We start from the raw sequence: 144,179 nt of genomic DNA, 5'->3' as shown, positions 1-144,179 counted from the left end.
TCTGCTTAAAACATGATTAGAAATTTGCACATCCCACCATGAGCGTAGCAAGAAATAAGTAATATTCCCTAACCACCATGCTGTTTACACTATTAAATCCATTATTCTGCAAGCTGATATAGTGGCTGGAATTCCCTTCAAAAGGTCCAAGTTTGAATGTCACATTCAGAATCATTGTCTTTCAACGTACTTGTTTCCTCAGTGCCTCAGTGTGTAGACGTTTGCCCTCATGTAACTGAGCTGTTCAGACCAGAAAAATTGCAGTTCAACCCATGGTCCATGCTAAATTTAGGGTGAGCTTAGCTAAAGCAGTATTTAAGGTGTCCTAGTTGGTCTAGGTCTCCCCTGGGTGAAGGAGGATGGGGAGCAGAATTGGCAGTCCATGCAGGATAGAGGGTATGTGTGCACCCGGTTGTGTGTGCGCTTTCAGGATGAAGTAAGAAAAGAGAAGCAAGGCCTTCCTTTATATTCCACACTCAGTAAAATATTGAAAGAAGGAGATTATTAAGTAAGAGAGACTTTGATTTATGTGGCACCTTTCACAATGTCCCAAAGCACCTCACAGCCAATGAAATACTTTTAAAGTGTATTCACTGTTGTAATGTAGGGGAAACATGGCAGCCAGTTTGTGCATGGTAAGACCCTTGAACCTGCAATGGGATAAATGACCAATTAAACTGTTTAGTGATGTGTTTTGAGGGATATATATTGGCCTGGGTACTGGGGGAGGGGCTCCCCAACTCTTCGGATCTCTGGAGACAGCAAACAGGGCCTCAGTTTATCACTTTGTCTAAAAGGCAGCACCTGGGACAACAGAGCACTCCCTGTATCGCAGTGGAACTTGAACCCACAAATGTCTGACTCCAAGGCTACACTACGTATACTGACTCCAACCCCCTTCCTTCCCCCATCAATGCTATTGCTACAGGATTATTTTTCTGCATCTTTCAATATAATTTAACAATACCCAGCAATAAGCACTGTTGAAAAGAGGCAACAATTTGTGTTTATGTTAAATACCTGTACTAATCTCAGAGCAGCTTACCATGTACTGAATCTCAAATTTAGAATGTGTGGAAAATATCTTGGCAAGCAAGTCATTCCATTGTATGTTGAAGTGCTAGCAGTGCCTGTGTATCGTGTCTTATTTAGCTCATGTTATCTCTTTCAGTCCATTCGACAAAGATGATCAAACGACTGCTGCAAGCACTGTCAACAAAGTGCCCACTGTGAACAAGCGATTCTCCACCTACAACCAAAGTCCGCCAGATACCCCATCCCTGCGGGAACAGGCCTTTTATGTAAGTCTTTCTGGGGGTTTACTTGTATGTGGTGCTACTGTGTATTCTGTCATGGGTGCCCTGATTGTATGGACACTTTGTGGAACTGCCCAGACTGGTATATTTCTTGAAATGTGAGAAGTGCTTTCCCTGACTATATCTTTTGCAATCCAAGCTGCAGGTAAAGCAAGTCACATTTGGTACAACCCAGTTGCTCTGTTATTTTAATTTTGCAATCTGAAGATTGGTGCCTTGGTTCAGATTTGACTTTGTTTGATTTACCAATGGGCAGCCTGGCATTAATATGGACCTGCTGTTTGCCTGCACTGTTTGAAAATGAGTGAGTGTGCACACTTATGGAAGGGAAGAGAGAGTGCTATCCCCATGTATGCTGCACACAGTAAAATCATCGGTTATCCTTTATAAACATGTTTACGATTTCACTGCACCTCGGGCACAGAGACCCTTTCACTCTGGCTGTATGGCTTGCACATTCTTAGCACCAAGTTGTCATAGTGACAGAGGAACCAAGGAGGGAGTGAAAAAAGGCTGGCTGGCTAACAAAGGGAAACTGGTATGGGAGAGGGGAGACACGAGAGAATGCTACATTCTGACTGAAGCTGTTAATAAGTTAGAACACTCGGGTCTACTTCTGCAGCCAAAGGCACAAAGATGTGTAATTCAGTAGGTAGTTAACCTTGTGTTTCCCAACTGCAATCACAAATTATAATTCTCTGTATTTAATGAGTAATTTAAATTGTACAGTTGTCATTTTTTTCCTGGCCTCAGTACCAAAGCTGTACTCTCACCAGTTAATGCTAGAAAATTAACCTCTGTTGAAATTCTTCAGTATCGGAGGACTGAAATTGAACATCCTGGTTCCATTTTATAAATTCCTGAGTGATAGAAAGTAGGCAACTAAGGAGCTATGTTTACTATGAATGTGTTGATACTATTGATGGACAGGAATGTTCCTTCATGTACTGCTTTCTGGAAGATGCAAGGTGATTAAATAACTGCAAGCTGATGGCTGTGACACAGTGGCCTCTGTGTGCATGCTTATTTTTATTGGAAAGTAGGGCCTAATCCATTTCCCCATCCGCCTCCTCCTTCCATTTGCTTTGTTTCTAGACATCATTTGAGAATGTTTAGTTTATTAATTTGCTTTAGTTTGAGTTTGTGAAGTAATTGTTTTGTTTAGGTCCCTCCAAGGAACAGTCTGCTTCCTTTGTTCTGATATGTTCAGCTTTCTGAATATTGCATTTAGTCTGGTAGTTTGCATGTGGTGATTAGGTCATGGTCAATCTGTGGGTCTGTAGGGTGGAGCATGTCCTCAAATAAACCAGTCAAATGACTACACGTTGTTGCTTATTATCTTGCTGCCCTTATCCTGCTTTCCTAAAGGAATCGCTGGATGATGATTGGGAACCCTTATTCCAGCCTGGTGGCACTGACACCGATGGTAACACCCTCCTCCGCTGCCCCACTTTTGATCAGCTGCTCCAACAGACCAGATTGCACCCAGGTCTTTTCTGAGCTGTCTGACTCAGTCAGTCATTGGTTAAACTTGCTGAACCACCACAGAAGCCCATTTAGCAACTTGCAGTTGGCTTCGTTCTGTTTCTGCTGCTCTCTGCTCAGTTTATAAGGGTGTGAACTTTGTCTTTGTAGCACTCTGCAGCTGAGGTGGATGACAAAACTGGAACATTGGCAGAGGCCACAGGCTGAGGGAGGGCATGGTCAACAGATTATAGGGCAGCAAACCACTCGGAGTCAAAGCAAGGTCCATATTGTAAGGAGGCACCTCAGATATTTTGTATGGATGTGAAATGTTTGCAGCCTCAAATTGCCCTGAGGTTTCATTCGGACTTTGTATAGTCTTGACATAGTTTTTCCACATCTGTGGCAATGAATTTCTTGATTTAATCTCTTGGAAATGTACTTGTCACGTTTAAACAGGAAAAGGCCTCTCTTCAGTTCTTGTAACTATGGTGTGATAGATATTAGGATTTGCAGTATTTTAAATCAATTTTTAAAATTCATTCATGGGATATGGACATCGCTGGCAAAGACAGCATATATTGCCTGATCCTGGCTGCTCTTGAGAAAGTACTGCTGAGCTGCCTTCTTGACAACTGAGTGACTTGCTAGGCCACATAAGAGGGCAGTTAGAGTCAACCATATAGCTGTGGGCCTGGAGTCGTGTGCAGGCCAGATCAGGTAAGAATGGCAGATTTCCTTCTCTGAAGGATGTTAGGGAGAAGGCTGCATCCGTTGACACTGCAACAGTGGGGAGAGCACATCCCATACATGCTGACCCTGGAAACTGCTATGGAGGTAGACAACATAGGATTAGACAAAACTGTACCTCATTATATTTTCATTCAGGATTTTGTCTGAGTGGAAAATCTAGACTTTTAACTTCTCCTCATATTCCCTTTGAGCGTGACATCCCGCACAAGGTCCTAAAATCAACCCTTATGGCATTCAACTGGCCTATCATATTTTGCATGTGCTTATCTACCAAGTAAATAATGAACATCTGCAAGCTTCAGAACATAACTTTGGTTCACTGCATATACTTTCAGTCTCCAAATTTACCTTAACACTTGTTATAAAACAAATATTGAGGCAAATTTTTAGATGAAGGATTAACTTCTAACTCTTGACACCATTTTGATTGTGTCACTGCCTTTGTTGCACATGTGCACAATTTGCACATGCTCAAGTAAGGCTTTCAAGCAGTGTCAGGAATCAGTGTTCCCAAATAGTGACCTTAAATGTACAGGGCAACAATTAAAGTCCCCTTTTAGCTGATTATCAGCATACGTTTTTCTCAGCCCTTGATAGCTTCTGTTCCATTGCTTTTATTCACCGCACCACAGATTCGTTCACCTAAGTTAATGTCTCACTAATACTGTTGCAAAACTATACTGCAGCACGAACTCACTCATGGCAGCAATATCAATTTAAAATCTTCACTCTAGGGATCCTGATCATGCACCAATACACTGGATGCAGAGTTTCTCTTCTAATTCCCTATCAGAACCAGTCTTTTGCATACTTTCTTTCATCCAGTTATAGGGCAGAGTGCCACTTTATCCTTTTGCCCAGACACACTGTGGTAGGTGGGAAAGAGGGTCCTAACAAAGAATGTGGACTTGCAACCTGAAACGCTTCATTCATGATTTAATTGTAGGATAAATCATCTTCATTTACTGTTTCCACTTAAAGAATCCTTTGCATCCATTGGCAGGAAAGCGCAGTTGGTCCTTAACAGATTCATTTCAAGAGGTTTTTGCTGAGAGAGAATCAGAATTATTAATGCAATGATGTGTCCTTCCTAGGGCCTGCCATCATAAGGTAGAGTCTTTGTAAGTCCTGACAGTTACTGGCCAAGGCTAGTGCTGCAATAGGATTGTTGTCACGATGTGTCATTAGGTTGGGCATAATCTTGTTTCCTATCATCCCTGTGCCTACAGTGTAGTATCTAGAATGGAGCTGCTTTGTAGCCACTAATTATCATCTCAAATTTTTTAATTCCTCCTTCTTTTGCAGCATTTCAGATATTAGTAATCATTCAGCGGGAGACTGTTACCAATTAAGCTCTGTTAAGGATGCACAATGGAGAGAATTGGGGAGGGGGGTCCAATTCTTTTAATGATTCAGAATGGTCTAACCTGTTCACAATTACGAATGTCCAGCAGAAGTAAGAACAAAGTCGACCGTGCAAGCCAGTTGCAATCCTGACGAAGGCATAGTTGAGTCTAGTTGGTAAGTTCTTGGACTGGTACGATTTGGTTGACCCCTGGATGTCTGATGTAATATGAAAAGATCACAGCAGACTCAGTTGCCTTCCTCCCTTTTGGATGGAGCGTGGGTCTGTGTCTGTTTCCACAATAGAAAAGGAATCCTTTCAAAGAGAAACCCAAAAAGCTGTTCCTGGTTCATCTTTCCTTGGCTGGTGGAGTCACTACTAAAAATGAACAATGCTGCCCACTGTTGATAATTTGTGACAAATTTATCTTGTTCAAGCCCTGCACTGTCTGTGGAATGTGGAACTGTTTCAAGGCTTTAGACAATTGGTGGTCAGCTACTGGGCATTGCAAGCAAATGGGCATTTTTTTTCTGATTATGGTCCTGTGAAAGGCCTTGCAACTTTTTACAATGTTAAAGGCGCTGTAGAAAAATGCATGTTATTATTACGATGGCGTGACTGACTATGGTGCCCCTTGAGAGTCTCTGGAGACAAACCTGGTCTCCAGTGGGGACCCCTTTGTGCTGTGTGTGGAAGCTTGGTGTATCTTTTTTTTATGATATTGCAGCAATTATTTACTGAAGATTAGCTAGCTTGTTAATTTTGTATCTAGAAAAATGAGCAGATTACCAGACAAATGAGATATGTTTGATCGGTAATTTTTAAAAAAAAAACCTGGAATCCCAGAGCGCTGTTCATTTTAGTCCAAGTTATCAAATCTGTGTTAATGTTTGAAACCCTGATTTTAACTTGAATGTTGTAAACTGGCACTTTTCCACCATTGATTGGTGACGGCTCTTTGCACTTTGTTAACTCTGTGCCTGAACTCTGCAACATTGGTGAATTCTTATTGATTAATTGAAAAAAAAATGTATATAACAACTTGCATTTATCTGGCATCTGTAATGTAGTAAAATGCCCCAAAACACTTCACAGAAGCATAGTCAGACAAAAATTGACATCGAGCTGAAGGAGGAGACATTAGGACAGGTGACCAAAAGCTTGGACAAAGAAATAGGTTTTGGAAAGGATCTTAAAGGAATGGGCAGTGACAGAGAAGCATAGGAGGAAGGGATAGACAGAGTTGGAGGAAGGTGAAGTGTTGTAGGGCTGGAGGAGGTTTAGAAATAATGAGAGGGCGAGGCCGTGGAAGGGTTGGATGATGTGGGGAAGGTGGTACCATTTTGAAAACCTGTTTCCTAGATATTGAATGTTGCAGGCTATTTTACTGGGCACCATCCTGTTTGAGCCTTGTGCAAAGGGTTCACTAGGTTTCAATTAGGAGCAGACAGTTGCTCTGAATACCTCACTCCTGGGAGCATCTCTTTAATATAAAGGTTCGAGAAATACAGTAAATGAAATATGGATGCGCACTTGGCATGTAATCTATAATTGGGATGCTGTCATGTGAATATTTCCTTTTTGGTTACGGCCTTCACAGAATAAAAAGCCAACAAAACCAGTGTTACAGTGAAACAAAAACACAAAATGCAGGAAACACTTAGCAGGTCAGGCAGTATCTGTGGAGAAAGAAACAATTAATGTTTCAGGTCAAGGACCTTTCATCTGCTTTGCTTTGTTCTGTGTTGCATTAAGGTCTGTTTGACTCCAAGCCCCCCATCCTTACCCTTTCCTTTTAATATTCAGGAGGTGGAAGTTGTTTTTAAAGTAAGTTTAAAGCAAGCCCAAGGAATTGTTCTTCGATTTGCCTGGCTTGGAGTCCTGGCTGAGTTCACACAAATGAGTTGAATGTTTCATCGTAAGGTGCAGTACTAGTGGCATAGGTTGACTGTGCTGACAATATATTGATCCTCTTTCTAGAGTTTTGAGCTCTGTTTCGGGGCAGCTTCAGTCAGTTTACAAATTATCTCCAGGTAGTCTTGATGCGCTCTCTGTGGTGTGGGACATGCTTGACTGAACATGTGCTTTGGCTACTGAGCAGATTGTAATTTGTACTTTTTTCTTTTGTCTAGAATATGCTGCGCAGACAGGAAGAGCTGGAGAATGGTGCTGCTTGGTCTATCTCTTCTGATTCTTCAGATGGTTCGTCCAGTCCACAGTTGTCAACCAGTGTTAGACATTCTCAAAAAACGCTGGTGCAGCCGGAAATACAGGGAATGGTCCCTAGAATCACTATAACGTTTGCACAAACTGAGGACCCTCAGGCAGCTAGTCCTGAGGCTACCAGACAGCAAGTAGAGGAGGCGGAGGAAGAGAAGGAGACACTAAAGCATGCAATATTTAATGGAAATGTGCCAGTTTCCAGAACTCTCAGCCATATTAGTGAAGCAAGTGTAGACGCTGCAATGGACTTGAATGCGTCAACAAGCACCGAGTCAGAACCACAGGTCATTGCCATATCAAATTTAGTGGAGTCGTCTCATATCTCAGAGACAGGAGCTGATCAACCTGTGACAGAAGAGACTGTCAATGGGGCCCTACCATTTGAAGCGCCGCTAGAAAAGTCAGAAATCCCAGAAAACGCGTGTAGCCTGTTGGTGACACCAGAAGATGAAACTTTTGCTGCTGTCCCAGTGGCTCAGAGTGTTGCCTCTACAGAGGAGAAAACCCAATCGAATGATGCTAAAACCGGGCCTACAGAGAGCAAAAAGGTGAAGCCTGTAGACCCAGGGATAGAGGAAGCTCTGATGACATTAAATTCAACACTTGACGATTATCGTGGCCAGTTCCCAGAACTCCAGAAGTTAGAATTGGAGGTCAAACATTTAGAAGAAGTGCTGATGGTTAGTCTTTTTGGCTTGGGTTTGTGCTATTTTGATGTGAATGGTTTGGTATGAAAACCTAATTTGCGAGCTATATATGTGTATAAAAGAATGTAACTTTATGCTGTGGGTACATTTTAATTATATTGAACACTGCCAGTTGGTCATTGGAATTTTGCAATTTTTTTTTTTACTGAACTCTTCAAACCTGTTTCACTCATGGCTGGGTACAGTGACATTTTGAGGATAGAGTGGATCTGCAGGTTGAAGTGTGGTTTCCCCTTTATTCCCTGTTCCAGTATTGTGTAACCATGTTATCATTCTTCAAATGGCTTTCAACTATTTGAGCCATTTCTTTAGATGAAGAAAGCCTTAGGATAATGAGAAAGGACAGTCATGGTTATCTCACCTTGCTGAGGTTGTCAGTCTGAAAAGTATCCTTTCCTTGTGCCGAATTCTTTTACACTGCAAAGCTCTCCCTGGTAATATGTCAAAACCAGGCTTCCCTTGAGTGTAGAAGATTAAAGGGAGAACTAATTGAGGTGTTTAAGATGATTATAGAATTTGATGGGATAAACAGAAAGAAGCTCTTTATTTCATCAAGATTCCAGGACAAAGGGATATGACCTTAAAATTAGAGCTAGGCAGTTTAGGGGTGATATCAAGAGAGACTTCCTCACACACTTGGTAATGGAAATCTGGAACACTCAAAGCTGTTGAGGCTGGGTCAATTGAAAATGTCAGTAATGAGATTGATCCGGTAGTTTTTTTTAAGGCAAGTTATTAAGGGTTATGTTGTGGTCTCTCTCAGTCTGCTGCCCCCCAAAAAATGTTGAGGGTCTCTATGTAGACGTCAAGGGATCTGTTTCAATGTTATCTATGCTAAGCAAGATATTGAGACTGACAAAGATTCTAGTCAAACACAATTGCATGCAATTTGTTACCAGCAACAAGTGTATACAGTTCTGTGCAGGCCTTGATCTAGCCTTGGTCCTAACAGTTACATTGGCTGGTTACTTGACTATGTGCCTGACTCATAAGGTACAGATAAAGTCTTACTGATACAGAACCACAGACAGTAGTGAACATCTGCAGTAGAGATCACAGGCAATAATGAACATCTAACATGGAGGCTGTACCTCTTATCCTCATGACATCACCATGTGTATGGCCTAGCGATGTCACTGCAGCTCCTTAAAGGTGCATGTCATGTCTGCATTGGCATGCATACAATATCACAATAGGTTACAGAACCAAAGTGGTAGATTGAGTTAAGATACAGATCAGCCATGATCTAATTGAATTGTGGAAAAGGTTCAAGGGGTTGAATGATCTACTCCTGTTCCTATGATTGCACCAGATCTTTTATTAATAAGAACATCTATTCAGCAGAGAAAAGGTGCAAGACAAGAAGATTAAGCAGGTACAGATATTTCTGCCAACATTGTTGCAACTTTTCTTTTCCTGGTTGGGGGGGAGGAGTTGGGGGTTTCTGACATATATTGGAGTCCATTCAGCCCATCCGTACCAGCTCTCTGCAGGAGCAACTTAGCTAGTCCCACACCCCCACTCTTTCCCTGTAGCCCTGCAAATGTTTTCTCTTAAGACAATTATCCCATTTCTCTTTGAAAGCCACAATTGAATCTGCCTCCACCACGGTGCAGTATAGATCTTAACCACTTGCTGCGTAAAAAAAACTTTTTCCTCATGTTGTCTTTTGTCCTTCTGCCATTTACCTCAAATTGGTGTCCTCTGGTTCTTGACTTCTTGACCCTTCCAATAATGGGAACAGTTTCTCCCTATCTTGCTCTGCATAGACCCATCATGATTTTGAACACCTCTATCAAATCTCCTCTCAACCTTTCCTTCTCTAAGGGTTCTCCTGTTCATCCCTGGAACCATTCTTATAAATGTGTTCTGCACCCTCTCCAAAGTCTTCACTTCCTTAACGTGTGGGTGCTCAGAATTGGCTTCCCTAGTTCATTGGCCCTTGTGCACTTCTGCTGTGATGAAATGGTAAAATAGTTTTTCCTCCACACTACGCATTCATCTGTAGTACGATTGTTTGTATTCAGAGTATGGCAGCACCCAACAGTGACATGAACAGCGCTCATTCCTGCTTGGGCCCAATGTCGGATGACTGTATAATTGCAGCCCCATTACTTTGAGTTTGAGATTCATAATTGTTTGTGTCAGGTCATCATCTCTTGTATTGAGTGCCTTGTGGTGAAGTGCTGTACAGTGCAATTTTAGGAAACATTCCTCAGTGCTTGTTGCTGTTTAAATATAAGGAAATGTGCAGACCTAAATCTGACAGATGTTTGTATGTTCTAGTCCTGTGGAAATTTTCTAGGGTGTGGGACAGAAGTGCTGGGATCCAGATCTGGTCAGAGTTGTGTGCTGTTTAAAAATTAATTGTTCTTAGGATATGAGTGATGATGGCAAGGCTACGTTTATTGATAGTCCCCAGTTGCCCTGTAAATTGATGGTGGGCCTTTTTGAACTGCAGCAGTCCTTATGGTGATGGTGCGAGGTAGAGCACTCCAGGATACTAACCCAGAAACTTGATGGGTACCCAAATCAGGATGGGATGAGTCATAAAGGGAATCTTGGATTGGATTTTGTTTCCACAGATTTGCTGCTCTTTTCTCAATTACAGGTTACAAGGAAGGGAGGTTGTGTTGAAGTTGTTGTAGTGCACCTGCAGGTCATACATGCTGCAACCATAATGCACTGATGGTGAAGGGGATAGTGCTGAGCCCAGTACCAATCAAGTAAATTGCTGTGTCCTAAATGGCATCAAGCTTCTGAAGTGTTAGTGCTGCACTGATGTAGGCAATTGGTGAGCGAGTATTCAATCACCCACCTGACTTGAGCTGTGTGGATGATAGAGAAACTTTGTGTTCAAGTAATGAGCCACTCACTGCAGAGTATATAGCCTCTGCCCAGCTCTTGTAGCCGTGGTGATGATATGGCAGGTCCAGTTAAACTTCTAGCCAGTAGTGACCCCTAATAGGGAACTTGGTGATTGTATTTCAATGAAGTTGAAGGGGAAATGGCTGCACGGCTCTCTTGTTTGTGAAGATCATTATTGGGCACTTGTGTGGTCTGAATGTCACGTGCCAGTTGTCACCTGAAGTTTGCATGTTATTCAGGTCCTGTTATAGGCTGGGATGTACTGCTTCATTGTCAGAAGAGTAAGAATGACACCGGCTTACCAGTATTCTGAGATCAATAGAAAACATAATCAGAACAAAACTACATTTTTGATAAAAATTAAAACATGGATTTGGCACAACAGTTGTGCTCTTGTGGATGCTAAGTATATTCTAGTTGTTTACTGGGGTTTGTGCAGTCTCTTTTTGAGATTCCTTAGTTGGTTTACCACTTGCTGTGTCCATGATCTCAACCTGTGAATTTGCTGGGTGACTGGGAGGCAGAGGCAATAACTTCCTCACAGAGTTGGATCCGCAAGTCAGTTTTCTGGTCACCTGCCTGACTGTCTTTATGCCCTTTGGTTTTACCATAATATTGATGTTATCAGCTGAAGTATGGCAAAATAAACGAAGGTGAACCACCCCAGGTGGCAAAGATGCTCCTTAGATGGTGGCTGCTCCAGAGGTCTGAGTCTCCCCATTTGTCACCAGGCTGAGGAATTAGGCCTGATCGTTCAGCCTTTCTGCAGGCTCACTACCCTGAAGGAAGTCAAATATGACGTTAAGGGAGCTACACCTGCAGATCTTTTTACAGGGATGAAGTTCTGCACCTGTGTGGTACTTGTACTCCAGGGTTTAATAACTACTGTTCAATATAAACAGGGCACTGTTCCACTGGGAACTTTGGGCAGTTATTGTACAATTACTTGTTAACAAACTTACTTTAGTCAAGAGCAGTGTGAGGAAGAAACTAAAAGAAATTTGGAGTGGGGGGTGTGATGTGCTGGGTAGTGAAATGGAACAGTTCCACCATTCCTACTTCGTGTGCCTGGCTGCAACTGAAAGGTCTTGGGCTGTTTTCCTGACCTTTGGCACATCTGATTGGCCCCTAAAATTGGACTTTTCCTGTGCCTCTTCTGTAAAGTGAATGAATTGTTTGTACATTTCTTTCAACTTGCAAACTATTAGGCTGGCTAGGGTAGGGCATCCCCTACAGCTTATTTTCTACCCTCCTTGTCCCCAACTCTCACTCTGGCACAGTTCCTCGACATTGTTTCATTCGCAAAGGAATAGTCATGCGATTCCTGTTTGAGGTGCATAGCTGAAGGTTTGTGACCACACAGAAAGTTTAAATGGCCAGTTGTATTTCTATGAAGAATTTAATTTGTCACCTTATCGGAAAATTTCTAGAATAACAACAATTTGTATTTATATTGCTACTCTAACACAATAAAACATTTGATGACACTTCACAGGAATGTTTTCAAATGAAATTTGGCACCATGCCACACAAAATATTGGCACAGATGACTAAAAGCTTGGAGGGGAGAGAGGTTTAGAGAGGGAATTCCAGAGCTTAGGGCCGATGTTGAAGGCACAGCTGCCAATGGTGTAGAAATTAAAACTGGGAATGTGCAAGAGGCCAGAATTGGAGGAGCACAGATATCTTGGAGAGTTGGAGGAGGTTACAGAGATAGAGAATGGGTGTGGCCACAGAGGGTTTTGAAACCAAGGATGAGAATTTTAAAGTTGAGGCATTGCTTCACCAGGAAATTAATGTAGGTAAATGAGCAATGGGGTGCTGGGTGAATAAAACGTTGTGCAAGCAATGATACAGGCAGCCAAGTTTTAGATGAGCTCAAGTTTATGAAAGGTGGATGATGGGAGGCTGACTGGAATACAGCAGCTGGCAGTTATAAGCATGTAAAAATGTCCCAAAGCTGGTGTAACAGGGAGGTGGGTGGGAAATGTCACTGAAGAGGAACCTCCCTGCTGTTCTTTTTCTGCTGATGTGCCAGAGCAGGTTAGGGTGGGGGAGGGGGTGCTATGTTTTGAGATAGTGGCCTGGCTTGACCTGAGGAGGTTAATTAAACCCTGCTTTTCATTCAGTGTCTGTCATGCAGCTGGCAACTGTCTATTTATTAAATCCCAGTCAGGACAGATTTTCCTCTTTAGACAGAAGCCAATCTAGTTCACTCTGAGCCAGCAACTACTGCTGTAATGAAGAGGGAGTTGGCGGTGTGCCCGAGAGTACCAGGCAAAATGGCTCCAGAGGCTTTTGCTTATCGTGGTCAGCAGTATTTTTGCTGCATACAGCATCTCCTATTGAAGTTATTCTGGAATTTGTTTTTGCTTTTAAAAGTAACATTTGAAAGCTGTGAATTTAGGAAGTGAGGTTGTTAGCGTCCGTATGGAATAATATTTTGGGAAAATATTTTCAGAGATGGATGATTGGTTAAACTCAGCAGCATTGGATAATTGAATAACACTCTGTGAAATCCAAGTTGGAACATTTTCACATTTCACCATTCCAATGGAAAGGCACAAGTCCATAAACACACTGGGCACTGACAGAATAAAAGTTTGTGCCTAGCTTTTCTCTGCATGCAGAGGGACAGGAGTGAAGTGGGGAACAGTTATGTTTCTTCTATTTTCCTCCTTTTCCTTCTTTCCCCCTCCTCCTCCCTTTATTCTCTGTGAGAGAGGTTTCACAATTTCCCTCTTCAGAAAACGTGTAACTGCGATAAGGAAGCAGCACTCATCATCCCTAACCTGCTGCAGGTGCTCAAAAGATGAGGACATATTTGATCTTTGTTGCATGAGTGGCAAAGGCCCATTTATTGACCTGGCAGTTGACATGTTCAGTTACTGTCCAGCATCTGGCTGTGGAAGTTATCCCCTGTAACACTACACAGCACAATGTGGTTGAATCTCCACTGACCCTTGCATTCTGTGTGAGCTCCTGATTTATATCATACCACTGGAGGGCATCTCCCGTTTGGAGACCAGGCACAAGGAGGACAGTAAAAATCTTCGCTTTGGCAGCTCATCTCAAGTTGTATATCAAAAGGGGCATCTTCCTCCTGATGGCATTCCCCTGACTACTTTCAATGGTGATCAAAGGAAAAAGCACAACATCCCAGCTCATTTGAGCAATCATTTTGAGAACATGTGGAGCAGCCCCTGGGGAGAAGAGGGAAATGTGTCAGAGGTGAAGTGGGGCCAGAAATGGGTCATATTATGGTTACCACCAATTGCAGGATTTAGCATGGCCACCACATGGTTTTGCTATGGGGCACAAATACCCAACCCAGTGGAGGTTTTAATTGTTCAACCAAATGTTTGCTACTGCTTGGGCCTTACCTATCAGAATGCATGATGTGTGTCTCCTCTTAGGCAGTCCCTCGGGATCAAGAATCAATTGCTCTGATTCGATGGGTTTTGAGATGGCTGATTAGCCCAATGAGCAATCTTCAGACGCTGCTACAAGCGGGGTAGATGGTACTTGAAGGGTTGGACATTTGAGGTTGAGCTCTCTCTGATGCCTCAACTTCACCTCTGCATGCTTCCAAAGAAGTCTCCCGACATGCTCGATGCCTTCCTTAAATGAACCTTTCCCATTTTGGTCGGTCACAAGCCGGAGTCTCCCATGAGTCAGTGGGGATGTTTGACCTCTTCAGATATGCTATGAGGATATCCCTGAAGTGTTTCCACTGTCCTCCTGGGAGTCTCCTGTCATGAATGAGACCCGAGTAGAGCAGTTGCTTTGGGAATCTGGTGTCAGGCATACAAGCTACATGTCCTGCCCAGCAGATCTGGTTTTGACTGATTAGCATCTCAATACTGGGCATGCTGGCTTGAGAGAGCTGGACCATCTTTCTTGCCATTGGATTTGGAGGATCTTGTGAAGGCATAGCTGGTGGTCCTTCATTTGAGGTGCCTGCTGTCGTTTGTCTAATTCTCTGAAGCCTACAGGAGCACAGGAAGTCCTGCTGCCTGGTAAACCATGACCTTGGTCTCGGGTTTGAGATCTTGGTCCTTAAATACTCTTTCCCAATACTCTATTCAAACACCCTATTCCTCACCAACCCTCTTCTCCTTCTTCCTCACTGCAATACTGTACCTCACCTCCAGTAAGTTAACCACAGGTGTTAAGATAATCTACAGAACAGACAGGAAACATTCAACCTACACTGTCTTCAATCCAAAACCACTTCGACCTCAGTCACTGAGTTTTAGTATGCAGGTGAGACTTGTGTACGCGCTCACTCAGAAACTGAGCTCCGGTACATTGTCAATTCCTCCTCTGAAACATGAAAAAACGGACCCTTCACTAAACACCCAGAAAACTAAGGTCCTCTTCTACCAGCTCTCCCACAGCAAAAGGCTGACCCCCACCCAGTAATTCAAATCAGTGGTGAGATCCTGGAGAATGTGGACCATTTTCTGGAGCCTCCTCTTGACAAAGGCAGTCATAGATGATGAAATTTATCATCGCCTCCAATGTGGCAGCTCAATCTTCAGCCAACTGAGGAGAATAGCATGATTTGTGTAGGTTATTGGCTGTGCCACAGATGTACTCCATGGTAGTTAGGGTGTCTTAATGCTGTCATAGTTTCATTGCTGACTCTATTTTTCTCCCACAAGCCTTGCTTTCCCCACAACACCCTGCCAACATTACCCCCTCCTCTTTCCCCAGCCCCATTATCTTCTCCCCTCCATTATTCACAAGCTCAGAAGATGATCGGGCAACTGTTGTTATGTGCAAGGTTACAGGATTCCCAATTTCATCTCACCTTGAGGCAAGTGTTTCCAGTTGTGTGCATACATCACAAACGGGATAAGGATGCTAGGGAAAATACGCTCCTCCAAACTCTCCACACTGCTCTGTGCAATTCGCTCCCCACCGCCCCACCCCTGCTGATGTATGGCCAAAACATCACAGAATGCTTTTGGAAAAACATTAAGGGGATTTCCATTTGGCGTTGGCAACTCATCTGTTCTTGAGTGAGAGGGTTAAGCAGGGTCAGCTGGCGATGACTGCAGACCGGATATTATACTAGTTGTGGAGTCTAGGAGTCGGAGCAAGAGATCCCATTGATCTGTTGTGGGCTGTTCAGTAAGTTTTAACTGAAGCAGTGGGAGGAATTGGGACAGTGGTTAATTAATATGTTGAATAGGTTACAGAGGCAATAAAAAAATCTACTTGAGATGTAGTGGCCTCTTGAGAAATTGCAGCCCTTGTGCTGTGGATCAAGTGAGTGGGTGTGAACTTTTCAGACGAAATGATGTCCTGAAATTATAAGCAGCAGAGTCACAACTGAAACTCCAGCTGATGGACTGTAACCAATAAACAGCTTTTTACAAAGGAATTCCAGCAATTATTCAATTATTCTTTACATTTCCTCCCATCCCTTTGCAATATGATGGCAGTTGAAAAGGGATGGAGGAGGGAGAGCGATAATGAAGCTGGCATTTTCCAATGCCAAGGTATCCTGTGGGGTTCTGAAATGTCTCACTTTCTCGGTCTGCAGTCCCTGGGAGTCAAAAATAACTTGCTTCCGCTTTTGTTTGATGGGTTCCGAGATGACGGATAAGTCATGATCTACAGAGCCTGCTACGTGTGGGGCAGGTAGTGCTTGAAGGGGTGGGGTAGATGGATTGTTTGGAGATTTGTGCACTCACTCCAATGCCTTGACCTCGTCCCTGCATGTTCTCAACGAAGTCTCTCGATGTTTCCAGTACCTTCCAGGTGAGCCTTCTCCATTTTGGTTGATCACAAGCCAGGGACTCCCATGAGTCAGTGGGAATGTTTGACCTCTTCCAGGGTGCTTTGAGGACATCCCTAAAGCGTTTCCACTGTCATCCTGGGAGTCTCCAAGTAGAGCAGTTGCTTCAGGAATCTGGAATTACTGCAGCTATGGCTGTTGGGATTGGGTGTGACAGACACATGAAACGTTGGGATTGGAACTTTCTCATCCTTGCTCAGCTGCTTTCTGTGCAGATTAACCTGTTAGGAAGTGGTTGTCTGCCTTGTGTACCCAGACAAAGCAGGAGAATTTGAGAAGGAGCCTTTCTCTTCATTTCCCTTCTCACCACAGGGAACCATGTTCCACCTACAGAAACTGCTCAGTCAAAAAATAGGCAGAAGGTACCACCTTTGGTGTTGGCGAGAGGAGGATTGAAGAGTGTTTCAAACCCAGGCTGCCCACATAGGCAGTCCTAAATGCAGCTAAAAATCACTTTGGTGCTAGATTGCTGGCAACAGTGTGAGCGTGTGTGTCGCTTGTGGGATGTGATTTTTAGTGACTGAGGTAGAAATGTTACTTCTGGCATGCTGAAAAAATAATGGGGCTGACCAGATGTGGTGTGAATGGGCCTTTGAGAGGCTGGTGGTGGGTAATGGGAGTAAACTCAAGTAGCTGATTTTGGAAGAGGATGATTTAAAAGCATTTTTATTTGGGATCACACCACGATTTGTGCCTAGAAGTGCAATAAAACCAATGCCCGGTCTTATCACCTTGAGCTTTTTTGTGCATCGGAGAAAAGTCATTTTTGACTTGGTCAATCCCTTATTCTAAGCTAGACTTTGGTTATCCTCCATTTCTTTGCAGTTCAGGTTGTCAGGACCCCAAAATGTTGGAATTTGTGATAAAATTCCAACTGATCCTCAATGTGCAATGCTGTAGAGGAATATTAGTTTTAATTTGATTTTGGGATTATGGGTGACATGGGCAAGGCTGGATTTATTGCTTGTCTCTAGTTGGGACTGAAGGCGATAAGAGCCAAGTATGTAGTGAGAGACTAGATCGCTTGTAGACCAAACCTGTTGCCTGATTCCCTTTCCTGAAGGACACTAATGAACCAGTTGGGATTATCAGATCACTGGGCTGTTAGCTTTCTGGTGCCTACAAACGGTTAGATTTATTGAACAGCTTTCCTTAACTGGTGCCATGGTGGGATTTGAACTCTTGAGCTATAGGTCCAGTACCAAAACCACATGGCAACCAAATATCCATGCAAGCTGCATGTTAAGCGAGAGAAGTGGGTTAAGAGGTGGGTGGTGCCCATATGTGAGGTAACTTTTATTTGGTGATGGCTTTTAGATGTAACATTTCCTGATCATTGGCCATCTAATTCCTTAATGAAGCTGCTGCAGTTTTGCAGCAGTTGCTGCTCAGTTTGTGTTGGTGCTGCCAGTAATTAATCAACACTGACTGCTGCCCACAATCTGGCTGCAACATAATAAACACATCAACCTGAAACGCCTTACTTCCTGTAACATGAGTCTAATGTGATTGTAGAGTACCGGCTCTCCCTCAACCCTGCCATTCTGAGTTTCCTCTGCAATAATCAAATACTTTTCAGAGTCCTGCCACAGGGCCAGATATCCAATTGATGTCCTACGTTGTTCTGAAGTACATTAATTAATATTGAGAGAAATTGTCCCATCATTAGTGGAATGTGGATGCTCTTAACTGATGAGTATTTGGTAGGAATGGACATTAAACCAGCATTGGGTTTCAGGAGATAGCTGTGGCCAAGCTCACTTGCTGTTTTTAATTTGTTTGAATTTGCAATCCACTATAACCCTCCCACTACCCTGTACTATCCAATCCCTGTTCTCTTTTATTTTGACTAGTTTTCCATCCATTATTATTATGCCTTTCATTTTCCTTGTGTCTGTTAGAGTATTTTTCACATTTAACAAGCCTTTTTTTGACCATCTAAATTTTACCCAGGAAGCTGGAGAGGTTTCCATAATCATTAATGAAAGAAAACCAAAGTTCAGTTTTGAAAGCAGTTTTGTAGTGATTAACATGGAATTGGCTGAGCCCAATCCTACATTGCCACCTACTGCCAGCATCTTGTGTGACGACTGTGAGGAAGCGAGAGAGATGTCTGCAATTTGCAGAGCTGTTATGTGGGTGTGTGTACTGGGAGGATTGAAGCGTCTTTATCAGCTGTGTTACTCACTATGCCACAGTGCGTGAATACAGAGCATGGTAATTCAGTCATAAGCTGGCCTTTTCTCAGCTGTTCAGATCAAAGGTATTCATTTCACCCCTTTTTAAAAAGGCCATTCTGTCGAAGCCCAATTTGTGTAATAGCCAGTGAAGGGCAGACACCAAATTGATCCTTAGTTGTCCTGGATTTCAATCCCACTTTGTCACAATAAATAGAAGTCTTAACCAGATTTCCTCGTCCTTGGACTTGCAATGCAGTTCTGAGATAGAGAGAGTAAGGAAAGTCAAGGGGAAGGTTAGATGTAGGCAGCTACTTTCCCAGAGCCAGGTTGTTTAATGATTAAATGGCTTCCGTTACAATGTTAGTGGAACACTTGGACTGTGGGACATTTGATGGAAGTTTTAACTCCCATTTAAAATACCTTACATGATGGCTCACAAGCAATGCAGCATTAATTGGAAAAAGTTATTTTTATTTGCTGAATACAGAGTATTGTCTTTTTGCAGCAGAGGCAGGGTGTGAACAGGAGCAGAGCATCGAGTATCAGCCTGACTGTAGAACATGCATTAGAGAGCTTCGACTTCCTGAACACATCCGACATGGAGGATTCGGAATTCTCGGAAGACGAGGCAGAGAAGATAGGAAGGTATGATACATTTCTTGTGGCAAGTCCTGCAAACTGAAATCATTAAAAATTTACAGCATAGAAAGAGACCGCTGAGCCCATCACGCTTCTGCTGGCCCTTTGAAAAAGTAGCCCTGCTTCATGCACATCCACACTTTTTTGTCCGTAACCCTGCATATTCCTCAACAATTAGCTGTCCAACTCCCTTTTAAAATTATCTATGGAATCATCTCCCACCACCTTTTCAGGTAGAATGTTGCAGACCCCAAAAACTTTTCTCTTCACCTCCCCTGCAGATCTTTGCCAATGTTGAAAATCTGGCCTCTGGTTATTGATTGATCCACTCGCTAGAAGAAACAGCGTTCCTCAATCAAAACCTCCCATCATCTTGTAAATCTCTATTAGGTCAACTTAACTTTATCTACTCCAAGGAGAACAATCCTAATTTTTCCAACCAATCCTCATAACTGAAGTTTCCCATCCCTGGTAAACTCCCCTGTAGTTTTTCTATCGCATTGCATTTTTTTGCTGAAGTGTAGTGTCCAGAATTATCTACAATACTTCAGCAGTGGCCTAACCAGTGATTTACAAGTATGTTACTGTTTGTATTCTTTTGCTCTATAAACCATATGCTATTCTAACCATCTTGCAAACTTGCCATACCATGTTTGAATAATGATGAATATGTCTAAGGTGTCTTTGCTCATCTACACTTTTCAAAATCCTGCCATTTATACTTTCCACATTAGTCCTCCCAAAGTGCATCACTTCACTTGTCTGCACTGAACTCCGTCTGCTATGCTCTTGCCTATTTCACCATCCTGTCTGTCATGCTGAAGCGTTTCACTATCCCCTAACCAGCTATCATTGATGAGCCATTTAACATTTACACATTTATATTGTGTGGCGGGGGGTGTGAAAGGGATGCTGTGGTTGGGGTGCATTTATATAGTGCTTTACAGTCAATGAAATATTTTTTGAAGGATAGTCATTATTATAATGTAGGAAATATGGCAGCTAATTTGGACACAGCAAACTTCCCACAAGTAGCAATGTGATAATGAACAGAAAACCTATTCTTCTGTGAGGCTGACAGAGGGACAAAAATTTGCCAGGACATGTAAGGTAGCTCCCCTGCTCTTCTTCAAAACCATGCCATGGGATCTTTTTACAGCCACATGAGCAGGCAGATGGCATCTTGGTTTAACATCTCATCCAAAAGACAGCACCTCTGACAATGCAGCACTCCCTCAGTACTGCTGAGGTAATGTCAGACAGACTATAGCTTTGAAGTGTCAGCATAAATGTTTGTGCTCAAGCTCTGAAGTGGGACTTGAACCTGGAACATTGTGATTCAGAGGCAAGAGTGCCACCAACTGAGGCCATGGCTGACATGATAGCACCTTTAATGTAGACAAATGTCCCACAAATACTTTACAGGAGCACAGAATTTGACACTGGGCCACATAAGATGTTGTTGAAGCAGACTGGCCAAAGGCTTGCTCAAAGATTAGGTTTTAAGGATTGTCCTAGAGGAAGAGAGAGGGGGTGGACAGGTTCAAGGCAGTGGAGTGGAGGTGGGGGGTGGTGGTGGTGGTAGGGGGGGGGGAGGGGAGGGGGGGAACACACAGGACTACAGAACTTAGGACCTAACAGTTGAAGAACAGCCATCAATGGTGTATCAATTAAAATTGAGGATGCTAAAGATGCTGGAGTGCAAGAAATCAGAACTCTCAAGAGTGTTGTAGGACTCTGGGTACATTACAGAGATTGGGTAGGGATGGGGGGGAGCAAGGGGGGGGCGCTGCAGCAGGTGTGGGGGACGGTGTGAGGGCCTTTCTATATAGAAAAGGACAAAATGGCACCATGCATTGTGTTATGTTCCAGCCCAAGGTTTGGGCTAAATGAGCTATTCCACCATGAGTCTACTTCCTGATCTTTGAAATGGCAGAGCAGGCTCATTGGGCCAAATGGCCTATTCCTGCTCCTAATTAGTATGTTCATATGTAAACCTTCACAACCTACAACAAACATATGCTCATGTGGATGTAAAAAGATCCCATGGCATGGTTTTGAAGAAGAGCAGGGGAGCTACCTTACATGTCCTGGCAAATTTTTGTCCCTCTGTCAGCCTCACAGAAGAATAGGTTTTCTGTTCACTATCACATTGCTACTTGTGGGAAGTTTGCTGTGTCCAAATTAGCTGCCATATTTCCTACATTATAATAATGACTATCCTTCAAAAAATATTTCATTGACTGTAAAGCACTATATAAATGTAAGCCTTTTTACGCATATGTTTGTTGTAGGTTGTGAATGTTTATATATGAACATACTAATTAGGAGCAGGAATAGGCCATTTGGCCCAATGAGCCTGCTCTGCCATTCAATAAAATCATGGCTGACCTGATTGTGGTCTCAATTCCACCTTCAGCCTATCCTGAATAATCTTTGACTCCCTTGTTAGTCAAGAATCTATCCACCTCTGCCTTAAAAATATTTATTGACCCTGCCTCTACTGCTCCCTGGGGAAGAGAGTTCCAAAGATTCACAACCCACCGAGAAAAAAATTTCTTCTCATCTGTCTTAAATTGGAGACCCCTTATGTTTAAACTGTATCTCCTGGTTCTAGCCATTTTTTTTGGCAACAGGGTGGCAGGTGAGTACCTCGCTGCTTTCTCTTCTCCACCAAGATTAAGTCCAAGGCGTGAAGGCTCATGGTCAGTCTTCCTGATCCACCACTAATTGCAGCCCATAAATGGACAATGACCACTTACATGCCTCATCCCGCTGCCGCTTGCATTAACCCAGCGGTGGGCAGGCCTGTTGCCACACAGGGAGCACGACATGAAAATCTTTGCCGGCTGCTTGTGGTCCCCCAAGGAGGGGATCCCCTGCTCTCAGGCACTCGGTGCCTGATCAGGGACCTGGCATCAGGAAGTTGCAGGTGTGGGTGGGGGGGAGGTGGCAACTGGGTGCCCAAAGTCACCCCCTGCCCGGCTGCTGAGCCCCCTAAGACCCTATGCCCATTCCATGAAACACCTCCCACCATTACTGGCCCCTGGCCTTGTTTGAAGATTTCACCGACTTGGAAAGATCAGTTTGCCTGTGTCTCCTAAATGTGCAAGTGAAGCAATCTCGAGCTATTGTTGTGACTTTATTTCTGCTTCTTCCAGCAGACACAACAGTAGAGTGCATGGACTTGCTGCGGGACCCAGCGAAGCACTAACGGAGGATACTGGAGTCGGCAGTGGCTCCGAAGGGAGTCCGGTTCCAATGACAACAGGGAATGAACACTTAGACCAGGTTCTGATTGTGCACTTGAATAACTGCAGCAGACTTCTACTGGTAAACATCAGTCAGATTCTCACATTATCTGTGGTGCTGGTAGTTACTGAAACTGTGGGCATACCACAAACCTGCGTTAAAATAGCTTTTTGCTCGTTTATATTGACAAGCAGCCCAGGCTGTGTTTGAGAGGTAGGATGTGGTGTTAAAGCACAGTTATAAGAGTTTAATCCTGCTTTTTAGTGTACCGGGGGAGGGTTGGTGAAAAGAGACAGATGCCTGTTGGAAATCTTGCTGAAAATTGTGGGTTGATCTACATGATCTTCCCCTTACTGTTTCTAAATAAAGTGAGTGGCTGTTTAATTCTAATATGACAGCAAATAAGTAGAGCAAATTAAAACTTCCCATTGAAAGACTGGAACTAAACTACACTTCATTCAATGATTATTTACGGTCAAAGGAGCCCAGGGCATATTTTTATCGTTGTGTGGAAGTTCACATAAGATAATGCAGCAATGGACCATTAAATTAACACCCACTAGGAATTGACATCTCGAGCACTACTGCTTAGTCAAGTAGAAGTTTATCCATTGCCTTCCAGAAGTGAGGAGTGCAGTGCCTGCTGTATGGAGTCTGTGTTCTCGCTGGCTGGGGAGGAGAGTGAAGTGCCTGCTGTATGGAGTCTGTATTCTCTCTGGCTGGGGAGGAGAGTGCAGTGTCTGGTGTGTGAAGTCTGTATTCACTCTGGCTGGGGGAGGAGAGTGCAGTGTCTGGTGTGTGAAGTCTGTGTTCACTCTGGCTGGGGAGGAGAGTGCAGTTTCTGCTGTATGGAGTCTGTATTCACTCTGGCTGGGGAGGAGAATGCAGTGTCTGGTGTGTGAAGTCTGTGTTCACTCTGGCTGGGGAGGAGAGTGCAGTGTCTGCTGTATGGAGTCTGTATTCTCTCTGGCTGGGGAGGAGAATGCAGTGCCTGCTGTATGGAGTCTGTGTTCACTCTGGCTGGGGGAGGAGAGTGCAGTGCCTGCTGTATGGAGTCTGTGTTCACTCTGGCTGGGGAGGAGAGTGCAGTGTCTGGTGTATGGAGTCTGTGTTCACTCTGGCTGGGGAGGAGAGTGCAGTGCCTGCTGTATGGAGTCTGTGTTCACTCTGGCTGGGGGAGGAGAGTGCAGTGTCTGCTTTATGGAGTCTGTATTCTCCCTGGCTGGGGAGGAGAGTGCAGTGTCTGGTGTATGGAGTCTGTGTTCACTCTGGTTGGGGAGGAGAGTGCAGTGTCTGTTGTATGGAGTCTGTATTCTCTCTGGCTGGGGAGGAGAGTGCAGTGTCTGCTGTATGGAGTCTGTATTCTCTCTGGCTGGGGAGGAGAGTGCAGTGTCTGCTGTATGGAGTCTGTGTTCACACTGGCTGGAGAGGAGAGTGCAGTGTCTGTTGTATGGAGTCTGTATTCACTCTGGCTGGGGGAGGAGAGTGCAGGTGCCTGTTGTATGGGGTCTATATTCACTCTGGCTCATTTGTGAACAAATGATCCAGCCTCCTTTGCACTATTTATTACATGACCATGTTTGTTCATTGATATCCCCAGCTAATTAGTAAAAGGAGGCTGGGGCTGAATAACTGAACCTGAATGCTTGTTCCAATTTGGAGTTTGTCCTATCTGAAGCTGCCCTGTAGTATTGCTTTCTGTCAGTTGATGGCACTGTCTCACTGTAAATCAATTTCACAAATCATTTCACCCTTTGCAACACCACCGTCTGTGGAGAGTAACATGGTGCTGCAGTAACATGGTGCTGCAGAAACTGAATTTACAATTCAGAATGTAGCTTTTTATGGCTGATCTATAATCAAAATTATTTCCTTTTGAAATGGAATGACCAAAATGGGGTGATCTGAATTAAGGAAATCCAAGTGAAATACAAGGCTGATTCTTGCTGGAAAAGTACTGGAATATTAATCATGTGGACGGTTTTATGACAATACGACCAGAAAGCTCTTGACAATTCAGAGATCTGTCGTGCGTTGCGAATCTCCAGGACTTGCTGGTAGATTTATCCACTCGCCATTTGTTTTGCATAAACAACCTCTTGCATTTGCCACCCTGTTATTTTTAATAACTTGTTGGATTTACACATTAATTGTCTGTTAAACACATCACAGAAGGTTAAGTTTGTTAATTACGAGTCTAAGTGCCTTTTCATGATGTGATAATTGTTAATGCAATGGCAATTGACCTCTCCAGCCCAGAATGGAAATAATTTTCAACTGTTCAATCTCATTCCTGTATGTAGTCAATTTATAATTTTTTTTTTTTAGTTTTTTTGTCTTACTTTTCCTTTTGATCTCTTTTTCTGGCTCTCTCAATACAATCTTTCTTGCTCTCTATATTTCCCTTTCTTACCTGATTTGACTCTAATTCGCTTTCCTTCTCTGTCCTTCCTCTGTTCTTTCTCAATCCTTAAATCTCATCAAATTTGCCCATGATTCACTAAGGTCCCAGTTGTTCTCAACATACCATTATCAGCTTGCACTTCCTCCAAGTTGCACCACTAAATTTCTTTGAGCTGAAAGTTGCAAAAATAAGTCAATAATGAGCTGCCCTGCTCCTGCCAGGTCTGATCCATGGTTCAAAGTTCACACAATAATCCTATGTAAATGGGGATTAAATTAGAATGAAATGTTGTCACCTTGACATTTTCCAGGTTTTGTCCCAACTCCTCACTCCACTTGGAATGTCAGCCTTTGCTCATTGGTAACGCTTTTGCTGCTGAACCAGAAGATCGTGGGTTCAGGATCTGCTCCAGTGGCTTCAACACATAACCCAGGCTGAAACTGCGGTTCAGTACTGAGAGTGCTCCACCACCAGAGGTGCCATCTTTTAGATGATCCTTTAGCAGATCCTGCCTGCACTCGTGGGTGGATGTAAAAGATCTCCTGTTACTATATTGAAGAGCAAGAGAGTTCTCCCAATGTCCTGGCCAATATTTATCCCTCTGTATGCATTGACCACCTTGTTGCTATTTGTGGGAGCTTGCTGTGTGTAAATTAGCTGCTGGGTTTGCTAGTAACAACAGTAACTAAACTTCAAAAATACTTCATTGGCAGTGAAGTGGCTTGGGGTTTTCTGATGTTGTGAAAGATGCTCCATAAATGCACATCTCTCGTCATTGTTCTATACAATTTTAAGTGAAGCCCATTCATTCTGATCTTTTATTTAAACATGATGGCACTGTGAAAGAGTGCAACACAAAGTTGATCATGAAGTGTACCTGGCTGGTCAAAGACTCAACTGAGGAGGGATAAGTATTGTGATGTCTCCTTCACCCTCATCTCCAATAGAATGTCATGGACTTTTTTGTCACAAAGATGGAAACTATCCATTCAGCTGCCTCTGCTGTTTCCCTCCCTTCACCTAGCCCTTTGGCACAAACTTCTCTGAATGTTCCTCAGTGCCCCAGCTTTGCATTCGCACCTTTCTCTGGATTCTATCCCATCTCCTGCAACGTTCTTCCCAACCCTATTTTGTCCATGAGACCCCCCTCTCCTCATTCAATTCCAATTCCAATCAAATTGTTGGCCACCCAACTTCCCTTCTAAAGTTCTGTGTTAGCTGATATTGTTAACAATTTTCTATCCTCAGCTGCTGTTTTTTAATCCTCACTCCCCACTCTCGCTTCAACTCGGCTGTTATCATCCCTTTCCTCAAAAAATAACCTATTCTCGATCCCTCTGGACCTGCCATCCCCTGTCCCATTTCTAAACTCCCTTTCCTGTCCAAAGCCCTTGAACAAGTTGCTTTCCAAATCCATGTCCATCTTCCCCACAATGTTATGTTCGAATCTCCAGTCAGGTTTTCGGCCCAGGCATAGTATTGAAATGGCCTTTGTTAACATAAAAATGACATCCTATGTTATTGTGACCATGATAAATTATCCTTTCTCATCCTTCTCTAGAATGAGAGGCCATAGTTTTAGGCTACAGGGTGGTAGATTTAAATCAGAGATAAGGAGGAATTACTTTTCTCAAAGGGTCGTGAATCTATGGAATTCACTACCTCAGAGTGCAGTGGATTCTGGAACGCTGAATAAATTTAAGGAGGAGATAGACAGATTTTTAATTAGTAATGGGTCGAAAGGTTATGGGGAGAGAGCGGGAAATTGGAGTTGAGGCCAAAATTAGATCAGCCATCATCGTATTGAATGGCTGGGCAGGCTTGAGGGGTTGAATTGCCTACTCCTCCTAATTCTTATGTTCAACCTGTCAACATCTTTCTCCAATTCCTGGTGTGGTTAACCACACCATCCTCCAATGCCTGTCCTCCGTCGTCCAGCTGGATGGGAATGCAGTACCTTGGTTCCATTCTAGTTTGATTGTAATCAGAGAATCACTTGCAATGGTATCTCTCTTAACCCTTGCACTGTTACCTCTGTTGTCCTTCTATTTCTAATCTAAGAGTTGACTGTACTTGTTTCTATCAAACCATCGCTCAGGACCCCTCAGTTGTCTCTGGTCTCACTGCTTGTCTGGCTCTGCTGATGAACAGACATTTCCTCCAACTAAATATTATGAAGACTGAAGCCATTGTCTTTGGTTGCTGCCAGTTCTTTGCCCACCATTTCCATTCCTGACATGCTTGGAGTTGTTATCCCTGAGATGACTTTCTAGCCACACATCCCACACGATTACCAAGACTGCTACTTCTACCTCTGCTACGTCAATGGACTCTGATCTTGTCTCAGTCCATCTGCTGCTGAGAACTCTCAACCTTGCCTTTGTTACCCTAGACTTGTTTATTCCAGTGCTCTCCTGGCTGGCCTCCCATCTTCCAAAAACTTGTGCTCATCCAAAACTCTGCTGGCTGTATCTTAACTTTCTCCCAGTGTCATTCACACATCACTCCTTTGTTGGCTCACCATCTCGGGTTCCCTGCCTAATAGCACCTTAATTTTAAAATCCTCATCCTTGTTTTCAAATCCTCCGTGGCCTCACCCCTCCCTACTTCTGTAACCTCATCCAGCTCTAAGAGCCTCAAAGATATCTGTGTTCTGCCAAATCTGGCCTGCTACACACCCCTGATTTTCATTGCTGCACTACAGGTAATGCTTTCAGCTGCCTTACAATTCCCTCCCTAAATCTCTCCACTTCTCTTTAGATGCTTCTTAACACGTATCTCTTTGATCAAGCTTTTGATCATCTCCCCTGATATTACCACCTGTGGCTCTGTCAAAATATTTTTATTTGTAATGTTCTTGCTAAGCACCTTGGAACATTTTACTGATTTAATTGCATTATATTCATGTAAGTTGTCCATTCTTTTCTATGTATATCAACACCTATATTTCATGTTGCAGCAACTGGGTATCTATGGACCACTGCGATGTCGGGAGATCTATGCACTGGACAAACTTCTGAGAGAGGCCCACATTCTAGAGGTAGTCGCCAGGTTGAGTGAGGAGAAGTCTGGGAACATAAACACTGTCGAAGAGGGTGAGTGGGCCGTCTCAAATGAAACATCACCCAACATTAATGCACTGGCTCTTTGAAGCCTATTCCTGTTCCACACCATCTGATTCCCTTTCACAATTACAAGAGAGAAATGAAAACACATAATAACAGGTAACATTCTTGCCTTTTTGAGTCAGGAAGTTGTGGTCTCACTTCAGAGACTTGAGCACAAAAATCCAGGCTGTCGATCTGCAATACAGAGGGAGTGCAATACTGTCAGAGGTGACAAATTTTGGATGAGATAGCCCAAAATGTCCCCGGGTAAATGTAAACCATCCCACGGAACTGTTTTGAAGAAGAGCCGGGGAATTGTCCCCGGTTCCCTGGCCAATATTTATCCCTTAACATGCATCAAAAACAGATGATCTGATTATTGTCACTGGCTGAGAGAGCTTGCTGTGCTCAGATTGGCTACCACCTTTCCTACAACAGTGCCTGTACTTCAAAAAGTATTTGGTTGGCTTTGGGATGTCCTGATGTCATGAAAGGCATTATATCAATTGATTTTTGTCTGTCTTATCAAAATCAATTAATTGTGTAACTATACTGATCCCTAGATTAGCCATCACTGGCTGGACAGATTCCAGGAGATGTCACACGACCACCTGCCTTCTTCATCTGCCCCTCCCCTAGACTGCTACCATTGGATCCCAGCCAGGTTGAGAGCAGTGGAGCCGGACCTGCCCCACTCTTCCAGGTCCAGGCACTCAGTATATTTCAGGCTGAGCCTCGCTTCTGCCTCACACCCACCGATAACAGGTGGCCTTTTGGTGAGAACTAACCGTATGACATGATGTACCCCACCAGCACTTCTTCCATCTCAGAAGCTTTGCGGCTGGCAAGGAGACCCAAAATAATCCCCAGGCTCTACAGAGAGCATGACGGCCTAAACCCAGCATTGGGGGCTGCCATCTTTACGAGAAGTAGAACTGGCAACTTGAAAACATACACCAGCCATCAGCCCCATCCCCTGCAAGACAAAAATTCGGGCTGGCTGCTAACCCTGTCCACTCATTCACCCTACCTATATCCATTAACATTTCGCATATCCTAAATCTCCCAGATTGCTTTCAATGGTCAGCGGGAGATAGATGTCGATTCTGGTAGACTCCCAGCCAATCTAGGAGGACTGGCAACCCTAGTTTGGGCAGATAATCTGTCGTCCTTTGCCAGCCAAGCTTTGTTTGACTAATGGCTGCATGGGGTTATGGAGATGGACCTATTAGCTGGAAACAAAAGTAATCATTACGACTGAACTCGATCTCCAGGAGCTGAATGTTTCACTGCAGATCTACCCCATACCTTCATGTGAGGGACAAGTTTTTCATTTTGTATTTTTGAAACCTTATAACTTAAAGGTAGTTGGTGTTTATGTTGTCTCTTTTTTTTTTGAAACATGCTTTCCTTCAGTCATGCCACTGCTGAAAGATAAAACAGTCTTTTCATTCTGGACACACTGCACCGAGAGCCCCAACCTGTTTAGTGCTACAGTCGAGCGTGTTCTGCAGAAGCTGAACTTGAGTTTTGGGAGCAGAGTGAATGAGCACTACTCTGGCCCAGCAGAAGCAGGTTAGTGACCATGTTCAACTGAACAGCTTCTACATGAGGATATCTTTGCTGGAGAAACAAATAACAATAAGATCAAGCTTTTGATGCATTTTAAGCAGAAACTATAATAAACTTTTGATAAGGCCTTCAATAAAGTACTGCATAATACTTGTTACTAAGCATTTGGAATTAGCAGAATGGATAGCAAGCTGACTACAAAACAGTAAACAGCGATGGGAGTTAAGAGCAGCTAGATAGATTGATAAAAGTTGGGTAATGTTGTTCGACCGAGATCAGTGCTGACACCACTGTTTACTATTTACATAAATGATTTGGACTCTTGAAGTCGAGGGCAGTTTCTAAATTTGTAATGTCACCAAATTGGGTGGTGTGGTTAACACAAAGGAAGAATGTAACAAAATACAAGAGGACAGTAATATTAATACATTTGTGAAATGATTGTGTAATTGCTGAATTACCAGTAATTTTAATATAAAATGAGTGTGAGATGGTACATTTGGGTCAGAAGAAGTAGCGATGCAGGTTGGAGATGGGAGAAGTACTGGTGGGGTATGCCATGCCGTGGGGTTAGTTCTCCAAAAGGGCCTTTTTTTTCAAAAAACCAACCAAGCACAGGTTCATTTTTGGGATAGATTTGAAAAGCAGAAGTTATGTGAAACTTGGCAGATCTTATTTAGATCACACTTGGTCTAAAATGCACAGTTCTGGTCTCCATTATTATAAAAGGCTGTGGATGCAGTGGAAAATTCTGACCTTGGGTGTCTATCTATGTGGAGTTTGCACATTCTCCCTGTGTCCACGTGGGTTTCTGCCAGGTTCTCCGGTTTCCTCCCGATGTCCAAAGATGTGCTGGTTAGGTCAATTGGCTGCGTTAAATTGCCTCTTAGTGTGTGTGCGTGTGAGAGTGTGCCCTGTGACGGGCTGGCATCCCGGGATAGGTTCAGACTCACCGCGACCATGAATTGGATGAAGTAGTCCTGGAAAAGTGAGTGAGTGATTTTAATGAACTAGTATTAACTACTTCCACCATCTCCCTCGGGTCCTGTTTCATAGATTAACCTCTGGACCAAAACAACATTGTTTCCACAGATTAGTTTTAAGCTTATCCCCTTCAGGTACAGGCCATGTGTTTTGGTTCTACTGCTCTGTGACACTTTTTGTCACAGTCATACAATATCTAGTCCCTTTAGAATTATGAATCAGCAATAATATCACCTCTTAATCACTCTTTTTCTCCAGTAAGAACAATTTACATAAGCATACCTCATAATCCAGTCTCTGTTCTCTCAATCTCTTTGCTCCCTCAATCATTCTGGTTTCCCGCTTCTGCATCCTCAATAGCTGCAATGTCCTTTATATGCTGTGGCAGCCAGAACTATACACAGTTTTCTACTCTGTTGGACACCAGTGTTTTATAAATTACAGGATGATCTTGTTACTTTGGCTCAATGTTGACCTTTTAATAAACCCCAACATCTGATTTGTTTTACTTGTTGCCACTGAATATTGTTGCAATTATTTAAAATTATTGCCAATTATGACACCCAAATCGCTCTCATTTTCATTAACATTATTTTTCTTAATTAAATAATAGTCCCTTCTTGGATTTTTTGAAACAATTTCCATTTCTCTACAATGACTTCCATCTGTTACCTGTCTCCTCAAGCGTGAAATATATCTCTCTCCTCCATATTGCAGAGGGTCCAGCACTGAACAGTTTATCAAGATGTCCTGAACTTTGCCCATCTAAACAACAAACTTGAATTCTAATTAAAAAACTCTGTTTCTTTATGTACTGAAGAGAGAAAGAGGATTAGCTATCTGGCCACTCCGTGCATCTCATGGGCTCACCTTTCCTCCCGCCCACTGGTCGTTACACCCCCAGAGCTAATTTCATTCTCCAAATGCTGAGATCCAGCCCCCTCTAAGTAAACATTGGCATGAACACGCAGATATAATGCATCACTGATTCAGATGGATTATGTCCTGCATGTTCTGTTGCGTCATGCTGCTGAACTCAGAAATTAAAAGGACGTGCTATTTGGACAATTTATAACGCTCTAAAAATTGAGTTATGTCCCCTGTCATGAATTTAACTGTAAAGTGATTTTTAAAAACACAAATACATTTCTTTAACTTTTTAGCTTAGACTCTGGAAAATGTTGGTGATGTTTCAGCAGTATTTAAACTGCATGCAGACTTTAATCATTCCTTCAGTAAACAATTCAGTTATTTAATCTGCTCTTTTCTCCAGTTTTTATTAAACTAGTGGAAAGGTTTTTGGACAGACCCTTGCCAAAACGTGCTCGAAGTGGAAATGTGGAAGCGCTGACGATCTTCCAATACTTGAGTCACATTGAGGAGCAGAACGTGCCCTCCTTGCCTGCCTATATCATGGAGTTGGCAGACGAAGGTACTTTGGTATTGTTCTTTAATGCATCTTAAACTGTAGTCTCACACCTAACTCTAGACTTCCGTTTCCAATCCTCCTTTCCTGCTCCTCCATTTCTCTGTGTATCTCACACAATTCAGTGTTGGGCAGCAGCCAAGACTCTGACAGCTTGGCTCACTAGGTGGCAGCCTTGAGGTCAATGGAGGGATAATGCGTGCTGTGAATTGGCATCATGCCCATAGGAAGCCTTTCTGTGGCAGCACTTTGGATTGACTCTTTCCAGTAGTGCAGACTGAAGTTGACATGTGACAATCATCCAGCTGCTATCCCTAGCCCTTCAGACTGTTGTACGCAGGGTCCTTTTAACCAAGGCAAGCACTATTCTATCCAGCAAGAAGCCATCAGCTCGGAATCATGCCTCAATACAAAGACTTTTTCCTGGAGTGATTTCCATGTTTTATGCAAATGCTGAATATTCCAGTATGGGTTGTTTTTTTTCGTGGTTGCTGAATGTTTAAAATAACATAAAAAACATAAAACAAGCCCTGATGTTTTTACGAAAGCTTTTGATGAATCTCTAAATGTAGGATATACAGCTGTATTTGTATGTAGCATGTGTGCATGCCTGTCCTTGTGATGCACTTGTAGGTTGATGCATGCATTTGACTGCAGCACCCCTGGGTTAGATAAGGGATTTTCTTCCCCTCCCTTCCCTGATTGCAAACCAAGCCTTTACTTGGAATGCATGTAGTGATGCTGGGGTGGCAGGCGGGGTGGGGAAATTTAGATTCACATGTCACTCGGTCCTGTCACAAAAACGTTGAATAGCCACTCAAGTCCGATAAGCAATTTACTGTCTGTTTAGTCTGGATAGAGTAGAAATGTCCATGGATATTTTGAGGTTATTTTTTTTTCTCCCTCCCCACCTCCATTTTCCATTCTTTGCAGTATTCCTGGTTCAGAATCTGCAGTCCTCTGATAGGGACGTGGTGCTGAAGACTCTGAAACATCTCTCGGGGACCCAGCTCCAGAAGGATGGACTGAACGCTGTGGGCCTGCTTCTGTTGGAGGACAACACTAAGATCTGCAACACTGCTGCCTCCATGCTGAAAAACCTGGCAGAAGACTCCAAATTCAGAGAAAAGGTTGGTAGCAAAGGGTCTGTAAATGTAATTGTTTCTCTCTCAGCTACCTTGGCTGATCCCTCCAGCAACATCAGTATCTGTATAGGGAACAGAGATAAAGACCCAAAGCTTAGACAGTCTTTGTAAATTAGAACCCTTTAAATTTACATAAAATCTTTTATTATTGACTATATGGAGCTGTGTTTGAAATCATCGTGAAGACATGTATTGTACCTGAGCAAGTTGGCCTGTTGGCAATGCTAGTGTATTATACCTGAGCAGACAAGGCAGCCAGTAGTGAAAGTGTATTGTACTTGAGCAATTGTGGCTGTTGGCAAAGCTGGTGAGAAAGCTACAAAGCTTAACAGTGTTGCACCAATCCAGTTGCATTGGTGCAGTGCGGTTTCACTTGACACTTAGTATAGAAAATTTAGGGGTGATCTGATTGAGGTATTTAAAATGTTAACAGGACTTGGTTGATAAGATAACGAAAAACTATTTCCTCTATTCGTGATTCTTCCACCAATGGGATATAATCTTGAAGTTCAAGCTCAGCCATTCAGGATTGGAATCAGGAAGCACTTTTTCTCACAAAGAATAGAAGAAATCTGGAACTCTCTCCCCAAAAGACTGGATGCTGGGTCAATTGGATCTTTCATGACTTGAAATCAATTGTTATTTGTTTGGTAAGGGTGTCAAAGGATATGGAGCAAAGGCTGGTCATTTGAATTTCTGCACAGATCAATCATAATCTAGTGGAATGATGGAACAGACTTGAGGGATTGAAAAGCATTCTCCTGTTTCTAATGTTCCACTGCTGTTGTAATGTTAATGCAGCCAAATCCAGCTTTTGAATCCAACCGGACATCAGAATGAAGCAGACAATCGGCTGGCTTGATACCATTGCCTCAAAGTTTATATACAAATATCATAGATCCGTGACCAAAGTGCAGTGATATGTGAGTTTATAGTGCTGAGTCCTTGTTAGCACTTAATCATTGACTGCCCAGCTGTGTCACAAAAAGCAGTATTTACGTTATATCAGCAATGTAATGTAGAAGCAGCTAGTATCTGAAGATTGGAAGATGATTTGTTCTGTGTGACAGGCTAATTGTTTGCATATGTTTTCAGGCCCTGGTTTGTTACTTGGAGCTGCTTGAGGATGAGGATGGACAGCTGAGAAAAGCAGGTTGTACAGCACTGGCACATCTAAAGGTGAGCTCTTCATGTCAGTGATTGGGGGGAAAAAACACTCATAATACTTGAACCCATGATGATCACTGTCTTCGCTTGCTCTGAAATGTCTACAAATGAAGGCCCCTCAAAAGCCATTTTGTTGTTGTCACTAAATCATGAATTATTGTATGGAAATGTCAGTTTCCTGGACGGCTTTAAATGCAACAGCAACAACTTTCCACATGCTTGACCGAGTTCTCAATGTTATCTATACTTATGACATTTTAAAACAAGAATGTGATTTTTTTTTTACATATAGTCTACCTACTTCTGCAGTCTGCTGTGTAATTCAGTCTACTTTCTGAAATATTTGCATGTACTTAACCATGCTATATCTATTGAATACTGCATTATCTTGTAAAAGTAATCTTTTAAAATACCTGAATTAGATTAAAGAACATGATGTAACGTTTCAGAATATGATGAGTAATTTGAGACATGACATATGTTAAATGTCACATGAAACAAAGTGGCTTTAAACCTTTGATTCCCAAAGCTATTCAGCACTGGGGTTTTCCTTATGTTATGCATGAGTCTATTGTAGACTAATTGATATTGATTGATTGCTATGATTTAGTCAGCAACTTCATTATCATTGTATCATGCAACTACCAGGATGGTAGAAGGCAAACTGGATGAAGCTTGGGCTTTGTTTGTCTAAGAATTCCCATGGAATCTTATCCTCAGAATGTTCAGCTGGTTATTTTCAGCTCCTCTTCAGTTTCTTGTTTTTTGGGAAATGGGGTCCTGTAATGTTTTTGAATCCTAATAGGCTATACGTGAAATACACTGGCCAGATGGGATCTGTAATAAGACAGGTTATGAGTTTTGAGTGAGCACCTTTCATCAGATCTGAAAGCAGAGGTAAACCAAAAGTTTGGAAAGTTTGAAAAATTGATGAGGACAAAAGTGGGGAGGGAATGAAGAAAGAATCAACAGATGCACCAGTCAGAGGGGGTCTGGGGTAAATACCTGCAAACTGCTCAATAGGGTCAAGTGATATAAAAGATTGTAGATGAGACTCTTTTGATAGGCTAATAAGATATCAGCAGTGCTTCACCAAAGGAATATATTCTATAAGTACCTACCCACAGAGGAAGGCACCACTCATGTACTGTAAATGAGGCAACCTATATCCAGCAGGGTCCACTAGCTGCGTGCATGCTAGTGGACACCCTGTTATCCCCATCCCAGGCCATCTATGTAGAGTAAAGGGTTAATGGTTATGTCAATTAAACAATGATACTAATGATGAAGTAAGCAAGACATCAGGATCAGATGATCAAGATGCTCCAAGGGAGCAAGACACAGAACAGTCTGTGTGCAGAGAACGATGTACTTTCCATGAGGTCTTGGATGTAAATAGTGTAAATAAATAATATTTAGTTTTTCTTAAAGCTATCTCTGAGTCACTCATAAGAGTAAGTGAAACTTCATCAAAACCACCTGGGCCCCCACAAGTGGTGGAAGTGAGGCGTGTGGTCGGAATAACCAGATTATCTGTGTTGGTGCAGAGATTTTTTAAAGTATAATGGTAAAAGACAAAATCATCACTTTTCTATATGTGAATTCATTACTAATTGCATTTTGCAAGCCATTTGGTGGTTCTTGCTTGCCTTTTAGGCTCTTCAGTTTTCAAACCTTCTTAAAATGCTTGTCTATCTTTCCCTTCGGTTCTGCTGCAAAAGACACGTCCAAAACTTTCTATTTTCTTTCTTTGCTCACCCTATCAATGACTGAGCTGCTGTATATTTCCAATATTTGGAATTTTTCACTCTTGTATTCAAATAATGTTGGGAGAGTGAGTGGCTGGCTGCCATATTTCATTATGGAGTTGGACACTAGTTTACTCCCATGGTCTTGCACAAAGGATAAACCAGGCCCCCACTGAACATAGCCTAAGAAATAGAAGCAGGAATAGCCCATTCAGCCTCTTAAGGCTCCTCCATCATTCAGTAAGATCATGGCCGATCTGATTGTGGTCTTAATTGCACTTTCCTGCCTGTCCACCCCAACCCTTAACTCCCTTGTAAGTCAAAAAACTGCCCATTAATATATTCAGTGAACCAGCTCCGCTTCTCTCTGGGATATACTGCCGACCTCTAAGAGAAAAAAATTCCTCGTAATTTTTGCCATGAATGGGAGATCCTGTATTTTGAAAATGTAGTTCCTAGTTCTAGACTCTCTCAGGAGGGGAAACATCCTCTCAGCATCTGCCCTGTCAAACTCCCTCTGAATCTTTTATTTTTCAATAAGATCACCTCTCGTTCTTCTAAACTCCAATGTGTATAGGCCCACCTTGCTCAATCTATCCTCATAAGACAAGCCCTTCATCCCAAGAATCAACCTAGTGAACCTTTTCTGACTTGCCTCCAACACAAGATTATTCCTCCTTAAGCAAGGAGACCAAAAGTGTATGCAGTACTCAAGGTGCAGCCCCTGTATAGTTGTAGAAAAACTTCCCTAAATTTATACTCCAACCCCCTTGCAATAAAGTCCAATATTTGCATTGCCTTCCTATTACTTGCTATACCTGCATGCTAATGTTTTGTGATTAATTTACGAGGACACCCAAGATCCCTTTGTACAGCAACATTCTGTGAACTCTCTCCATTTAAAGAATATTTTGCTTTTCTATTCTTCCTACCAAAGATATAACCTCACAATTTCCCACATTGTATTCTGCCAAATTTTTGCCCACTCACTTGACCTATCAATATCTCTTTGCAGACTCTTCGTGTCGTCCTCACAACTTGCTTTCCCACAAATCTTTATGTTGCCAACAAATTTGGCTACAGTACACCCTGTCCCTACATCCAAGTCATTAATATAGATTATTATGGGTATATATAGCACACTGGCTGTTCCTTGTGCCCCTTTGTGGCTGACAGAGTGTCGTTGAAACCTGGGACTCTCTTATTTGAGTCTACACGATATGGTCAGATCTCTAGATTGTAACCTGGGAGAAGCATTTTCCCTTTTTCCCCCCCACCAAAACTGGGCCAGGAAATGTATTACAGAAAAGCACTTGAGGGCGGAAAATTCTTTTAGCAAAAATTATGGTCATTAGTTTAATTCCAGGAGTAGCAAAAATCAGGAATTTTGAGACTATTTTTCCTTAATTTCATTTGTTTTCTTCAGGCCAAAGAGAGCATTGATCAACTAGTCTACCTTTGCCAGACTGATAAAGAAGTCCGTGATGTTGCTAAACAGACCCTCCTGTCTTTTGGTGAGTCCTTTAATTCAAGTTACTTGCAAGTGTTGAATTTGATTGTCTTCAGTGCCGGATGAGAAAGCTTATTGGGTACTTCACCTTTGTTAGCGTCTCCTGAATAACTAGAGGAGAATTGTGAACTGATGTCTTATATGATTTTGTTTTAATATTGTATTAAGCTAATTTAAAAATACAAACAAAACTGAAGAATCTACCCTTAATTAGCACATTCCCACCCCTTTACTTCCCCTCTCCTCACCGTCCAAGGGCCCAAACACTCCATTCAAGTGAAGCAGCATTTCACTTGCACTTCCCTCAGTGTAGTCTACTGCATTTGTTGTTCCCAATGCGGTTTCCTCTACATTGGAGAGACTAAACGCAGACTGGGTGACCACTTTGCAGAACACCTTCGGTCTGTCCGCAAGCATGACCCAGATCTCCCTGTCGCTTGCCATTTCAACACTCCACCCTGCTCTCATGCCCACATGTCTGTCCTTGGCCTGCTGCATTGTTCCAGTGAAGCTCAACGCAAACTGGAGGAACAGCACCTCATTTTCCGACTAGGCACTTTACAGCCTTCCGGACTGAATATTGAGTTCAACAATTTTAGATCTGGAACTCTCTGCTCCGTCCCCACCCCCATTTTTTCCCCAATAATTTATATAGATTTTTCTTTTCCTACCTATTTCCATTATTTTTAAATGTATTTCCATCCATTGTTTTATCTCTGCCTTTTAGCCTGTTTTGATTCCTTCACCCCACCCACCCCCATTAGGGCTATCTGTACCTTCCTTATCCTGCTTTCTACCCTTAATTAGCACATTCCTTAGATAATATCACCTTCAACACCTCTTTGTCCTTTTGTCTGTGACATCTTTTGGTTATCTCCACCTATCACTGGCCCTCTATCCAGCTCTACCTGTCCCACCACCCACCTCCACACCTCTGCCCCCCCCCTTAAACTAGCTTATATTTCACCTCTCTTCTATTTTTACTTAGTTCTCAAAACGTTAACTGTGTTCCGCAGATGCTGCAAGACCTGCTGAGTTTTTCCAGGTATTTTTGTTTTTGTTGTGAAGAATTTACCTTGTTTATACAGGATTTTTGATAATTTTGTATAACCTTTGTCAAATGGGAAAGGAAGCCTCCTTGAGAGATTGTCACTTATATGAAATTTGCATCCTGCAGGGAAATTTCTTGATTCCATTCTTTTTCCTCCTTCCTTTGCTATTTATCCCTGGGAATTTTTCCAAGGCTTGAGAAAACGGCAGCATTTTTGGTGACTTCAAAGTAACAGAAAAGGGCCCTGGTTTTCAGACCAAACTCTGATCATCAATTGATCTAAGTGGATCTCTTTAAACGGGTTCTAGTAACACAAACTTAGATCCAAATGTACCCACAGTGAATAACGGAACATACTAGTGATATTTTTAAGAGGATTAATTTAAACAAATCAAATTTCATTCCCTCACCATTTAAAACACGCCCGACTCCTCGAAAACCCTCAACCTTTAGATAAGTGGAAGATGTTGGGACCACACTCCAGAGTGCATCAAGCCTAAAATGCATTCAAATCTCGCTCGTGCACTCCTGACCCTCACTTGAGGTTAGTGGACTGTACCTTCTGGCTATAGAAGCATTGTCTTTGTTGAAACTGAAGTTTAGTAAATCCAATGTCCATGTTTTATTCTATTTCCTGCACTATATTAACTTGCTTAGTGTCAATTTTAAACTTAGAACCAAAATAATTCGATCAAGGCTCTTTTTTTGATCAGTCCAATAAAATGGCCGTCATCCTGACAATAGCACCAAAAAGAGGGGGATGGAAAGGCAGAGGGTATTAGGGAATTCCAGAACATCATCCAAGGTGTCAACTTTGGTTTGGTGATAGCACTTAATACCTCTTGAGTCAGAAGATCAAATATTTAAATCCCAATCTAGAGACCAAACCATATAATGTGTACACAACATTGTGGGGCAATACTGTCCATAATGCTATCTGCCAAATGAAACATTAAACTGAAGCCGTGTCTGCCCCCTCAGATGGTCATATTTGACGACTAGGGGAGTTGTCTTGATGTCCTAGCCAATACATTATCTCTCAACACAAACCATAGAACCGTAGAAAAGTTGCAGTGCAGAAAGAGGTAATTCAGCCCAATGTGTCTGCGCCAGCCGTAAAAAAAGCAAAAAGAAGCTAGCCACTCATTTTTAATCCCACTTTCCTGCCTTGCAGGTTAAAGCACTTCAGGTGCATATCCAGGTACCTTTTAAATAAATAAGTAATTTGAGTGTTTCAGCCTCAGCTACCAATATAAGCAGTGAATTCCAGATACCCACCACCCTCTGGGTGGAAAAAGTTTTTCCTCCTTACCCCTCTAATCCTTTTACCAATCACCTTAAATTCTGGTAATTGACTCTCAGCTAGGGGAAACAAGTCTTTCCTGTCTACCTTAACTGGGCCCCTCATAATTCTGTATACCTCAATTAAGTCACCGCTCAGCTTCCTTTGTACTAAGGAAAACAACACTAACCTATCCAATCTTTCTTCATAGCTGCAATTTTCAAGCTCTGACAACATTCTTGTAAATCTCCTCTGCACTCTCTCCAGAGCAATTATGTCCTTCCTGTAATGTGGTTACCAGAACAGTGCACAAAATTCCAGCTGTGGCCAAACTAGCGTTTTATACAGTTCCAGCATTGCACCCCTGCTTTTGTATTCAATACCTCATCCAATAAAGGAAAGCATTCCATATGCTTTCTTTATCACCCTATCCACCAGTCCTGCCACCTTCAGGGACCTGTGAACATGCACACCAAGGCCTCCCACTTCCTCAACCCCTCTCAATATCCTCCCATATATTGAGTATTTCCTTGCTTTGTTTGCCCTCCCCAAATTCATTACCTCACACTTTTCTGGATTGAATTCCATTTGCCACTTTTCCGCCCACTCAACCAAGCCATTGATATCATTCTGAAGACAGCAGCTATCCTCTTCACTATCAAGTACACAGCCAATTTTTGTGTCATCTGCAAATTTCTCAATCATACTTCCCACATTTATGTCCAAATCATTAATATATACAACAAACTGCAAGGGCCCCAACACTAAGCCTGAGGAACACCACTGGAAGCTGCGTTCCACTCGCAAAAACATCTATTGACCATTACCCTTTCTTTTTTGTCACTGAGCTAATTTTGGATCCAACTTGCCACCTTCCCCTGTATCCCATGGGATCTCACTTTTTTGACCAGTCTGCTATGTGGGACCTTGTCAAATGCCTTACTAAAATCCATGTAGATAACATCCACTGCACCATCTTCATCAATCCTCATTGTTACTTCCTTAAAATATTCCATTAACTTATTAAGGCATGACCTTCCCTTAACAAAAACATGCTGACTATCTCTGATCAGTCCATGCCTCTCAGAATTGATTCCAATAATTTGCCCACCACTGAAGTCAGATTGACCGGCCTATAATTTTCAGGCCTATCTCTTGCACCCTTTTTAAATATTGGTACAATGTTTGCAGACCTCCAATCCTCTGGTACCTCGCCTGTATCTAGTGAGGGTTGGAAAATGATCCTCAGAGCATCCCCTATTTCTTCACTGGCTTCCTGGATAGTTTATCTGGCTCTGGTAGTTTATCCACATTCGATGATGTCAGTCCCTCCAGTACATCCTCTCTCTATGCTTATTGTATCTAATATTTCACACTCTTCCTCTTTAACTACAGTGTATCATCCCTCTCCCTAATGAAGACAAAGTACTAATTGAGAACCCTGCCCACATCTTCAGCATCAACGGATAAGTTACCATGTACATCTCTGATAAGCCCTACCCTTTCCTTAGCTATCCTCTTGCTCTTAATGTACTGGTAAAATATCTTTGGGTTGTCTTTGATTTTACCTGCCAATATGTTTTGTATCCATTCTTTGTTTTCCTAATTTCCTTTTTTACTTCACCCCTGTATTTTCTATACTCTTCTAGGCTTTCTACAGTACTAAGCTTTTTGTGACCATAAGCTCTCTTTTTCTGCTTTATCTTACCCTGTATGCTTCTGGATAATCAGGGGGGTCTATTTTGGCAGTACCACCCTTTTTCTTTGTGGGGACATGTCTACACTATGTCCGTAGAATCTCACTTTTGAATACCTTCCACTGATTTGACACTGCTTTCCCTTCTAGTAGCTGTATCCAGTCCACTTTCGCCAGTTCAAGTTTCAGCTTTGTAAATTTATCTTACCCCAATTTAGAACTTTTACTCCAGTTCTATCTTTGTCCTTTTCCATAATTATGCTAAATCTAACTGTATTCTGCCCACTATCTCCAAAATGGTCCCCATGCTGCTACTTTCACTTGCCCAGCTTCGTTTCTTAAGACTAAATCTAGAATTGCACCCCTCTCATTGGGTTTGTTACGTGCTGGCTGAAAAAGTTCTTTTGAATGCAGTTCAAGGATTTTGTGCCCTCTGTGACCCTCACACTATTCGTATCCCAATTGATATTAGGGTAGTTGAAGTCTCCAACTATTACTGCCCTATGGTTTTTGCGCTCAGAAGTTTGCCTACATATTTGCTATTCTAACTCTTTTCCACTATTTGGGGATCTATAGTATACCCCTAGCAGTGTAGCTGCCCCTTTTTTACTTCTGAACTCAACCCATATGGCCTCATTTGAGGCTTCATTTAGTATATCATCCCTTCTCACAGCTGTAATTGTTTCTTTAAGCAATAATGCTACACCCCCCCTTTTTTATTTCCCCTCTATCCGGCCTGTATAACTCTATATCCAGGGATGTTGAGCAATCATTTTTGCCCCTCCTTAAGCCAAATTTCCATTATAGTGAAGACATAATGCTGCCATGTATCAGATTATCTGGTCATATGCCCCATTGTTTGTGGGACCTTGCTGTGTGCAAATTGGCTACATTTCCCTATGCAACAACAGTTAAAAGGAGAGAACTATCTTACTGAATTGATAATGCATTTATATATTTGAAGGGACAGAGTCCCAAGGCGATATATTTTTTAAATCTCACCTTCCGTCCCCCTAGGTAGTGGTAATGACAGAAGTTATGATCATTTTCTTGGGTAAACTAATGTCCAGAATTGGTGGTATTGAAGTTTGGAAAGTCTTGTCGCCTCTACCCTAGTTGAAACGGAAAACATTAAGCTTAAGACCAGTCTGACCTGTATTTAGTGATTTGTGTAGCACTCTTCTTGTTGTCATCAATACAAGCACTTACTGTAATCATTTCTGATGCCCTGACAGGCGAAGAAGGTAAAATTGCCTACAAACAGATGGAAGAATCATTGGATGGTATGCAGAGGCTCCTGGGGTCAGTCAGGATGGCCAGCACAGCTTTTTAACCCGGGTGCTTCAATTTGGCAGAAAAATGGCCAGTTTCTTCCTGAAGAAAGCTTCTGAAACAATGTGGCTTTTGTTGTCAAAACATCAAGTAATTGAAAAGCTTCTGAATTTATAGCTTTTAACATTTCAGATGTAGCAGCATTCATAACTTTTCCTAGATTTGGGAGTAGGGCTTGGGGGAAGAGGAGAATGCCACCATGTGGGAGAGTCACTTTCAGTTTCCCAGTGTATCTGGGGAATGTTGGCACAATAATGCCAATACTTCACATATGAATGCACATTTTGGTTAAAAGCACCCAAAAGCCAACTTAAGGAGAAGGCCTCTTGTAAAAGAAACTATGACCAAATTGGGACTATTGGTGGAAATGCACTTTGAATAATTGAATGTGTGAATGATCCACATAGGAGTGGTTAACCTTGACATAGGGATGATACTGATAAACAGGCATCTCCAAAAGCCACAGCTGAAATATTTACCTACAATTCTGCATGTCTTGCTGCTCGGAGGCAGGAAGCAAAAGTGCTGCTTCACGTCCAAGTGCCTAGTGTTATGGTGGAGAGCATACAAGTATTACATGTACAATAAAAAGGTCCAATCTTTTTTATTTAATGTTAACTTCAGCTGCAGTAAGAAAAAAAACTGCAGCAGCTTTGAGTTTGTAAACCTGTTTTACTATTTTTCACATGGTGCAGTAAAAAGATATACTTTGATTTTCTATATTAATGTATTATGTAAGTAAAAGTGAATTGTGATCATAAATAAAATTTCATTAAATGCAATGCTGTATTATACCAAAAATACTGATCATTTAGTTTGTGATTTTTGGTTTTACAAATCAAAAATACAGCCCTACGTTTATATTATGCAATATCTTGTCTCTTGAGCATTTTAGACAAATTTGCTTGCAATTATTTTGAAATGCAATACTTATACTGAACCAACAATGAAATGAATGGTGAGTTCATATGCTTTATTAGCCAAGCACTGGTGATACCCCTCATGTTCAAATAGTGCCATGAAATCTTAACATACTCCCAAACTTCTTTAATGTGTTACCCTAACGATGGTACCTCTGACAATGTAGAGCTCTTTTAGCAGTGCACTGGAGTGTAAGCCCAGATTGCACTCAAATCCTAGGAAGGGGCTTGAGTCTCTTGAACTAATGAAGCTGATGAATGTACAGCATGTCTTGACATGCCATATTACAGTGCCAATGGATTATACATGGCCAAGGTTATTAAGTGACTTGTGGCTGTGGGTGGCCAAAATTGTTGTATTTGAGTTTAACAATTTCTTCTGAATAAATAGTGAGCTGAATTTTTTGAGGAATGGCAATCACTGTCAGATTGCCACTCTGCTCCTATTTTTTTACACTTAAGATGGAACTCTGCATTCCTGGCCCTGACTTCCAAATCGGGCCTCTTCAGAAATGCGAAGTGTACCTGTTCTTGGGAGTTCTTTTTAGTGCAGGACCATCGAGGGAAGCCAAGCAATGCCCCCTTTTTACAGCACTAGCTGCCGTATTTTGATAAGTCTTCATTCACTAATGCACTGAAAAGCTTTGGGACATTTAAATAACTTTTCAGTGTGTCAGTGAATGTGTGAGTGAGATAAGTGGGTAGGTGACAGGGTAAGTGGGATGGCAGGTGGGTAGGATGGTGAGGTTGGGTCAGCAGGGGGGAAATCAGGGGGTGGATCAGTAGGAAGTCTGGGTCAGTCACATAGTTTCTCAGGTGTTAGACATAGTTTTTTTCTGTCTAATATTTCCTGGGTAGCCATCCAGGTAAATGAATCAGAACCCTCTGAAGCCTCCAACTCTAACTCAGAGTTGGAGATGTTTTCAGAGGGCCCCAGGCAGCTGGGGAATTGCCGTCGGAGGTTGAAACTTTGGCCTCACTCCTTTGTTTTACTTTAATATTCTAGGTTTTCTTTGTCCATCCATTTTAACGACATAAACCAGAATGACATTTTCTCTTTGCTCTGTTAACTACCATCTTTCCATGCTGTAGAGCTTAACTTTAGCTTCCTCATAGTTTATCTTTACATTAGGGACCTGTTTTGTTACTGTTCTTTGCACCTGCTTCAATGCACATTTAGTATTCTGATGTGATGTGATGAATAAGATTTAATCCAGCACCTGCAGAATCGCGTATCATTATCCTCATCAACAACTACTTCTCAGGTTTATATAGTGTCATTAAGGGAGAGACATATCCTAGGCTGTTTTACAGAGACTTAAATTAAACAGGGAGGCTGAGCTGAAGGAGATATTTGAAGGGATAGTGAAATTCTTGGTCAAAGAGGTGGGTTTTAAAGAAGGGCCTTTATTGTGAAAGTGGAGGGGTTTAAAGTTGGTATTGCAGAGAATGAAACCTCGGTAGGAAGGAATGTGATTGCATAAGTGGATGAAGTCAGAGAACAAAGGCAGCAAAGGTAGAGTTGAGATGGTTGTTGAACAAATTGCCAATAGTCAACCAGCCTGACTGAAGTTAATATAATTTATCAATTTTAATGTACTATTTGCAACAGTGATTTGAATTTATATAGCACCATTTACATACTAAAATATCTCAAGGTGCTACTCAGGAATACAGTTTTGCATCACTGTAAAAGAGCAAGAATCCTGCTTAACTGCTGAGCAGCTGCCTGAGCCCTTAGCAAGTTCACTTGGAGAGTAGCTGAGCCACACAGACCAACGAGGTCTCTCGTTTGACGTAATTAGTTAGTTTGGTTTCTGCCGGACTGCCAACAATGGTGTGACAGTTGGTCTTTGTACCTTGGGAAAGGAAAATGGCATAAATTCCTGCTCCTGACTATTATCCAGTGATTCCTGCTGGGATATGGGATACCTAGAAATGGAAATTGGCAAAGATATGTTTGTAATTTTTTTCAAGGCAGGATTCTGCTCAGATGTGGTATCTCCTGTAGTCAAGTAACCTGCCATCACTGACCAGGATCATCCATGAATAATAGACTTTTAAGCAAGGTACCAGAGTGTGCCCAACACCCTCAGAGCCATATCCTAGCAAGGAGGGGCAGGGGCCAAGAAGAAAATTGCAGAGGAAATAATTTGCACAGGCAAGATATCTGTTACCATAAGGTGTCCAGATGCATAAGCACAGTACTCAACAAACATAAGTCTTCCTGCAACATTAACCAGTGACAAAATAGGCACTGAAGCACTGGAAATACCAAACCAACCCACATTCACAACCCTCCCAAAACAGCCATGTAGAATTTTATTTTATTTTGTTTGTCATTCTAAAATGGCCTTTAAGCAGTTGAAAGCTGATGAAAATTGTTTACTTTTGCAGCATATGTATGTGGTCTCTCTGATTTTCCCCTGTCAGCCCATTTGCCTGCCCCAGGTGCATTCACAACAATACTGTCCATCCCCTGCCTGAGCCTTGTGCTGGAAATTAGGTCAGGAAACGAAAGCAGCTGCATGCCAGAGATGCTTGTAGCTGTGGATGCTTCACTGGGAGCTTTTGGTGGTTGCTGGAGTGGGATTGATGTATCTGCAAACTTTGATCCTGGACTCCTTGTCAGTCTCCAGGCTGCTCCCAGGATTTCACTGACCCTCTGCTCTGTGAAGATCCTAGCCCAACTCCACCACTGGGTTTCTTAGGGCACCTGCGCTGAGGAGCCGAGTGGCCAACTGATCAGGAAAGTGAGGGAGCAGGTCAGGCAGACTCCTTCCAGCCTTATTAGCATTCCTATTCTGGGTCTGCGCCTAGTCCAGGCACAGGCCCAAGCATATAATGGGAAAGCCCAAGGTAACCTCGGGCAACAGAGTCAAGACATATACCTTATATAATGGGTATCTGCTGCTTTTTCTCGCTACACCTGACAGATTTATGCCTCCAGGTGCAGAAAAGGAAAATCCGCCCCATTTAAAACCAAGACACTTTTTGTGCCAAAAAGACTGAACTGATGGATTTTCCCTGCGTCTGGGATTTGAGTTTACATTCAGCAACGCTAATTAATGAAACCCAATTCCTTTCAAACAAAAGCTACAACTGCATTTATATAGTGTCTTTAATGTAGTAAAACATAAGGTGCTTCAACAGGAGCATAATCACACAAAAATTGACTGAGCCACATAGATGTGAGGACAGGTGACCACATTTGTTCAAAGAGGTAGGTTTTCAGGAACATCTCAAAGGAGGAGATCGAGGTGGAGGGGTTTAACCAAGAAATCTGGAACTTGGGGCCTTAACAACTGAAGGCATGGCCATCGGTGGGGCAACAGTAGTTGAGGATACAAAAAAGGTCAGAGTCCTGGAGTGTTGCAGGGCTGGAAAAGATTACAAAGAACAGGGAGGGAGGAAGGCCATGGAGAGATTTGAAGACAAGAATGATAAGTTTAAAATCAATACATTGCTGATCTACATTGGCTCCTAGTTAAGCAAACACGGAAGTAATGGGTGAATGGGACTTGTCTGGGTTGGAACACAGGCAACAGAGTTTTGGATGAGCTCAACTTCATGAAGGAATATGAATTGTCTGAATGCCAGTAAATCATTTTTGCAGTGCTAAGTGAGGCTATCTTATTCTAGCTTGGAGATCAGGTAACGAAAACTTATCACTGTTACATACGGTTAGAATAATACGTGTCTGATAAGTGGCATGTAACATTTGCGCTATACAAGTATCAGGCAATGACCATCTCTAAGAGAGATTCTAACCCTTTGACATCTCCCTTTGACATTCAATGGCATTAGCATCTGTTGGGTTCCTATGACATGAAAAGAAACCCAACACTATATTCAAAACTTTATCCTTATGGCTAGTTGTTTAAAGTGGAGTTTTCTGCTGAGCGAAGAAAATATGATGGCTGCTACAAGTCACCTGATTACAGGGTTGGCCCTCTGGGATCTATCGCCAGCATTTTCAAGAATAAAATTATTTTTTCAACTTCTGGAATTTCACACTTCATTGTACAAAGCCCTTCTAATAAATGAAAGTAGAGGAAGTGCAGACAAACCGCACCCCCCCATCCTGAACTATCACAGAAGAGAGAGATCGAAACCTATTATACTGGAATTGATATTAATAACCAATTTATCTCCATCCTAAGGAGGAATAATGGAATGCTTGTCAGGAGCACAGAAACTAATTGTTAAGCTCAATTAACCATTAACAGACTTTGTCACATGACCGAAGCCTCTGGCCTTTTGGGCAGTTTTAACATTGCAGTTTTGGGCCTCACTGTCAACTGCTTTAACATTGAACTGGTGAACCAAGAAGCAGGCTCCTCCAAGCTTAACAACTTGCCCATCTGGCCTGGATCTGCTGGAAGATTCCATACTATCGCCTGTGGAATTGACTCAATCTCTGCGTATCTATTCCATCTTGCAGGGTCAGCACCAACTGAAAAGTGAACCCTACAACTCCAGTCTTCAGCCAGATGGCCTATGGGAATGAATTCCTCATTGGACTCTGATGTGGGACTCATGAATAATATTCATTATCAGTGGTCCTTGTACTGTAAAAATCCTTTTCTCTTCCTCCACCCCCTCCCATTTTACTATGTGAATGTGTGGAGTGGGACATGGTGAACACTCCTTTTGCAGGTTTTGAATGTGGAAAACCTTCTGACTTAATCCTAATTCGAGTTTGTTGTGGAATATTGGTGAAATTGGATCACACAAAAACCGAGGGGTTGGGCAAATATGCCACCGCTTATTTTTATAAAACTAATTCAAAACACCTTCTGCTTATGGACAGGTGGTGAGAGAAAATCAGTGCAGTTTGACTGTCTCCTGTCCATAACACATCGCTGAAACCTCTATTGTTAACATTCTGGAGATTACCACTGACCAGAAACTGAACTGGACCAGCCACATAAATACTGTGGCTACAACAGCAGGTCAGAGGCTAGGAATTCTGCGGCAAGTAACTCATCTCCTGACTCCCAAAGCCTGTCCACCATCTACAAGGCACAAGTCAGGAGTGTGATAGAATACTCTCCACTTGCCTGGATGAGTGCAGCTCCCACAACTCAAGAAGCTCAACACTATCCAAAACAAAGCAGCCTGCTTGATTAGCACTCCATCATTACCTTAAACATTCAGTCCCTTCACCACTGATACACTAACAGTGTGTGTACCATCTACAAGATGCACTGCAGCAATTCATCAAGGTTCCTTCGACAGCACCTTCCAAACCTGCGAACCCTACAACCAAGAAGGAAAAGGGCAGCAGGTGCATGGGAACATCACCTGCAAGTTCCCCTCCAATCCACACACCATCCAACTTGGAAGTATATTGCTGTTCCTTCACTGTCGCTGAACTAAAATGTTGGAACCTTCCTAACAGCGCTTTGGGTGTACTCATAACACATGGACAGCAATGGTTCAACAAGGCAGCTCACCACCACCTTTTCAAGGGCAATAAGGATGGACAACAATGCTGGACTAGCCGCAATGCCGACATCCTGTGAAATAATTTTTTTAAAAAGGCTCATTTCTGAACAGAGAGCAATTAGACTGGAAGGTTTGGAAATTAATGGATTCTAAAGACATACATTCAGGATGGATTTAATGTCAAATTAGTCAGAAATTGATAATGGTCATGTCACTGTGTACTAACAGGTATGTGACATGCACTATGAAAATTCCAGACAAAGTTATCATTGCCAGTAAGTATTTACAAACAGAAGCATTTATTGAACTATAAAAGAAGCATGAAATTTTTTGTGCACAACTTTATGATCCAAGAAATAATTAGCTATTTTCTACTCGGAATCTGGGAGACTACGTTTAATGGAGCCTTGTCGGCCTCTGGTGTTTCACTAGAGCAACAAACCCTTGCCCATGACCTGACTACAAAGTAGTGCTGTAGGCCCCCATTGTTATAAAAAACCAACCAGTTCACTAATGTCCTTTTAGGGTACAAATCCTGCCTTATCTGTCTATATATGACTCAAGTTCCATACCAAAGTGGTTGACTCTTAATTGCCCCTTGAAGTGGACTAGTAAGCCATTCAGTTGCATCACTGCCATTTCTAGGGCAGTTAATTAAGGGATAGTCAATAAATGCCCAGCTTGCCAAACACACTTAATTCCAAAAACAAATACAAAAAATAGGTAAAAATAAAAAACTGTGGATGCTGGAAATCCAAAACAAAAACAGAATTACCTGGAAAAACTCAGCAGGTCTGGCAGCATCGGCGGAGAAGAAAAGAATTGATGTTTTGAGTCCTCTTGACCCTTCAACAGAACTGAGTGAATCTAAGGAGAGGGGTGAAATATAACCAGCTTAGATTTACTCAGTTCTGTTGAAGGGTCATGAGGACTCAAAACGTCAACTCTTTGCTTCTCCGCCGATGCTGCTGAGTTTTCCCAGGTAATTCTGTTTTTGTTTTACAAAAAATAGGAATTGATTTCACTTATCTCCCACCCACACTTTTCAAGTTCGTTTCTAATTTTTATGTTTTTTTTGTTTAATAGCTAATGCTAAGCTAAGTGAAATCTTCACATAACATGAAGGAATTTAATTATCATTAATAGTCATTAATGAAGGGTGCTACAAGGGTGCTTTTCAGCAATGTTTGTTAATTCAGTTCCCTCAAACTGAACATCTCTTCTAAGATTCTGTTTACATTGTCAGCAGTTACTGGTTGAACAAATATTGCTTTTAAAAATCAATAAAGTGAAACAAAAACGCACAAAGGAAAGCAAAGTTATTTGAGTCAGTGAACCAACTCCATCATAATCAAACTATTTGGTTTTCTGAGAGTATCTCTAACCAGTCTTTGAGATCCTAGATCCACAGAGCTGAGAAAAAAGGGTGAAAAATGAAGTTCAACAGCCCCCGTTGTTTGGGTGCTCAGGGTGTTGTTCAGGAACCAAAATGGCATCCACTGTAAATGTGCACATTTTTGCCGTGAATCGCATCAGTTGAAGGCATTACGACATACAGCTAACTTCCAGCTATGCAGAGTAGGCAGATCATGACATCAATCAGCATGTAATGCTGATTTAATGACAGTGGTGCCATTTTGAGCTCCATGTACCAGCTTTGCCCTCTCTTAAGCTGGTACAGGACAAGCTGGACAGCAGGTTTGTGCTCCAAGGACTCTCTGCCATTTCCTCAGGGTGGTGTCTCCGCAATCCTAGTAATCTGTCAGAGGTCAGATTGCTGGACTGCTATGACACGTGGCAAGCCCTTTTGAACACTAGTACCTGCATCCTTGATGGCAGCAATTTGAACTTGCATGAGCTTCCACTGCAGGACTCAGACTTTTGGAATCTGCTTGTACTGCAATGGAAGCTGAGACATTGACCCTCTGATGCTGTATCATGATTGATTAAGGAGGATTAGATATGAAGAGACCAATAGTCTTAAATGGTTTCAGCCCCACTGCTGGCTACAGTGTCAGCAATGGCCATCCTAATAATGGCCAACACTGTCATCTCCATAGGGGTTAGAGCATGCAGGCACATCTGTCCCCCTAGGGTAAATGTTTCACCTAGAGGCTTTCTCCTGCCTTCTCCTTGTAACACTGCAGATTGTTTCTTTTCAAATAATCATCTAATTCCCTCTTGAATACTTTTGATTGAGCCTGCCTCCTGCACACTCTCAGGGACTTCATTCCAGACCCTAACAACTTGCTGTGTGAAAGTTTTTCTCATACCACTTTTGCTTCTTTTGCCAATTACTTTAAATCTGTGCCCTCTCATTCTCAATCCTTTCGCGAGTGGGAACGGTTTCCTCCTGTCTACTCCATCCAGGCCCCTCATGATTTTGAATACTCTATCAAATCTCCTTTTGTCTTTCATTTCTCCAAGAAAAATTTTAGAACTTTGAAAATATACCTATTACTCTCCTTGCATCTAAAAAACCATTAAGAGCCCCCTCAAAGACACGCAAATGGGTTCAATGATTAGAAACACTCAATTATTAATTCAATTTGGGGGCATAGCCAGTTATGTGGTTGGAGTCAGCTTCCAATGCAATGCTTTCTAAACTAGTGCAAGAGATTGCAGAAATTCAATTTCCACAGGACATAATTTTCACCTGGAATTGTTTGCCCTATTTTGGGCAAAATATGCTGGGGTAAACCAGCGCAGCTTAGCGGAAATTCCAGACCACTGTTTACACAGGCAAAGTATTTGCTGTCATTAGGTATACTGTACCATGAATTAAAGAAACAAGAAGAGCTTTCCCCGTAGCATTAACTAGTCACAAAATAAGCTAGCTATGTAATGCAAGGAGTGCTGAATATAATTATTCATGTTTCAGAGTGATGCATAAAAGATAAATCTCTAATTTTGTAAATTGTAATGTATACATTTGAATTTAAAGCCTCTGTCCTTGCTAACCGCTATCCCGTCTTCGACATCCACTTCCTCTCCAAATTCCTTGAACGTGTTGTTGCCTTCCAAATCACTATTAATTAATTCTATCTCCCCAACTTGGCCACCGTATCAGGATGTTTCCAACCTGAGTGAGTTAATGACCTTGAGCTGCACTTTGTACCCCATAACTTCCTCGTCATAAGACCACTTAAATTCAACTCTGTAACATCATCTAGGCCTCAGCTTATCTGCTGCTGAAACCCTTATCCATGCTTTTGCTACCTCCAAACTTAGCTAGTCCCATGCTTGCCAAAATGTGGACAACAACCACACTATCTCATGACAGGTTCACATTCTCAACCAGTTGTTGGGAGGCTGTATGCTAATTGTTGTTTGCTTTGCCCCAGGATGGTTGGATCTGGCCTTAACATTTGGAAATGAAAAGGGAACATCTAATGGAATGCAAACTTTGGATGTTCTGGGTTTCATCAGGTTTGTCCTTGCAGTAGATGCTATTTTGGGCAAAATTGTAGTGTTGGATCCCATGTTGGATATAATTCTCTGCTGACAGTGCTTTATGCACCCTATTGAATTCCTGGTGTCATTCAGCGGTACATGAGTATGACATTGAGAATTCCAAAGAACAAGGATGTGGGTGATGCCAGCCTTGAGAACATATGGCACACGCCAGGTACCAAAACTGCAGACTGGCAGGGAAGGGAAGGATGAAAACAAAAAACTGCGGATGCTGGAAATCCAAAACAAAAACAGAATTACCTGGAAAAACTCAGCAGGTCTGGCAGCATCGGTGGAGAAGAAAAGAGTTGACGTTTCGAGTCCTCATGACTCTTCAGCAGAACAGTTCTGCTGAAGGATCATGAGGACTCGAAACATCAACTCTTTTCTTCTCCGCCGATGCTGCCAGACCTGCTGAGTTTTTTCAGGTAATTCTGTTTTTGTTAGGGAAGGGAAGGAACAAGTTTGGAACATGGAAGCTGAGCTGCGGCTGAGACTGTCATTGGATCTTTGTCCTTTGTTATTTTTCATCAAAACTGTGGAGGATTCGATCATTGTCTGATATCATGAATTACCTCAGTCATTCTGGCACATCTTTTAGGAGACAATAGCTGAACATATGGGAAAAGATTAACAAAAACAGAATTACCTGGAAAAACTCAGCAGGTCTGGCAGCATCGGTGGAGAAGAAAAGAGTTGACGTTTCGAGTCCTCATGACCCTTGCTGCCAGACCTGCTGAGTTTTTCCAGGTAATTCTGTTTTTGTTTTGGATTTCCAGCATCCGTAGTTTTTTTGTTTTTTTTTTCTGGGAAAAGATTAAAATTAGTTGGAATTAGAAACTATGGGGCCTCCAGGGAATTCTACACAAACTGGAAAAATTACGGATATAAACAGAGGAAGGGACATTTTACCTGGAATAGAAATCTGAAGCAGAGCAACTATCCCAAAATTAGATTTTATAGACAACGATTCCTGCTGAAAGAAGCAGAAAAAGTCAACAGTCTTGTTCCAGTACCATGAGTGCTGTGAGGCTAAGGTTTATTTTAAATAAATACATTCCAAAGCTCCCTCACCTCGTTCCACCCTCCCCTGATGCCACAGATTTTAATTAAGTTTTTGTTAAATAGAAAGCCCCTACCAGGACCCCTGACATCCTCTTAATTAATCATTCTTTGCCTGAATTTTAGAAAGAATTGGCCTTGTAATCTTAATAACATTGGCTACAAAATCTTCTTCAAGATATTTGATCATCCAAGGAGGATCCTCGATTGAATATTAAACTGGATAAACTGGACTCGGCAAGAAGCACGTTGATAGACTACACAAAATGGTAGCGAACTCTTCCCCTTCCCAATTTGCTGTCTCTAGTATCAAAATAAATCAAGCACCTCAAAACACCTCAAGCATGCAGATGAGGGATGACTGAAATGGGACAGGTTCCCTCATGACCTCCATAGGCATCCCTTGTTCTTGTCAAAAGTCAATAGCGTCTGCTGTCTGCTGCTTGTAAAATTAGGAGATCTTTTTTAAATGTTGCTAACTTCCATCCTCATCAGGGAAAGCAGGCCTGAATCATTTATCAATAAGTCAGTTTTAACACTATCCTTCTCTAAATGCGAGTTCACTTCCCCAAATTAATAAGCTTTATAGAAACATCTTTTAATGGGAAAGAGGAGATTCCTAAGACTCTGACTGATGAGGATAAAATAAGCAAATGAATGGTCATGCCATTTGCAGACCAGGAAAATGTTTCAAAGGTATCTAGCTTAAAGTACTGACTGTGAAGCTACACATTGCTTTCTAGATAAGCACTGTCCTTACCGAGGGGGGAATAAATAACCTTCATTGCTACGAAAGCTGCTCTCTAATTGGCCTGTCCATTTAAACAACTTTTTCTTTGCCTGGTTACAGCAAAGTAATGCTTTAAAGGATAACCACATTAAATGGGATTGGCCATCCATACCTTAGCTGGGGTACTTTGGCTCTTCGCTAGATTGACAAAATGTTGTATTCATTACTTGGGCCTCATTCTTGCAAAGAAAAAGCCAGAAATAGTAAGGGACACAGATAGTAGTTTTAAAATAGCTTAATTATCTGGTTGCCCTGAATTAAATCAGGATAAGACCCCCCCCAAAGGGTTGTATTTATTCCAAAGAACTATATAAAATGGGATTCAGAATACTACTGTGTAGCAGTGGTAGATCTGAAGCTGACTATTAATCCTCAATGTTCTAATGCAAGGATATATTTATTTCATTAAGCCCTGGCCCTCACTTGGCATCTCCTGCCCATAGCTCAAATCAAGTCTTTGAGAATATTTGGGGCTTAATCCACCTGTCTTCAATCCAATGCGCAACACCACTTTCCTGCCCAGTCAGATATGCAGCCCATAACTCTGGCAGACACTAAGGTGTCTCATTACGTACTTACCAACAATAAACACAGATTCCAGATAGAGGAGAGTTACAGTGCCTAAGTGTGTAAATATTCAGGAAAAAGCAATTCCTGCAATTAATCTCACCATGAGTTTCAAACCTCAGGCCGGCCAGAGGGAAACAGTGGGCACAGACAAGGTGCTTTCCAGAGGAAGTGAGGCAGAGGGCAGAGTGGATGCCATTTTCCAGAGGGAGGAAAGCAAACCAGAAACCAGATTAACCCACGCTACTTTCGCATTCTTCTAGTTGATGGCTCAGGACTATCGGCCGCAAACCCACAGGCATAAGTGACTTCCCAGTCAGTGGACAGTGGGTGCACTGGGAGGAAGGGAAATTTCAATAAAATTAGTGGTTCTTTTTAGGAATATTCAGCCTGATGGGTGGTTATATTCATTGAATGTGATGTTTATTTCTCTGTACTGTTGTATTGTTCACATTAGTCCTTCGTTATATCCATGGGAGTAAAGAGACAGACAATGAATCATTGCAATCCAAGCTACTTTTTATTCAATTTAAAATGGTGATTGGGAATGAGATCTCCTAACCTGATTAAGGGTTACTGTGGTAGTCTGATCACATCACAGTAGTTGTTAAGAGGGTAAGATGGGATTCTTGTGAGTTAAAGTCAGACATTAGTGTGTTTGCACGAAACTCCAGCCTAGAACTTCCAATCTCTGGTGGGCTGTGCCTGAGAGGTAGCCCAGAAAATGCACTGGTGGACTCCCAGAAGTCCCCATGCAAGGTCAGCACGGGAATTGCCAGGGAAGTTTAAACTTCCGAGAGACAATTAACCTGCACAGGGAACCATCCAATACTCCGATTTAAATCAGAGATTTCAGATAGTTCCGACTCTCTTAGTAGAACAGTTACCCAGGAAAAGTTAGAAGGGTTAAAATCACGGATGTACTGACCCACCCCAACTACCCCATCATCCCTCATGACTACCCTCCCAAGCTCCTAACTAACTCCCAACCAACCTCCCAACCCATCCTATCCTCCCCGACCCATCCTACCCCCTCCCCTTCCCAACCATCCTACCATCCCCGACCCACCCACACTTAACTTTCCCTGGTTTCTCAAAATAACTGTGATCTTTAAACTTACATTTTACAGCAGCTAGTGTTGTAAAAAAGTGGTCGTGACTTCACTTATACCGACACTGTTACCCTAGTCTAAGAGGATTCCTGAGCAGCTGCAACACACTTTTCTCACCAGGACTGAGTCAGAAGATCAGGCAAAAAATGGGCAGCTGCATTCCAGTGTAAGAAAGAAGGAGCGGAGTGACAATCCAACTGTGATTGCTACTCCACTGAAGTTATGGTCCTATGGCCTGAACTTTCATTCTCTGAGGGATCGTACCCCGGGAGGTACACCAGAAGATGTGCTGGGGGATGCCCTAGAAGTCCCCACACGCTAACTGCATGGGAATTGCCCGGGAAGTTCAAATTTCTGATGGGTAATTACCATGCACCGGGAACCATCCGATACTCTGATTTAAATCGGAGACTTTGAATGGTTCAGACTCTCTTCGCAGAACAGTTACCTGGGAAAAGTTAGAAGGATTAAAACCACTTCTACCTTCTGGATAACTATACTACTGACCCCACCCCACCCCCCACCCCCCCCAACTACTCTCCAGGCTATCCTCCCACCCCCCTGTCTATCCTCCCAAAGTCCAACTATCCTGCCACCAACCCCACTACCCTGCTGAACACCCCTCCCCCACACCCCTCACCCCTAACCCCTCACCCACTTACCTTACACACTTACCTCCTCCCTGATTTTTCAAAGTGGCTGGGATCTTTAAACTTACCCAATTTATGGCAGCTAGTGCTGTAAAAAGTGGGTATGGTTTCACTTTCCCCGGAGCTGCTGCCCTGCACTGGAAGGACTCCGGAGCTGCTGTGCTGCACATTTCTCCCCTGGCCCAGGTCAGATCAGGTGACAAATGTGCACCTCCTGACCTGGGTCAATAAAAAGTAGTGACTGTCAATCCAATGTTGATTGTCACTCCACAGGAGTTCTGCTCTCTGCAGGTGTGGCAGCATCTGCGAAGAGGAACACAGTTAACGTTTCGAGTCCAAATGACCCTTCAACAGAACTAAGTAAAAATAGAAGAGAGGTGAAATATAAGCTGGCTTAAGGCCGGGGGGTGGGGGGGGGTGGGTGGGACAAGAAGAGCTGGATAGAGGGCCAGTGATAGGTGGAGATAACCAAAACATGTCACAGCCAAAAGGACAAAGAGGTATTGAAGGTGATATTATCTAAGGAATGTGCTAATTAAGGGTAGAAAGCAGGATGAGCAAGGTACAGATAGCCCTAGTGGGGTGAAGGAATCGATAAAGGCTAAAAGGTAGAGATAAAACAATGGATGGAAATACATTTAAAAATAATGGAAATAGGTGGTAAAAGAAAAATCTATATGTTATTGGAAAGAAGTGGGGGGAATTGGAAAGGGGGTGGGGATGGAGGAGAGAGTTCATGATCTAAAATTATTGAACTCAATGTTCAGACCGGAAGGCTGTAAAGTGCCTAGTCGGAAGATGAGGTGCTGTTCCTCCAGTTTGCATTGTGCTTCACTGGAACAATGCAGCAAGTCAAGGACTGACATGTGGGCATGAGAGCAGGGTGGACTGTTGAAATGGCAAGCGAAAGTGAGGTCTGGGTAATGCTTGCGGACAGACCCAAGGTGTTCTGCAAAGCGGTCACCCAGTCTGCGTTTGGTCTCTCCAATGTAGAGGAAATCACATTGGGAGCAACGAATGCAGTAGACTAAGTTGAAGGAAGTGCAAGTGAAATGCTGCTTCACTTGAAAGGAGTGTTTGGGCCCTTGGACGGTGAGGAGAGGGGAAGTAAAGGGGCAGGTGTTACACCTTCTGCGGTTGCATGGGAAGGTACTGTGGGAGGGGGTTGAGGTGTAGGGGGTGATGGAGGAGTGGACCCGGGTGTCCCAGAGGGAACGATCCCTGTGAAATGCCGCCGGGGGGTGAAGGGAACATGTATTTGATGATGGCATCATGCTGGAGTTGGCGGAAATGGTGGAGGATGATCCTTTGAATGTGGAGGCTGAAGGGATGATAAGTGAAGACAAGGGGGACACTATCATGTTTCTGGGAGGGAGAGGAAGGTGTGAGGGCGGATGCGAGGGTTGAGGGCCCTGTCAACCACTGTGGGTGGAAAACCTCGGTTAAGGAAGAAGGAAGACACGTCAGAGGAACTATTTTTGAAAGTGGCATCATCAGAACAGATGCGACAGAGGTGAAGGAACTGAGAGAATTGGATGGAGTCCTTACAGGAAGTGGGGTGTGAGGAGCTGTAGTCGAGGTAGCTGTGGGAGTCGGTAGGCTTGTAATGGATATTGGTGGACAGTCTATCACTAAAAATTGAGACAGAGAGGTCAAGGAAGGGAAGGGAAGTGTCAGAGATGGACCATGTGAAAATGATGGAGGGGTGGAAATTGGAAACAAAATTAATAAATTTTTCCAGGTCTAGACGAGAGCATGAAGCAGCACCGAAGTAATCATCGATGTACCGGAGAAAGAGTTGTGGGAGGGGGCCGGAGTAGGACTGGAACAAGGAATGTTCCACATACCCCTTAAAGAGACAGTCATAGCTGGGGCCCATGCGGGTACCCATAGCCACACCTTTTATTTGGAGGAAGTGAGAGGAGTTTAAGGAGAAATTGTTCAGTGTGAGAACAAGTTCAGACAGATAGAGGAGAGTAGTGGTGGATGGGGATTGTTCGGGCCTCTGTTCGAGGAAGAAGCTAAGAGCCATCAGACCATCCCGGTGGGGGATAGAAGTGTAGAGGGATTGGACGTCCATGGTGAAGAGGAGGCGGTTGAAATTGTTGATATGATGTAGGGTGTCAGAGGAATCACGGATGTAGGTGGGAAGGGACTAGACAAGGGGAGAGAGAATGGAGTCAAGATAGCAAGAAATGAGTTCCGTGGGGCAGGAACAGGCTGACATGATTGGTCTGCCCAGACAGTCCTGTTTGTGGATTTTGGGTAGGAGGTAGAAGCGGGCCTTCCGAGATTGGGAGACTATCAGGTTGGAAGCTGTGGAAGGAAGATCTCCAGAGGAGATGAGGTCAGTAACAGTCTTGGAAACAACGGCTTGATGTTCAGTGGTGGGGTCATGGTCCAGAGGGAGGTAGGAGGAAATGTCTGTGTGTTGACGCTCAGCTTCTGCGAGGTAGAAGTCAGTGCGCTAGACAACAACAGCACCACCCTTGTCAGCGGGTTTGATGACAATGTCAGAGTTTGACCTGAGAGAATGGAGTGCAGCAAGTTCAGAGAGAGACAACTCAGAGTGGGTGACAGGAGCAGAGAAATTGTGACGACTAATGTCACGCCAACAGTTCTCAATGAAAAGATCAAGAGAAGGTAAGAATCCAGAGGGAGGGGTCCAGGTGCAGGGAGAATATTGGAGGTGGGTAAAAGTATTGTTCAATTGTCAGTCTTTTAGAGGCTATGTCAGCTTTTTTGAAGCTGTTGATCAGTTTAGCTCATTTCTAGTTTGCTACGCTTGGGGAACAAGGTACTTTTAAGAGCACAGCCCAGTGACAGAGAGAGAGAAAGAGAAACTCACCTATACCACATAGAATCGCCTGGTAATGTTATTATAATCTTAAGGGTTGATTTAAAAAGTTTAACTCAATTTTGGGCCTAGTTTGGTGCAACAACTTATATTGAATAATAGATACCATGACTTTCCACAAATATAGTGCAGTATAGGATACTTTGATGAGAATTCTTATGATCGGAATCTAGCTGATCAGGCAGGTGAATAGTTCACAAAAATCAACCAGAAGAATTCTGGAAGATACTTTACACGTGCATCATATTTATACATTTCATAAATGAAATGTTACTAAATAATAAATAATTATGTATCAGTTGAATATATACCATTTTTATTACTTCATGTATTATATTGCAATATTTCTTCATCAACAACCAATACATCATAATACTCCAGAGCATAGCAAATATATCACACTATCAACCAACATGCCATACTCCACTTCTCTCTTGAAGGTGCATATTTATGTTGGGAATGGTTCCAGGGGTGCTGTGCACCTTTCAACACCTCAGTTTACTGACCATATTCCATGTATATCTGTAGGCAGTAACTGTCAGTCAACTGTTCAACCATGAAGGGTCAACATAACCAAGGCCAACTCTGTCCTCACCACCCTTCCAACATACTTTGCAGCTGGGGACAGTAGTTAGTGGTCAAGAATAGAAACCTGGGCTGGGTTTTCTCCCCCCTTCCTCATCCAGGGAAATAGAGGCCAATTATCAGCGGGTTCTTCAGATAAAATGTTAATTAGAGGCCCAACTGCCCATTCCAATGATTCAGACAGACACAAAAACCCCATGATATTCATACCAAAAGTGGCTGCACTTCAAAAGAAAAAATTAACAAGAGAACTGGCATTTATATGGTGTATTGTTAAATACTGGGTATGATTCAAAATACTTGAATTTGATGAATTACTTTTGAAATATTTTAATTGTGTTTGAGTCAGGTGAAATGTAAACATTTTTAAAATTTCAAATCTGAACTCAACCTGCTTCAAACCTGTCCATTTCCAGTTTTAAAGGCACTTGGGGGGATGGGGAGAGGGGGTTAAGGGAGGGAGGTACGACTGATCAACTCTCATGTCTCAATTAAATGTTTTAATAAGGTTGTGTGCCTCAGGTTTTATCTCTTTTCCAGCTTTATAATTGGCTGGCTGGTTCCCAGGCCATGGGAAACCCAACGGGGAGAAGACAGTGAGGATTGCTGCATGGAAGGAAGAGCTAAATGCTTTCCTACTACTGCTTGTGGGCTGGCAGGGCAGTGTGCATCCCAATCCCTTAAACTGGTTTCCAGATGATGGACCTGCTAAAGCAACAAGCATGTGTTCCTAACTGGAACTTTTCTCTGTTCCCTACTTGGAAATTCTGCCCAAGTAAATACTGGAGCCATTGCTACTATTAATTAAATAGGCAAACATGGCAGTTTGTTTATCCATGGCAAGATCCCACACAGAGCAAATAAGTTGAATGACAGAAGAGCTTGTTGCTCTTCTTTAAATAATGTTACAGGGTCTCTTACAGCCACCTGAACAGACAAGCAACACCTCAGCTTAACATTTTATCTGAAAGGTGAGACTTCTTGTCAGTTCAGCAATCCCAGTGCCAATATTCTAGCAATGATTGTATGTCCATATTGGTTCTTTAGGATCAGGACACATCAATGTTGTTTCTTTTGCCCAGAGTGAGTACCACTCTATCTTTTCAGATGATTTTCTGTCTCTTTTTGATTAATCCCAGATTATAAACCAAACGTAGCCAAGACAGAACACAGACAAGCTATCCTCAAAGCTATTTTAAACCAGTTGCTAAAAGGGGAATGAGAGCAGCTTGATGTTGTGCAAATGCTTGGCCTGTCCTCAGCACTTGTCAGGGTAGCACCGCTGAAATTAGTACACTAATAGGGTGTTGACTTTGGGCCCAGTCCCACATCCTATAGTACCACATGCTGAAACTCCACTGTACCACATAAATGCACTGATGTTGATGAAATATTCTAATAAATTTGATTGACTTATTTAATTTATGTCATAGGACAGAGTATAGAGCTAAAATGTGCAGAGAAGGGGCTTGCACATCGAGCACTGTGCAGTAAAACGGTGATTTCCTGACCAGATATTTTTCTATTGTTATTGCTAGAAAAATAACTGGTGAAATCCAGAACTTGTCAACATTGGAGAACAAAGCGACTATAAAGAACCTTCTAAATATTTATAGGAACATACTTTCTTTCACACAATGTTTAAAGAAACTTTCTGCCAAAAGCTTGAGTATGCTGGATACTCATTGCCAAGACCTTCAAGAGTGAAAATCAGTTACATATTTTAAGTAACAGTTTATAATAAAGGACTAGAGAAATGTAAATATTTTTATTACATTAAATGTATGGAACGAAACACAATGATTGATTCAGTATCTTTGAACAGCACTTAAATGTACCAACATCCTGAATAGAAGAAAGCAAATATGTATTCATTCTTCACATTCTCCAACTGATGAGGCCCCAAACTTGGCCAAGAAAAATTCCGATGAGGTAGTCATTTAGCCCAGCTAAATCCATCTATGGAGAAAGAGCCTACAGTTTTCCACTCACAACATTCAAACTGTCTCTTAAGTAATTCCAAAACTTTTTTGCCTTAATTACTCTACCCATAGACCCATTCCATATGTTGATCACACTTTATACAAACTTCAGATATCAAGGGTAATAGTAACTAGGGATAGGATCAGTGTGTGCAGGTGACAGAATGCACAGGCGAGAGATTTTTGCTCGGATTTTAGCAAGATTAGACTCCTGCTCAAACCCAATGGTCTGACTGACAGGTGGGAGTGGGAATCCAGGTGGCAACAGTTGCCTGTCAAAGATTCACAGGACTGGTCCTGGGTAAAAGGTAATTTCATCAGATAGTTCCAGAAGGGAAATCCTGATACCAATGGCCATGCCCACAACACCCCCACCAAGTCCAACCTTTGTCCTCCCAACTACTGCCTCCTCCCAACCTAGTGAGGAATTTAAGGGTGGAAGTCCTGAGAGGAAGAGCATGGCAGCTGAAAAAGCAGCCAATAATGGTGGGACATGGAGGGTGGGGAAATAGGATTAGAATGTCAATGAGATGAGGCAGGATGCCAATTTAAGTGAGGTTGCTGAAGTAGAGCAGGTGAAGAGCCTAGGGTTTTTGAAGGAGAGCACAATGATTTGAAATGGGTACAGAGCAGCAGTCAGAGCCCATAGAACAAGGTCAGAACTGTTTTGTTGGGTTGTTGCTACCCTTAGTGTGTAAAGCTCAGACACCATTAAGCAGTCTTGTAGAAGTTACCAAGTTACCTGCATTAACATTACTGAACTATGTACATATTTACAGTCAAGGGGACAAGTATGGAGAGGACTCCATGGCATGTCCTTACATGTTGCTACCTAGATCTACACTGCTGACCTAAGCTCTATATCAGGTGCCTTCTTACTTCTCCGGTGTACAGTACTGTAATCAGTCCCAGGTTAACCTTTAATGCAACAGATCCTTCTACTTCTCCCCACCCCCATAATTCTTTGTCCCCTGGATATAGACTGACAATAATTATTTACAGTTTGATTCAAGTCTTGTGTCGTCATAAGGCTTGTGTACTTAACTTCGGTGCTGCAAATATAAGTACTCTAACTGTAAACTGCTTCATGATTAACATTACAACTTTAACAACGTGAATTAACAGAGTTCATACTACCCCATTTCCCTCTTCAAGTCTTTGAAATCAGGGTTTGAGGTGGTCTGGAGGTCTTGTACCCCTGCCACATCTCATTTGCCATCCAGTCAAGAGAGTGGTAGGATCTAAGGGCTATTGATCTAGGTGGTGGATTGTTGGTTGGAGCTGGATGTAGGCATGGTTTCATGCACTTTTTCCATGGGCGAGTGTTGCACTACACCTGGCCAGTTGAGTTACTGTGGTGGTAGTTTGGTACTGTAAGCGGTGGTCATTTCTTTCTGGGAGGGCAGGAGTGATATCTATCCGGCTGTTGGTTGCATCTTCTTCTGCCTTTTCAGTCATCTGGAAGCCTTCTGGGGTTGAGGGGGAGTCGTCCTGTGTATGGAAGAAAAGTGGCTTACCTTTGTTGAGTGGCGTTTACTTCAGACTGCTATCTGGTTCAAGCGCATCTGTGGTTTCATCACACTACACAAGCTGGGGCCTGTGTAGGCCATCACCTCAACTGCCAACTGGTCGTTGAATGAGGAAGAGGGTCTTCTGGAAGTTGTTCTGGCTCTGGCAACACCTCCACTGGGAGTGCTATGGTAACCTCCTGTGCTGTGGGTTGGTCTGGCCCTTGGTTTAGTTCAGGGACCTGAAAAAGAGAAGAACAGATCTGCTCTGTGAATAGGGAAGAGAGGTTATAAACAGAGTCAACGTTTGAATGTGGTTTTGTAGTTGAGACTTCGGGAGAGTGCGGTACCATCTGGATTATGACTGAGGGCTGGTTTCTGCCTCTTGAAGTGTTCTCTCCAGTGATCGGTTCTTACTTGGCGGAGCATAATTCCTCTGTGCAATCTTTCAAGGACACATTCTGTGATTGTTCTTCTGCCAATTGGTTTTGCAAGAACTCATGCTCTTTAGTGAAGACTTTCACCTTCACTTACCATTCTATGTTCTCAATCTTTAGCTGTTCATACATCTCTTTGGGAATGTAATGTTTTTCCAGGGTTCCTTGCAACAAAAGAAAAGAAAATCAAAGGTGCAGAAACCCCCATTTAAACGAAAGCCCAAGTGCCACGCAAAATTTGTGACCTCCCGGCCAGCGAGACTTCTGCTCTCCCAAGCCGGACCCAGTCCACAGCAAGCCAATGCCATTCCACTGACCCACAGTTGCAACCTGACCTGCAGCCATTTTGTAGCTTCTTCCTCCTCCCAGCCCATTGTCGCCATTTTAAAAGTCACACCAAAAGTCCAAAGTTGTACCTCTTGGTTTCTTCCTGGAATAATGAATATTACTGAGTCTTCCATGAAAACTAGGTTGTCAGTTCATTCAGAGTGGCAGTAAATTCATTTTGTCTCGCTTTGTAATGTTCCCGAGGGACAAACCTGTACCATGTGAAGGTCCTTCAACAGGTTTTCCTTTTCGTTGCAGAACTCAAGTACGCCGTCCTGAGTCTTTTTGTGATTTAGCAGAGTCTCATCGAACCTGATCTTCTGTTCAGCCATTCTGCTGCTCAAGGTGTTCTGTTGTGTTGTTGAAGGGTTACTGTGTTTGAATCTGCTCTTGAAGGACAAGTAGGTGCCCTTTCAAATGTTTATTTTCTTGTTCCGCTCTGGCCTTCTCAAGCTGACAGCTTCAATGCAGCTTTCTCTGAAGCAGCCTTCAAAGTCTTTGCCAACTCCTCGTGTTTTTCAAGGGATATGTATCAGTTTGTCAAAGAATCTTTCAAGGCAATGAGTTCAGTGGGTGCCTTTCTAGCCTGCTCTGGTGCCTGGCTGTACTTCACGTTGAGATCTTCCAGCTCTTTCTTGATCCGCAAGGCTTTTTCCTTCTCATCCGATACCAGCACAGGTCAGGAAACATGTCTAGGTCATCAAGAAAGAAATCATCTGGGTCTTCTGGCCCAAGGTCCCCATAAAGATATCTCAGCTGGGGTTCTGGCCAGTGGTGTGTCTCTTTGGCGCCCTCACGTGGTTTGTTTGGGTTTTGTCTTTTGCCTTTACTTCGTTTTGCTGGGGTATTTTATTGCTCTTTTCAAGCTCTGCATTCTCCTCAACTTGAAGATTAAAATATCCATCAAAGGCTGTTAATAGTTCCCTGAGACTGGTGTCGGATTCATGATCACCATGCATCAGGACTACATGATTCATAAGACCACCAAATCGGTAAAAAAAAGCATTGCTCTGATTTTTTGCTGATATCTGATGCAGTTAAGTAATGTGAAAAGTCACTTCTCAAGGATGCCAAATGTCCTGCTGGATTTGGTGTAGTGGAATTGTGATGCATGGTTGAAAAAATTTTATAGTGTGTGTGTCCCTTTAAGAGATCGGATGATTTCAAAATTGTGCCGCTGGTATTGCTGAGGAGAAGGTTTTTGCGTGCTTTGGACTTTTGGTGTTACTTTTAAAATGGCGGTGACGGGCCAGGAGGAGGAAGAAGCTGAGGAATGGCTGTGGGTCGGGTTGCGACTGTGGGACAGTAGAATGGTGTTGGCTTGTCGTGGATTGGGTCCGGGTTGAGAGGGCAGAAGTGTCACTGCTGGTAGATCAAAAATTTTGCTAGGCACTTGGGCTTTCATATAAATGGGGGTTTCTATGTCTTCAATTTTTTTTTTGCCTGACTGATTTTTAAAAGAAATAGTTCAAAGGACTGGCTCCCCTGGAACTTTAAAAAGGTTGTATCTCACCTTGCAGTCTAATGGCTGTTAGCTCTGCTTTGTAGAAATTGGTTCCACAGGGATACAGTGGAGACTTTAGCTTGAGTTTAACTTTTGCCTTTTATTCTGCTGCCAGGATGTTGAGTTTCTGGGGCTTCTCAGGCGAGTTTTCTCAGCTCCTTTCTTCTTGAATGAGGTCTTTTTCAGAACAGAAATTCGTTGCTGGTGCCCTTTTCTTGATTTCTTCAGCCTTTTTTATAAGGATGACGATTTTGATCTCCAGCCACCACCATGTTTTGTTGGGTTGTCACTACCCATGGTGTGTGTTGCTTAGACACAATTAAACAGTCTTGTAGAAGTTCCAAGAAGTCTTTATTACTGTACTATGTACATATTTGCAGTAAAGGGTACAGGTATGGAGAGGACTCCATGGCATGTACTTAGATGTTGCTACCTAGCTCTACACTGCTGACCTGAGCTCTAGGTCAGGTGCCTTATTACATCACCAATGGGCGGTACTGTCCTCAGTTCCAGGTGAACCGTTAATGTATCGGATCTTGCTACTACAAGAACTATAGTAATGGAAGTTCAAGTTCCAATATACGATGGATGGAGCAGGAAAGCTGGCTAGGAGAGCCTTAGAGAAGTTGAACCTCAGGGTTATAAAATCTTGGATTTGAAGTTAAGCAGTAATCGCAGCGAGAACAAGGCATAAAGGTGAATGCTGTTTCAAAGGTTGCCTTGGTGCTAGAAGGAATGTGAAGAAGCACAAGTGCAACATCAATCAACAAACAAAGCTTGTGTAACAGCTCTAAATGATATATTAAGGGCTTCATGGAGTTATGGAGTGAGGCATTTATTTAAAATTTGTTTCTGGGATCTGAGCGGCATCAGCAAGGCCAGGATTTGTTGTCCATCCTTAATTGAGAAGGTGGTGGTGAGCCACTTTCATGAATGGCTAGTATAGATACACCCACAGTGCTGTTAGGGAGTTCCAAGTTTTTGACTCAGCAACGGCGAAAGAATGGCGACATATTTTCAGTCAAGATGGTGTGTGTCTTAGAGGGGAACTTGCAGGTGGTGGTGTTCCCATGCATCTCTTGTCCTTGTCCTTCGAGTTGATGGAGTTCTTGGGTTTGGAAGGTGCTCCCAGGATGTTGATTGGTGGTGGGGATGGTTTCAATGATGGTAATGCTGTTGAATGTCAAGGGGAAATGGTTAGATTCTCTCTTTTTGCCTGGCAAGTGCATGGCACAAATGTTACTTGCCACTTATCAGTCCAAGCCTGAATGTTGTCCAGCTCTTGCTGTATGCAGGCACGGACTGCTCCAGTATCTGAGGAATCGCAAATTATATGCAACCCTGTGCAATCATCAGTGAACTTCTCCAGTTCTGTCATGATAGAAGTAAGGTCTACGATGAAGCATCAGAAAATGGTTGGGCCTTTGGGGAATACCAGATCAGAATGGAAACAAAATTGGAGACTATGAGGTTTTCTGTCATTTTTTTTACTCATTCATGGGATTTGGCCATCTAGACCAGCATTAATTGCCCATCCCTAATTTCCCTTGACAAGGCGGTGGTGATCTGCCTTCTTGAGCCGCTGCAGTCCACGTGTTCTAGGAACACCCACAGTGCTGTTAGGGAGTTCCAGGATTTTGACTATCACAAGTGAATGAATGTTGATATAGTTCCAAGTCAGGATGGTGAGTGGCTTGGAAGGGAAGTTGCAGGTGGTGGTGTTCCCATGCATCTGCTACAATTGTCCTTCTAGGTTGTAGGGTTCGCAGGTTTGGAAGGTGCTTTCATAGGAGCCTTGTGAGTTTCTGCCGTGTATCTTGTAGATGGTACACACTGCTGCAACGGTGTGTTGGTTGTGGAGGGAGTGAATGTTGAAGATAGTGGATGGGATGCCACTCAAGCAGGCTGCTTTGTCCTGCATGGTGTCAAGCTTAATGAGTGTTGTTGGAGCTGCACTTATCCAGGCAAGTGGAGAGTATTCCATCACAATCCTGACTTGTGCTTTGTAGATGGTGGACAGGCTTTGGGGAGTCACAAGGTGAGTTACTCTCCCAGCCTCCGACCTGCTCTTGTAGCCACAGTATTTTTATGGCTGGTCCAGTTCAGTTTCTGGCCAGTGGTAACCCCTTGGATGTTGATAGTGGGGGATTCAGCGATGGTAATCCCATTGAATATCAAGAGGTGATGGTTAAATTCTCTCTTGTTGGAGATGGTCATTGCCTAGAACTTGTGTGGCGTGAGTGCTACTTGCCACTTATCAGCCTAAGACTGAAGATTGTCCAGGTCTTGTTGCATTTGGGCATGGGCTGCTTCAGTATCTGAGGAGTTGCAAATGGTCCTGAACATTGTGCAATCGTCAGTGAACATTCCCACTTCTGACCTTATGATGGAGGGTCAGTCATTGATGGTTGAAGGTAATTCGGCCTAAGACACTATCCTGAGGAACTCCTGCAGTGATGTCTTGAGACTGAGATGATTGACCTTCAGTAACCACAACCATCTTCTGTTGTGCTAGGTATGACTTCAACCAATGGAGAGTTTTCCCCTGATTCCCATTCACTCCAGTTTTACTAGGGCTTCTTGATGCCACACTCGGTCAAATGAGGCCTTGATGTCAAAGGCAGTCACTCTCACCTCACCTCTTGAGTTCAGCTCTTTTGCCCATGTTTGGACCAAGGCTGTAATGAGATCAGGAGCCAAGTAGCCATGGAAGAACCCAAACTAAGTGTCAGTGAAAAGATTATTGCTGAGTAAGTGCCGCTTGATAGCACTATCACTTTCCATTACTTTGCTGATGAACGAGAGTAGAATGAAGGGGAGGAAATTGGCCGAGTTTGATTTATCCTGTTTTTGTGAACAGGACATACCCAGGCAAATGTCAATTCAGGGATCACTGAACAATTATATGGTACGCTGTCATTATTTCACAGAATCTCAGAATTTTAACGGCACAATTTGGCCCACTGTACCTGCACTGGTTCTCCGAGTGAGCATTATGACTTAGTGCCTTTCTTCTACCTTTTCCCATACTCTTACACATTGTTTCTATTCAGATAATCATCTAATGTCCTCTTGAATGCCTCGATTGAACCTGCCTCCACCACACATAGGCAGTGCATTCCAGACATGAACCACTTGCTGTGTGAAAAAGTTTTTTCTCACATCACATTTGCTTCCTTTGCAAATCACTCTAGATCTGTGCCCTCTCGTTCTCGACCCTTTTATGGGCAGGAACAGTTTCTCCCTATCTACTCTAACCAGCCCCATCATGATTTTGAACACCTTTATCAAATCTCCTCTTAGTCTTCTCCTCTCCAAGGAAAACAATCCCAACTTCTCCAATCTATCTTCATAACTGAAGCTTCTCATCCCAGGAACCAATCTTGTAAACCTCTTTTGCACTCTCTCCAATGCATTCAAATCCTTCCTATAGTGTGGCACCCAGAACTGTACACAATACTCCAGCTAATGTCTAACCAGCATCTTATATAAGTTCATCATAACCTCCCTACTCGTGTACTTTATGCCCCTATTAATAAAGCCTAAGATACTTTATACTTTATTAACTGCTCTTTCCACCTGTCCTGCCACCTTCAACGATCTATGCACATATACACCCAGGTCCTTCTGTTCCTGCACATCCTTTAGAGTTATTTTATATTGACTCTCCATGTTCTTCCTACCAAAATGCAACATCTCACACTTCTCTGCATTGAACTTCATCTGCCACCTATCTCCCCACTCCACTAACTTGTCTATGTCCTTTTGAAGTTCTATACTGCCCTCCTCACAGTTTACAATGCTTCCAAATTTTGTATCATCTATAAATTTTGAAATTGTCCCCTGCACACCAAGATCTAGAACATTAATATATATCACGAAAAGCAAGGATCCCAATGCCCTGGGGAACTCCACAACAAACCTTCCTCAAGCCCAAATAATCCATTGACCATTACCCTTTTTACTATTCCTCAGCCAAATTTGTATCCACGTTGCTACTGTTCCTTTTATTCCATGAGCCATAACTTTTCTCACAAGTCTGTTGTGCGCCACTGTATCAAATGCCTTTTGAAAGCCCGTGTACACCACACCAACAGCATTGCCCTCATCAACCCTCTCTGTTACCTCTTCAAAAAACTCCAGCAAGGCAGTTAAACACAATTCCTCCTTTAGAAATCCATGCTGGTTATTCCTAGTCAACCCACGTTTTTCCATGTGACAACTAATTCTATTCTGAATAATTGTTTCAAGAAGTTTTCTCACCACTGAAGTTAAACTGACTGGTCTGTAATTGCTGGGCTTATCCTTACAACCTTTTTTGAACAAGGGTGTAATGTTTGCAATTCTCCAGTCCCCTGAGTCTAGGGAAGACTGAAAGATTATGGTCAGTGCCCCTGAAATTTCCTCTCTTACTTCCTTCAATACCCTTGGATGCATTTTATCCTGTCCCAGTGCCTTGTCAACTTTTAGTACCAATGGTTTATCCAACACTCTCTCCTTATCAATTTTGAACCCTTCTAGTGACAGAGTTTTCTCGTCTGTCACCATGGTCTTGGTAGCATCTGCTTCCTTGGTAAAGACAGATGTATAGTATTCATTTAACGCCTCAGCCATGCCCCTGCTCCATGTGTAAATCCCCTTTTTGGTCCCTAATCGGCCCTACATCTCCTTTTACCACAATCTTGCTATTAGTGTGCTGATAGAAAACTTTGGCATTCCCCTTTATGTTGGCTGCCAGTTTTTTCTCATAACCCCTCTTTGCTTCTTTTATTTATTTTTTCACCTCTCCTGTGAACCTTCTATATTCCACTTGGTTCTCAATTGTATTTTCTTTTTGACACCTGTCATAAGCACACTTTTTCTTCTTTATCTTAATTCCTATCTCCTTTTTCATCCAGGGAACTCTGAATTTGTTTGCCCTACCTTTCCCTTTTGAGGGAATAGACCTTGACTGTGCCCAAATCATTTCTTCTTTGAAGGTAGCCCATTGTTCAGCTACAGTTTTTCCTGCCAGCCTTTGATTCCAGTCTATTCGGCTCAGCTCCATTCTTGCCCCATTGAAGTTGGCTCTCCCCTAGTTAATTATTCTTACTCTGGATTGCACATTTTCTTTTTCTACCATCATCCTAAACCTTACGATACAATGATCACTGTCTCCTAAATGTTCCCCCACTGATATTTGCTCTACAAGGCCCACTTCATTTCCAAGAACCAGGTCCAACAGTGCATTCTTTCTTGTTGGACCGGACACATAGTGCTGTAGAAAATTCTCCTGAACACAATCAAGCAACTCTTGCCCCTTTCCACCCTTTACACTACCACTGTGCCAGTCTACATTCGGGTAATTAAAGTCCCCCATTATAGCTACTCTAGAATGTCTGCATCTCTCTGCAGATTTGTTCCTCTACATCTTTCCTACTGTAGAATACACAGAGCAATGTAATTGCACCCTTTTTATTCCTTAGCTCTAGCCAAATTGATTCTGTCCTCTGGGGCATCCTCTTTCTCCAGCGCTGCAATGCTCTCCATAACCAATAATGCCATCCTTTCTCCTTTCCTTCCTTTCCTATTTGTTCTCAACACCTTGTACCCAGGAAAATATTACGCCCAGTCCTGCCCTTCCTTGAGCCATTTTGATATTATAGAAGGCCCAATTTATTAATCAAGTGGCTTCTCAATGGCCACTTCATCAGGTGGTAACTATTTTACAGATCAATGGAGATTCTGTTGAGCTACCTAGATGCAATTGGTGAAGTGCCGATCAGTACATTAAAAGAAACTTGAAGATATGTGAAATTTAATTGCCTTGAATTTAGGCTGTGGTTCATAGGGCTCCACCTCCTGTTGGAAACAATGTGGGTTAGACAGAAAATTGGTCCACCCGCTTCATTTCCATGATTATGACATGGAAAGGTGCAGCCTCCACGCAGCCCCGCTGTCCATTCCTGTGCAGATATCAACTGTACACTCCATGCCCAAGTAGTGTACTTTAACAACCATCTGCTCCAGGCAGCTTTTCTTTTTTAAAGGTAAGATCTCTTTAAATGTACTGCAGGCTATGAGATCATTGCTTTCAGTCACTCCCAGAGCAGTCACATTGCAGCAAGGGAAGGAGAGGGCTCCTATATTTTGCAACGCCGTCCTGGATTCATTTTGTTGAGCAGCTAAAATCAGGAAGGAGCCCATGTTTCCAGATGGGGGCAAGAAACCCTCCAGAGTAACCGTGCGAAGTGAGTGAGAGCATGTGGCAGGGGTAGTGAATGCCTAGAGTGTAGCACCACGAACATGGTAGCAGAGACACAAAAAATTTAATGACCTTACTCTGGTGGTCAAGGTTAATAAGTGCATCTGTCCATCATATCTCACAGCCACCACAACACACACCTGTCACACTGCTTGATGCGCCAACACTCACCCTGCAACATATCCTGACGCTCAACTCTAGCTCCTAACAACCTTACACTATACCTCACCCTCAGGCACCTTCAAAACATACCAGATGTGCACACACCTCGTCACTGACTCCACATACTTCCACCTATTCAGCTATGGCAGGCATCCCAAACACACTGACACTCATTTATTGACATTCTTCCCTTCTTCTTGCAGGACTAGGTGGCACACAACAGGTGGAAGAGGCAGAGTACCAGTGAAGGAACAGGATGATAACATTCCCTCAGTGCCTTGGAAGAGATGGTCCTACAGATCATAGGTAGCAATATTACAAAACCAGTGGCATCTGGTGCAGCAGAGGCCATCCTGGATGATGGTAAATTACTGCATTCTGCACCTTCTCCAGTGACTCCTCACCCTCAGCCTCAAAGGTGCCACGATAATGGGAGCTGCTTACCCTTACCCCGCCCTTATGCTTTTGTGCTTTCTGGCATCCAGGAACTGCTGGTAGCTGAGCCCCTGCAGAAGCAAATTGAGGGGCAAGAGGAGGAAGCTAGCCTGAAAAAAGAAGCACCGTCACTTGATGTAACACTTGCAGCCAGCAGCTCAGATACAGCGCAAACCTTGGAGGCTAGTGTAGAGTCAAGATCTGCATGTGGTGAGTCACTTGGCCCAAGTGGCCTGCAGCAAGGTCAGGGATTCGTCAACTCGTGTGAACTTCCTGTTCAGCCACTTGGGATCAAATGAGGTTCTTGTTGGGTCAGACTATAGGAAAATTCTGATGAACATGCATGAGATGCCTGGGCGTTGACAGGCCTGTCAAAGAGTCACCAGCTATAGGAACTTGAAGGAGTACGACTTCACTGTGCCAGAGAGCATCACACAGATCTTGATACACCATCAAGGACCATCCCTTCCATGTGGAATTTCCAGCACTGTCAGACCAATACATGATGGAGCATCTGCTGACTGCTGTTTCAGCTTCCAATGTAGCACAGGCAGAATCCTGCCGATGTATCAGTGCTGCAGTGGAAGCTCAGGCAGAGTTATGAGATCCATGTCTGCTAGCTTGCAAGCTTAGGTTGCTGCTACCCAGGCACAGAGAGCTGCCATTGTGCTTGCGATCTCAATGCTCGACAGGGCATGCAGGCTCCAACAACAATCCAGCAATCTGCTCCAGCAGATGACAAATTGTGTTGAAGTGCTGCTGCCATGGCAGTGGCAGTAGTATTGTGGAGCAGGAACCTGCTTTCCTCTCTCAGGATGACTGCATTTATGCTCTCACCACAACCATTCTACAAGAGCCCTTGTTGTGCTTCTTAGCCAGCCCAGACTGCTGCCAAGCATGCTGAAGTGGTGCAATCTTAAGCCAGGCCATCAAGGCTGAGAACTACTCAAGCACATCCTCCAAGACCATCTTTCACCTCCACCAGTGAAAGCCAACAACTTTCCACCAGCTACGCTGCAACCACTTGGGTAACACTGCATAGGAGCACTAGGCCAGACAAGGGAGCCCACAAGACAGGGAATGCACAAGCTGTTTTTTTCATATTATTGATGTATTGCTGGATAAATCTGAATGAAGGTCAATGTTGTAAGGCTTTATTGATAATGTAGCCCAAGGAGGCTTTGTCATGAGGAATCTGAGATGGATGTATTGTAAGGCGACAGTGGGTCCATGTCAGAGTCAAGAAGTTCCTTTCAAGTGAAGCAAGGCCGCACTATACAGTCCCTCTTGTGCTGTCTTGTTACACTCGGTGCATGTGGCCTCCTCTCTTTCTCCTCTTCCTCCTATGGTGGCCTCCAGTTCCTAGGAGGTAGTGGCTGGGCCCACATAATTTGAGGTTATGGAGTACACAGCACAAAGAGGGAGACTCTCTCAGGCGATTGCTAAGCAGAGTTTCCCCTGAGTGATCTAGGCAGAGCATTCTCTGCTTTGTCGGACCAATGTTATTCCAGTGTTGCAGGTGGTTCCAGGCTTTCATTGAAGGCCCTCCAAATTTGTAGGACAATGGAAGAGGATCATGAATTTTGTGTGTGGAGAGGGAATCTCTTGTTTCTGAGCAGCTATTCTGTTGTCTGTATCAGAGGGCTGAAAATAGTTAGGATTGCAGACTTTTGAAGGATGTAAGCATTGCAGGTGCCTCCAAAAAGCATGCACTCACCATCGAGTAATTCTTCACGGCGATCTTCACTGGCACTGGGAGGGCTGTCCTATCATGGTCTGAGCCTCCAGGCCTTCGTGAAGGAGGTGACACAACTCTATTACTACCTCCTTAATAAAATGAAGCCTCCTGAGGCATTGCTCCTGACTCATTCCAACGTCAGGCTGATGCTCCCAGATGACCCTCTCAAGGTAGGGCTTTTTAAGGAGAACTCTCCTTCTCCCTCCTTGCAGAGTTTCCTCCCTCCACCTCCTCCTCCAATATGTTTGTCTCATATTGCAGAGCAAGTGGCACTGCAACAACTGCCCCCAAAGTAATGCATGACATTTAATTCTCTCAGTCTTTCCGTGGTCAGCAGAAATCTTCAAACTTTCCAGCAACTCACCACAATGCTTCCACCAACTTTGCCTGAGCGCCCCTGCTGCACTTAACTTGTTGAGTGGCTCTTCAAGTAGCTCCAGACCCAGGCCTATCATGCTTGCTGATGCTTGTTGCTTCAGGAATGAATAAGGAAGATGTCCCCTGCATATTCCAATTTTACTATTTTTGTGCTGTACCAGCTTGTTGGTGTCTGTGATGTCAGGATCTTGTCCTTTTGACTACTTTGAAACACTGGTTGCGCCTGCGTGAGCCACTCCAGTCACATCATGCCATGTTGGAAGCATTGTTGTAGGCCTGCATAGTAAGTGAATGAATTTCGCACCCATTGTATCTTCATTATTAAGGAGGGAAGAAACTTTAGCTTTGTTGTTACTGTAATGCTTTTATAAAGTTGTCTTGTGCTGCTGGTTCCTGACATGTAAGTTCTCCACATCAGTCAGCAACATCAAACTAAACATATAAATTTTGAAGTTAAGTTTTTAGTGGGCCTCCCTGACTGCTGATGTCCTCCCCTTGGCCAGCAACAGGCTGTCCTGATGGTAAAGTTGCAAATCCTGGTACTTACAGCATGATTTATAAATGCGTGGTGTACCAACATCATGACATTAGTTGTTCCTGGTTTAATTAGAGTGAAACTGTGTACTTGCAAACTGGTCTATCAGCCACAGCCAGTCTGCACATAACCAAAATACCAGGAACTACTTTGCAGCCAGCTAATAGGGAGACTGGCTGTGTTTTTGATGTAAATGTAAGGGAGTGACACACTTAAGACACTCTCCAAGGATAAGAGCTATAATTTAAATACAGAGGGTTTCACTTACTTCTAGGTTAGCAGGAGAGACCGATGATGTAATTTATCATAATGATCCCAATGTGCAACCTGTGAAATAGGTTTTAAGTGGCAAGTTTTAGCATTTTTTTCACTTTGTTGCCTCTGAATAAATACATATTCATACGCAAATTATTTAGGAAAATAAAGCAATTGCAAGGTTCCACTTATTGTCGGTACACAAGAGCGAACGTGGGAATTATTGAACTTTCGTTTATTGGACAAAAACACTATGGAGGGAGGTATTTAAAAAGGGACAATCTTTCTTCAAACATTTCCTCAGCAATACTACATATCAATGGGATTTGCATTAGTGCGTTGCTTCATCATCAAAGCATTCAGGGAAATAAGACAGCATTCCCCACTATCACACCCCAAGTCATGATCCAACCGCCTAAGAGTATGTGTGTGGATATTGGGAAATGAGTGAATTGGCTTACTTCTGATGGACTGCCACTATTCACTGATAAGGCTTTTTAAAAATTAATTCATGGGATGTGGGCGTCACTGGCTGGGCCAGCATTTGTTGCCCAACCCGAATTGCCCTTGAGAGGGAGGTGGTAAGCTGCCTTCTTGAACTACTGCAGTCCCTATGGTGTAGGTACACCCACAGTGCTGTTAGGGAGGGAGTTCCAGTATTTTGACCCAGCGACAGCAAAGGGTGATGGCTTGGAGAATAGCTACCAGGTGGTGGTGAATCCATGTCTCTGTTGCCCTTGTTCTTCTAGATGGTAGCGGTCATGGGTTTGGAAGGTGCTGACTAAGCAACCTTGGTGAGTTCCTGTAGTACATTTAGAGATGGTACACACTGCTGCCACTGTGAGTCGGTGGTGGAGCAGGTGAATGTTTATAGATGGGGTGTCAATCAAGCAGACTGCTTTGTCCTGGATGGTGTCAAGCTTCTTGAGTGTTGTTGGAGCTGCACTCATCCAGGCAAGTGGAGAGTATTCCATCACACTCCTTGACTTGTGCCTTATAGATGGTGCACAGGCTTTGAGGTGTCAGGAGATGAGTTACTTGCCGCAACATTCCTACCCTCTGACCTGCTGTCTTTTAGCCACAGTATTTATATGGCTAATCCAGTTCAGTTTCTAGTCAATGGTAACCTCTAAGATGTTAATAGTGGGGGATTCAGCATTGGTAATGCCATTGAATGTCAAAGGGTGATGGTTAGAGACTCTTTTGTTGGTCATTGCCTGGCACTTGTGTGGTGAGAATGTTACTTGCCACTTGTAAGCTTAAGTGGGATATTGTCCAGGTCAAGCTGCAGTTGGACATGGACTACTTCAGTACCTGACGAATCACGAATGGTGCCAAACATTGTGCAATCATCTGCGAATATCCCACTTTTGACCTTATGATCGAAGATCATTGATTAAACAGCTGAGATGGTTGGACCTAGAGCACCACCCTGAGGAATTCCTGCAGTTATGTCCTGGAACTGAGATGATTGACCTCCAACAACCACAACCATTTTCCTTTGTGCTAGGTATGACTCCAACCAGTGGTGTATTCCTCCTGATTCCCACTGACTCCAATTTTGCTAGGGCTCCTTGATGCCACACTTTGTCAAGCGCTCCCTTAATGTCAACGGCAGTCACTCTAACCTCACCTCTGGAGATCAGCTCTTTTGTCCATGTTTGAAATAAGACTGTAATGAGGTCAGGAGCTGAGTGACCCTGGCGGAACCCAAACTGGGCGTCAGTGAGCAGGCTATTGCTAAGCAAGTGCCAATTGATAGCACTGTTAATGACCCCTTCCATCACTTTACTGATGATCAAGAGTAGACTGATGGGGTGGTAATTGGCTGGGTTGGATTTGTCCTGCTTTTTGAGTACAGGACATACCTGGGAAATTTTCTACATTGCCAGGTAGATGCCCTTGTTGTAGCTGTACTGGAACAGATTGGCTGGGGGCCCAGCAAATTCTGGAGCACAAGTCTTCAGTACAATTACTGGAATATTGTCAGGGCCCATAGCCTTTGCAGTATCCAGTGCTTTCAACCATTTCTTAATATCACGTGGAGTGAATCGAATTGGCTGAAGACTGGCATCTGTGATGCTGGGGACCTCCGGAGGAGGCCAAGGTGGATCATCCACTCAGCACTTTTGGCTGAAGATTGTTGCAAATGCTTCAGTCTTATTTTTTGCACTGATGTGCTGGCCTCCCCCATCATTGAGGATGAGAATATTTGTGGAGCCTTCTCCTTCAGTGAGTTGTTTAATTGTCCACCACCATTTACATTGCCTAATATTGAATTGCTAGATCTGTTCAAAATCTATCCCATTTAGCATGGTGGTAGTGCCACACAGCATGATGGAAGGTATCTTCAATGTGAAGATGGGATATTGTCTCCACAAGGACTGTGCGGTAGTCAATCCCTGGAAGGACAGACCCACCAGAGGTGGCGGCACAGTGGCATACTGTCGGGAGGGAGTTGCTCTGGGAGTCCTCAACATTGACACTGTGCCCCATGAAGTATCATGGCACCAGGTAAAACATGGGGCAAGGAAACCTACCTTTCTTAGTCAATGGTGTTGAAAACAATTGTAATGTATGGCATCCTGGTTGAGATCAACTAATAGCACAAACCAAGACTTATTTAGGGTCTTCCTGATTTGTATGTTCTACCACCAGACTGGATATTACACAATAACTGGTGCTTCCTTTAATTTATCTCTTATATAAATGATGTTTATAACCAGATATAATTTCCATGCCTTAACTTACAAAAATAATTGGAAAGTGGCATTTCACACCTTTTTAATCTTGGCAAATAACAAGGAGGCAGATTCTAAACCTACCAAGTAAGATGAACCGTAAAAACAACATTATATAATGAAAGCATTGCTTGTATTGACATTGTTGGGTGTCCAGTAGCTGAAGAGCCATCATCTTTAAAGAATGAGATTTATTGTATAAAAAGGACAAAGGCAAATTATAAGTGTATTTAAAGATTTAAGAATATGAAAATAGTCAGAGGGGAAAATCTATCCAATAGGTGATCACTCTATCATTTGAGTATATCAGTCAGTAATATGTATCAAAATAGAGAAAATATTCACTTTCAAAAACAGTTCCTCTGACATGTCCTCCTTCTTCCTTAACCGAGGTTTTCCATCCACGGTGGTTGACAGGGCCCTCAACCGTGTCCGGCCCATCTCCCACGCTTCTGCCCTCACATCTTCCTCTCCCTCCCAGAAACATGATAGTGTATCCCTTGTCCTCACTTATCACCCCACCAGCCTCCACATTCAAAGGATCATCCTCCGCCATTTCCGCCAACTCCAGCAAGATGCTACCACCAAACACTTCTTCCCTTCACCCACCCCCTGGTGGCATTCCGTAGGGATCGTTCCCTCCGTGACACCCTGGTCCACTTCTCCATCACCCCCTACACCTCAACCCCCTCCCAAGGCACCTTCCTATGCAACTGCAGAAGATGCAACACCTGCCCCTTTACTTCCCCTCTCCTCACCGTCCAAGGGCCCAAACACTCCTTTCAAGTGAAGCAGCATTTCACTTGCACTTGCCTCAATTTAGTCAACTGCATTCATTGCTCCCAATGTGGTTTCCTCTACATTGGAGAGACCAAATGCAGACTGGGTGACCGCTTTACGGAACACCTTCGGTCTGTCCGCAAGCATTACCCAGACCTCCCTGTTGCCTGCCATTTCAACACTCCACCCTGCTCTCATGCCCACATGTCCGTCCTTGGCTTGCTGCATTGTTCCAGTGAAGCTCAACACAAACTGGAGGAACAGTACCTCATCTTCCGACTAGGCACTTTACAGCCTTCCAGACTGAATATTGAGTTCAACAATTTTAGATCATGAACTCTCTTCTCCATCCCTACCCCCTTTCCCCCTCCTTTTTGTTTTTTCCAATAATTTATATAGATTTTTCTTTTCCCACCTATTCCCATTATTTTTAAATGTATTTCCATCCATTGTTTTAACTCTACCTTTTAGCCTATTTCGATTCCTTCACCCACCCCACCCCCACTAGGGCTATCTGTACCTTGCTCGTCCTGCTTTCTACCCTTAATTAGCACGTTTCTTTAGATAATATCACCACCTTCAGCACCTCTTTGTCCTTTTGTCTGTGACATCTTTTGGTTATCTCCACCTATCACTGGCCCTCTATCCAGCTCTTCTTGTTCCCCCCCCCACCCTTAAACCAGCTTATATTTCACCCCTTTTCTTTTTTTCCTCAGTTCTGTTGAAGAGTCATGCAGACTTGAAACGATAACTATGCTCCTCTCCACAGATGCTGCCAGACCTGCTGAGTTTTTCCAGGTATTTTTGTTTTAGAGAAAATATACATTTGTTCAGGATTGTCCTGGAGTTTCCAGGAATTAATGATTAATTTCTTGGATGCTTCTACAAGTAACATAGGAGAAACTCATAGGGGCATTGTGAGAAACTGTGCTTTTTTTAACATTTTCTTTGAGCACTTTATCATAGAATGATAATTACTCAATGTACCTGTGCAGGGTCTTTGATAGATCTATCCACTCAGTCCCACTCTGCTGCTCATTCCCCATAGCCCTACCAATTTTCCCCTTCAAATATTCATCCAACTCCCTTTTAAAAGTCAAAAAGCAGAATTTTTTTTTTTCAATGCATTGACTGTATGTGGGCGTCACTGGCTAGGACATCATTTATTGGCCATCCCTAATTGCCTTTGAGGTGATGGTGGTAAGCTGCCTTCTTGAACCGCTGCAGTCTAAGTGGTGTAGGTACACCCACGGTGCTGTTAGGGAGTTCCAGGGTTTTGAGTCAGCGACAGTGAAGGAATGATGATATTTTTATATTTCCAAGTCAGGATGGTGAGTGGCTGGAGAGGGGGTGGGGGGGCGAACTGTCACAACAGGTGTTGATGTTCCCATGTGTCTGCTGGCCTTGTCCTACTAGTTGGTAGTGGTTGTGGGTTTGGAAGGTGCTGTCTAAGGAAATTTGGTGATTTCCTGCAGTGCATCTTATAGATAGTACACACTGCTGCCACTGTGCGTTGGTGATGGAGAGAGTGAATGTTTGTGGATGTGATGCCAATCGAGCAGGCTGCTTTGTCCTGGATGGTGTCAAGCTTCTTGACTGTTGTTGGAGCTGCACTTAGTGGAGAGTATTCCATCATGCTCCTGACTTGTGCCTTGTGGACAGGCTTCGGGGAGTCAGGTGAGTTTTTCGCCACAAGCTTCCTAGCCTCTGACCTGCTCTTTTTTACCCACAGTATTATATGGTTAGGCCAGTTCAGTTTCTGGTCAATAGTAACCTCCAAGATGTTGATAATGGGGGATTCAGCGATGGTAATGCTATTGAATGTCAAGGTGCAATGTTTAGATTCTCTCTTGTTGGAGATGGTCATTGTGTGGCGCAAATGTTACTTGCCGCTTGTCAGCCCAAGCCTGGATATTGTCCAGGTCTTACTGCATTTGGACATCAACTTGCTGTTGAATTTTCTTCCATCACCCTTTCAGGCAGTGCATTTCAGATCATAACAAACTTACTGCACATAAAGTTGTCTCCTTATTTCACCTTTGCTTCTTTCACCAATATTCTTAAATCTGTGTCCTTCGATTACTGACCCTTCTGCCATTGTCAAAAGTTTTTAAAATTTGCTTTGTTAAAGCCCTTCATGATTTTAAATATTCTCTTTGTTTTTAACCTCAGCCTCTGTCATCTTTCCAGGCGACTGAAGTCTCCCATCCATGGTACAATTCAAGTAAACCTCCTCTGCATCTCCCTAAGTCCTTAACATCCTTCCAAAACTTTGGTGCCCATTGTTGGGCACAATATTCTAGCTAGGGCCTTACCAGCAATTTGTCAAGGTATAACATAACGTCTTTGCTTTTGTACTCTGACTCCGTTTATAAAAACGAAGATGCTTATGCTTTTTGAACAAGTTTCTCAATTTATCATGCCACCTTCTGTTTGTGTACACACGCTCTCACCATCTATGTTCCTGCACCTCAGAATTATAGCATGTAGTATATATTGCCATTCCTCGATCTTCCTACCAAAATGCTTCATTTCATAAACCTCTGCATTAAATTCACCTACCGTGTGTTTGGCCATTTCTCCAGTTTTTTATCTTTATTAGTTAGAATATTGGAGATGGGAATAAAAGATTTCTTTGACTGGGATGTGGGGGCAGCGATGAAATCGCCAGGAATATGTCCCTCCAAATTAATGTTTTAAGGTAGAGACCCCTCAGCGCCTCTGTCCAAGGATGATCCTCATTTCTTTTCAGATGCTGATAGACTTTTTATTTGTATTTCCAGCAGTTGTTATGTTGGCTTTAATTTCAGAATTGAAATTTGTTTCAAATGCATTAAAATAAATTACAGGACAGCAGTACGAGATAACCTGATAGGTCTGCCACTGCAGGTATAACAGGTATGATTGGGAATCCACGGCCTTGTAATTGCTGAATCATGCCGAAGGAGGCGCCATGTTGTCCCTGTGGACGTCATGTCCGGGTCGGGGGAGGGGGGGCTCTTGGCCCGGCCACGGCGCCCTCGTTTCCGTTGGCGACCGTTTAAACCGTTTCATTTTGAAAATAGAAGTTCGCGCGTTTTCTGCCCTCTACCCACAGTGCCCCGCGCATGTCCCCACAGTTGTGGCGCTGCCGAGCATGCGCAGTCAGAGCGGGTGCCGCCATTTTCTTTTCCCTGCTCTAATGGGAACGTTTTAACCGATTGGCGCCGCGCTTTCAGGGTGTTTCGGGTAGCCGGGCACCTCACGCAGGCACCGGGAGACACCGAGAGGGACTTTTCCTGCAAGAAAAGACGGTAAAAATGTAAGTGAGAGCGGTTAGAGGGGCCAAATGCAGGTCCTTTGTGCCGCCTCTAGGTGTCACGATGGGGCTTGTCGGCGCTGGGTGTGTTTGTCTCCCTCTATCGTTATATTCAGACAGAAAAAAAAATACTCGGGGAAAAAAAAAGCTTGCAATCCTGCAGCTAAAGAAAGACCCCCAAACCGCCGGCCAAAAAAAATAAAATTCACCTCGCTGTCCGAGGGCCCGCTGGGGGAGGGGCGGCCCGGCGGCTCTTTACTCCCCGGGGCTGGTTCCTGGTGTGCGGGAGGCGAGGCCGGGCCTTTCCTCTTTGTTCGCGGCTCGGCTCCCCCGACTGCAGCCACTCCAGCAGCGCCTTCCCCCAGTGTCTCCCTCTCTCTGTCTAATGGCAAGGGCCCGCTCGGTGGCAGTAAATTGCAAAGAGCTCCCTCTATAACCGGGCTGATCGCAGGCGGCAGGGCAAAGTGGCGGGTTATTTCTAACGGGAGATGGGGGTGGGGGTGGGGGCGGGATGGAAAGATATCTTTCTCGCCCTCCCCATCCCGTCGCCATTTTAAGCAAACCGGACACATTTTTAATGAAGCTTTGCAATCTTAATCCAGTAGGCAGTGGGAACCGATCGGCGGCAGGATTTTAAAAAAAAAAATCTTTTTTCACTTCCCCCCCACCCATCTGAACTAACTACTTTCCACAAAACTTTGAGTTTTAAAATGAATCATACCAGATAAACGACTGCATCATTTGCAAATGTAATATGTCAAGTGTCTTTGAAAAGGAAGTAGCATATAGAATGTGGCCTGACTGTCGTCTCGGTATTAAGCCTAACCTAAGCAAATTTGCTAGAATCCAAACCCAGCGCTTCAATAAAAATAAGATATGGTCATAATGGCTCGTAAATATTTTACGTTAATAACAACTACGGTAAACTGTCATCATGCAGAAATCATTCCATGTTTTAAATGGGTTTGCGGCCGAGTCTGGTGGACGTAACTTATTTTAAAATTAGCTCAAACTTGCATTTACCTTAAATGTTTGTGTCTTCAACTATTACAAATATAAAAGGCCTATTCAAATCCAAATTTTGAGATTGCATTGCAGTAATCATGGTTTTAAAACAACCAGACTTGTCTGCACTTCTTAGAACGATGGCACTTTACTGAATTTGAGTTTAAAAAAAAACAGCCACTGTTGCCGTCAACGAACTTTTGTAACTCCTTAAGGTTGCTTTTTGATGTCTCGAGTGGACGTTCCACCCACTTTGAGAAAAATTATCGTGGTGAGTATGGGTAGGACGTGGTCTTTTTTTTGTTTTGCAGCTTGTACTTTAATGCATAGCCCTGCATTGAGACACAAACACTAGTAAAGAAGATCTGGATCGTTATTTTGGAGTTTTTGAATTCGAATCTTGATGTATTTGTAGAACTAAAAGTGTAGTTTGACTATCAACTGAAAATGAGCAAAATGTAATTTTGGCAGCTGTTTCATTGTCAAATTTGCTATGTTGTTTACCCCTTTTTACAATTTGTGGACGATATTAGTGGGACATTGGGTCCATCTATTAATTGTGACCTGATGACAGACATCACTGCCTGCAGGTTTAGTACAGTATCTTACTTTATTTATCTCGGAGTGGGTTTAGTGAAATTCTGCAATTATTTGCAAATTTTGAAGAATTTATATTGTTTTATTATTTGAAAAGAAAACTGGATTATTCAAAAATTCTATGGTTAAATCTCCTCCACGTCAGCTGAAGGGACTGGTTTAATGTTAATCCTGTTGTCGTACATCTGATGTAACTACCTGTATGCAAGTCAGGCTTTTGGTGGTCAGGAAGACACAGTTAACATATGTTACCCAATTTCACGAAGCTTGTATTTTTAAGAAAATATTTGATAAATAATGGATACCTGGGCAGAATTGTAAAGCTATAATCACATGCATGAGAACAGGATATGCTGAGATGACAATCTTGTATTCATGGGAGGGTGCCAATGTTAAGTGATTTATATCCTCATTAAAGTGAGGAATATTGATGCTTAGGAATGGAATACCTTTTCCCTATTGGTCACAGAAGGCAGGCCTGATACGATGCAAGTTTTATTTTGCAATACCAAGGAATTTGCCTTAACCCCGATGTCAGGTGAGCTTTTTGTACCATACCATTGTGCATTTTTCCTGCTGTTCATTCTTGACTGAATATTGCCAATCTTTTCAAATAATGAGCAGTTTTGTGCTGTTGATTCACTTACATAAGACTCACATGGACCTATTTCACAAAGTTAGCAAGAGTGTGATCTATGGTTAGGTTTTAACCCTGGTTGCAGAAGTGCAAGGACAGTATGCTAATCAGATCTGCCACTCTGTCGTCTTATAATTCTGTTATTTTTTTGGTAAATGCATGAGGAAAGGGATCTTTAATGTCATAATAGAATAATGGCTTTGTGCAAGTGATGAACAGTTGATGGGAAATGGTACGGTAGGTTACTGTAGAATTGCTGACTAGTCATTAAGGCATAGTATACTTGGTTACAACATAGTAGCTGAGTGCATGTTTTTTTGGTTTTAATTCCTAAAACATGAAATAGTGACCTAGAATTGGACAAGTAAGGGTGAATTCGCCTCAGTGAATTCTTGATTTTACTGAACTCTAGTATTACAAGAGAACAGAATTATTTAAAGCTACTTTGGGATATGGTTGACTGAATTCAAGTTTCCAGCTGAGAACTGCATGTGGGTGAAAGACCTGAATGATCAGCTGTACTCTCAGGGCAAGAGCTGAACACCCAGCTGCTGTTTATCTTTATGTGCAGAGTGATTACATTTGTATATGACACTAAGCTTGAGAGAGGGAATAAGTGAGTGGGAGAATGACCATGGTCTCATGTAGTAACCAAGATTTTACAAATAGACTGAGATTTATGCTTGACTTATGGTGGCAAATAAATTCCGATATTTGCACATTCAAAGTAAGTACTTTTTATACTGAGAGGAAAAATAGGCACCCCTAGTTCTTGGCTGGGATAGAACTTTCCAAAAGGGAAATTGAGATATCTAGGGGTTGGCTGACTTGTCACCAAGCATGCAAAAAGCATAATGGTGCTGAAATAAACAAAGCGAGCAGGGAGTCAGGTCAAATCCCAGGAGATCTGTTGAAACCACAGTTTTGTAGCTGCACCTGCAGTCTTGCACATCTTTTTGGTTGAAACTTAAAAAGCAGGCAACCATTTCTTAATGCAGAGGAGAGTAATGAGACTGATCACCAGTTAGAAAAATGAGCTATGAGGAGGAAATGGATAAGCTGTTCACCTTTGACCAGAATTATTACTTTGAAGACCTTTATATAAGAATGATAATGGTGGGGGGTGGGGGGGGAAGTAAACCCAAAAAATACTTTCAAAGATAATAGTACAGCAAATCAATGCCCAAGTTCAAGGTTCTGAAGAGTTAAGTTCAGAGCAGATAGGAAGTATATTCTTTAGAGTGAGTGGTTATCAGCTGGAATATGCTGTAATAAATGATAGTTGAAGACAGGGCACCAAACTCCATTTAAGATACAACTATAGTCTAGTAGCGGAAAGGGTAGGATTGGTATGCTGGAAGGATGAAATCAAGTGGACAGATTGGTCTTCATCAGAACTGACTTGTGAATATGAGGAGGAAATAGAACTGTTTCTTTCTCATTGACCTTCAGAAAGTATATAGTATATTGAGGGTGGGGGGGTGGTTAAGGATGTGTTTATAAATCAGGTTTTCAATTTCAATCTTTGCAATCTGCAGGTATAGATGCAGAATTCATTTTGATTGGAAGGCCAAATAGTGGTAACTGCTATATGATTTCTAAAAATTGATAATGTGGAGTTACATTTTTCTAAGATCATTCTTGTATTATTTCATTTGGTTAATAAAATGAATGGATCCATGGGAAATGTTTTACAGGAAAAATTATCTTGCATAAAGGTAAACTACTAACCTTGATATTCAAAATGGCTATGAAGTTTTTATTTAATTCACTGCACTGTTAGAAAACCTGCTATAAGTTTTGTTTTTATAACTCAATTTTTTGCAATTGCCTTTGTTCTGTGGAATTTGAAAATCATGTTCAATGTATGACACTTTCTATTTGGTGGGGAGCTTCGCAGTTACAAGTATTTTTATTGATTTCTTTTGCCCTAATATCTGGGGAAGAAATTTTGCTACATCAGCAGGTCATATCTTTTTGAATTTGACCACCCTGTGCTATTTCATAAATTAAAGTGTGTTTTTTTACTTTGGTGGGGGCATGGAGGGGAGCAGGGCAGCTAACTTCAGCGAGGTTTAAAAGTGATCTGCTCAGGTGGATTGGAATCAAAATTGGTAGGTAGAACAATAATTAAACAATGGGAGGCCTTCAAAGAGGAGGTGGTTCAAGCACAAAACAGATAAGTTCCCATGAGGGGGAAAGGAAGGGCATCCAAAACCAGAGCTCCCTGGATGACTTAAAAGATATGGAGGTTAAAATCAGACTGAGAAAGGAGACTTGCGTCAAAAATAACGTTTAAAAGAACTAAGCTGAGTGTAGAAAGTACAGAAATTTAAAGGCAGTGAGTGGGGCAGAGAGCAAGAGAATGGATTAGTTACTTACATTAAAGGGAACTCAAATCTTATAAGCACATAAATAGTGAAAAGGTAGTCAAAGGCAGAGTGGGGCTGATGAGAAATAAAAAGGAGATCATCTTGTGGCAGCAGGGCATGGCTGAGGTATTAAATGAGCACTTTGCATTTGGCTTCACTAGAGAAGAGGATGCTGCAGAGGAGGCAGTAGTGATATTGGATAGGATAAAATTAGATAAAGCAGATATACTTAAAAGATCGGTAGCCTTTAAAGTAGAAAAGTTATCTGGTCCAGATGGAATGCAGTGCTAGGGTATAGAAAAAAGGGTGGAAAAGGGACTCTGGCCAAAATTTTCCAGTCCTCCTTAGGTATGAAGGTGGTGCCAGAGGATTGGTGGATTGCAGATGTTAACAACCCTGTTTTTTTTTTAAAGAGAGGAGTAAACCATGCAACTACAGGTTAATCAGCCTAATGTCAATGAGAAACTTAAGCAATAATTTGGGACAAAATGAATTGGCAGTTGGAAAAGCGTATGTTGATAAATGAAAGCACAAATTTGTTCAAGGCAAAACATGTTTGACATGCTTCAAAGATTTTGGTAGGAAGATTGTGGAGAGCCAATATGAAATTAATCGGTGTGCTGGAACAGAGACCTAGGACTTTATGTACACAAATATTTAAAGGTGGTAGGGGAAATTGAGAAGGATGCTTTTGGGAAAAAAAGCACATGGGATTCTTGGATTCATCAATAGTTGCATAGAGTGCAAAAGCAAGGAAATTAAGTTAAACCTTTATAAAACAGTGGTGAAGCCTCCGCTGGAATGGTGTTCAATTCTTGGCACCACATTTTAGGAAAGGTGTCAAGGTACTTATAGAGAGCGCAAAAGAAATCTACTGTAATGATAATAGTGACAAAGGACTTCACGTAGGTAGATAGACTGACAAAGTTGGAATAGTTATCCTTAGAGCAGAGAAGGTTAAGAGGAGATTTCATAGAGTTGTTCAAAGTCATGAAAGATTTTTTTAAGAGTAAATAAGGATAAATTGTTTCCAAGGTCCAAAATTACCTGCTGAGGAATGCACAGAAGTTTGGCGCAGCTGCCGCAAAGGCGCAACAGGTAAAGGCCATGATCTAAGGCTTTTCAACTATATATGTCAGGGGGCATTATGTAATGAACAATGTAATTATTGACTATAATTGTAAATGTAGTGAGTGACAGTATTGGAAGAAACTGATTTATTTTTCACTTTTATGTAATGTCAACTTTGAATGGCCATTTAATGTACTTCTATAAATTTTACGAATGAAGCATATTTTGGGGGAAGAAAAGGAGAAATTGTTTCTAGCGGCACAATGGTCAGTAATCTGCAAACACAAGTTTAAGGTAATTGGCAAAAGAACTGGAAGTGACATGATGAATCAGTTTTTGCATGAGCCATTCTGATTTGGAATGTCTCAGAGGGTGGTGGAAGCAGATTCAATAATGACATGGGTAGGGTGGTAAGAGCAGGGGAGTGACACTAACAGGATAGCTCTGTCAAAGAGTCATTGCAAATGGGCTGAATGGCTATCTTCTATATTGTCTCATTCTGTAGTTGAACATTAATTACTGAGAACAACTTACAAACATTGCAATGGATAGTTTTTAAATGTCAGATTTTATGTCTCTAATGCAGCTAGATGGGCCATTGTGTGACTGGTTATTGTATAAGATTTTTGTTAACCCGGAATTTAGTTTAAAAATGGTTTTTCATGAAGCCAGTTATTGATTTTAAAATAAAATAAAAAGTCCCATTTCTAACTTTTCTGCCACCTTTTCTATTTCCTTGTCAGTTATGCTTCCTATTAAGATGACAATTTGCCAAATATCTGATTTCTTCCTGTTGCAGTTCTCTTGCCTGCCTTCCTTTCAAAGAAGGGAAAAGGGGGAGTACAGCAATGACAAATACTGTTATGATGCCAGTATTGTTTTTCTATTGTTTTTGCTAATGATTAGAAGTATTATCCCTAATATCAGATTATATCAACATCCATGAAAGTTTACTGGTTGCAAGCTTTTTAATGCAGTTTTATTGAATGATTTGAAAAACAGATGTCTGGTTTTAAATGATATGATCCTGATTTGTAAGCTGCAAAACATTAAACAAAATTCTGCACTACAGCTAACTGTTTTCTGTTTAAATTTCAGTTGCCATGGCGACTGAGTCGGATAATGTAGCTGTGGAGGAGTCTGAAATGTTTACGAAGGTCAAAGAGCACAAAACTTATCAAAGACGACGTGAAGGTGGGCAACCAGAAGATGCCGATGGGCAGCAGAAAGAATCAGATGGTACTGAGGTAGCAGCACAAGATATGAACAGCAACATGCAAGTGGTGATGATGCAGCCATTGGACCCTACACTACTACAAATGAAGCAACCAATAGAGGGTGCGGCTCACGAGTCAGACACTGTAGATGACACACAGATTATCACACTGCAGGTGGTGAATATGGAAGAGCAGCCAATAAACCTTGGTGAGCTGCAGCTAGTGCAGGTAGCCCAAAGCAGCATTGATGAACTGCAAGGAAACTATGAGAATGAAGCTCCCAAAGATGAACTTCAGGAAGGTGATCCTGTAATCTGTCACACCCTTCCCCTACCAGAAGGTTTTCAGGTTGTGAAAGTAGGCGCCAATGGTGAAGTGGAGACGGTAGAAGACGGGGCAATAGAAGTGCGTGAGGACGAGGATGCTTCTGCCGCTTGGCAGAAAGATCCTGATTATCAGCCACCAGTCAAAAAAGTCAAAAAGAAAAAGAACAAACTGCGCTACAAGGTGGATGATTCCAAAGATGTTGACTTGTCCGTATATGATTTTGAAGAGGAACAACAGGAAGGTTTACTTTCAGAGGTTAATGTAGAGAAAGCAGTTGGCACCATGAAGCCTCCAAAACCAATGAAGATTAAAAAGAAAGGTATGGTAACACTGCTGTATTTCACCCCAAACTTAATATGTAGAATTACAATTCGTAGATAGCAAAGTCCAGATGATGCTTAAAATGAATGAAGCTTTAATGGTCACTTTTTTAGTTATTTTCTTCTTGTAACTAGGTCACTGGATGGTGAATGGAATACTCTTTTCTCTCTCTCTTTCTCACTCTCTCTGTAATTCTCCCTATCTCAGTAACATCCCATTTTCCCCTGAAAGCAGTATTCATGTTTTGATACAGTTCCATATACAATGACCTCTGTGTTGCCAAGTGACTGATGTTATGTTAACCTGAATAGTAAGTGGGGGCTATTTGACCATCTTATCTGAGACCAGTCTTGACTTGGTCATCACTGATGCATGTCAATTGCTAAAGTGAGCTTTAAATTATATGGTTCTCATTCCTCAGCTGTAAAGCTTTAGAATAAAATTCTGCATTATAGTTAACTGGTTTCTGCTGTTTTCAGTTGCCAAGCTGAGTAATGTGGCAATGGAAGAGTCGGAAATGTTTGGTGGGAGGGGTGTTGTTGTAATAGATAGTGATTAGACTATGCATAGCAGCTTATTTTTTTCCTTCCTTTCTTCCATACCCATGCTTGTTTGCATATGTAACCATCAACCATCACTTTACTTCAAAGTAACTTATTACCACAAAATATCGGGGCTGTTTCTGAGAGACATGATGAAGCAACATATAAACGTTCATCTTTCTTTCAGTTAGGTGAATTGTTACAGCATCATTGCTTTGATGAGATTGGTGGATATGACCCTGGTCTCCATCGTGGCATACGATCTTTTAAAACTACAGTGCTTAAGTTGAGCTGTGAATCTTATATTTAAATAGTATCTTCTACGTAAATCTTCTTCCCTCCACATAGACATTGCAGGATATTTTCGACCTCATAAGTCTCTTTTTCTCCAAACCCCCCCACCCCTGGCCTTTTTATCGACCTGAAATTTATAAGTAGTATACCATTATTGTAGTTGAATATGTTGCTAGATGATTCAAAAGCATATAACTTGTCTTGCCTCTCCTATAATTCAACTTGGGTAGCCTGGGTGACCAGTTCAGAATTGTGAGTCGGAATATGACAATCCTGTTGTTAGGACACCAACTTATTGTTTTGAAGAACACAACCTTACATAGATAAATGACCTTGCTTGTTGACAGTGCATAGTGCAATTGATAAAACTGTGGGAAAACCCAACCCTGAAATAGTAATTTTCATGTGTGTTGATGAGTGGAGAAAAGGGTATGTGAGGAGACTTATCAATTTCCCTATATCTGTTGGAATTGTGATGGGCTGACTTAACTGCCCTTGTGTGCCCTGGTTTAGTTTTTCAAAAACCCTACCAAAAAAAGTGTTGCACAAAAAAATGTTTTAAGCTATATCACCTCCATGATCCAAATATTTTGTTATTTTATAACTGAACAGTTGTGTATGTAATCCAGATTTTCTTTTGGTGAAGGGTAAATCTGAAACAGGGTGAGGCTGGGTTTTTTTCGTGGCCTTTAGGCTATGCAGTCAGACTGGTAGGTGACTTGCTCTCACTCCTGCATTGAAGATAAGAGCAGCCCAGAGGTGATGCTTCTGGCAACTTTGCCTTCCCACAGTAGAGCTATGAAGATCAGGATCTTAGTGATGTGATTAAACCTCATGGAAGCTGGAAATTACTACTGGCAATAACAGATGAACTCATGATGTTCCTCTGTCTACTGTTGGAATGCAGGCAATGTTTTAACTGTGGCAGAATAGTAGCTTGGTCAAGTGTTTATTAATGTCACTAGCAATAAATAATATGTATAAATAATAGATTCACCTCTTTTAAACTGTTAGCTATTTTGATAGAGATAACTGCAAATTGAGTTTTCCATGTTTCTATAACTAACTTCCAATGCAAATGGAGCCATATTGATAACTTGAGGGGAATGGATCACAATGAAATTTTCAGTCTTGTTTCTTGGATGATTTATTTTCCTGTGAGAAAGCATTATAATCTTCGCTTTTGTAACTGTCTCTTTGTTTTGGGCTTTACTGTACAGTAGAGAAATATACAGTTGTGTACAAGTTCAATGTGCTGTAAAAATGTTCCGCCTTACTTTTTGAAGGAACTCAATTCCAAATAGATATTACAACCTTATTAGTCATTGAATTTTAGGTCTGGGGGAAAACATGGATAGTATGTTGTACGTGTAGAAATTTTCTGTGTCTTGGGGATCACAACAATGCTTGTGGCAGAAAATAGATTTTCAATTGTCATGTTTGATTTTATTTTAGGAGTAAAGAAAACATTCCAGTGTGAATTGTGTAGCTATACTTGTCCCCGACGTTCTAACCTAGACCGCCACATGAAAAGCCACACTGATGAGCGACCACACAAGTGTCACCTTTGTGGGAGAGCTTTTCGAACAGTTACGCTTCTGAGAAACCATCTCAACACGCACACAGGTAACATAAGCAACTGAAAATGTGATATGTTAGGATATAAAATAGTTGAAATGTCAAAATACTCTTTGGTGTGTCCTGAATGCAATATTTTAAAATTTCCTTCAAAATTAAAAAATTTAAATAATTAAGTTAGATTTATCTTTTGTTCGGTAGCTGCAAAGATTACATGTAATTCTTGCCACCAAAACATGTTCCATTCAAAACTATTTTTATTTAGTACAAATCAACGTTTGTACTTCTTCATGTGCAGGCAGAAATGGGAATGTCACTTGAGATTCATACTGGGGCCAGTTTTCAACTTGTGTGGGTGGACCAGCCTGCTGCTTGTCCAATGACACCAGCAAGAACCAGTTCTTACTAACATGTCAGTGAGATTTCCGAGCTCTTTTTTTGTGCGTAGATAGGTCATCAATAGGGGCTCTTCCAAAGAGCCAAGTTGAAGAATTTCCTTGGGTGACACTGAAAGACCCAATGAGCAGAGCTACTTCTGTCAAGCTAGAAGGTGTGCCCATGATTCTCCCAGCTCTACAAAAATCACTTCTAAAAACACTTGCTAATTCCATTTTTGAAGCAGCCATTTTAAATACATTTATGCCGGGTTTGTGCGCCCAAGGGAGACCCCAGATTTGCACCTGGGTGCTATTTACATCATAGGGTCCCAATTTTCTGGGCTCAATGTATCTAGTATAAAAGGTGTCTCAAAATTGTAGTGGTAGCCAGATCGTGTGGTGGAAAAGGAGGGAAATAAGTTTTGCCACCACTGTGTATCTGCCTGACAGAGGGAATAAAAATTAGCTTCACTGTGGTGATGTGTAAATAAAGAGCTTCAATCTACTTTGTGTTAATTCAAAATAAAACATAATTTCTAAAAATGGTTGTAAAAATTAGGAACTTGCATGGAGGTCTTTTGCTGCGGCAGGACAGAGGAGATTGTGATGTAAAAACCTAAGCTGACAATGCCACCTACTGGATGGAGGCCTGTTATAACAATTGTTTGATGACAGACATGAGGAATACTCATAATGAATGTGGACAGTAAAGCATTCATCAAACTGTGACTATTGGAAGTTGTTAAAAGACTGTCAGCATTTTAAATTTTAACGTAGATTATATCACTTTTCAATTGTTCACTTCTTCATTCTGTTGTTTGTGCATTTCTATGGTGCCTTTCCATGACCTAGAATCATCTCAACATGCTTCACAGTCACTTTTGGATTGTGATCATAAGAGTAAGAGCAGGTGTAGGCCATTGAGCCTGCTCTATCATCTGAGCTGATTGTGGCCATAACTCCAATTTCCTCCCTGTCCCCCATAACCCTTGCTTCTGTTGTCAATCTAAAATCTAACTCAACTTTGAATATATTTAATGATCCCACCTCCACTGCTGTCTGGGTAAGAGAATTCCAAAGACTAAGGACCCTATAAGAAAAGAGATTCCTCCTCATCTCTGTCTTAAATGGGAGGTGCCTTATTTTTAAACAGTGCCCCTTAGTTCTAGGTTCTCCCATGGGGGAGACATCCTCTCAGCATCTACTCTGTCCAGCCTCTCAAAATATGATATGTTAAAATAAGATCACCTCTCATTCTTCTAAACTCCAATGACTAAAGGCCCAAACTGCTCAACCTTTCCTCATATGACAACCTCTTCACCCCAGCAATCAGTCTAGTGAACTGTCTCTGAACTGTTTCCAATGCAAGTATATCCCTCAAGTAAGGAAACCAAAATTGTACTTAATACTCTAGATGCGGTCTAACCAATGGCCGGTATGATTGTATCAAGACTTCCCTCCTTTCATACCCTATCTCCCTTGCAATAAAGGCCAATATTTATTTGCTGCCTTAATTCCCTGATGTACCCGAATACTAACTTTTTGATTCAGGTACAAGGATACCCAGCTCCTTCTGTACTATAGCATGCTACAGTCTCTTTCCTTTTAAATAATAATCTGCTTTTCTATTCTTCACATTCTCCCACATTATACTCTTATTTGCCAATTTTTGCTAACCCACTTAACCTCTTTGCTGCACCCTCGTAACTTGCTTTCCTACCTGTCTTAGTATTGTCAGCAAATGTGGCTACAATACAATCTGTCCCCTCATCCAAATCTTACAATTAAAATCCCAGCACTGACCCCTGTGGCACCACACTGGTTGCAGTTTGCCAATCTACAGATGACTCATTTATCCCAACTGTGTTTCCTATTAGTTAGCTAATCCTTTATTCATGCTAATATATCACTCCCAATATCTTGTGCAATAACCTCTTATGTGACATCTTATCAAGTGCCTTTTGAAATCCAAATACATTACATCTACTGGTATCCGTTAATCCACCCTGCTTGTTACATGCTGAAAGAACTCTAAACTTGTCAAACATTTCCCTTTCACAAAACCATTTTGACTCTGTCTGATTGTATTATGCTTTTCTAAATGTCCTGCTTCTACCTCAGTTTCACAGTATCTTTACAGTGCAGAAGGAGGCTATTTGGCCCATCAAGTCTGCACTGGCTCTCTGAAAGAGCATTCCACCTGGTCCCACTCCCCTGTCTTATCCCTGTAAACTTGCACATTAGGTAGCAAACCAATTCCCATTTGAATACCTTGATCGAACCTGCCTCCACCACCCTCTCAGTAAGTTTGTTCCAGACTCCAACCACCTTCTGGGTGAAAACAATGTTCCTCACATCACATTTACTCCTTTTGCCAATTATTTTGAATCTGTACCTTCTAGTTCTTGATGTTCTCTCGAGTGGGAACAGTTTTTCACAATTTACCCTATCCATACCCCTTGGGATCTAGAATACCCCTATCAAGTCTCTCAACCGCCTTTTCTTCAAGAAAACAGTCCCAACCCCTCCAATCTATCCTCATAGCTACAGTTCTTCGTCCTGGGAACCATTTTTGTGAATCTCCTTTGTACTCTCTCAGATTCTAGCATTTTCCCAATGACAGATGATAGACTAACTGGCCCATAGTTTCCTGCTTTCTGTCTCCCTCCCTTGGTGGTGTTACATTTGTAGTTTTCCAATCTGCTGGGACCTTCCAGAATCAGAGGAATTTTGGAAAATTACAACTAATGCATCCACTATCTCTGCAGCCGAACAATCAATGATCTCAAAGGAAATTGGATGTTTACTTGAGCCAAATAAACTTTTAGGGTTACAGGAGTAGAGCAGAGGGATGGCACTGACTGAACCCAGAGAGCTGTCATGTACTTGATGAGCCAAACGACCTTCTCCTGTGTGCTGCATTGTATGTATGTATGACTTTTTAAGACCCTATGCAAACTATAAGGCCCAGAGGACTTGTCAGCCTTTAGCCCCTTTAGTTTTCCGAGTGCTTTTTCTCTTGTGATTGTTTGAAGTTTCTCCCTCCCTTTTGTCCTCTGCTTTTCTACTATTCTTGAGATGCTTGTTGTGCCTTTCACTGTAAGGACAGATACAAAATACTTGTTCAAGGTCTCTGCCTTTTCTTTGTTTCCTATTATTAATTCCCCAGCCTCACCCTTTAATGGACTTTAGCTACTCTTTTCCTTTTTTATATACTTGTAGAAGATTTTATTGTCTATTTTTATATTTATTGCTAGTTTTTTTTCTCAATTTCCAATTATTGTTTAGTCATCCTCCTTTTCTGGTTTCTAAGATTTTCCCAATCTTCTGGCTTACCACTGATCCTTGCAATATTGTACGCCTTTTCTTTCAATTTTATGCCACCGTAACTTCCTTAGCCATGGATGATGCATCCTTCTCGTAGAGTCTTTCTTCCTCAATGGAATATATTTTGTTGGGAGTTCTGAAATATCTCCCTACATGTTTGCCATTGCTTCTACCAAATTACTACTTAACCTATTTTCCCATTTCGCTTTAGCCATCTCTGTCTTCATACCCTTGTAATTGCCTTTATTTAAGTTTAAGACATTAGTTTCAGGCCCAAATTTCTCACCCAAAAACTGAAGGTGAAATTCTAACATGTTATGATCACCCTTATTTAGAGAATCCTTTAGTATAAGGTCATTAATTAATCCTGTCTAATTACATATTGAGATCTAAAATAGCCCATTACCTGGTAGACAGGCAAGGTAACCAATTTGGAGGCAAGAGGGTCCCACAAATAGCAATGAAATAATTGACTACTTAAACTGTTTGTGAAGCTAGTTGAAGAATAACTGTTACCCAGCTCTGGAAAAACAGCAACCTCTGGCAGTAGATCACTTCCTTTGCTGAACTGTAGTGCCAGCTGAGATACTGCTCTATTTCTGACATTTGGCTTGAGCCTTCCTGCACAAGGGCAACCACTGAGCTATGGCTGATGTCTAATTTAAACTTCAATCAAGATCTGGTGAGATATTATACCACATTGAACATCGACGTTATGTTCATCCAATACGTAAACTAATTACCAAATGGCATTTTGCTGTTTGTTTACATGAAACCATTAGAAAAAGCTTACCTAGATCTCAAGACTAGACAAATTTGAAGCTTGCCTCAAATTGTGACTCATCCATGAGAATGATCTTGGGTTTGAGATACAAAAATTGACAACTGAGAAATAAATAAAAAAATTCAAACATATTTTGTCCAAAGAGTTTTTTCAAGATTCCCATCCTCTTAAAATTCTCACTAACAAAACCTGCAACCCAGATTTCATTCCAGAATTTTCTTTCTTGCCATTTTTGTTTCATCTAAAGATTGTAATTATTTGCATAGTATGAAATAATTCTAGCATTTGGGAAAAGTAATCAAATTATGTTCGCTACAGAACCTGGTGTCCTGGGTGCAATTGTACAGGACATTTTTAGTAGAATCCTTGAATGGAATTCCAACTTCAGGGTTTTTATATTGGCTAGTGTAAGGGTGGTGGAAATATGACTAAATTTTTTCTGATTATTGGACACCCTCTTCGTTCACTAGCAATTAGCAGGTTCTAGTTTACTGATGGTATAAATTTGGATCAACAATGGCCTAACAAAGGAGATGAAGGTGAAACACTATCAGTACAATTCAGTGATTACAGCAGCGGATTTTCAGCCCAATGGATGTTCAACATAGCGATATCCATAGCTCTCAAATTATCGTAAATGTAGAAGAACCGAGGAGATTTTCAACTGCCAGCTGACTCTCATTTGAATAATGGGTGACTGAAAAGAGGAAAATCTATACCACTTGCTTGCAATTTTTATGGAGGAATGGCAGAGCATGTATGTTGCATGCTGATTCCATTTTCTCCAGGTGTTGAGGAAGTTAGAGTCCTCTCTGAATGGATAAGTTTTTTAAGAGATTCTTGTGGGGCCAGGAAGCACAGGTTGTTGACCTTGACTTTCTGCATCCTAGTCAGAAGGTTATGGATTTGAGCACCACTCTAGACAACCCCGTGAGCAGAGATTAGAGTTCTGATCTCTGAATGCTAGATTGACATCCAATTAGAGTGGGTTGTCAGTGCCCATTGCATCTAGCCAGTTTTCTTGTTAAGGATTTATAAGTTAAGCTAACAATCTCTTCATATAAATGAACTTTTTTATAGAAGCAGGCCTGAGCATGATCTGTTGGATATAAAGCAGTGGAATAGTGTTGCCTCATGCAGCAAGGCACAGTAGAGGAGGCTCCACACACACATTCAGGACTGCTGCTGGCCTGTTGATTGACCAGGCATTCAGTCCCACATTTGCCCATCCCACACAGGCATTAACTACAGCTTGGGTGCATGTTACAGCTGACTGACATTTTTCTTGTCAAAGAGAAGGCCAGGCTACAGCAGTGTGTCCATTTACTGTCTACGGTTCCCTGGAGAGACCCAAGCCTGAAAATTGCTTGGGTCTTCCTGCCGCTATAGTGGAAATAGAATTTCTTTCACCCTCCCAGGTGTTGGTAACTTGTGTATTTTTGAGTGCTGAAGTATTGAATGTGATATTTCCTTTCGTGGCACTGAGACATAAAACCAGCCTGTTCAGTTCTTTCTTCTGTCTAGTTCTTTTCTGCATGTCAGGGGAAGAGAGAGCATGGAACAGTCTGTGTTATAAATGCTCAAGTATGAATTAAAAGGAGAGTGCTGCATCGTTGCTCAAATCCCTAACTGGTCAGGTCTGGTAATTTGCAGACAATCTGCCTTTGTCATACTATCTTAAGAACTCTGGAAAATACCTGAAGGTGATCTGGGGGTCATGGGAAATTTTCTGGAGAGAGCATGGGGGGGGGAGTGGGGTTTGAGAACAGAAAGCAGGTGTCGACAAGCCTGTGAGGTTCTCCCTGGGATTAGCGCCTGGAGTTTCTTGTGCTGCTATCCATCTGGGGTAAAGAAAAAAAAAGGATTTGAACCTCACTCAACAGAACACATCCTTTTTTTCAAAGTGAACAAAATCGTAAAAGTCATGCAACCTCCTTATTTTTGCAGGTATTGATTGACTCTTCCTTCATATTTTAATTATTGCTCTTTATTTTAGAAAAAAAAGTTAAAGATGTTCCAAATTGGAATCAGTATGTTCCATTACATTATAAATGCAATCGCAAGTGTGAATTTGAAGTTCATAAACAAGGTTCATTTTTCAAATCGTGGGTCATTTTAAATGAGTTTGGTCGTTTGGGGGGTGGAGGGGGGGTAGTTTTCTGATATGAAAAATGGTGATTGTTTTGAAACTGTCACTTCATATAAACCATGCGTGATTAATAGTTTGAATGTTTCTAAAATTGGAATCTAATATAGCATAAAACTAGACTGTGCCACTCAACACCAAACTTACACAAATATGAAATGAGAGTTAATACCATCTTTGTAAACTTTGTAGGTACTAAACCACACAAGTGTCCTGATTGTGACATGGCATTTGTGACCAGTGGGGAGTTGGTGAGGCATCGTCGTTACAAACACACCCATGAGAAGCCATTCAAGTGCTCTATGTGTGACTATGCTAGTGTGGAGGTAAGAAATGAAATGTTAAAGAATAATAGCATTTATATTAATTTTAAGAAGTGGTAGCAAACACCAGCATGAGGTTAAATTTATTAGAGGTAAATTCATAGGAATGTGAAATTAAAATCTGACATTTAATGTCAGCTAGAAATGCCGACTGGATTCTTTTTGTTTTTGAAACATTCGTGCAGGGGCATGTAATTGTACTGCTGGACAAGTCTTTTGCATGCTTGTGTGAGCTGATTGCCACATATCCTCTCCTAACCAGAACCACCTACTTCTGCCTCTAACATTGCTTACCTTCATCCATACCTCAGTCCATTTACCTCTAGACTATTATTGCAATGCTTTCTGCGTTGCACCTTCCATAAACTATGGAATTTTGATCAACAATTTATCCAAGAAATCTGAGCACTATCAGAAAATGACTCAGTTGATCTAGGCCATGACAATATGGAGTAAATTCTACCACCTGGGCAATGATGCAGCAGAGCTGATTACAGCTGCTTATAGGTCTTATCAGATATTCCATTCGCTGATTTTACTGGGATGTTGCTGGAAGAGAGGGACAATGTAGTAACGAGTTTCCAGAGTATGGCTGAAACCCTGACCAGCGGTGTGATTAAGGAGAAGGTGGGAATGATGCATGAGGTGGGATTCAGGCAAATGGGGATGGGGTTATTGCGTTGAGGTAGAGATATGGGGTTGCTGGAGTTGAGGAGAAAACTTAAACATCTGCATGAAAATTTTAAATTAGAATTGTTTGGACCCTGACCCTAATAGCCTGTGTTGGTCAGTAAGGAAGGTGTAACAGACAAATGAGTGAGAAAAATCAGAAATTTAAAGGGACAGAAGGAAGTAAAAATAGTGTACGATGTAAAACACTTCAGAGATTCATGCAAAAGAAAGGTCAAGAAATGAGGGAAAAACAACTGCAAATGCAACTGGCTTGATATTTATTGACAAACTTATATTGCAAGCAAAACACTTTGGATTTGTCAGTCGTAAGGAGGGAGAAAATACAGGTCCGTGTCACGGTTTAACCCCAACTTTTGCACTTAAATAAGGATTTCCTTAGCATTGAACACCTCCAGCAGTCCTGACACACCTTCTGCCCTACCACAAGCGCTAACTTCTCAGAAAATGGAAAGTCTTTAAAGAAAATGTGTGTTTAGCTAATATGCTTCAACTCTGTTCCTACTGAACCGCTGACCATGCAACTTCCCTTCCTGGTCCCCATGTTACTTGATGTCAACAGTTTGTTCTCCTCGGGTACCATATCCTTCTCTTTCAAATCTGCAGTCATCATCCCTCCAAAAAACCATCCTTGACCTCCACCTTCCCTGGAATCCCATATTTGAATACCTGGCATGACCTCAAAATGGCTCTTTGTGAAGTTACAAAATAATTTTTTTTGTGACTGATCACCTTGTCCTTTTTAATTTGTCTGCAATCTTTGACATGATTGATCACACCATCCTCTTCCAGCCCCTCCCCACTGTCGCCCAGTCAGGTAGGATGATGTTCTCCTAGTTCTATTCATATCTATCCAGTCATAGCCAGAAAATCACCTGGATATTATCTCTTCCCTTTTCTGGACAGTTACTTCAGGGGTACCTTTATCTCCTGTCCTTAGTCCCCTCCTTTTTTCCATATACATGCTGTCCCTGGGGATATCATCAGAAAGTGCAGCACCAGGTTTTACACCTGTGTTGACGCCACCCACCTCAACCTCTACGCAATCTATTTCAATTATGCCACTGTTCCACTGTCAATACACCTTATCTGACAGCTAGCACTGAATTAACAGAAGTTTTCTCCAACTAAATATTGAGAAGACTAAAGCCATTGTCTTCAGTTCCTAGCACAAACTGTTTCCTAGCCGCAGACTCCATCCCTCTCCCTGGCAACTGTCTGAAGCTGAACCAGACTGTCTGCAATCTTCATGTCACATTTGATCCTGAGATGAACTTCCAACCACATGTGTGCTTCATCAGCAAGTCCCAACTACTTCCACCTCCATAGCATTGCCTGACTCTGCCCCAGCCACCGCTCATCTGAATCCCTCATCTGTGCCTTTGTTACTTCTAGATTTGACTATTCTAAGATACCCCTGGCCAGCTTCCACCCTCCATAAGCTTGAGGTCATCCAAAACTGCTTCCCACATCCCAACTCGCACCAATTCCAGTTTATCCATCACCCCTGCACTTGCTGTCCAGTGTTGACTTAAGGTTGAGTAGTGTATGTTTTAAAATTCTCTTTCTTGTTTTCAAACCCCTCCAAGTCCTTGCCTCTCCCTGTCTCCATAAACTCCTACAATCCTCAGATATCTGCACTCCACGAATTCTGGCCTTGTGGGCATCCCCAGTCTTAATCACTCTACCATTGGTGGCTGTGCCATCAATTTCCAATGCCCTGAAATTCCCTCCCCGCCTTTTTACCTATTTCCTCTTTTAGGATGCTCCTTAAAACTTGTCTCTTTGACTAAATGTTTAGTAATCTACCTAATGCCTCCTTATGTGATTTGGTGTCACATGTTTTTCATTTGTGGGATGTGGCATCGCTGGCTAGGCCAATATTTATTACCCATTCCTCACTGTTCTTGAGAATGGCAAATGGTGTTTGGTAATGCTCCTGTGGCATTTCTTAGCACATTGTACTGCATTAAAGGTGCTAAGTACAAGGTGTCTGAATGTATTGAAGTCTGTGTTCACAGAAAGCTGTCAGATGTCCAGCAGAAAGATTAGATACAATTCTTGAAGCTTGCCTTGATCTTTGTTCCAGAAAAACATGCAAGGTTCTTCACAGCAGGAAAATATTTTTTAAAAAGACATGTGTCAAAGTAGGGCATATTAGAAGGGATAACCAATAGCTTGATTAAAGAGTTGTGTTTTAAGATGGGGAAGGTGTTGAAGAGGCGAGAGTAGTGAAGAACAACACAGACATTCTGTTTGCACACATGACCCTGACCTTGCTATTGCTTGCCCTGTTTGTAGCATGCTGCCTCCTGTTCGGATTGTTCTGTCTTTGGTGTATAAAACAAACACCCTCACACTGTTTCTGTCAGAATGGGATCCAGTTTGATACTTATGCTGCTAGAATCTCCTAGCCTCCCTGACGCTACCTATACGATAAGCTGAAGCTAGTTAGTGTGCTACTGTTTTTGCAAAGATATACTTCATTCATAAAATATCTGAAAGAACATTACAAAACATTTCAAAATGGCCATCACAGTGCAATATTATTCAAGTTTTCTACATAGGCCATGTTGCACCCTGAGGTGCTACAATACAATCAAAGGAACATTACAAGCATTTCAAAATGGTTGTTACAGAAAGTGAAATGATATTCAAGTTGTCTACATAGATCATGTTAAACTTTTGAAGTGCTTCAATATAATTCTGATACATGTAATATTCACTGCATACATTCAATGTGAGTCATACAGCCCGAGGGAGTGTCAATACAATTCCCAGCCCCTCGATGCATTATGGCTGAAAGGTCTTTGACAGCAATCTTTCCCCATTGTGCCTCTGCAGCGGCTGCCCCAAACTTTAGTGCGTTCCTCACCACTTAAGTCCTGGACCTTGGAATGTGCCAGTCTGCAACACTTGGTCAAGGACAATACTTTGCACTAGAAGACCAGCAAGCTTAGGACAGACCAAAGAGCGACTTTCACTGAGGTGACGATCCTGCACCTACAGTTGAAGTTTGTCTCGGTGTGTGTCTTTGGGAACAGCCGATAGAGCATAGAGTCCTATGTCACAGAGCTGCTTGGAGTGAACCTCAACAAAAACCTCTTCATCTCTCTCCAGACCTTTTTTGTATAGACACATTTCACAAGGAGGTGGATAACGGTTTCTTCCCCACCATTGCTGCCATGAGGGCAACTTGTGAATGGAGTGAGACTTTGGGCATGTAAGAACAATCTGCGGGACAGCCTTTCTCACCACTGGCCAAGCTACGTCTTGGTGCTTGTTTGAAAGTTCTGGCGATGAGGCATTCTGCCAAACGACTTTGCTCAGGGAACCATCTGACAGCGTCCACCCCTACAAGTTTCATTTTTTGAATGTGTAATTTAGTTTATAGAAAAACCTAAAGCACTAAGTAGAACCAAAGGTGACTGCCCATCTAAGCAACTTCATGCACGTGGTTGTCAACACTCCTCTGGGTTCTCCCTCTCCTTCACTTCATCTGACCCCACTCCTCCTCCCATTGTCATCCTTTGCTGTGTGTTCGCAATACTCTCTGACCTTCCCCTCTCTGACCCTCAGAGGCCAAAGCATCATTCCCTTACGCCTGCACTTCAGTGAAATTTGAGCTCAGTACGAAACTGGATTCTTCTACCAACACCTTTGCCTCAGTGCCCAGTTCTTTGGCCAGGAGTCTTCCTTCTTGCACAGTGAACCTGTTTACCCATCTCCATTATTCTCCTTTGAGCTGGACCCCGCTCTCTGGCCTCTTACCGTCTCTAGATCTTTTCATTGAGAACAGTCAGCAAGAGGTCGCCATTTCAGTTTCCCTGCTTCCCTTAGCTCCTCTAACCTGTCTTCCTCTGAAGTAGTGGCATTTGTTCTCATGGGTCCAACTCTAACATTGTCATCAAGCACCATCAGGGTAATACTGTTCTTATTTGGCACATCGATCTTGATCTAGCAAAGGCTAAATGCCAACTCACACATTCCCTCCCTGCCCCACCATACCTTGACCCTACCACTGAGTCGAGCCATTGTTTCCAGGACTCTGACCTCATCTCTGAAGATCTTCTCTTCCCAGCCTCCAACCTCCAAGTCCTCCAAGCTGGAACAAACAGCACCTTCCCAACATCCACAAATGGGAGTGCCCTGATAGACGCATCGTTTCAGCCTATTCCTGCTCCATGGAATTGATTTGTTCCTATCATGACCTTTTTTTTCTCCGCTTGTCCAGTCTCTTTCCCACCTACATCTATGATGCTCTCTGTCACCTTAGCAGTTTCCTGATCCTAACAGTTTCCTTCTTGCCAAGGGCATCCAATCCCTCTGCAACTCCATCCCCCACCAAAATGGCCGGAAAGCTTTCTGCTTCTTCCTTGACCAGAGGCCTATTGCTTTTCTTTTCTTCCCTTCTTTGACTTCTCAGTCTCCAATTTTGGGGATAGGCTATCAACCAGTATTAACTATAAGCACACTGACTCCTACAGCTACCTTGACTACGCTTCTTCCCATCCCTAGTTCCTGTAAGGACTTTATTCCATTCTCCCAGTTTCTCAGTCTCTATTTCATCTCTATTTCTTCCCTGTCTCCCCTGCTTATTGACTTAAAACCTTTACTTATTACATCTTGGACTTTTCCCAGTTCTGATTGGTCATTGAGTTGAACCATTAACTCTTTCTCTTTCCACAGATGCTGCTAGACCTGCGTTCTTATTTCGATTTCCAGCATCTGCAGTATATTTATGATTAGTATTTCATTAATAAACTTTTTTGCATACTTGCTTTGTTCTGTCAACTCCTTGTTTGTTATTAAAATAACTAGTGCAGGTTAACGTGGATTGAGTTAGACTGCATGATAGCTGGGCATTTTTCTGTGGTTTTACCCACCATTTGGATAAAAGTATTTGTTGGTGTGGAGGCTACATCAAAGAATGAGGTAGATTGCAAAGGAATTTCCCAATCTAATGTTCCTTGACATGTGCAATACTTAATGAATACTTAAAAATGAGGTGAATGTATTGACCACATAATAGAAGTAGCAGGGAATGAATCCTATTTATATTAGGGTCATATGTTTAGAAAAAAGTCATCTTGGATTTGAGTAAATGTTCTGAAAGCCAGTTTAAATGCTTATGGAGGCCACTTGTCACTACTCATGTCAACATTGAGCTTAATTTGTGTTAATTATCTATATTGGACCATTTTAAAAATAATGTCTTTTAAAAAGAGTTTGTTAATGTCATGTTTTAGTGCTTTGCCACTCAGTCAATAGATTAGTAATAATTGAAATAATTATAATTGAAATAAAAAGAATTGAATAATTCTCATCTACATTGCCCTCTCAGCAAAATCACCAAAAACACTGTCAGTTTGCACATATATTTTGTCGACTCCCAGCTCTACTTTTCTCGACCCTTTCATTGTCTCTTAAGTTGTCAGACTGCTTCTCTGAGCAGAAATTTCCTCCAGCTAAATATTGGGAAATCTGAAGCCATTGTCTTTTTTGCCTACCATCTAATTGTTGTTCCATAGCTACCAACTCCATTGTTGTTCCTGACAACTGTCTGAGTGAGGCTGAACCAGACTGTTTGCAACCTTTACTATGTTTGACCCTGACATCCCACTCAGATATTTGTGCTCCTTCAATTCTGGCCCTTTTGAGCATTCCTGATTTTAATTGCTCCAGTATTAGTGGCTATAATTTCAGCTGTCAAGACCCTAAACTCTGCAGTTCCCTCCTTAAACCTTTCTCATTCCCTTCCTCTCTTACTGCTTTGACCAAGCTTTGGTCATCTCCCTAATATTTCCTTAAGTGACATGGTGTCAAATTTGTTTTATAAGAGTCCTGTGAATTGGCTAGGGGCACTTTACCAAGTATAATAAATACTATATGAATAAAAGATGTTGTGGAAAAGGAGTTAAATAATTAAGTGCTGGGCAGCAATTGGGACAAAGTTCCGATACATAGCTGAGCTTCCAGTCACTTATCTGTTCCATCATTAAGACTGCCACATTTCCACCTCCATAATATTGACTGACTCCCACCTGCCTCAGCTCTTCTACTGAAACCCTCGTCCATACCTTTATTACCTCTGGACTTGACTATTCCAACACACTCCTGGCCAACGTCATGCATTCTACCCTCTATACTTGAAATCATCCAAATCTCTGCTGCCTGTGCCAAGTGCTATTCACCCATCACCCCTGTACTTCCTGATGTAATTGTCTCCCATCTAAGCAACGCTTCAATTTAAACGTTTTCATGCATCCTTCCATGGCTTCACCCCTCCATATTTCTGTAATCTCCTCCAACCGTACATTTCTCGCAGATATCTGTGCTCCTTCAATTCTGGCCTTTTTGAGCATTCCTGATTTTATTTGCTTCACTATTGGTGGCTATAACTTCAGCTGTCAAGACTCTAAACTCTGCAGTTTCCTCCTTAAATCTCTCCCATTCCCTTCCTCTCTTCCTGCTTTGACCAAACTTTGGTCATCTCCCTAATATTTCCTTAAGTGACACAGTGTCAAATTTGTTTGATAAGAGTCCTGTGAAGTGGCGAGGGCATTTTACTAAGTATAATAAATACAAGATGTTGTGGAAAAGGAGTTAAATAATTAAGTGCTGGACTGCAATTGGGACAAAGTTCCAACACATAGTTGTGAAACTTGGTGTTTTCACCAGAGATGTAAATAGTTGTAAATTCTCATGCATTAAGGCTGACTAATTGTTCATTTGTTTTTACAGGTTAGTAAGTTAAAGCGCCACATTCGCTCTCACACTGGAGAACGCCCGTTCCAATGTAGCCTGTGTAGCTATGCTAGCAGGGACACTTACAAGCTGAAAAGGCACATGAGGACCCACTCTGGTACAGTAAACCTCAGTTTACCTTTACTTGCAATTGCATCCAGTACCTATTTTTGAACTCATTATTGCATCTGTACAGTGGCAAATATGTGTTTTGTAACAAATAGTTTGCTTTGCTAGCAGATATCAGTTGTGCCCTTCAGAGATAATTTAAAGCATATGGTTAGATTATGTGCTGTTATATTGTAACATAATCTCATAACATATTGTGTTTAGCCCTTATTCATAAATTTGTATTTTTACATTTTTCTTGATAGTTATGTTATGATCTCAAAGACTGATAACTGGAAGTTCAAATTTCTCTTTAAAAGTTAATAGTTGGAAGAATGGCATATCAAGATTTCAAACTGTAATAAATGATTAAAAAACACTATTGATTCACTAAACACTTATCCTTTCATAGACAACTTGTATTTTAAACTACAGAAAAGAGATTCCCCATTTAACTTTTAGCACGACTGAAAATTTCCTGCTATGGTTACATGTTAGGTTGTTTCTTAAGTGGGCGCTTCATCCAGCAGGAACTAGTCCTAAAATTATTCAGTTCCTGATGCCTTGCTTCCTTTTTTACTTTCCAGCCAGGTAACTTCTAATCCCAGAACTGCCTTGCCCTGTGAAGATTACATTGTAGACCCCTTCCTCTAGCTCCAAGCTAGGTGAATCTTCCAGCCGCCATTAAATCCTCTGAAACTTGGTCTTCTATCTGAGCACGAGCTCCCACCCACATTCTGCATGGTAAACGATAGAGTCAGCATTTTCTCTGGTTAAGATGCAGGGCTAGATGCTTCTATCTCTGGCTCACTAACTCCCAGATGGCTGCAAACCACACAAGACCAAACTGCTGTCTGTCTATGATATTCATGGGTTTATAGGAAAGCCTGCAATCTAATCTCAAAAATGACTCCCTCTACCCTCTTCCCCATGGCAATGGGAAGCACATTAGCTTTGTATCTAAGTAGAAATGCTAATTAGCTATCCTTGATCCCAACTTCCTTTCATCTTAGAAGTTAATAGATTGCAGCACAACTGTTTACAACTAGATACCTGTAACGCTTTTCTGGGACTGAGACTGAGTCGACCAGTGGTATACTCAGGCTGCAGTCATAGTCCCCAAGTGTAAATATCGTGCACCATCACCGCCTCAGTAAAACAGTTGGAGCCTTCATTTGATCTCTAATGATTAAACCACCCATGCTTACTGTTAGGCAGACTGCAGAATAGGTCATATGGCCCCCTTCCTTTACCCTAAATTTAAAGCGACCGTTCCAAGATATAATCCAATAACTCATAAGACACAGTCCTGAAACATAATATTATAAACCTCCATATGTTACAGTTACCATTTTCTGAGATATACCACATCCAAAGTGTTGTAGAGCATGATGAGTAAAATCTGTACTGGGTGAGCTGTGGATGCCTCATATTTGTCACAAGCACAGGACTGCCTTAACATTTGGCCAACATGCATGGGTAAAATAGTGATATTCATCGGCCTGAAAGACCACCATCAGCAGCAGTGAAGGAAGCTTATTGATAAACCACCAGTCAGGAAGACCAGTTTTCAGCAAAATTCTGGCAGATTTGTCTTGATGTGGCAACACACTGCTTTTGTAGAAGTAGCTCAAATATACTTGGTTCTGAAAACCAGCAGGCCATATCTTTAGGATAGAGAAGCATTAATTTAAAGTAGTAAATGAGTAAATTTTTGCATACTCCTTCATTGAAACAGTTGAATTAGACAAAGAGTGGTATTGTCCAGGGCTGTCATAGCTGAGGCAGATTCTGTCCATGCCTGATATCTACATACTTAAACTAGGGTTTCCAAATGGGATTCCCAGCTGGCATTCTTTATTCATAGGACTCTTGCTGCTTCCCTCAATGATGTACCTGAAGCAATCATGCATCAGGGATTGGGGTAGCCATCTACATGCCTAGGTTGGGTGCTGCCCATGATGATGCTTGCTCTGACTGATTACTCTCTTCTGTGGTCTTTTCCACGCCTGGCTAGCCCTGGAGAATGAGCACAGGATATCTACCAGTGCTTGAGGCCTTCTGTGGCTCATTATCACTTCAGGGACTGGACTGCTTCTTGAATACCAACAACAACATTTAAGTTGAAGATTGTTTTGCTTTTTCATGGTTTAGTTCTTTATTGGTTTTGCCACTCAAATAAAAATACCCAATTTTTAGACACTGGGACAGCCCAGTGTCTCCTTATTGGTGTATTTAGCAAAGGGAAACCAAGGTTGAATATTTCAGATCTGTCTGGTTTAATGCCACCTTGGGTGGTCTATTTACCTAGGAAGCTACAGTGGAAGTTCAATGCCCATATTTACAGAAACCAGTTCCTGTATTTGTAGCTCATCAACACTTGCTGAAAGATGTTGCTTACATTGGATTTTGGAGTGCTGTTTTTGTTTATCTTCTGTGGTGTTACTATTTTTATTTCTGAATAATGCTGGTGTAATAATGAAGAAAATATTGTGCAGGGATAGGATTCCTAAATGCTTTAGAATTGTAATTTATGTTGCCTTTGATTTTTAAATTGTACTGATCAAAAAGTGGAGCCAAAGTAGTTCAGTGATCAGAATGTTCTAAAATGTGAATTTGTGAAATAGGCGAGAAGCCATATGAATGCTACATCTGCCATGCCCGCTTCACTCAAAGTGGAACAATGAAGATGCATATTTTACAGAAACATACAGAGAACGTGGCAAAATTCCACTGTCCACATTGCGACACTGTTATTGCTAGAAAAAGTGATTTAGGTAAGTGTGTTAGACTTTCAAAACTTCAAATATAAACATATACAAATTGGAAAAATTACTGCTCCAGAACTGTTACTATGTTAGCAGACCAAGACTGTCTCTCTTGCGGTTGTCTGTGTAATTTGTGACAAGTATTAACACAATTGGGCCACAATTTGAGTATTGAAAATAGGTCCCAAGGAAACAGTAACCAGGACCACAAAAATCAACCACAAAATTAATACTCCACCCTATCTGAGCCGTAATTAATTTAATTCTTGCAAATTTTCAAAAATTAATCAAGTGTTATTGATTCCTACCTACAATATCACAGGTTCAAGTATGTGTCATGGGGCATGTTGCTTTTCCAGCTAGAAGTTAGAGGGTGCAGGCACCCTATTCACTTTCATTTGTTTCTCATTTCCTTCCTCCATGAAGGTGTAAAAATTGTATGGAGTGGGTAGAGAAAGAAGTTTATGAAAATTGATTTAGTAAGTTGGAACTGAATGGTTAAATAAGTGTTTTTTTAAAAAGTGATGTGAGACACCAAAATAGATGTAAGTTCATACCTTGAACACAAATTAGCAAATTGCGACTGAATAGTGCTTGTTCTTGTATTGTGCTGTAAAATGAAGCTTACAGATTAGTGTTGCTTAACTGCATGGAAATATCCATACTTTGAAACTGCATTACTTTCTCTGATTCTCTGGTCTCAATTTTGATGGACTATTCCTTGATCCATTTGTTGATATGAATAGAAATGGAATTTCCATTGTAACATTTATCTTCATTTGAGAAGAAGTCTGCCTATAGTCAATGGAGAACACACTTTTCAATTTGTTCCACTCTTTGTTGGCTTCAGTCAAGATTTTTTTCACATTAAATGCATGGAAACCAACTGAACATTATCCAGCAAAGTAGCCTACCCCATCTTCAAACGTAATTCTCCATTTCATTATTGTAATGCTTCATTTCTTGTACCAGTGTTCTTTGTTGTTTTTTTGTTGTGGCAGACTTGTGCCATATATATATGCACAGTAGATCCTAGGGTGTATGTATCTATAGTGTGAATCTTCACTTGGGGCAATCCAGAAGTCAAAGTCAAAGATATCATTGTGTCATTCACTTGCCTGTTGCATTTAACTGTGCTGTAAAATATGACTTCAATTTCTATAATTTCCTTCTCTTCACAGGTGTTCATCTGAGAAAACAGCATTCCTATTTGGAGTCAGGCAAGAAGTGCCGTTACTGTGATGCAGTCTTCCATGAGCGATATGCCCTCATACAGCACCAGAAATCTCACAAGAATGAGAAACGTTTCAAATGCGAGCTTTGTGATTATGCATGTAAACAGGTATTACAGTCAGACAAACCTCATCAATTTTACTGTCATTGGTAGCGGAGTGTAATCAGTAAATCCTACATTTTTGGGGATTGCAATATATATAGCTTTTGCTGAAAATTCAGTAAATCCTAATCTGATGAGCTACTATTGGGTCATTCTGATACATAGCTATATCTGCAAGTAAGATTAAAATATACTTTTAACATATTAGTGTTCCATGAATTAAGGATTTACAATTTGAAGAATATAAACCAAAATTGTTACATACCTCTACAATCAGAATGGAGTGATCACTAAATTTGGAAGTCAAATATGTAATTTGGAATACTTGTAATGTGCTCTGCAAAAGCATATTAGTCAGCCGTTATTATTTTTCCCTTGGCAGCCATTTAATGGAAAGGATAAAATGCAGTTGTTTGCAGGAGTCAAATTCTTCAGAGCTAGAAGAATCTGGTCTTAAATCCTACGTGACACAACCATAAAATGCATTATTAGATTCAAATGAATAGCATTTTAGAATATTATGCACTAATGCATAGATTTCTATGCAATAGGTACAAACTAGCATTGGAAAATCTTAGCAAAACAATGACTTACTTTTAAGGTATATTTTGATCCTCCTGTATTTGTTTTTTATCTGGCCGTACTACATTATTACTGTTTGGCTGTATAAGATTGAAGGACAATTAGCATGTTTATTTTTTCCTCCTTGTTTACTGTTCACATAGGATTAACATCTTCTGGGATTGTACTCTTAAGAGCTTTGTACATTGTGTAACTGTCATAACTAGATGACCATCTCCCATACTGGTTAGAATATATATCCAGAATTGATACCTGTCTTATTCTAGACTGTCTCCTGAATTCTTCTTTCATACATTACAGCATTTATGCTGTACATTTCTTATGGCAGCTGAGACTCAATTTCAAAAAAGCACTTCTTTCTGAAGTGCTTTGCAATGTCCAGAGGTTTTGTTGCTGGTAGGAATTTTGTCTCCCACATCAGCAATTTTGTTTTTGCTGCTCAGCTAGAACGAAACTGACTGTTCAGAACTGCAACTTTGCGACACAGAAACTGAATTCTTTAGCTTAATTTTTTACAAGATTTTTTTGCATATCACCAACAGTATTTGACTGTACTGAAGTTTAAAGCACTTTAGCATTGGCTCGGTGAAGTTTACCTCAGTTTATGAATCCCATTTTTGGGATCAGTTTTGTCTCAAGACAAGAGAAGACACAGGCTCTGCATGCGTAAAGTTGAAAGCTTGCTTCATCCTCCGTAGAAGGGCTCATAGTAATAATCTGTTGGAAGTATGTTTTGGACACAGTCCTATTCAATATGGATGCCTTCAGGGACAGAGACCTTGGTTTCTTGTTCTGCACAGAAGAAGAGCTCCATCTACAGATTGGGTTAGAAAAGCTACTGCAAATGAGGCACAAACTCAGCAGTGTTCATGGCTCAAGCCCTACTCCAAAATTGACATCTAGCTGAACTTTGACCAAGTTACAGGATTACAGGGGAAGTGATGGCGTAGTGGTATTGTTGCTGGACTAATCCAGAAACCTGAAGTAATGCTCTGGGGCTCTGGGTTCGAATCCCGCCACAGCAGATGGTGGAATTTGAATTCAATAAAAGTCTGGAATTAAAAGTCTACTGATGACCTTGAAACCATTGTCAATTGTTGTAAAACCCATCTGGTTCACTAATGTCCTTTAGGGAAGAAAATCTGCTGTCCTTGCCTGGTCTGATCTACAGGTGACTCTTAAATGCCCTCTGAAATGGCTTAGCAAGCCGCTCAGGTGTATCAAACCACTACAAAGTCTCAAAAAAGGAATGAAACTGGACGGACCACCTGGCATCGACCTAGACACCAGAAATGACCACGGAAATCTCAGCCGTGTCAACCCTGGAAAGTCGTCCTCACTAACACCTGGGGGCTAGTGCCAAAATCTGGAGAGATGTTTCACAGACTAGTCGAGCAAGCCTGACATAATGATCCTCATGGAGTCATGTGCTGTGGGCCATTAGCAGCAGCAGAATTGTACTCGAACACAATCTGTGACTTCGTGGCCTGGCATATTCCCCCACTCTACCATTACTACCAAGCCTGGAGATCAGCCTTGGTTCAATGAAAAGTGCAGGAGGGCATGCCAGGAGCAGCATGAGGCATACCTAAAAATGAGGTGTAACTATAACACAGGACTACTTGCGTGCCAAACAGCATAAGCGGCAAGTGATAGACAGAGCTAAATGATACCAATGGCATAGCCAATGGATCAGATCTAAGCTCTGCAGTCCTGCCAGATCCAGTCATGAATGGTGAACAATTAAACAACTCACAGGAGGAGGAGGCTCGACAAATGTCTCCATCCTCAAAGATGGGGGAGCCCAGCACATCAGTGCAAAAGGTAAGGCTGCAGCACTTGTTACAATCTTCAGCCAGACGTGCTGAGTGGTTGATCCATCTCAGCCTCTTCCAGAGGTTCCCAGCATCACAGATGTTTTCAGCCAATTCGGTTTGCTCCACGTGATATCAAGAAATGACTGAAGGCACTGAATAGTGCAATGGCTCTGGACCCTGACAATATCCGGGCAATTGTACTGAAGACTTGTGCTCCAGAACTTGCTGCCCTAGTCAAGTTGTCCCAGTATGGCTACGACAGTGACATCGACCCAACTATGTGGAAAATTTCCCAGGTTTGTCCTGTACACAAAGCAGGACAAATCCAACCCGGCCATTTACCACCCCATCGGTCTGCTCTTGGTCATCAGTAAAGTAATGGAAAGGGTTATAAACAATACTATCTAGTGACCCTTGCTTCGCAATAACCTGCTCACTGACACCTAGTTTGGGTTCCACCGGGGCTACTCAGCTCCTGACCTCATTACAACTTTGGTGCAAACATGGACAAAAGAGCTGAACTCCCGAGGTGAGGTGAGAGTGACTGCCCTTGACATCAAGGCAGCATTTGACCAAGTGTGGTATCAAGGAGCCCTAGCAAAACTGGAGTCACTGGGAATCAGGGGGAAAACTCTGTTGGTTGGAGTCATACCTAGCACAAAGGAAGATGGGATGGTTGTTAGAGGTCAGTCATCTTCGCTCCAGGACATCACTCCAGCAGTTCTTCACAGTAGTATTAAAAACAAAAAACTGCGGATGCTGGAAATCCAAAACAAAAACAGAAATACCTGGAAAAACTCAGCAGGTCTGGCAGCATCGGCGGAGAAGAGCAAAGTTAAGTTGCTCTTCTCTGCCGATGCTGCCAGACCTGCTGAGTTTTTCCAGGTATTTCTATTTTTGCTTCAGGGTAGTATGCTCATCCCAAAAATCTTCAGCTGCTTCATCAATGATCTTCCATCATAAGGTCAGAAGTGGAGATGTTTACTGATGGTTGCACAATGTTCAACAACATTCGCAACTCCTCATTTCAGTATTTTACGCTCTCCTCACTCATCCTGCATTGTCATCAAACTGCCATTTTCATTAACTTATCCTTTTATTTTGCAAAATTAAAATTGTCGGCACGAATGAACCAGCTAATCGGCAGAGCTCAGAAATGGTATTTCACTGCTTGCTCTACTTATGAAAAAGGAAAAAGTTTTTTAATAAATGGATCTGTTGGAGAATATAATCTGGTTATCATTTGAGAGAGTTGGCAGATGTACAAAAAAAAGTTATGTATCACTCAGGAGTGCTTCAACCTTAGTTTTGTAAAAATTTATTGTTCTTAATTATCACTAGCTATATGGAGCGTTCAAAAAATTGGGAACCTATAAACTGCAATATTATTATAACTTTGTAATAAGAGTCCAAGTCACCTGATAACACTTAAATGCATTTTTTTTTTAATATTTAAAAACTAAAATACTTTATTTTTGTTGTTACACTTAAGCACTATTCTCTTGAATTTAAAGTGCGAAGTCGGAGCCTTGCAAACTATGAATAATTTTCTATAATGGAGATAATGACCAGTAGATGAGCCTCACTCCATCACACGGACATTTCCTTTGATCTTGGGTGTCTGCTTTCTCAATGTAAATCTTCCTAGGTCATCTTTCTATTTTCCCCCTTGCCCACTTATAACCTTGTAGGTGATGAGTATCGTGCTATAAGGTCCTCCTTAAATTTTGAAAATAACTTATTATTATTTTGGATACATTTGTAGATAAGTGCCTATCCATGAATAAGGTCCTCATCCCTCCCCACCACTGTAACCCCCTGCAGCTCTATAACCCTTCTAAAGCACTGAACAGCTCCAATTTTGGCCTCTTGTATGTTGCCAATTCTAATAGCTTCCCTATTGGTGGCTGTGTCTTCCGCTGCCTGGATTCTAATCTCGCTCTGCAAACCTCTGCCTCTCTACCACACTCTCTCGTCCTTTAAGATGCCCTTTGGAGCTTTTGTAATTAAGCTTTTGGTCACCTGCCCGAAAACCTCATGTGGCTCAGTGTCAAATTTTGTTTGATGATGTTTGTGTGAAGTGCCTTACGATGTTTTACTACATTGAAGATGCTATATAAATGCACATTTTTGTTGTTGAGGAACTCTATCTTTCAGTCAGTGATGGTGCAAGTATTTTATGCTGTGATTGTAACACTCGTATATTAATACATGATTCATTACTGGATATAACACTTCTGTATGATTTTTTTTATTCTTTCATGGGATATGGTTGTTACTAGTAAGGCCAACATCTGTTGCTCCCTAATTGCCTTTAGAAAGGTGGTGGTGAGCTGTCTTCTTGAACCCGCAGTGTTGTTAGAAAAGGAATTCCAGGATTTTGATCCAGAGACAGTGAAGAAACAGTGATATAGTTCCAAGCCGCGATGGTATGTGGCCTGGAGGGGAACATGTAGGACTTGGTATCCCCGTGCATCTGCTGCCTTTGTCCTTCTAAGTGGGCAGAGATCGTGGGTTTGGAAGAATCATTGGTGAGTAGCTGTAGTGCGCCTTGTATAGAGTACATGTTGCTGTCCCTGTATCACGGTGGTGGAGTGAGTGAGTATTTGAGGTGGTGGATGGGGTGCCGTACAAGCAGATTGCTTTGTCCGGGGTGGTGTATAGCTTCTTGAGTGTTTTTGGAACTGCAGTCATCCAGGCAAGTGGAGCGTATTCCATCACACTCCTGACTTGTGCCTTGTAGATGGTGGACAGTCTTTGGGAGTCAGGAGGTGAGTTATGCACCTCAGAATTCTCAGTCTCGTTCCTGCTCTCTTGTAGCCACAGTATTTATATGGCTGGTCCTGTTCAGTTCCTGGTCAATGATAACTCCCAAGATGTTGATGGTGATGTCATTGAATGTCAAGAGAAGTTGGTTAGATTCTGTCTTGTTGGAGGTGGTCACTGTCTGACACTTTGAACATGGACACTGACTGCTTCAGTATCTGAGGAGTTGTGCAAACATTGTGCAATCATCAGCAAATATCCCCAATCATCAGGATTGCTACCAGAAAAGAGAGAATGTGCATGGTTATTGGGAAAAGGCAGGGGAGTGGGACAAAGTGGAACGCTCTTTCAGAGCAAAGCAGACTTGATGGGCCAAATGCCCTCCTGCATTGTGAAGATGCTGTGATACTTCCTCAAATACTGAAGCAGTCCATGTCCAAATGCAGCAAGACCTGGACAATGTCCAGGCTTGGGCTGACAAGTAGCAAGTAACATTTGCACCATTCAATTACCAGACAATGACCATCTCTAGCAAAAGAGAATCTAACCATTGACCCTTGACATTCAATTGCATTTCCATCACTGAATCCACCACTGTCAACATCCTGGGGGTTACCATTGACCAGAAACTGAACTGGACTAGCCATCTAAATACTGTGGCTACAAGAGTTGGTCAGAGACTAGAAATCCTGTGACGAGTAACTCAGCTCCTGACTCCACAAAGCCTGTCCACTCTCTACAAGGCACAAGTCAGGAGTGTGATGGAATGCTCCCCACTTGCCTGGATGAGTGCAGCTCCCACAACACTCGAAGCTTGACACTGCCCAGGACAAAGCAGTCTGCTTGATTGGCACCACATCCACAAACATTCACTCCCTCCACCACTGACACACAATAGCAGGAGTGTACCATCTACAGGATGCACTGCAGGAATTCACCAAGGCTTCTTAGACAGCACTTTCCAAACCCGCAAACACCACCATCCAGAAGGATAAGGGCAGCAGATAGATGGGAACACCACCACCTGGAAGTTTCCCTCCAAGTCACTCACCATCCTGACTTGGAAATACATCGCCATCCCTTCAATGTCACTAGGTCAAAATCCTGGAACCCCCCTTCTTAAACCACACTGTGGATGTGCCTACACCACATGGACTGCTACGGTTTAAGATGGCAACTCACCACCTTCTCAAGGGCAGCTAGGGATGGACAATAAATGCTGCCCCAGCCAGCGAAGCCCACATCCTGTGAATGAATAAATAAAAATCCTCAGCACCATTTGCAGCAGTTAATTCTGACTTGACTTCATTCAGATTCATGCTAAAATTAAATAGGAAGAAATATCTTACCTCTGAAATTAGTGTATGACTGGATTTGTTAAGTTGCCATAGCACTATCTTCTATTAAATAATAGTTAGATATATAGCACCTCCTTTTTCCCCATGAGATGACAGGAGAGGAGGAAATTACACTTGAAGGGCTTCCTTAAGCGAAGGCCTCTGAACCGGAACATTCTTTTCTTTGTTTCTGTCTCCTTTGATATAGTGTTCAAATTGTCTGCAAGTTAAGAATTTGGTTGTTTGAAAATACTTTTGCCATTAAGAACTCTTTGAGACCTGCTAGTCACTTCAGTAGATATTATTCAGGGGTGAAGTAAAAAAGGTAATTGGGGAAGCAAAGAGAGGATACAAAAAAATATTGGCAGGTAAAATCAAAGAAAACCCAAAGATGTTTTACCAGTACATTAAGAGCAAGAGAATAACTAAGGAAAGGGTAGGGGCGATCAGAGATGTACATGATAACTTGTGCTCTGATGCTGAAGATGTGAGCAGGGTTCTCGAGTACTTTGTCTCTGCCTTCACTAAGGAGAAGGATGAAGCAGATATTTAGTTAAAGAGGAAGAGTGCGAACTATTGGATACAATAAGCACAGTGAGAGAGCATGCACCGGAGTGACTGACATCCTTGAAAGTGGATAAGTCACCAGGGCCAGATGGGTTCTGAGGATCATTTTCCAATCCTCACTAGATATCGGCGAGACACAAGAAGATTGGAGGTCTGCGAACATTGCACCATTATTTAAAAAGGGTGCGAGGGACTGACCAAATGATTATAGGCTAGTCAGTCCGACTTCGGAGGTGGGGAAATTATTAGAATCAATTCTGAGAGACAGGATAAACTATCACTTAGAAAAGAACGGCTTAATCAGGGATAGTCAGTGTAGTTTCGTTAGGGAAAGGCCGTGTCTTACTAATTTAATCAAAGTTTTCAAGGAAGTAACAAGGAGGAGTGATGAGGGTAGTACAGTGGTGTTGTCTGCATGGATTTTAGTAAGGCATTTGACAGGGTCCCACATGGCAGATTGGTCAGAAAAGTGAGATCCCATAGGATATAAGGGAATGTGATGAGTTGGATTAAAAATTGGCTGAGCAACAGGAAGCAAAAGGTACTGGTCGATGAATGTTTTTGCGAATGGAAAACTGTTTCCAGTGGCGTTCCACAGGGCTTAATGAGGGGGCCCTTACTGTTTGTATATATTAATGATTTGGACTTAAATGTGGGTGGCATGATTGGGAAATTTGCAGATGACACAAAAATTAGCCGTGTAGTTGATACTGTAAAGCAGAACTGTTGTCTCCAGAATGATATCAATGGTTTGGTTGAGTAAACGGAAAAGTGGTAGATGGAATTCAATCCATTGAAGTGTGAGATAATGCTTTTGAGGAGGGCAAGCAAAACTAGGGATTACAGAATAAATGGGAGGATATTGGAGGGGTAGAGTAAGTGAGAGACCTTGGTGTGCATGTCCACAGATCCCTGAAAGTGGCAGGACAGGTTCGTAAAGTGGTAAAGGAAGCATATGGAATGCTTTCCTTTATTGGATGAGGTATAGAATACAAAAGCATGGATGTAATGATGGAACTGTATGAAATGCTGGTTAGTCCACAGCTGGAATTTTATGCACAGTTCTGGTCGCCGCACTACAGGAAGGACATAATTGCTCTGGAGAAAGTACAGAGGATGTTGCCTGGGCTTGAAAATTGCAGCTATGAGGGAGGATTAGATGGGTCGGGGTTGTTTTCCTTGGAACTGAGGAGGCTGAGGTGTGACCTGATTGAGGTGTACAAGATTGAGGGGCCTAGATAGAGTAGATGGATAACCTGTTTCCCCTAGCAGAGAGGTCAGTTACCAGGGGGCACAGATTTAGGGTGATTGGTAGAAGGATTAGAGGGGACATGAGGAAAATCTTCTTCACCCAGAGGGTGGCGAGTGTTTGGAATTCACTGCCTGGTTTGGTGGTGGAGACAGAAACCCTCAACTCACTTAACCAAGGCACCTGGATCTGCACCTAAAGTGCTGTAACCTGCAAGTCTATGAACCGAGCGCTGGAAGATGGGGTTAAAATGGGCAGCTAGTTCTTTTTATTTTTTTCTTTTCCGGCTGGTGTGGACACAATGGGCTGAATGGCCTCTTTCTGTGCTGCAGCTTTTCTATGGTTTGAACTTTTACTCAAATTTAGGAGCATTTGTATTTAATAACTGCAGTTGCTTTCAGAGCAGCTGGAATTTACAGAAATGACAACAATGGAGAAGGTCATATTTATAATACCAGCACAGATTCCATTTAAATGATAACTGACACTAATAACTTGTGTTTATATTGTGATTTTTATGAAGAAAGCAACCTAAGCTGTTTCAGAAGGTTTAAGAGGCGTGGCTGAAACCTTGTTTTAAGAGCAAGTTTTAAAAGTGGACAAAGGAATAGGAAGACAGAGGAGCTTGGGGATGGCTTTCCAGGGAACTGACTGAGGCAGTTGAAGGCTCCATTACCAGTGGTGCAGGGGAGATTATACAAATTTGAGGACCAAAGGATGCTGAAGGAAACATAGTCAGAAGAGTTTCCCAAGATAGGTTGGGGGAGATCTGAAGAGATTTGAAAATGAGTATTTTCAGTTTGTGGATTGTGAAATAAGCAAAGATGGGGAGGTATGGATGTGGGATTTAGTTCTGGATTGTATATATGCAGCTGAGTTTGGGCATGTTGGGGTTTATGGAGGGTGAAGAATAGTGAAATAACCTAATAAAGTGATGGAAATATCATAGGTTTCAAGGCAGAAGTGGCAATTAATGGTTTGGTGGTTAGAAAGTGGGTGTTGAAGTATTGAACGAAAAGTCATGGTGTTTTTCATTTTCAGCCTGTGTGAGTAGCTGGTAATGCGGGTCAAATCCAGTCATTGACTAAGTGGGATTCATGGAAGGGGCTAAAAATAATTGCTTTGATCCTGTTAATTTTTACAACCTGCTATATTGCTTGATGCCTTCACTTAATGCTATTTGTTTTCTTTTCTCACTAAAGGAACGTCACATGGTGATGCACAAACGAACTCATACTGGAGAGAAGCCTTATTCCTGCAGCCAGTGTGATAAGACTTTTCGGCAGAAACAACTATTGGACATGCACTTCAAGCGCTACCATGATCCTAATTTTATCCCCGCCACTTTTGTATGCACAAAATGTGGCAAAGCATTCACTCGTAAGGTACCTGATATTTTATATTCAGATGAAACTGTTTATTACTTGGCACTTGTGTTTATGTTGTGTCTTTAATGTTGAAAACGTCTTTAAATACTTCAGAAACATTGGAAAAACCGATGACATTAAAAAAGCTCTAGTAGGGATGATGAAAAAGATGAGCCTTGATGATGAAAGGGAAAGTAGGAAGGCTGAGAAGTTTGGGGAGGAATTTCTTGAGGTTGCGACCTAGGTAACTGAAGCCATATATATTGATTGTACTGAGAAGGAAGAATGTACAAGAGACCATAACTAGAGGAATGGAAAAATTAGATGGGAGTGTTGTAGTGTTTTGAGGTTGCAGGGGTAGGGGGTAGAAGTCAAGGTTGTAGAGGAATTTAAAGATGAGGGTAAGAATATTAAATATATCTTTTTTAAAAAAGGCTTTTTTCAATATCCTTAAATTCATTTGATGCTAGCGTATTGTTACGAACCACCCCCAGCTTAGGTTCCCCAAAGTTGTTGATCCCTCAATTTGTCACTTTCTGGCTGGGACACCCCCAGATTGTTGTGCCCTGGATGAGAAGGGATGACCTGGCTCCCTGCCTTTATTCAGCCACCCCCGTTCTGTGAGTCACAACAAGATTTAAACTAAAAAGGATATCTTTTTCCCAGACCCAATTGTTCTGGTTTTAAAGGAGCCAATTTGATCAGACTTTCTTGAGTTAAAGGTAAGAGTAAGTTTATTAACTATTAAAGGCAAGGATAAAACACATGCATATATGGTCCTACAGGTTAAAAGTAAGAATTTATCTTGAAGTAAGTGAATACATATATAAAAAGTATATGGAATAGTCCTTGACTCGTGGGGAGTAGGGGTGATTGAATGTTGTGGCCATTGTGATTCAAGATTCCAGTGGAATTGACTCCTGTAGACAAATAGTTGGTTTCGAGGTTCCAGTAGTGTTGAATTCAGTAGAAAGGGAGAGAGATCGGGATACCTACAAAATGGCAATTTGCAGGGGTACTGTGTGTGGCTGTTACTTCTGAGTCAAACTTCCAGCACTTGTTCTCTCTCAGAACACCCACCGACAGACACTGGGGCAGCTTTTCAACTCGCTTTTAATCCTTTCTTTGTATATTCCAAGTTGGAAGCAAACTCACCAATCAGCCTGGGCATTCCTCACAGGATTTCTTGATGAGATGATACTCATCTCCCATTTCGTCCCATTGTCTCTACCGGAGGGAGCAATTAGTTTCTGGATGCCTTTAGAAATATCTTGTCTGGGGTTGGGTTCCATTACCTCTTGGGGAGTCACCCTGCAGCATTCCAGCTGTGTACATTTTTAAAATAAACTTAAGTCTTATTTTTAAAGTCCCATTATTTCCGGACACAATTTGGTGTTTTTTCTTTCATTACCATGACAATATATATGTAGTCGATAGGAGAAATTAGTACTTAGGAATGCAGAATGTTAAAATTGCTTTGTTGCAATGATTTTTTATTTTATTTCTATTTTAACTGGCATTTTAGTTTTTGCAGTCTGGAAAAAAAGATAACTCAGAAGTTGATTATCCTTATTCAACCACCACTAAACAAATTGGAAAAAAAATCATACTGTAGTTGTATCATTTTGATCATGATTATGCTCCCTTCTGTGCTTGTAAGGTTCCTCCTGAACTGCACCTTTCAGTTCATTCATGGGGGAGGCAACATTGAGACCACATAGATGAAAGCTAATTAATGTACCATTTAGAAAATAGCTCCAAGCAGTCCTAAGTCAGAAAAAGAAGTAGAAGTTGAAGTTTTTTGAATTAATGCATGAAGATTCTCTGTGTTTGACCTTTCAGCTCTTCACTTTTTGTTCAATTAGCATATACAGTTCCAAAATAGTGCAGAAATTGGCATCATAGCCTGAGAAATTAAACGATGTTGTCTGCTGCTGTGATGGACTACTTGTCACAAGACTGCCTGATCTCGACATTGTTTTTTATACCAAAAACTGCAAAAGAATGAGCCATAGCCAAGATAGAGGCAATTTGGAGGAGCCACCGTTGAAAAATGTTTGCCAGTTCTGATTTTAATCACATGAACATATCCCTGTTTTTTTATTATTCTCATTTATAAAAGCATGTACTTGACTGGTGAGTCATATTTTGTGAAGTTACCACAAATCTGTTCGTCAGGTTATTTTTATTTTGTTTCCTAAAGTTATAGAAGTCCTGGAAAGTATCAAACTGAAAAATAGCTTTATCTCTCTCTCTCTCTCTCTCTCCAAGGGTGTGTTTGGCTGCTGAGTATTTCCAACATTGCTTTTATTTTAGATTTCCAGCATTCATAGTATTTTGTATATTATTGATGTTCGAAGTAACTTCCAATGCAGGCATTTTCTACATAAACATTTTGCCTTTGCTATGTTTTCTGCAGAATACAATGACAAAACATGCTGAGAATTGCAGTGGGCCAGGAGGTGAAGAAGGAGATGCTGTAGAGCGGAAGAAGAGCAAAGGACGTGGGAGGAAACGGAAAATGCAGTCCAAGAAAGGAGACTCCACTGATAGTGGTAATACTCATTTTTAATTGCTCTAGTACCAGTTACTTGACTAAGACAGTTTTGCTGTAAAATTTGTAACATCCATAGGAAGTGAGCTAGGTCATTTGGAAAGATTTGAGTTAATTAAAGAAAGCAGCACAGATTTGTAAAAGGCAGATCATGTTTGACAAATTTAATTGATTTTTGACGCGGTAACAGGGAAGTTTGAGCAAGTCAATGTAATGGATGTTGTCTACATGGATTTTAAAAAAGCTTTTGACAAAATGCTTCATAAAAGGCTCATTAACAAAATTGAAGCTCAAAGAAAAGGAGGGTCAGTGTCTGCTTGGATTTAAAAAAATTGGCTCAAGGACAGAGTTGTTTTAAATGGCTGTTTTTCAGGCTGGAGCATGGTGGACAGTGTTTCCCAAGGTTCATTGCTAGGCCCACTGCTTTTTTTGATGCATATAAATGGCTTGGATGTTGGAATAGAGTGTAAAGTTTCAAAATTTGCATATGATACCAAACTTGGAGATGTGGCAGACAGTGGGGATGGTGCCAATCAATACAACAGGATGTAGATAATCTAGCAGAATGGGCAGTTTAGTGGCAGGTGGAATTTTATTCAGAGAAGTGTGAGTGTGCATTTTGGCAGAAGAGATAGGAAGACAATATAGACTTAATGGTACAGTTCTAAAGTGTGCAGTGTCAGAGGGACCTGGGGTTTATGTGCATAAATCTTTAAAAGTGGCAGCACATAGAGGGAATAGTTTTCTTTATTCATTCATGGGATGTGGGTGTCACTGGCTAGGCCAGTATTTATTGCTCATTCCTAATTGTCGTTGAGAAGGTGGTGGTGAGCTGCTGCCTTGAACTACTGCAGTCCATGTGTTGTAGGTACACCCGCAGTGTGTTAGGAAGGGAATTCCAAGACTTTGACTCAGCAACAGTGAAGGAATGATGTTATGTTTCCAAGTTCGGGTGGTGAGTGGCTTGGAGGGGAACTTCCAGGTGGTGGTGTTCCCACCTATCTGCTGCCCTTGCCCTTCTAGATGGTAGTGGCCGTGGGTTTGGAAGGTGCTGTTTAAAGGAGCCCTGGTGAGTTCCTGCAGTGCGTCTTGTAGATGGTACACACTGTTGTCATTGTTCATTGGTGGTGGAGGGAGTGAATGTTTGTGGATGGGATGCCAATCAAGTGGGCCACTTTGTCCTGGATGGTGTCAAGCTTCTTGAGTTTTGTTGGAGCTGCACCCATCCAGGCAGGTAGGGAGTTTTCCATCACACTCCTGACTTGTGCCTTGTGTATAGGCTTTGGGAAGTTGGGAGGTGAGTTACTTGCCACAAGATTCCTAACCTCTGGCCTGCTCTTGCAGCCACAGTATTAATATGGCTAGTTCAGTTCAGTTTCTGATCCGTAGTAACCCCTAGGATGTTGATAGTAGAGATTCAATGATTGTGAAGCCGTTGAATATCCAAGGGCGATGGCTAGATTCTCTCTTGTTGGTCATTGCTGGCACTTGTGTGGCATGAGTTGCCAATTGGTCAGCCCAAGCCTGGATATTGTCCAGGTTTTGCTGCATTTTGACATGCACTGCTTCAGTACTTGAGTCACGAATAGTGCTGAACATTGTACAATCATCAGCGAACATCCCCACTTCTGTGATGGAAGGGAAATCATTGATGAAGCAGCTGAAGGTGGTTGGGCCTAGGGTTCCTTGATGCCATACTTGGTCAAATGCTGCCTTGTTGTCAAGGGCAGTCACTCTCATCTCGCCTCTGGAGTTCAGCTCTTGTGTCCATGTTTGAACCAAGGCTGGAAAGAGGTCAGGAGCTGAGTGACTCTAGTGGAACCCGAGCTGAGTGACTCTAGCGGAACCCAAACTGAGCATCAGTGAGCAGGTTATTGCTAAGCAAGTGCCGCTTGATCGCACTGTTGATAACCCCTTCCATTGCTTTACTGATGATCGAGAATAGACTGATGGGGTGGTAATTGGCCGAGTTGGATTTATTCTGCTTTTTGTGGACAGGACATACCTGGGCAATTTTCCACATAGTCGGGTAGATGCCAGTGTTGTAGCTGTACTGGAACAGCTTGGCTAGGGGTGTGGCAAGCTTTGAAGCACAAGTTTTCAGTACTATTGCAGGAATATTGTCAGGACCCATAGCCTTTGCGGTATCCAGTGCCTTCAGCAGTTTCTTGATATCATGTGTCATGAATTAAATTGGCTGAAGACTGGCATCTGTGATGCTGGGGACCTCCAGAGGAGGCCAAGATGGATCATCCACTCAGCATTTCTGGCTGAAAATTGTTGCAAATGCTTCAGCCTTACCTTTTGTATGATCTGGTGGGTTCTCCATCATTGAGGATGGAGATATTTGTGGAGCATGCTCCTCCAGTGTGTTGTTTAATTGTCCACCACCATTCACAACTGGATGTGGCAGGATTGCAAAGCTTCGATCTGATCTGTTATTTTTGGGATTGCTTAGCTCTCTCTAGCGCATGCTGCATACGCTGTATGGCAATCAAGTGTTGTAGCTTCACCAAGTTTTCACCTCATTTTTGGGTATGTCTGGTGTTGTTCCTGGCATGCCCACCACTCTTCATTGAGCTAGGGTTGATCACCTGCCTTGATGGTAATAGGAGAATGGGGAATATCCTGGGCTGTGAGGTTACATATTGTGGTTGAGTACAATTCTGCTGCTGATTGCCCACAGCACCTCATGGATGCCCAGTCTTGAGTTGTAAGATCTGTTCAAAAATATCCCATGTAGCATGATGGTAGTGCCACACATCACGATGGAAGGTATCCTCAAATGTGAAGAGAGGGCTTCAACTCCACAAGGACTGTGTGGTGGTTACTCTTAATAATGCTGTCATTGACAGACGCATCTGCAGCAGGCAGGTTGGTGAGGATGAAGTCAATTATGTTTTTCTCTCTTGTTGGTTCCCTCACCACTTGCTGCAGACCCAGTCTAGCAGCTATGTCCTTTAACAAAGCATGTAGGATCTTGGGCTTCATAATTAGAGGTATTGAGCTCAAAAACAGGGAAGTTATGCTGAACCTCCTATAAAGCTCTGGTTAGACTACAATTGGGGTAATATATCCAGTTCTTTAGCAAGGATGAGCGAGTCATTGGGTCCTGAAGAGATTTACTAGATTGGTGCCAGGGATGAGGGATTTTAGTTATAAGGTTAGGTTGGAGAAGCTTGGGTTGTTTTCCTTGGAGCGAAGGAGATTGAGCGGTAATTTGACAGATGTACAAGACTGATAGGTTTAGACAAAAAAAAAGCTGTTCCCATTAGCTATTGGTACAAGGACTAGGGGTCACAGATGTAAGGTTTTGGGTAAGAGATGCAGCGGGAATGTGAGGAAGAATCCTTTTATATGCAATAAGTGGTAAAGAGCTAGAATTCACTGCCTATAAGTGTGGTGGAAGTGGAAATGATTACTGGTATTAAAAGGAAATTGCATGGGCACTTGATGGAAATAAGCTTGCAGGGTTAAAAGGGGTAGAGCAGAATAGGACTGACTGGTCTGTCATACACTGGGCTGGCATGGACCCAATAGGCTGGATGGTCATTGCCTGTGCTGAATTGACACTTTGATTCTAGGAGGTCATTTGATTAAGGATTTTCAAAAACACTTAAATTGAGAAACAGTTCATAGAAGGTCCTGTTCTGTACCTATTGAATGGCATGAGTAGCTGCTGGAGAAAAAGGTTGTCTAGTTATTTTTGATTGGTTCACAAGAGTATATCATGCATCCTCATTGCAGAAGGGTGAACAACTCTGAAAGTGTGAGCCACTAATTCCAAGCCTGCATAAGTGATGATAAAGTAGAACCAATTAGAGACCACCAAAGCTCAATTCTAGTGATGCAGTAAGCTATTGAAACAATTGCCTAGGTTTGTTTATTTGAACCTTTTTGCCTTTAACTTAATTGGTTAGCTCATTTTCTACCCAGCTTCTTCACATATGTCTGTTTGTTTATTATCGGAGCCAGTCCCCTGTTCTACTGGAATATCGGTGGTTGCAGCAAGTCTTTCCAGTTCTGCCAGCTGCAAGGCAATTAAATTGCAAGCCTTTACTAGGCTTTATAGCTACTTATTGTAAAGGGCTTTGCATTCTAACTTTGCCTCTTACTTCAAAATGGTGCATGATATTGGTTGGTAAATTTTCCAGATGTTGGGTAATTGATTGCAACGTTCATTTGCAAGATATTACACACTCATACCTCAAATATCTCCCACATGATGTCATGCTGTCAAACAGTGCTTTATTTGCTGTAAAATTTGCAACAGGCATATCTGAACACACTTGCAACTATTAAATTTAGCAAAATAATGCTTTGTGCAGCTCACAGGTGCAAAATGCATCCTGAAGGGCCAATGGAATGGTAAGCTTCAGTGCAAGAGATGTAAAATCAGGGAAGTACTGCTGCAGTTGTAGAGTGCTGCCTACCTGGTGGAATATATTCAGTTTTTGGGTGTCTCACCTTTGGAATGATATAGTAGCCTTGGAGCAATTCTCAAGGCGACTAACTATGATGATGATGAAGACCAAAGGTCTTGGGTACAATGAGAGACTGGGTTAATTTGGGTTATAATCCTAAGCATGATAGAATTGAGATATTTAAAATAACAAAAAGGAGTTCTTACAAGAATGGATTATGCAGTGAAAGAACCACAGAAATTAGTATTAGTTCATGTGATTTCCAGAGTCCATAAAGTCAAAGTCTAGAGTATGTTTCCTTTGTGGCAGTGTTCAGTTCAGGTGAGTTCCTGATCAGAGACAGCACGAAAATTCTTGAAAGTGAAAGACGATGCTTTTAAAATAAAACAGGCTTCAAAGAGTTCAAAGATGGTGGCCAGCTGCCTGGCCTGTTGGGAGCACTGCTGTTGTTCTTTTCAGGTTGGAAGTAATCTGCAGATTGTGAGGCTAGAAATGTAATAATGAAACTGTCCAAGGGACCAGAAGCACTGGATCATGTGATATGGCCCTTTAATGTGTTAATTACAGCTTCACGAGCAGTTTCTGTGCTTCTGGCCAAAATCCATTGTTTCTCTTATGAGTGAAAGGTTGGGGTGGCTGTTAACACCTCTTCAGGTATAACGAGTATCGATGTCTCTACCTTTGTTATCGCCCTGGCTGGGTAGCTAATTCGTCTGTTAGCCTTCTAGTTTTGTGATTATAATGTGGCCCTACAATTATGTGATCCCACAAGGATGAGAGTGGAACTCTTGTTCTTGTGATCCCTGTTAGAAGCTGCCAGAACAGAGGGCCAGTTTTGAGTTATGTGACCTGTAGCCGCTATCTTTTAGTTCAGCAAAAATCCATTTTAAAATAACAAAAAAAAATGTAGTTTTGATGACAAGCCTCTTCTCATATGACTTTATTATCGGAGCCAGTTCCGTTCTACTGGAATATCAGTGGTTGCAGCAAGTCTTTTCAGTTTGATTTCTTATTGTGTCTTATTACATGACAGTCCGAAAACAGTTGAATATTGATTATTGCTTAACTAATGTGATTTAATGACTCTTCTAATGTGAAAAACGGAAGAGTATGTGGGGCTATTTCTGCTATTCTCCTCACAGTAAGTGGCAATGTCATACTGAGTATAACAACGGGAAAAGCTTTGCCTGAGATGAATTGAAGGAGAGATTGATAGAACAAAAATGGTTGCAAGATGACTGATCCTTGCCCTATAATGCAATACTAAATTGGATTTTTTTTGTTTTGGGTGGGTAAACTATCTTATTCTGATGCTTAATAATCTTGTCATCAGTGTACTATGTACTTTTGTAGATGATGAGGATAATGCTGAACCTGAACTAGATGGTGATGAAGAGGATGAGCCAGTTGTGAGCAAACCTGAAGAAGAGGATGAAGAGGAGCAGCCTATTGCAGAAGTCATACCTGTACCTACACCAGCCAAAAAACGAAGGGGTAGACCACCTGGCAAAGCCAATCAATCAAATAAAAATTCTGGTAGTGTAACATTTTATTTATTATGTAATTTTTAAAAATTCATGCTCTGCAAAAGCCTGGTTACTATTTTTGGTGCACCTTTGTCCCAACTCATTCCAACAGTAGGATTATCACAGTTTATTTACTAAGTGCTCATCGTGTACTTTCATTAAGTATTAGGTAATATCAGGAGCAGGAACCATAGCTACCTGTTTGTCTGTTTCTATATTTTGTTCTTCCTAGCATAGTGTCATTGATGCCAAGTGTAGCACAGGACTGCTGCCCCAGATGAGACAGCTAATTCGAGATAGGCCTGGTTTGTTTGGCTCAGTGCTGCGTTAAGCCAGTGCACTTATCCATTGAGTTAGTTTAGAAGTGGAACTCTACTTGACTTTTGATTTAACTTGTATGAAGCCTTGCTTTTTGAGTATTTTGCTATTGGCCAGTTCTTTCTTAAGCACCAATTGTGGGATCCCAGGTATGTTTTCCTATTGACCAGTCATAATTCAATGCTTTATATGTATGCAAGCAATGGAGAGTATAGTTGAATCTGACTCTAAAATCTCATAAATTTTTAACATGTTTAAGTTGAAACTAAAATAAATTAGCGATTAGTGGAGCAGTGAACAATTAATAGATTTAAAATCAGTAGTACATAGAATAACAGAATCCATTCTAAGGAGCTGTTTGGAGGAGTACTGTACAGCAGTAGCGTAATAAAAAAGAACCAGCTTGGATTCAGACAGAGATGGTTCTCATTTGCACACTAGTAATTCTGAGGACTTACAAAAAAAGAGAAACTAGTAACATTTTAGATCTTTAGAAATCTTTGGCGTGGTCCAACATGAGATACCTAGAATTAGTTTATCCTGACTAGAACATAAGGCTAGAAGAGAAATTGGTTTAAAATAATTAGGAAATCAAGTTAGTTAAAATTGTTGAGTTGCCTATTGCAAGGCGGTCAGTCCTTAAATGCCTGTAACTTCCTATTTATATAAATAACCTTGAGGTAGAAATTTGGTTTTAGGCCAACAATGATGTGCTGAAACTGAATTCTAGGAAACAGAGCTGAGATGGCTCTCCCTTGGATTTTCTTGTCATAAATATGAAGCACATGACTGAGATTAGCAATTTGGTATATGGAGTAAACTAACTTTTTAGCAACCTGTAGCAGAACCATGTCTTTCTAAAGTACAAAGAGAGTTGCATTTGATGTAATATTGTTTGCTTCCTGTTTGCCAGTTCTCAGTTGGAATAGAGCATTTTTGATCAGAATATAATTCCATTCTCTTTTTAAAAAGCACATTTTGGATTTTTCAGTTTATTTTAACTTTAATATTGATTTTGCTTCTTTTTCATCTCAGCAGGAGCAGTTCAACAGTTGCAAGAACCAGGGACTACAACTATTGAAAATATAATTGTTGAGATAAAGAAAGAGCCTGAGGCTGAAGATGTGCAGGTGCAATCAGGAATTGAGGCTCAGAATGGAGACATCACACCTGAGATGATCCTAAGTATGATGGATCGGTGATGGAGGAAGGCCAGGCATGCTAATAATATGGCCCTGCGGAATAAGATTACGTGTATTTTTGCTTTGACACATGCTTATATGAAATGATTTAGACCATTTAACCTTCTGAGTACTAGAGAGAATTTCTCATCCAGGAAGCTAAAATGAGTTTAGACTAGGTTCCCTTTTTATAGCATAGAATGCTATTTATGAATCAGAAATTGTTATTTTATTTGTTACAAAAATTGTACCCAAAACAATTTCTCTGATTTCTCAGAACCGAAATGGTATACCATGAGATGCTTTGTACACTTTATGTACACAGAGCAGTAAAATAGTTCCTGCCCTTAAATAACAATTGTGTACAGTATCTGTGCCGTAGCTCTTTTTGCATAATAAGAGGATTGTTTCCCAGTGGCACGAACCATTGTGAGATATATATATATATATATATATGTTGCAAAGAACATAGGCTATTTTTACCATAACGCCCTGCTGTACTCAAGAGCTGAGCAGGTGGAAATTTGACTTGTAGTAAACTTTAAATACAAAAGAATTGTGAATTTTTGGACGTATGGTCATGTTTTTGTGCAACCCAATTGTAAATGATGATATACAACTTTTGGTTTCTTCTGCTATTGTTGGACGTCTCAGAATGCAAATCACTGATTGAAAATCATTGTGTTACTGTTAAATTAAGTTCAAGCCACATGAATTATTTTACAACTGACCATCCATAGTAACACTGACGGTTGTTGTGTGTTTTCCTTTTTTTGTACAGGGCATCTCAAAAAAAAATGGTCATGCTTGTTGTAGATAACTTTTTTACATTTTAATCTTTTCTAGTGATTATGTATCAAAGTGCAGGAGAGTAACATTTTAACCACTGCTTGAGACGTTTACAAATTACATTTGTCACAAAGAGTCAAACTCTTCAGTGTTTGTGAATATGTGCAGAATCATGTAAAAATTAATTTGCAAATTGAGCTGTTCAGAGCAGAAAATGTCAAATTGTAATGAGCACATTCACAGCATACTACAAATCCCTTTAAAGTTGCAGATTTTAATGTTGTAAATTTTAATTACTTATATTTCCACTATAGGTTGGCTGTCTCCCACCTAACTATATATTTTTTTGCTTCTCTGAACCTCATATTATGTATCTGATGTATTTGTAAGAGGGCATAATGGAACTAATCCTTTAAAACTAGGACAAGGCAGAGTTTTGAAGAGTGAGTATATCCATGTGCTTTGTATTGCAAAATAAAGTAATGTGAAATTTAAAAGAAGTTTGCGCTGTTGCAGATATGAGAAAGTTGTGCCACAAGAGTATGTCAGAAGCTTTATTTGCTGACTCAACATGAAATTCTTTTTCTGTTCTAGGTGAATTGCAATTAAATCTGCTTTCTGCCCCCTTTTAAGTGCTGACTCTGGGTTGATTTTGTTTTTTTATATTTAGCTGTACTGTTTGTGAAGGAAAGGGAGTCAAGCTGATGAGGAAACAATGTAAAAATACACTTTCAATGGGGTTGTGAAAGCTAGGGTAAAGCATTTAATTAATGTAGTGCTGTACAGCTGGTAAATAAACCATTTACCTGCCTTTCACCTGTGTGTCTTCATTTTAGTGGAATTATATTACATTTGCAAGTTCATTCATTAACACTTGATATTTTCCTTTGTGTTTCAAACCCTTGATTTTATATATAATGTAAATAAGTGTGAAGTTGTCCACTTTGGTAGGAGAAGTAGAAAGGTGGAGTATTTCTTAAATGGTGAGAGGTTGGGAAGTGTTGGTGTCCAAACGGACCTGGGTGTCCTTGTTCATGAGTCACTAAAAGCTAGCATGCATGTGCAGCAAACAATTAGGAAGACAAATGGTATGTTGGCCTTTATTGCATGGAGATTTGAGTTCAGGGGTAAAGATATCTTGCTGCAATTGTATGAAGCCTTGGAGAGATCGCACCTGCAGTATTGTGTACAGTTTTGGTCTCCTTATCTAAGGAAGGATATACTTGCCATAGAGGGAGTGCAATGGAGGTTCACCAGACTAATCCCTGGGATGATGGGATTGTATTGAGGAGACTAGACCTGTATTCTCCAGAGTTTCAAAGAATGAGAGGTGATCTCATTGAAACTTATAAAATTCTTAAGGGACGTGACAGGGTACATAAAGGACTTTTCCTCTGGCTACTGAGTCTAGAACCAGGGGACACAGACTCAGAATAAGAGACAGCCCATTTAAAACTGAGATGAGGAGGAATTTCTTCACTCAGTGTGGTGAATCCTTGGAATTCTCAACCCCAGAGGGCTGTTGAAACCTAATCATTGAGCATGTTCAAGGCAGAAATCTATCAATTTCTGGATACTAATGACCTCTAGGGATATGGGGATAGCGCGGGAAAGTGATATTGAGGTAGATAATCAGCCATGATTTAATTGAATGGCAGAGCAGATTCGATGGGCCGAATGACTTACTCCTGCTCCTATGTCCTAATAGGTGCCTGTGCACTTATTGCATGCCATTTTATACCTATTTTTGTAATGTATTTGTTAGCCATTTTTATTTCCACACAAGGTACTACACCACACACAGCTGGAAAAGATGTATATGAAATTTTGAGGCTCTTAAACAGACATTCAAGGATGTTTATATCAGTTGGCAGTCCTTTTTACTGAAAACTGAACTCAAAGCTGCTTAAGTAATGAGATCCTACAATCGAACTGGTTAGCACAACAGGTAATGAAACTTATTGTGAAATGTAAAAGCAACAGTGACTTAAATTTGACATTAAATTTTGTACTGTGAATGTCATAATTCCTTGGTGATAAATATTGGTTTTGGTGTATATCGAGAACTTACTGTGTCAATGGAAAGAAAATCCCTATATGAGCTGCTGGTGTGTGAAAACGTGCTCCAAGAGTGCTTTTAAAAAAAAAGCCTAGACTTGCTCAATCCAACATTGATACTGTCTACATGACTGCCAGCAGTTTTAGTCATTGCTGAACCCCTGATGCCTCGCATTTTAATTTGTACTATTGCCACCGGTCTGAAGCTATATGTGTAGTCAAGATCCTGAGGAGTAGATACCAGGACTTGGCTGTGCAGTTGTGAAGTGTTTGTCCGTGAACCTTTGCTGCAGAGTGGACGTTTTAAATAAAATAGACTTAGACCTAGTTCCTCAGGTCCCATGCAGGACAGTGGGCAGGAAGACTCCGCCACTGGCCCCAGTCCATTGCAATCTTGCGCTACAGCCCAGGAAAATGCTGGAAATACTGAGCAGATCAGATAGCATCTGTGGAGAAAGAGAGAATTGATTGATTTTTCATCAGAATTAGAAGAAATTCAAATATGTAGCAGATTTTAAACAAGTACAGAGATAGGGGGGAGGTAGAGAAGAACAAAATGGAAGGTATATGATAGGATGCAAGACAGGAGAGATTGCCTTCCACCCTATAACCAGATCTCCCCTTTTGTTCTTCCCCACTACCATACGTTCCCTGTCTCTATACTTTAAATCTTTTAATTTCTATCTTCCTGTGCTGACAACAGTCATTGACCTATAACATTGACTCTTCCTCTCTCCACAGATGTGGTTTGACCTGAGTATTTCCAACATTTTCTGTTATTCGGTTTCCCACCCCTACAATATTTTGCTTTCGTGTGCATGTTTTAATCCGTGCTGGGGTTGAATTCTCTCCAAACAGATTAACTTTGCAATTTGTGTTGGTGGTTATGGGATGTAATTATACTTGCAATGCAGCAGGTATTAACTTATTTAGGTCTTGTATATAGATCAAAATTGCCTTGTCCACCTTGACAAAATATCACATTCTGCAGTGCTAGATTTTAAGCAATGTGATTCTAAGATCTTTGTCTTCAAGCTGAACCACAGTTAAAGTGAGTACTTGGCATGGATACTAATGACACACTTATTTGGCTGTGAAGTGTTTTGGGAGGTCCTGAGATTGTGGAAGGAACTATATAAATGTAATTTCTTTTTCTCATCCTGTTTTAACCCAAACCTAGGCAGCTCGTCAGAGGGAGGTCACATCCTAACCTTGATACAGAGGATGTGTACAATAACATTGAGGGCATGCCATTCATCAGAATACAGATTACAACTCTCACCTTCTAGGTGAAGTGGCTGGCCTACCTGCCTCCTAGTGTTCTTGTGCACAATGTGAGAGCATGGAAGAGTCCTGCACCATTGTGTAAACTGTCTTTGTGCAAAGGTGTTGAAATGCATTGTGGTAGCTCACTAAGTTTGCTTCAGCAACAACACCTTTGAGCACTTCAATTTCTACCACTGAAAAGGACAAGAGTAGCAACATCTGGGAAATACTGTCACCTGTTAGATGACAGTTAACCCATCTGTGTTACATATCCTGATTTAGATGTATATCATTGTAACTCGACAACCATCTTAAAATTTGCTACCCAATGCCATCTTTGTAGCACTATTGCCACAAAAACTGCTGTGGTTTAAGACGATGACTAACAAGCACCTTCTCAGGGCAATTAGGGGTGGATAATCAGTTATATCAAAGGAAAAATAATAATCTTAAATGGTCAATAAGTGGTTAGGTACTTTAATAAAACTATCCAATATTTAGTTCTGCAATTATAATTGGAACTAACCTTCAGTCTCCAAGTTGAATGTCTGCATGACCCCATTTGAAGCCTGTAACCCCCATAATGTTAAGCAGTAGATTGTGTTCTCAATAGTTGATCACCCATCTACAAGATGGTATAAAATAATTTAGTTAGTCATAGAACCATTGATTTTCTTTCAGCATCTTCAGGAGCATGCTGCTTGATTGATGCCAAATTAAGTGGATTTCTTATTCCAGAAGTGGAGAACAGTATCTCCTGTTTAAAATAAAAGCCATGTGTAGTTGGAGGGTGAGAGGAACAGAAGGAGACCATCTGTCCAGTTCCGAAACTAGACTCAATAGAATAGAGAGTGAGATGGCCTGTGTCAAAAAAGTGAAAGGAGTTTGGAATGCATCTAAAAGAATACCCCGGATCATGCAAAGATCAGAATTTGATGTAAAGTCTTGATTGATCATCTCTCTGGATTACCCTTATGATTTGAAAAAGTTAAACCCTATAAAGTTTGGAGGTGACGACATTATCCCTGTACGGTATAATTCAGAGTATGTCAGGCTTTTCCGTGACTAGTCTGAGTGACAGCCCTCCCAATTTTAGCACAAGCCCCCAGATGTTAGTGAGGAGGACCTTGCAGGTATGCCTTTGTTGTTTTCAGTGGGTTGGTTAGGAAGAAGAGCCATATTGGACTCAAAAGCGTTAACTCTTCCTTCACAGATGCTGCCTGACCTGAGTTTTTCCAGCACTTTGTTTTTATTTCAATGCTGGTCCACCCAGTTTTATTCAACTTTTCTGTAGTGTTTTAATACAATTGAGTGGCTTGCTAAGCTATTTCAGAGGACAGTTAAGAATCAACCACATTGCTGTGAGTCTGGAGTCACCTAGGCTGATCAGGTAAATACAATAGATTTCTTGCCCTAAAGGACGTTAGTAAACCAGGTGGGTATTTTTTAAACAATCTAGGTCACCATTACTCAAAAGAGTCTCCTGCTGAACCTGTGACTAGCCACTGGTTATACTGATTTTTGAACTTCAGCCTGTTCCTGGTCACAATCTCCCAGACCATTGCTGCTTCTGGATTTTATGCAGTCCTCTACAATCATCATTCCAATCCTGCAACTAACTATATACCACCTGCACCCTGATTTGCAACAACATCTGACACTTTCTCCTCCATTAAACATCTCCTATTCTTCCATCCCTCTCACCTTTCATTCAAATATAGTGTCCTCTGCTGCATTCCCAAATACGATAGAAGTTCTCACTGAGATATCTTGACTTTTTTCCTCCAGTATCTGCACTGAAGGGCTTCTCATCCTCTGTGCTTTCAATCTCAATTTCAACTCATACTCTCTTCCCTCTGGCCTATTATCCTCCCTAAATCTCTTCCTTCATGTAAATGGCTGACCTACATTCACAGCCACATCTCGTGGTCTTGCTGCTACTCGTTTCAATCACAGATAAGGCCATCCCTGATTGTTTCCTTGTACCACACCCTCATCCACATTTCCCTTCCATGCACCAAACTTGCCGCCATCTGTATCCACCTCAAGAAGAAAACTATCCCCCAATTCTCTTATAACTGCACTTATAAAACCATAACTCATTAACCATTGACCCTCTGTTTGCTAAATCTCTGCAACCATTGATTTGATTACTTCCATCTTTGATCTTTTTGCAATAGAATTATTACACTCTCTCACTAGCTGTTCCCCTCCGTACAGACCTCATCACCCTCTTAAGGCCCAGCTCTTGTCTACTAAAAACTGCTCACTGTTCAAGGATCGTCCCCCAGCTTCTTGAGGTTTTTCATAAGCCCCTCTCCCCACGTCCTCCAGCCTTGCCTCCAACTCGATTTCTTTGTCATGAAGATCAAGACCATTTGATCAGCAGTCTTTACCGCTTCCCTCCCTTTCACTAGCCCATGACCAAACTTTCTCTAATACTGTACCTTGCCAAAACTCTGAATTCACATCTTTCTCCAGATTTTTTATCTCCCCACATACCATCTCCCAGTTTGCCTTGTCCATGAGGGTCCGTACTCCCTCAACCTTTATTCCTACTAAACTGCAGACCTCCCAACTTCCCTTCCTGATCCCCATGTTATCACCTCTCTTCAGGTGATATGACTCTTTTAAATCTGCTGTCATCACCTCTCTATTCAAAATGACCATTCCTTTACTCAAACTACCCTTCCATCTCCAACCTCTTTAGCTCCAAAATCCTTTAACATGTTGCCTCTCAAATCAGTACCCATCATTCCCATAACTCTATATTTGAATCCGTCGAATCAGATTTTCATCCTTACCAGAGCATCAAAAAGGCTCATATCAGAGCCACAAATTACATCCTATGTGACAAAGATAAATTTTCCTTCCTCATCTTCTCGACATGACTACAGCCTTTGACACAATTGAGCACACCATCCTCCCCCAACACTTCTCCATTGTCATCCTGCTGAGTGGGTCTGCACTCACCTGATTCCATTCTTTTCTATCTAATTGTAACCAGTGCATCACTTGCAATGGCAAGCTGCTCTCATGTCATTGCCTGTGTGCTCCCAAGGACCTGCATTTGGCCCCCTCCTATTTCTCATCCACGTGCTGCCCTCAGTAGCATCATCTGAAAACTGTTAGTTTTCACATTACTCTGGCAACATTTAGCTCCATTTCTGCCTATTTCCCATCTCTATAACATGGCCCGACTTCATCCCTGCTTCAGCTCATCTGCTACTGAAGACTTCACTCATCTTTGTTACCTCTAGACTTGGCTGTTTGAACACACTCCTGGCTGGTCTCCCATTCCGTAAACTTTAGGTCATCTAAAACTCCACTGCCTGTGCTCACTGACCTCATAGTCAATCTATGCCTGGATTTTAAATTTCTCCTTGTTTTCAAATTCCTCCACAGTCTTGCCCCTTCTTATCTCTATAATTTCCTTCAGCCCTACAACCTTCCAAGATATCTGCACTTACCTAATATTGGCCTCTAGAACATCACTGATTTTAATTGTGTTACGACCAAAGCAGTTGTTAAAGCTGAGTTATTTTAAAATCCCAAAGGGAAACTTTAAACAACTGTCATAACCTATAATTTTAAGTGTTATGTTTGAGATGCGACTCTAAATTCAGGAATCAGATAACCAGTTCTCGAGGTTTCATTTAAATTAAATTAAACATTTTATTAATTTACACAGGCTAAAATATATGTACGCATGACTACAAATTACTACTATCATAAGTTTTAACAAATTCCCAAACTAATCTCCATTAAGGCAACAGCAACCCATAGACTTCACCAGACACCTGGCAAAACATTTTTATCTTATAAATTCAAATTGAGGTTCTTTTCACTTTGGTTCCTGTGGAGCCTGTTGGAAGCTTACAGCTGTCTTTTGATCTCTCATTGCCTCTGCTCTGCACACCCAAAAACTGCTGAAGTTATACCTCCACCACTGATTGAATTCAAATTCTCATTGTCTCACCAGCCTCTTTGAACTTCACCTTTTAACAATTAAACCCCTTTCATAGTAACTATTTTATTAGTAATATAAACATATTGCTTGATAGCTGCTAGAAAGGTGTCAAGTTTTCACCTCACTTCTTGAATGCTCTATTCAAAAAATGCAAGTGCACACTATCTCTCACATATCAAAACTAGTACATATCAAAGCACCCAGACTAGCTGGCTTTAATCAAATTAAGGCACACCTGCAAACTAAACCTCCATTGAAAAGAAAAATATTTTCCAAAACATTATATACATTAATAGCTTCATAACAAATTGCTCCACCTATGTTGACTGTGCCTTCAGCTGCCTAGGCTCTTAAACTCTGGAATATGGTCCCTAATCTGACTCCCTGCATGTTTTAGCAATTTTTCCTTAGTTCTGTTGAAGAGTCATATGGACTTGAAACGTTAACTGAGTTCCTCTCTGCAGATGCTGGCAGACCTGCTGAGCTTTTCCAGGTATTTTTATTTTTGTTTTTCTTTTGGATTTCCAGCATCCGCAGTTTTTTGCTTTTATCCCTGCGTGCCTTTCTTCCTTTGAAGATATTCCTTAAAACCTATTCTTTGACCAAGCCTGTCCTAATACCACCTAACCTGGCTCTATAAATAATTTTGCTTTCTAACACTTCTGTGAAGCTCCTTGAGACTTTTTATTACGGTAAATGTGCTAAATAAATAAAAGCTGTTGTAAGTATTTTTTTAATATTGTAATATCATGAACCTACAATAGAGAAAAAGCTTGGTCCTTCTGCAGGAACAAATTTTAGAATTGATTAAGTTAGGCTATCACAATTCCAGGATGTGACTGCTTTCCCGTGTTCGATGTATTGGTATATGCCTAAGAGATTCTGGAGTTACAAACTGCAATGTCCACCAATTAAATTCAATTTACACAACTGGTGGATATTGTATGGTATGGACTGCCCTGTCAATTCAGATCTCTGTTGTTTGGATTGTTACAATATTTACTTTTGTTTGGGCAGCCTGCCTGTTTGTGCCAGTGGCATTCTTTTTGAAGGTATGGGTATGTTTGGATATGTTCATTGGATTTCAACTTTGCCCAAAAAAAAGGCTAGGCAGAAAATGCATCAGTTTAATATTAAAACTTAGCATCATTCATTACAAAGCAGATTTTTAAAAATAAATCTACAAAATTTTATTTAGTTTATACACTCTTGAGACTGTTTTATACAATGCATGTAAGATATACATTTTTTGACTATATTTTCATGCTCAGTGACCAGGCCAAATTAAAGTCCATTTTCGGTGAGTTGAATATGCTTTTACTATCATTGGAACAAATTCATAACTGGGTTTCCAGTTTGTTCTTCACATGCTGCTAAAACACTGACACAAGATGGTGCTATAGTGCAGGCATGTGACACAGGATGGTGCTATCATGCAGGCGTGAACTTGAGTTACTTGGCCGATGTAAAGCACCACACAATTACTTATTCTAACAAGTAGGCCCTGATTTTTCTGTCAAAATAGTGGTGAGGCTAATGTGCACATCATTATTTATGTATAAGTAGTGCAATAACTTAAGGTGAGCATCCAAGACAAACTCAAATATCTAAATGTTGCTGTGTGAGTTGCTCCACCAGAACTGGAACACCATTGCATTGAATGACATGAAGCTACTATATTTGCATGGTAGATATGAACTAAACGCGCCACAAATTTAAGTCTTGCCTATTCTAGTCTAAGTATCCTTTTAATGAAATGGTGAGTATTAATGACTGCTAAATATCCTCTCTGATACTGAAAATGAACTGTGGCATTGATATTAAAAGTGTGGAGTCTTATTCCTTAAGGTTTTAATTGTTGGAGATTTTTAAAATGTATTTTTTTAAATTCCTTTTCTTGTTTGTCTCTTAATCCAATCTTTCTTTCCCTCCCTCTTCTGTTCTTTCTGTAGCAGATTTGACATTGTATATGCCCATTTTAAGTTACACTTTCTTCTCAGTCCTTTTGCGATTAATTTTGCCATCCTTCAATCTGATTGGTTAAGGAGTTTGTTGCCCTGTTCCCTTGAGTCCCTGATGACTGGATTTCCTCACACTTGCAACAATTTGCCAATTTGAAAGACTAACTGAACAAGGAGAGGTCTAACTAATGACAAATGGAATTAACTGATCATCTGTTGCAAATTATGACTCATTGTGTTTGGAATTGAACTTGAAGTCTCAAACAATTGGATATTTTCTACATTTCTGGCGCCCTACATTCAAACCCACCAGTGAGGGAAGTGTAAAACCCAGCCTATGATTACTAATCCATTTGAAAAGTCCACGGCAGACCATACCACAGGGGTCAGTGTTGGGTCTCTTGCTGTTTGCCGTATATATTAATGATTTGGACTTAAACTTGGGTGGTATGATTGGGAACTTTGCAGATGATACAAAAATTGGCCATATAGTTGATAGTTGTTATCTCCAAAATAATATCAATGGTTTGGTTGAGTTGGAGGAAAAGTGGCAATCCAGAGAAGTGTGAGGTAATGCATTTGTGGAGGGCAAACAACATTAGGGAGTACACAATAAATAGGAGAGGTAGAGGAAGTGTAAGACCTTGGTGTGCATGTCCACAGGTCCCTGAAGGTGGCAGGACAGGTGGATAAGGTGGTAAGGCATATGGAATGCTTTTCTTTACTGGACGAGGTATAGAATACAAAAGCAGGGATGTAATGATGGAACTATATAAAATGCTGGTTAGGCCACAGCTGGAATTTTGCATACAGTTCTGGTCGCCACATTACAGGAAGAAGGACATAATTACTCTGGAGAGAGTAGAGAGGATTTACAAGAATGTTGCCAGGGCTTGAACATTGTAGCTATGAGGAAAGATTGGATAGGCTGAGGTGGTTTTCCTTGGAACTGAGGAGCTCAAAGGGTGACCTGATTGAGGTGTACAAAATTATGAGAGACCTAGGTGGAGTAGACTGGGATAACCCGCTTCCCCTAGCAGGGAGGTCAATTACTAGGGGTCACAGGTTTACAGTGATTGGTAGAGGATTAAAGGGGACATGAGGAAAACCTTCTTCACCCAGAGGGTGGCGGGTATTTGGAATTCACTGCCTGGTTTGGTGGTGGAGACAGAAACCCTCAATTCATTTAAAAGGCACCTGGATCTGCACCTAAAGTGCTGTAACCTGCAAGGCTACGGACCCAGTGGTGGAAAGGGTGATTAAAATAGGCAGCTAGTTATTTGTTTTTTATTCTTTTTCGGCTGGTGCAGACACAATGGGCTGAATGGCCTCTTTCTATGCTGTAGCTTTCTATGGTTCGATGTACCATTCTCTGTTAGAGACAGCCAAGTTGTTATATTCAGCCCAAGCATGGGTCAAGACATGGAGGCAGCTCTCCATGAACTACCACAGCCAGTATAGGAATTGAACACACACTACTGTCATCATTCTGCACCATATCTAGCCAACTAAGCTAACCCACCCCTACAATACATTTGAAAAGAGGTTCTTCTACCAAAAATGTTTGAGCACTCACTGACCTGGTGGATAGGCCAGCAGGGAAAAGGTTATTAAAGATTCAGAATCTCATCATATCATTATGTAGTGTGAATATTGTAGAGAACTATAATCATGGTATAAAATGCAACTACAATTCCCAAGTAATTAATTGGCATAACATAGTTATTGTGAACACATCAAGGCTGCAGAGCTCTGACAGTATGGGTAATCTACAGCTCCTGTCAGCACTAAGGAATTAACCCCCAACCTCCAAAAACTTACCTTGACTCATGTTTGTCATGATTGATTAGTTTATTGCTATACAATATTACTCAAGGTATCTATTATACTGTACATATTTCACATCTAACTCTATCCATTCACCATGTCATTTTATTTGTGTTTTGTTCATATGATTGCCCCTTGTTTTGACCTGATAGTGTCACCCAGTGATACTGCAGTTTATACCCACATCACTTGGGTTTGAACTCCATTTATGCCTTTGTATTTTGTTAATCTTTGTAAGGTGTTTCAGTGGAGAACATTTCCTGCAACCAACAGGGGGGGGGAAAAAATCAAAAATGAATCTGTAATTTATAGGAGCAAAGTGTGAGCAGTAATATGTGTATTATTACTAGTTTGGGCAGCTGTCTCTAACAGTTACAACAAAACTTAATTCTGTTTCATTATTAATAACCTTAAGTACTGTGGCTCTGTTTCTGTTTTGCACGAGTGAGTTTTTGGTACCTGTAGGCTAAAATATCAATTAATTAAATACAAACAATGATTGCAGTAAATATATTATCTGAATAAATAATATATGGCTAGATTTTATTAAAACACATGAATGACATTTTTCTTAGGTGTTCTGGTTGGATTTTTTAATTGTATTTCCAAAGAGGGCTGCTTCCTCTCACTATAGTGTGGTTACTGCAGCAGGATGTGTAGCTGCTTCAAATTGGTATTTCTTTCATTCTCAGTACCTGCACAATCACTAAGGCTGTCGCTGCAGAAATGGCTACTTCTAGTCAAGATATTTCGGAAGAGCTACAAGGTAATGGTTTTGATTCTTGTTAATCTTAAAAGAAGACTAAATTTTTGGTTGTACCCCCTTTAGATTCCTATGCAGTCCTACATTTCAGTTTTATTGGCACAGAATGTCACTTCTGAAAACACAAAGCAAGCAGAGGCTGAGCATGTGGCTTAAGATTCGGTCTCTATCTTGCACAAGTAACACCTGTAAAGTTTCTGGGCCAAGCAGATCTATCTAAAGATCTAAACAAAGTGACATGCTGTGTGTTTAACAAACCACTTATTCAGCTTTGTTTCAGCTGGGACACAGCCATACTGTTCTGTAATAAAGATATGAGAATATTGTTGAAGGCTAGGCAAATAAGTTCAATGAGAAGTTCACTTGGTGAGCAGGAATGTTGACGTGAAATTTTGTCAGCATTTTGAGGATACAATCAGCTTGAAGGTTACATTGTTTAATTAATTGTTAATGGCCATGTTACCCAGAACATGGGATTGCTTGCCCCTTTTGCTGTGTGGATGATACCTGTCAAGTTGAAGCTGTAGTAGTATGGGCCC

At 41.7% G+C, this 144,179-nt stretch overlaps 2 protein-coding genes across 9 annotated transcripts in view; both read left to right on the top strand.

Annotated features, from left to right (window-relative positions):
• Window positions 1-43,781, top strand: part of ripor1 (RHO family interacting cell polarization regulator 1) — a 353,552-nt gene extending 309,771 nt beyond the window's left edge. For 4 of the 5 annotated variants that reach the window (XM_041191363.1, XM_041191361.1, XM_041191358.1 and 1 more), the window contains exons 12-22: window positions 1,172-1,301; window positions 7,011-7,781; window positions 19,171-19,310; window positions 22,466-22,637; window positions 27,920-28,055; window positions 29,484-29,642; window positions 31,897-32,055; window positions 32,983-33,179; window positions 34,290-34,373; window positions 37,536-37,623; window positions 42,884-43,781. In XM_041191363.1, the coding sequence (XP_041047297.1) occupies window positions 1,172-1,301; window positions 7,011-7,781; window positions 19,171-19,310; window positions 22,466-22,637; window positions 27,920-28,055; window positions 29,484-29,642; window positions 31,897-32,055; window positions 32,983-33,179; window positions 34,290-34,373; window positions 37,536-37,623; window positions 42,884-42,981 (2,134 nt within the window). In that variant the 3' untranslated portion in view covers window positions 42,982-43,781. The remainder of the gene's footprint in view (window positions 1-1,171; window positions 1,302-7,010; window positions 7,782-19,170; window positions 19,311-22,465; window positions 22,638-27,919; window positions 28,056-29,483; window positions 29,643-31,896; window positions 32,056-32,982; window positions 33,180-34,289; window positions 34,374-37,535; window positions 37,624-42,883) is intronic. The other variant, XM_041191359.1, reaches the window with a different exon arrangement.
• Window positions 43,782-82,566: 38,785 nt separating this feature from the next.
• ctcf (CCCTC-binding factor (zinc finger protein)) lies at window positions 82,567-132,611 on the top strand. 4 transcript variants are annotated; one of them, XM_041191922.1, is made up of 11 exons: window positions 82,567-82,754; window positions 89,532-90,296; window positions 92,590-92,760; window positions 99,539-99,672; window positions 107,104-107,224; window positions 109,842-109,991; window positions 111,164-111,324; window positions 120,839-121,021; window positions 123,423-123,558; window positions 129,335-129,517; window positions 130,861-132,611. In XM_041191922.1, exons 2-11 carry the CDS (start codon window positions 89,537-89,539, stop codon window positions 131,025-131,027), a joined length of 2,166 nt encoding a protein of 721 aa, XP_041047856.1. In that variant the 5' UTR covers window positions 82,567-82,754; window positions 89,532-89,536; the 3' UTR covers window positions 131,028-132,611. The 4 variants fall into 4 exon arrangements, with proteins under 4 accessions (XP_041047856.1, XP_041047857.1, XP_041047855.1 ...); XM_041191923.1 differs by lacking the exon at window positions 82,567-82,754 and adding an exon at window positions 83,853-84,027; XM_041191921.1 differs by lacking the exon at window positions 82,567-82,754 and adding an exon at window positions 84,764-84,891 and having other exon boundaries at window positions 130,864-132,611.
• The last annotated feature ends 11,568 nt before the right edge of the window (window positions 132,612-144,179 follow it).

This window comes from Carcharodon carcharias, chromosome 7 (assembly GCF_017639515.1).
Source record: "Carcharodon carcharias isolate sCarCar2 chromosome 7, sCarCar2.pri, whole genome shotgun sequence".
NCBI classification, from domain to species: domain Eukaryota; kingdom Metazoa; phylum Chordata; class Chondrichthyes; order Lamniformes; family Lamnidae; genus Carcharodon; species Carcharodon carcharias.
This window is presented reverse-complemented; position numbering and strand designations above follow the sequence as displayed.

Excerpts from the sequence above, each read along its gene's own strand:
- ctcf (XM_041191920.1), top strand. The coding sequence starts at position 84,840 with ATGCAAGTTTTATTTTGCAATACCAAGGAATTTGCCTTAACCCCGATG. Across the intron at positions 90,297-92,589 it reads AATGAAGATTAAAAAGAAAG|GAGTAAAGAAAACATTCCAG; the intron begins GTATGGTAACAC and ends ATTTTATTTTAG. Across the intron at positions 109,992-111,163 it reads TGCTAGAAAAAGTGATTTAG|GTGTTCATCTGAGAAAACAG; the intron begins GTAAGTGTGTTA and ends TTCTCTTCACAG.